This window comes from Callorhinchus milii, unplaced genomic scaffold, assembly GCF_018977255.1.
Source record: "Callorhinchus milii isolate IMCB2004 unplaced genomic scaffold, IMCB_Cmil_1.0 Scaffold17, whole genome shotgun sequence".
Classification (NCBI taxonomy): Eukaryota; Metazoa; Chordata; class Chondrichthyes; order Chimaeriformes; family Callorhinchidae; genus Callorhinchus; species Callorhinchus milii.
The window spans coordinates 11646545-11790723 of record NW_024704758.1 but is presented as its reverse complement, the minus strand read 5'-3'; the positions used below and the strand labels follow the sequence as shown (position 1 = coordinate 11790723).

Sequence of the window (144179 nt, the reverse complement as noted above, 5' to 3'; positions counted from 1 at the left end):
ACACTGCTCTCTATCTGGTTCCAGAAATGCACCTTTACACACCAGCATTGAAACGCAGTCACTCACTTAACTCACTCACTCACTCCGTTTGTCATCTTCAAATGCCCCTCATAACTAGAAGAATTACTGCCTTGCTTAAAGTTGAAGGAGACCCACTTAGAGGTGATGGTACTGCTAGACTCATTGGCATAGACACTATGATGGTTTATGAGCCAGCCAGCCTCTGACATAAAAGCAATAAAGACCAGAAGGACGTACGCAACATTATATTGACAAAGCGGATCATAATGGGTGAGAGGCAAAGTTCCCTCCAGTCTAATGTAGATGAGAGGTTGACTGTAATGTAACATGCCACCACTGAGATATAATGAGGCTTGGGGACTTCAGACAGCATAGCATGATAGGGGAATGCTTGAGGGATTTCATAAATGTGCACTGATCCCTTTTCAGGTATTTCATTGCCACCTATGAGCGGATGATCTCCACCAGTGGTGGTTTACACAGACCAATAAAGTGACACATTACTGGTGCTCAAGCTAGCACAAATCACACCGCTTATCCAGGGCTTAACGTTCTTTGCATCTTCTCTTCAATTCGTAGAATAACACCTGCAGTTGGAATCAGGAGATCTTCCCAAAATACAGATATCGCAACTCAACTCTGGGACTGCACTTATTTGTGATCAGTGGTTAAGTTGGGCATTAGAATTGGTGCAATTGGCGTAATTGGAATGGATTCAGACCATCACAAGGACTTCAGCTGCTCAAACCGTACTTAAATGATGCTTCTGACAAAAATGGGAAATTGGACATATCTTCTGCATCAAAGAATTGAAGCTAAACATATAGCGAATTAATTTGACAATGCTTTCTCATTCAGATACAATATCAATCTGCTTTTGTCAATTACTTTTATTGTATGCAGCATTGAGACGTGAACTGCTCAAAACTGTGGATAAGGACACCTGAGAGCTGCATCCAGAAGGACTCTGGTCAGCTGTTAACAAGAAGGAAAAAGTATATTTTACTTTCACTGTGCCTCTCAGTCCTTGATTTTATGAATTGTGTGATTACTCCTTTGTTTTGTATCTGTGTAGAAAAATGAGCTGGTGTTGTATAATCATAAAATGAACCAATAATATTTTCTCTCATTTATTACTTAAATCTGCCACATTTCGCCCACAAAAAACACAGTCAATCCACTTCACAATATATGCTGTGAAGCACTTTGAGACATCTCGAAGATGTATTAAGGCGCTATGCCAAATTCAGAGATTATTATTATATGTGACCATTAATATTTTAGCTGCTCATACTCAAAAAGTGATATGAGCAGTGACATGACAACCCTGATTTGGTTACCTTTACATGCTTGGCTATAATGCCTAAGATGATGGATTCCGACAACTGCGTTATAATGGGCTTGCCCTGCTTTTGCTTCAATGAATGTTCCTCATGTTCGATTGCTATAGGACAGACAGTTAAGGACAATGATGAACGCTGGTAGAGAGAGTACTGTTTATCTTCTGAGAGCAAGACTTCACACAGATTACAGTCTGGTTAATATGAGAAAAGCTCTGTACTCCTTCTGATCAGAGCTAAACATGCCCTGGGACAGATCACTCGGTGGGAGGGGACAAATTATTCGTGTATTTGGTCTGGTTTCTGTTTTAGTTACACAGACACACATTTAGAGATACGTGTTTTTCATTGACCTGACCCTTGTTACAGCAGGAATGTCACAACCTTACCAGCAAGGCTTGTCTTCTCCATTGTCAAGTTGTGCATTAACTATTCAACAACAACTTGCATTCATATAGCGCTCTTCATGCCGGATGGCATCTCAGAACACTTGAATTTATTAATGGGCTGCCCACCATTTGTTCATTTACTAACTATCTTAATTTGATGCCCTCTAGTTACTGATTCACCAACCAGTGGAAGTAATTTCTGTTTAATAATTATAAAGACCTCATAATTGTAAAGACCTCTATTAGGTCACCCTCCAACCTTCTTTGTTCCAGCGAAAAAAAGTCCCATTTCCTCCAGATTCCGTTTACATAATGTTGACTGCCAAGTCGATCTCAAAGAAAAAACACTGTGCAGCTACACATAAATATTGACCCTATTACATAACAGATGACAGGAAGTATTTATCAGGGAATCAGGTTTATAAGAGTGCCCACCCACATGCAAACACTATAATTATCACACCACATTGTCAGTGATCACATACACTTATATTACACTGTAAAGTCCAGGACCGAGCACTGAGGTGGATCTGTGGCAGAAAGGGGAAGGTAGGGATTGCAAGAAGGGAGACCTCCAACCTACACTGACTTGTCACTTATAAAGTCAGCTTGGCAGTGGGCACATCTCTTCGCCCAGACCCATCACCTGGATCAAGCTGTTACCGAAATCCGGTATGTGGTATTCGACTTCGACCTCCAAAACACCAAAGCGGCTGACAAGTTATCCTCCTTAAGGCTCTTCCTCCATAATGAATGCAGGTGTCTGTCAAATAGGTGTTTTGTTCTTCACACACAAGAAAATCTCTGTTTCAGTTTATTATCAGACTGCTGAACCTTGTAATGCAAACATAACACGGTAAGTTGTAAATAAAAGGAATAACCTTTGCATTTGTTGAAACAGAGATGTTCTTCTACGAGTGAAAAACTAAACACCAAATAACCATAATATAATCAATCAATTCGCCCTGTGTCCTGTATTAGAGATGAGCGCAGATCTTAAGTACCGGTAGAACAAATCTGAATTCCACATCTTTGGATCAATTCGAAGAAGAATAGAACAAATCCGATTCGGATCACTTCCACAGATCAAGTGTTGATCCGTGTTCATAAAACCGTAAGATCCATAGAAATCTTCAAGACATGTCAAAGTGCTTCATGGGATTCACTGTAGAGTTGACTGTAGGCATTTTGTAGGCGAAAGTTGACTGGTTGCAGATGAATTCGATTTAATAAGCGAACCAGTGATGGTTGCCAAACATATTTTGCACTCAGCACAGTAATGCAATCGTTGTCTGTTGCATGGCATCAGACAGGTCTGTATTATGCACATTTGTCATAAATTAAGAATTAGCTCACATCGATCCCAGGTACAATCTTCAGATTGCTCCATTCCCATTAAACATTTATCAGCTTGCTTTAAAGCCTTATAGAGAGAGCACTGTTTCCCCACCCCCCCCCCCACCCATCCACACCACAAGCTCTCAACATGCAAACACAGTTGGGTGAAGGAATTACTGGAGCTGTTGATGTGGCCAAAGCAGTTGTCGGGATGATGTCTGGGGCTGACCTGGACAGTCCTGAATATTGGGGGATTTGCCTCAATGCTCAGATCGGTGGGAGACTCAGTGTTAAACTGGAGCTTTCTCTGGTGATGGTGATGATGGATACAGTCATTGGGTATTTGTGTGTGTGTTTTTAGTGTAATTGTGGCCACACCCTAATGTTTCACTAAGTGTTGGGGAAGTGAAGTCCACACTTGGCTGTTGGTTTGGCTGACAGTCTGTCTGTCTTAAATGTCTTGGGATTCTGATCCCAAGTTGTTATCATTTCTCTCCCCCCCCACACCCTTCCTTCCTTTCTTCCTTTCTTTCTTCCTTTCTCTCTCTCTTTCTCTCTCTCTCTCCCCTAATGTTGACATTAAAACACACTTGATTTAACTAACGTGAGACAGACAGTGAACTCCAAGTGCTTTCCTTGGGGTTTAAAGCCCTCGGGCTGCGATGGATGTTGAACTTAACGACTTAAAGCCAGAGAAGATCGATTATAGATCTGCTTCCAAGTCGGATTTAGCAGAGACCCAAACAAGTGAGTTATGGGGTTCAGCAAGTGGTAGTGATGATGATGATGATGATGATGTTTGCCCTGGGTTTCAGTCCAGATTAACATCAGGATCAGTCCCTGTTGGTGAGTACTTTTATTTTCTTTTAAAAAAAAAGCTTCTAACTAAAAAGCCTTAAAGTCGCTCTCAATGCAGTGACATTACTGAAGTTCACTAAAATGATTTGCAATTGTTGCTGTTTATCACCTTGAGGCTGGGATGTGTTTGGTGTATTTGCTGTATACCTCACTCCCCCACCCCCTTGATCCACTTAACATGCGGTATATGTCAAGTTCAGAAGCATGCATAATAATAATAATAATATTAATAATAATCATAATCCTTGCATTTGATATAGCGCCTCGTTACGATGTCGAGACGTCTCAAAGCGCTTCACAGAACATACTGCAAATGGATTATATTTTGTGAGCGGAAAGTGCTATTAACTCTAAAGCAGTATTTTCGAACCATCTTCTATAAAACACACTTCCAATTTTCTTTCAGCTGATAGTTGTAATTAGGTTATTTATATATATACTGTAATGCCAAAGTAGAAAATTAATGATATTTTATAATATAACATAAAAATATATGGAGCATTTATTAATGCTATAACCACACTTGTGGTGTCACTCAGGATATATCACACAGTGAAATGCACAACAGTATAACAGTGCACATTAGATCTTAATGGTTTTCCCCCCAAATGGAGTCTGGGGAACAAACGCTTAAAATCCATTGTGAGTGTATTACAAAAAGATAATTTCTGGAGTGATAATCTACAAATTGTCATACTTAAATCCCTCATAGTCCAAAACGGTAAACAAACACACAATATAATTGGCTGATTAATTACCTTCATGTACCCTCTTGCCCTTCCCCATGTTAAAATACTTTTCTGTTTTTACAGCAGCTTTAATTTTCATAGACAACAACACTTTCCTTGGCCATGCACAGGCTTACAAAAATACCACTTCATTCTGAAGTACATTGAAACCTATCTTGCCTGTTTTGAGCTGAATTAGATATGTATTGAAACAACCTAAATCCAAGGTCACTTTATATAGTTTCCTTGTGAAGTTCCATCTGATTATGATACTTATTTAGATCCAATGATATTATGTGTATTACATTAAGGTGTGTGCTGTTCTGAGCATTTCATAATAGTACTGTTCAAGACACATGTGGTTTTCCAGAGGTTTGTAACAGAGGCAACTGAGGGCTATATAATGAACGCAGTTGTCTATTCACTGGACTTTCTTCATTTTTATTCAAACTTCAGGGGAGAATGTATAAAGGGGTATTCCTGAGGCTAAACTGGCTCTAAAGAAACATGCCTGCAGGCGTCTAATATTATTAATAATAACAATAATGTTTTATTACGTTTTCTTTTTTTTACAGTTTCCCATCAATAACCTTTATATTTCCCATAATAATCTGAAAACATTCAGCTAGACCAAAATACAACAATAAAAGAACTATCAAAATGAAGTGTATAAATATCTTGGAATAGATGAAAGTGATGGAATAAATCATAAAGACATGAAAGATATAAAGTTGTTTCTGAATATGTAAGAACAGTATGCTTGGTACTTAAAGCAGAAATAAACGCCAGAAATAAATTGGCCAGCCTTCTGGTGCATTCAAGACATTAGTGCCTTCTGCTATAGTTGTGGCATCTTTTGACAGTTCCGAACATGAAGAATAGCACTGTAAAAAGTTTTGGCAGAGATCCATGAATGAGGACTCTTCACTAAGTCAAAAGTAAAATAATGTTAGAGGAAGCTATCCAAAACCACAAAAACCCTCCACTTTAAAAAGTGAGCATTCCAGTGTGCGAGTAATTCTATCAATGCTTTGTTTTAATGGACATTTTGAAGATCGGATCAAAAACTGGAAGCATTATACAATGGTTCTGGTGCCAGCACAACTGAAAACATAGCAACTCTGGCCAAACTGGATAGGAGCAGCCTTAAGCAAATCATGTAAATAATAATAATAATCCTTGCATTTGACATAACGTCTTTCATGTCAGGAGCAAACCCGGACATATGTAGAAGGATATTTTCAGATTCTGCAGGGCAAAGGTGATGATGGGATTCTTCCTGCAATAGGCCTTCTTAAATTGCTCATATCACAAATAAATAATATTTAGTTTAGGGAAATGTCTTGTACAATGGCTGTGGCTGTATGGAACCACATGCAAAATGCTGGCTCTGGGCAATGCCTCTAGTAAAGATTACGATAGAACAGGCAAGATTCTCTGATTGTATGGATGGAAGATTGCTTGTTAGATCAGTAGCCGTGAGAAAAATGGAAGTACCACTGACCTAAACCGAGGGCTGGAAACTGGAGCTCTGCGTCTGATTTGTGGGTAATTGATCTTGCAAATGTTTGCCCCAGACACTTGCCACAAATAGTTCCATCCTCCTCTTATCTCTTTCCTGTAATGAGCAAAAGTTGTATCGTTAAATTTGAAGAAGAAACCTAATCTCAACCATCTGTCGTGCTGCATATAATTTTTTTCATCCTGACTCTGTCATATGCGAGTGTGGTTTCTGCCTTTACCTCTTTCTCCCTGTGGTGTGTGTGGGGGGGGATTGTATATTTCCCCCTGTTCTCCTCAATGCTTTCTTTCACTCTGATACTACTCCTTTTTTCGATGCCCCAATTGGTATTGATCATATGGCCACATGGCTGTTTGTGGACTCCGCTGTGCGCAAATTGACTGCTGCGTTTGCCTACGAAATACACAATTAGTATTCTTTTACGGTAAATCTGCTGAAGTGCTTTGAGATGTGCTCATAATGTAAAAAGGCACTTCGCCAAATGCAAGGAATCCTCTGCTGGCTTTTCCTTTTCTCTTTCCCAGTGCTGTTAGTAAGAATGGTCTCATGATAATTACACAGTGCAGTATTTCTTTGGCAAACAGCCCGTATCATAGCAATCAGTGTTCCTATTGTTTTGCATCTCCTCGTTTGCAAATTTTAGGAAAGATAATTTGCTCTATCTCCGAAGGACAAAAAGAAACTTTTTTTTTGTTGGTCAGCAGGATGTCTGTCACATGCAGAAACCCAGCCCCACGCTCAAGAGTATCCAAACCCCACTGAGAACACCATGTATTCCAACCTACACGTGGACATTTCCATGTACATAAAAATATAAAAATCTGTGGAAATCAAAGTGCTCGGCCATGTTAATGTAGAAGCCAATGCAGTATTGGTCTAACTATTCTATCTGCGAGCACTGCTATTGTTTCTCCTGATCTTCTATTGGCATTTGTGGCTCAGCGACTCACAACAACCAGTTTGATTTATGATGTTGTAACTCTGAAGCCCAGTGGAGCAATTCTTTTGACAGTGATGCAAAGTATAATGGCCAGATATGTGCAAGATGTAAATGCAGATGTTTGAACTGTTAAATACTGTGTTGTTTGATAAAGACCATGTTTACTGTCAGTTAAAATGAGCACACCGCTCGTTGGGGGATTCATTTTACCGACTTGTCAAAGTCAGCTAGTTAATGCAAAGATTATGTTTCAATGGGGATGGTTTCAATGGCATCAATAGTCCACTGATACCTTGTTGAAATGACCATTTATCTTGGGTTGGTCTGGACAGCGAGTATCAGTAGGCTGTTTGATCATCGCAACAGTATGGAGCTCTCTTTACCTGCCATACATGCCTGGATACTTCCTATCCAAATTTTACCTGGTCATAATTTGTGAGAGCATTTTTAAATGTCTTATATTTTAAAATGGCTTTGAACTGTTGAAAAATGTTAAATTTAGACTGAATTTAGTCTCATTTAATTCCTGACCTTTTGGCATGTTTTTAATCATAATTGTAGTGAAGGCGGAACGTAAACAGAAGTAATTCTCTATAGGAGCTGCGGTAATTATTTCCCTGCTCTATTGTGAAGTGAGTATCCACTGAAGCAGGTTCCTTTACATTGGCAGAGTCCGGGCACAGGCAGACCAGGACATGTAAACACAGTGCTGTCTTGTTAAAGTGGAGAGATCTGTAATTCTAAGCAGTAGGTGAAAGTTTCGAGTCTCTAAGTTCTGTTCGGGGTGAAATGTTTTATTCTAGATATGCATGTCGCTTAGGTTAGGTCGCTGCCTCTGAGCTCTGTACTAGTCATCTTAGTTGAAGTTATTGGTTGTTGCTTCTGGTTTTTTTTTGTGACTTCTTCCCGTTGACTTTTAATCTCTGGTTTGCGAGACGGTCTCTGCGTCTACTTTTATGAGTGAGATCCGGCAGCTAACTTGGGGTTTTGCTGTTCGAAGTTCCAATAACAGTGTTAGAGACTGAAATCACAATATTTCAGATTGATGAATAGCAGAAGAAAATCTGCTGCATTAACATTTGTCGCAGAAGTAAACGTCAGTAACGCGTTTAATCCAAAACAGTCCCTTGTAAGTGTAGAAAGTATGAGGGATAACCTAAAACAAATGCATTTCTTATCTTAGCTCTTGAAATGAATGGGTTAAGGTACTGGGAGTATTAAACAGGTACAAGTGCTTTGTGGTTAAGGAGTGTTAACAATTGTGTTGCCCTCAGCACTATATAGATGTCATGTGAGTGCTTTTTGTGTTACTTATTCTGCTATGTTGGTTAAGCCATGTACTTTTGATGCTAAACTGGAAAGTTGTGATGCTTGTGAATGAAAATTGTCTACATTTCTAGTGACAACGTGCATTGGTTGCATTAAAACCTTGGTAGTAAGAGCAGATGAAACAAAAAGGTGAGCTGGAAACTTCTTTTAAAGAATCTTGTAGCAGCCCATTCTAGTGATGTGCAATGTCCTGATTGCAGAGCTGACTGACTCATTATGATATAAGTGGCTGATCAGTTTTCAACAAGTCTGATTCACTGAATGTGGATGAAGTTCAGGATAAATAAGTCCTGGTCGTCAGCACTTTGTTGAAACAAAAATAGTAAATTCAATTAATAAATATTCTGTGAAGTATTTAAAAGGTTACATTGGTGTAATATACTGTGCAAGTAACATTTAGTTGTACCAGCAAAGTATATAAGCTGATCATTACAATAATACCAAGCTGATTTCCCCAAGTTTATTTCTTTTACTGTATTGGTGTTTTGTTTTCTCTCATAGGTGGAGGTGGTTGATACGCTATGTAGGAATGAGCATGTCTTTTGTGTTCTGTGAACATTGTAGTTTAAGCCCGGGGCAAGTAATGACTCCCACTGATGCTAAAATACTGCCAATGTAAATGTAAACGCAGTACTCTGCAGAAAGTGTAGTGTGTATATGCTTCTAACAGACTCATACATTAGTGATAGTAAAAAAAAAAGTTTCCTAAAGGGTTCCCACAATTACGAATGGGCTCCTGAATCCATATAATATTCCTTGCATTTGACATAGCACCTTATCACGTCTTCAAGATGTCTCAAAGCGCTTAAATCCATGAAAGTATAGACTGGTTTTATGACTGTAGATTAAATGAAATGCCTTGCAGATTGGTTGACATTTGTTCAGTAATCAAGCTGTTCGACCCATGAGTGACACATGTTTGTTCTGATCTTAGTGCATTTGATAAACCTATTTCTTTCAGTGTCGTGGAATTATTTGTATGGGGGGGAAGGAAGTGGAGAGAGGAGTCACAGAAGCACAGTATCGAGTACAGAAAGCAGAGTAATTTCGAATGAGGAAACCTTTTCAATACCGTAAGCAGATGATAGCTGGGTTATAAACTGCAATGGACCACATTTAGTCACCGGCTTTGGTCGCCAGAAACAAAACTGCCTGAAGGTTTCCTAAAGAGCATTCTTGGCCATTTGAGAAGCATAAATAGTATAAGGCACAGCGAGATGGAATGTAAATGTTTAGATTAAAAATTCAAATAGTCTAAAAGATGTTATGGTGTGTAGAGTGTTCAAGTTAACCCCTACCTTCTCTGTTATGGATTTCAAATGAGGGATTGCTACATTTTCAGAGGAAATGCATTATATAATATATCTGTGAAAGCTGGGATTAATTCTTTCTTCAGATAAATAGCCTTGGACGAAGAGCAGGAGTTCACAGTGCTGTCAAAGTTCAGGTAACGAATGAATCTCCATTTATTGTCTTCAAAGAAAGTGGAGTAGATTCTGTTTGTCTGAAAGACTTTGGCTATCAGGCTTGTGCCATCCACATGCATTAGCAACACAGATCCTTGAGCATTGCTCGTGGTGTACCCTCCTTTATATTTCACAATCGCAGACATTTTCAACTTGCTTGTCCCAGTCGGCCACGGAAAACGTTTTGAGGTCATTCCCCCCCCCCACCCCCGCAATCAACAGTTTCCTAAATAGTGGTGAAGAGTGGGAGCTGTGATTGATTTGTCAACCGATCATCTTCTTGATCTTCTTCCCCTGGGATTTGCTATAATCACACGGAACATATCACAGTTTGAATTGATGCCACTTTAGGACGTGTGCAGAATTAGACTCCTAGAGTTTCAAGAGAGTTACGCTGACTGCCATCACAGCACACTCCACAGGACACCTCTAGAGTCTGGGCTCAGGACTGATTCCCTCTTCCCTCACAGCACTGAGTTACCAAGCTTACATACCCTGTCCTCGGTCCCCTCCTCTTCATCCTCTATATGCTTCCCCTTGGTGACGTCATCCGCAGACATGGGGTTAACTTCCACATGTATCCGGATGACACCTTTCCTCCTCTACCCTCAACTCCACGACCACCGATGTCCTGACAGCTGCCTGTCTGACATCGAGTCCTGGACGAGAGATAACTTTCTTCAGCTCAACGTGCGTAAAACTGAGGCCCTCCTGATTGGCTCGCGTCAGCGCCTCCGCAACTCAGGTGCTGACAGCATCAGCATCCAAGGCTGCACTCTCCACCTCTCAAAGCCAGTCAGGAACCTCGGTGTTCTGTTCGACCCTGAGCTGTCCTTTCTTCCTCATATCCGCGCCACAACTGGCTCCGCCTTCCATCACCTCCGAAACATCGCCAGACTACGGCACTACCTCACCCCTCACGCGGCTGAATCTCTGGTCCACGCCTTTATCACCTCAAAGCTGGACTATGGGAACTCTCTCCTCCCCGGCCTTCCCGGCCCTCCCTCCACAAGCTGCAGGTCATTCAAAACTCTGCAGCTCGTGTACTGTCCCGCACCAGGCTTCACGACCACATCACTCCCACCCTCGCTCGCCTCCACTGGCTCCCCATCCCCCAGAGGATCGAATTCAAGATCCTCATCCTCACCTACAAGGCCATTGACGGCCTTGCTCCCTCCTACCTCTCCGACCTACTATCCCCCTACCTACCTGCCCGTACCCTCCGTTCCTCTGGCTCCAGTCTGCTCCACATCCCCCGCCCCAACCGCCCTACCATCGGTGGCCGGGCCTTCAGCCTCTCAGCCCCGAGGCTCTGGAACTCTATCCCCCAGTGCCTTCGCCGCCTCCTCCCTTTCCTCCTTCAAGGCCGGTCTCAAGACCTTTCTCTTTGACCTTCAGCCTTCAGCTCCCCTCTCGACTCTCTGCCCCCTCCTCGCTCCCTCCCTTGCCTCCCCTCACCCTGACCATTTCCCCCCAATGCTCGGGTCTTGACCCAACTGTCCAGCGCCTTGGGACGTCCTCCCGACGTGAAAGGCGCTCTATAAATGGAATCTTGTTGTTGCTAGCAGAGGTGGCTGTTCTACAATACCAAATTACATTTGTATAGCGCCTTTCACGTCAGGAGGACGTCCTAAGGTGCTGGACAGTCAGGGATTTGGACCCGAGTGAGGGGGGTGGGGTTTGGGATAAGAGAGGTTGGAGGGTAGGGAGGGTAGGAGGGTTGCCGAAGGCACTGTTGAAGAGGAAGGTCTTGAAACGTGCCTTGAAGGGGGCAATGGAGGGAGCGAGGCGAAGGGAGCATGAGTTGTTTGTGCTAAATCCATCATATTTAAGTCGCAATCACTGTGTTTAGAGGCAAGGTTTATGGTTTCTGTAGATCTTATTAATTTTGATAGTTCTGAATGACCTGATCACTGAAATTAGGTGGGAGGGGTAATTGAAAACCAAAAATCCACACTTTGAATTTTTCCCATTGTAATGAAATTAGTGAAAATTTTCTTATTTAAAAATGTTTTCATTACGCCTAGTAATTCTTCTTCTCCTCCCCTCCCCAGAGATCTTGCTCAGAGTTTATTCCACCCAGTTTATTCAAATTATTTGTTCCAGCATTGCTTTTGGAAAGGGATAAAATGTAAATGCAGGGATTTGAATACATGTGTGCGTGACTGAAACAGTCATCGGCAATCATAGAAATCTAAACATCACAGGGAAGAGTTTTGCAAATATTTACAAATGTTACCATTGCAATAAACTTATTATATTTTTGCTTCTTGGTCTGCTTACAAAATAAAACTGTGACTGCACTCTACACTATATCCTGTGAAGAGCCTTAGGACATCTTTCATACCATGAAAAATACTATACCAAGTGTTATTATGAATTTTATTTTATTATTACATGTATGAGGCCACGCAATAATAATCAGAATAATTAATAATCCTTGCATTTGATATAGCACCTTATTACGTCGTTGAGACATCTCAAAGCGATTCACAGAATATACTGCAAAGTGAATTGACTGTATTTTGTGGGAGAAACGAATAATGATCATGATGGCAAGATCAGCTGTTGTGGAGTTGGAAAAGGGGGAAGCTTTCACCCTGTAATAATAATAATAATCCTTGAATTTGATACAGCACCTTATCACACCTTTGAGACGTCTCAAAACGCTTCACAGAATATATTGTAAAGTGAATTGACTGTATATTTTGTGGCCAAAACACGGCAGCCAATTGCACACAGCAATTTACCAGTTTAGTGTGCGGTAACCAATGCTATCGTTGTCTAGTTATAAATCATATTTTATGAAAAGCCAGCCAGAGCCAGGGAAACATTTGAAATATCACAGCAGCTGCCACACAGTGATGTTAGTAATAAAGATTACGAGTTCGGGTGTCTGGACTTGTGGCAGGCAGCCTATGCATATAAAAAAACAAATGGTCAGTGATTTCTCGGCACTTAATGCAGCAAGATAAGTCGTGCAGACTCTTACGAAAGCTTCTTTTGACACCGTTGAACACAGTTTTCTGTTTGAGGACGTTTGCAGATCTCTCTGAGATGCATCCTCTGCATACAAATGGATACTTTCCATTATGCATTTGTTCCCACCAAGTTTTACCTTGGTTAGTTATTGAGGATTTATTGAAGCTCGCCTGAATTTGCACCTCTGCTGTTGAAAGGGGCTAAGCACCCTCCTCTTTGATCAGAGATGAGGAGGTGTGAAGGGTTGCATGCACGCACACAGACCCATGCACAGAGACACCACACACACACACACACTGGGGAATGTTTTAAGTCTGATTGAATGTCCTATAATGTGTAAATAAGTCATCCTGGAATGCATTGTCAGGTTCCTGGATACACTCTATACATATATTTTGTGGCTTTCTAAATGATGCCGATGACTTTTACCAAGCCCATTAGTTTCAGAAATCCATAGGTGGGAAGATCTTGAAGGGGATGTGGATTAATGGGTGACTCACTCAGGTTTCAGGTCATAACATTTCTTAAAAAATGTATTCCCCAAGCATTTAAAAGAATTAACCTGTCAATTCTGAATGTAGTTGTTACCAATTGCTAATGCTGTGTAGATTAATCACAAGATTGGTTTGGATAAAGAAGGACCTTTATGCCAGTTGATTTCACCCTTCCCGAATAGCCAGCCTAATGTTTCCCCATCGCAGCATCAAGTTTTTACTCTGGTAAAATATTAATGCACAACTTGTAGTTTACTAACAGCAAACCAGAATATGCATTCAAACCTGGTTTGCATTTCTGAGATGTGCTGACCACCAAAGAATCCGTGGCGATATTTGGGTCCAAGCAGATTGAGGAAGGAAATATTCAAATGACCTGAAATTTGCAAGGTACAATATAGATCCACCTGGATGTACCGCAATGGTGGGTGAGTGTATATTCGGGACTATAAAAGGTGGCGGGGGAGTGGAGGAGTGAAGCAGCAGAGTGACTCATACCTTAATAATAGTAACTGCCCACCATTTCTAAGGATTAAGCCGAGCAGGAACTAATGTAGTGCATAACTGTGCCCGATAAATAAAGGCCAGCAAAGCCACGAGAAAGGATAGCTTGAAATCTCCATCTGTGAATTGTGCAAAAGTGTCCTCTTACCACAAGGGGGCTGGGAGTGAGTGTCTCTGTTACATTTATATTTCTTTTATTTAAAAAAAATAATTTGCTGGGCAATTTGAAGAATAAGATGTTGTGTAGATTGTTGTGAGGGCTTTAATTTACTGTGGTTTACACTTCTGATGAAGAAAAACACTTTACATTATTGCCCTTTGCTCATTAATTATTGATTCTAAAATTGATTCCTCAATGCAACTGAATGAATTGGGACTCATTGCGTAAGAACAAAGCGATGTAAATGGAACATTAAAATGATCCTTTGATATTAGTATATTTGGGAACAGAAAAATACTAAACTGCATAATCTGACCGAAATGTTCTGATTGAAGAACTATCTGAAAACTGATCATAATCCACCATTATGATTAGATTGCATGGGATTTCTGTAGTTCTATTATGTGCATCTTTCCCACCTGACATTCATCTTCACTCAGTAAGAACAGTGATGTCATGCACAGTGAAGGGTTTGATTGCAATCCTGTGCGTTAGTCTTAAAACGAAGTGGTATTTGATGACAGATGATTGATTACCTAAAAGGGCTGGGGACTCCTCTCAATCGTATTAAAGCCATGGATGAGAGATCTCTGACTTGATGAAGCATTAGCTGTGTATTTTGCATGTCAGCCTACAGACCAGGGTTTACTTAAAGTGAAATAAATGGAGTTGTATCAGGACATGTGAAGTGATGTTTATTACAGTTACTGGATCAATAATATAAATACTTGCATTTGATACTGCTTCATCATGTTGGAAAGTGCTTTGGCTTTCTTCCTGAAAGTGTACAGTACATTTGTAGGCATAGATTACATAGAGCAAAGTCCCCCAAAATGCCCATGAATATTTTGTTTTAATCTTGACGATTGTTGATCAGAACACCAGGAGATTTCTCAACTTTTCAAACTTTTCATAGTATCTTTAATGTCTATTAGAAAAGACAGGCAAGACCTGGGTTTAATGGCCTGATTGGGGACAACACAGCCCGCCGAACAGAACACTTCTCTGATATCACTGGAACAAATGAGGACACCAAATAGATTGCAATGAATACCTGCGTGTCAGACTGCGTAACAGATGCTCTTGACCCTAAGTGCATAAGCTTGAATGAGTGATGAAAATTGTCTTGATGTTGAAGATTTTTCTTTTTGATAAATCTGGTAAAGTAGCAACAGGAGATCAGTGGTGAAACTCCTTCAGCTTGATTGTAATTTACTGTCTGGAAATGTTTCAACTGTGAATATTCAAGCTAATATTTGAGCAATGATTTGGGTTTAAGAGATGTACAAACTGATTTTATTTCTAAATTGCATGTGGACACTTTGCTTAGAACGTTTTTCATTGTGCAGCTTTACAATAGCTTGTGTTTTTTATCGATAAGAATACCAAAATACATGCGTGTGGTCGTTGGTCTGCATACTTGAAAACTAAAGTGAAATATGGTTCATGTCACTTTGCTCGTGTCTGCTTTGCCAGACAGCAGTAAGTCCTGGCAGGATATGGATCATGGAGTGACCTTGTTTTTATACTCCCCCGACTGTGCTGAGCTTATGCCACAAATTATACTTCCATCTGTTCCAGACTCTCGTTTGTGGCTGCCCAAACTTTTCTCACTTAAGACTCATAACAGCTGTCAAAAAAGGAGACCTGCATCCTATTTGTCTGGGCTGAACTCCAGCTTTAACATCAACCATGTTCTATCACCCAATTCAACCAGTGCCCATACACAGATGCTACCTTCTAACACCACAAAGAGTTTGAATGCTATCTTGTTCTTAACCAATTCTTTTGGTATTTGGTCTATCAAAAATAATAATTTAATAATCCTTGCATTTGCTGTATGTTTTTACTACGTCTCCGAGACATCTCAAAATAGCAATGTTACTCATTACTGCTGCAACAATTAAAGCCATCTACTTCCACAAACTTGCCAGTATCCAGGAGTAAGAGTTTACATTTTTATGATAACTTATTATAAAAGATTTCATTCAACCTATTGGTTTTCGGCTATCTTCCACCCTCCCTGATCCCAACTGCACTGCTCAGGTCCAAATCCCTGGCTGTCTAGCGCCTTGGGTCATGCTTCTGAAGTGAAAGGCGCTATACAGATGCAATTTTTTATTGTATTTGAAATCGCTAAATCAAATTTTAATGAAAGAATTTGCACTGTTTTACGATTAACTTCAGTTTTGCATGAGTCATCTCTGTGTCAAAGAATGCTACAGATGCAAGCACTTTGAGACAACCTCCTGACGTGAACGCTACTATATCATTTAAAATTGTATTGTTAGTTTCTGACTAAGTTGCTACGTAAATTCTTTTGTCACTCCGTGCAGGGAATTTGATATGCAGTGTTCCAATAGCTTAGCAGTTCAAATTTATCAACTCAATTATGCAAAAAAAATCCCCAAAAGCTGTGATTAGGGACAGAAATCCTATGGTTTCAAAATTGAAAAGTATGCTCCAAGCAACTGAGGGGAATGTGCTGTATCAGATGAAGTCTGTCATATTAGTTGTGTAAAATAACATGGTGAGTGAAACAAGATCTGCTGCAATTACCTGTGCACAGAGCAAGTGGTGAGGTTTACTGATTGGAACACAGTGTGGTATTGAATCAATTGAAGACCTGGAATAAAGTGGGGCGAACTTTATAATGGTCATGTTTTTTCCCTGATAAAGAATGCCCGTGGTGAATTACGCACAGATTTTTTTCTTCTTCCCCCTCTCTCCCTTACTCCTCTTCTCCCACGTGGTAATACTGCACCCCTCTGTTAGAAACTCTGTTCTTTTATTTTTACCATTACACATCATAACAGATACAATAACAAAATGTTCACAACCCTGACCCTTCCCTATAGCGCATCTTCGGGGAATGCTTTTTTTGTGTTGGTGGAAAAACTCTTGTATGCATTCTATTATTCAGGGATCCACCACCAACAACAACTTACATTTATATAGCGCTTAAACCAATATAAATCCTGAAGGCTGGAGAAAGATACCAGATTTTTTTTGTGTGTATATTATATATTATAATATATAATTATATATATATATAGCGCAAGTTTGCACAGAATGCACAATATAATTACCGTGTGTGTGTGTTTTTGTTCATGTTGAAGGATTCAAGTTGTTGATCAAAGAGTTATCGAGTACAGACTACTTTCCGGAAGACACATCTCCATGGTCAGAACTAGAGGAGCTTAGTGCAAACACCAAACCTCTCCTACATCCGACTAGTATATCTTGTTCCACCTCCTGGACATCTTCCCGATCAACCAGTCCAAAAATATCCAGGGAAGAGACTTGGGAGGCAGGTAGGTGATGGTATAAGGAAATATACTATAGTTGTAATTGCAAAATCAGCACAGCACTGCTCTGCTAATAAGGACATTCGGGGAACTCATGTTATTTATTAAGCAGAGCGCAGAATTGGTTAATACATTCTTCAAAACTTTGGTTAGGCTAAAACTACCTCCAAAGGTTGTATTTGTGTGTAAAATTACAGGCAATGGGTATTTATTCAATGCTTCATGTCAAGAAATGTGGTGATTTAGAAATGTAACTTTTTTTTAAAAAAGTGGTCCAAAGTTGCAGCGCTTAGTTGCAAACACCATTTTGGGATTTCGGTGGTGACAGTGGGGAGTTGTGTAAGTGGGCACTTCAAAAGACAGCAGAAGTTTTGTTGAAGGAGCCTTTCAGCCCATTTGATCTCATCTTCCATAACATCCTACTTTGAACAGTAGGTCCCTTGTGCTGGATAAATTTCTGGGGAATAGAAGCTAACCCTTCCATCCTCTCATCATACCAGCTCGCTGTTTCTTTAGCGAGTTCAGCAAATTAGCCTAAAATGTCCTTTGCGGTAGCCTGTTCCAGTCGTCAATTACCCACTGAGTAAAGAGCTGCTTAGCAAGAAGTTTCTTTTTCAAAACATATACTGTAGTTGGACCAGTTTGTGAAATGCAAATGCAGCTTCTGATAATATGGAGAATAATACGTCCTCACTTGAACTTTGCGGGGGATCAGGGCAAATTGAAAGGCCAATTGCAAAACAGAGCGATTTAAAAATAATTTGAGTCGAGTTCTTTTTTTTAATTTTAAAAATGAACTCAAGGTAAAAAATGAAGGTCTGAAATCTGTGGTGATTCTATTTAAAGCAGGAGCGCAGTCCCTGAACCAGGAGAAGGCTTCCCACTAGTGTGAATACATTTGTTGTAAGCGACATTCGATCAGTTCTCAGTTGTATGAAAAGCTTTAAATTGAGATGCATCCAGCAGAGGGCAGACAATTGTTGTTTTTCCCTATTACAGGGGAACCTGTAAGTGATGTTCCATCACAGGGTAATGTGGTGTGACAGAATGCAATGGTTTCATAATTGAGTACTTTCCAATTCAGTAGTGTCTAATAAATAACTACACTTTAATACAGTGCAAAATTACATTTGCGTAGCGCCTTTCACCTCGGGAGGACGTCCCAAGTCGCAGGGCAGTTAGGGATTTGGACCTGAGCTGGGTGTCGGGATTGTGGTGGGTGGAATAGTTGAAGCTTGTATTTTGGAATAATGAAAGTGTAATTTAGATCTATGAACCCTACTTGTAACATTAGATGCTTCATGCTGTATACATTTCTTGGGAATAGAACTTAATGTGGACACCGTTTACTGACTTAAAAGATACAGATGTCACATGGATCTCGGATCTACTCTTATTTTCTCCACATTTCAGAATGTGTATAATTTAGCAAATAGTTGAATACCTCTTTAACTTTGAAACTGTGTTTCTGTGGTTAAAGTATTCACAGAAAACTAGTTTCAGGATTGGTTAAGAATTCGCCAAATTCTCAATGCTGTGAAATGCTGAAAAAAAGGAGTAAATCTAGACTCTGGAATTTCTACGCCCAAATAATGTAAAATCTAATGCAATGGTTTGCAATCCAATACTTCCACATTCAAATTGTGAAACGAAGACAAATTTCTTGAATCAATATGAGGAATTCAGTTCTGTTCCACAGGGATGCGATTTGACAGGATTATAAGTGAGAGCCTGTGCAAAGATTTCACTTCCGACAATCTGCCATTTACTGCAAGATTTGCAAACGTAAATGGGTTTGGAATCCTACCGGGGATACCTGCATACCCAGGAGTCTTGATTATTCCTTGTCATATGTGGATCAATAGAGCAAAAGCCTTTGTGATGTGGGGGAAGGATGGATTATTAGTGGGTACTGTAAGGATGTTGCTGTAAGGATGTCAGAAAGAGTGCTTAGAAAAGCAGCAGAGATTTGAAGAGAGTGTAGCATGTACAGTACAACTTACACTTACTCCATCATTCATATTCTACAATTTCTTCATTTGTGAACAACACAGTGTTAGATATATAAACCAATCCCAATATTTTTTTTCTGTTTATTACTTGTTAACTAATAGCTTATATAAAAACATTTCCAGGGTGAAAGTAAATTGACCACACTTAAAATGGATAGGGCCAGGATTTTCTTTGGGCACAAACAATATTATGTTTCCCCCAAATGCAGAACCAAATAACTAGATCCATCAGTGCTAGTTTAGTACTCTACTGTCTTCAAGAATGCTGTACTTTAAATCACCTTTAGGGCTTTCATTTGTAAGATTTATCTAAGAACCTTTTTTAAATCTGGTTTCGTAGCTTTGGACTTTTCTCTCTTAATTTATTTTGTTCTGCCCTGTAATAAATATCTTTTGCTCTAATGGCGGGAGGGAAACTTGCACTCTCTCCTACTCCATCTTTCAAGAGATTAAGCACTATAGAGACAATATGGAGTCTGAAAATAAAGGGCTAGTTACTGATCTTGCAAGAGTGTGCCACGATTGCATATTTCTGGATGACCAAAGTGAAAGAAAAAGTTAACAAAAGATTAATTTCCCTATTGGCAAATTAATTATAGCTAGATAGTATTGAGCAAGTTGAGTTTTCTGTTTATTCTCATCATTTTAAACTGTTAATTGATTTTGCGAGGCACTTTGCCAAGAATTCAGGATGCTTTATTTTTCAATAGCTCAGTTTAGCAGCATTGTATCTTTTTTTAAAAAGCCTGCCACCGTAATTTGAAGATTACCTAAATAGGGATTTAGTCTTAAATTCAGGAAGACCTTTCAGCCACGCATACAATTTAAATCCGTAGAAAGCTGTGAAGATTTCAAGAACATTTTTGCTACCAATAATGAAAATGCAGGTGCAAGTGTTAAACCGAAAGATTTATAGAAATTAAGCAGATTATTTTGTACAATGGTAGGAAAGTAGTCTGTTAATGCTTTAAGTCTACTATGTTTCAAATGCTACAGCAATGCTGCTAGACTCGTGAGTTACTGTAGAATTAAAGTGGTGTTAACTTTTTATGTCCTTAGCATCATTTCTGTCAGGGAAATTGAATTTTATTTCTATGGACTGAACAGTTAGTGGGAAAAGTGGTGTATATAAATCTGCAGTTTGAAGTCGTTATGTTATAAAGAGTCCCCGGCTCATGAAGAAGATGATTATTTATATTCTTTAAACCTAAACTGTTTGATAAGTAATGAAGTTAGCTCATATTCAAATTGTTTGATTTGCAATTTCTTCAAAGAGATGAGATGTGTGCTGATCATGACATTTCGTGATCATGTCAAACTCTTCCCCCACCCCTCCACCACCACCAAACTCAACTGAATGCAAAAAGCTATGTTGTATTTCAGAATAATACATATAATGAAAAATCCGAGTATACAGAGCCAGTAAATTGACAACTGGAGCAGAGAAAGTTAATGAGGATTCTGCGTGCTTGTATCTTGTACTTGCTGTGCATTGTTTTCAGATGAACTGGTTTTATGCATCCACATGATATTTCTATCAAAGTTTTACCCTGGCGGAGGCTGGGAAAGACATGTCATGTATCAAACGTTAATACATTTGGATCCATGAACAATAAGCGTGATTTCATTAGAAGCAAAGCGATTCGTGCCTACTGTGTGGCTTTTTTTTCATTTGCTTGTATTCTGTGTCTTTAACCACGAGAGGGCACAGTGCAATGTTAGCCTGATATTCTCTTTTCATGAGCTAAGTACAAAAACAAAATGAAAACACTCCCACTCTCTTTGTATTGGAAGAGAGAACAGTATTTGTTTTTGCTTCTCATTGCTGGAATCCTGCCTGGTTTTGAAGCCAATGGCAAGACTTTAAAGTTGATGTTTTCATTTAATATGTGGCATTTTAACATCAGGATCCCATTCTTTCCTCGTGACTATCCAGAATATTTGCTGATTTCAGCACATCTTAACTTAACTCGAACAATGAACAACTTCTCTGAGCCCTAATCCTCTTCGCTGGTGGAGTTCCAGATGGTGCTTCAGTGAGCATCAGAAGATCAGATAACGTCCAGTAATAATCCGCACTGCTCTCTGTGCTGTGCTCTGACAACACACACAATAAGAGATTTCTTCAAATCTGGAGCAGCAGCTTACTCGATGGTTCAGTCAGTTTTTATCCAGTGAGCTGCCCACCAAGTTCCCAGGTTCAATACCCTTTTCTGTCAAATTGCCAAAACACAGAAATAATGTAAAGTCTATAATTTCCCAATTCCCCTATTTTTTTTTATTTGAATGCCTCAGAGTAAAACTGTGTGCAATTGGCTGCTGCATTTCTCCCACAAAATATACAGTCAACTCACTACAGTATATTCTGTGAAGCGCTTTGAGATGTCTTGAAGACGTGATAAGGCGCTATATCAAATGCAAAGATTATTATCATTAAAACTGATGCACTGTGGATATGAGACCTCTAACACGAGATAGTTTTTTGTGCTAAAAATAATTAATAATGATAAAAAAAAACTCATTGGATTTGATACAGCACCTTTCATGTCGGGAGGACATTTCACAGCTCTTTGTGGGGTATACTGTATTTTGTGTAGTAACTGTATTTTGCAGGTGAATGCAAGTTATTGTGGACTGTGGACATGGGTAAAAATTTTAAGTCCTCAAAAGGGTTACACATTGTTTTGCACTCCCCCCCCCCCCCCCCCCTTATTGGTGGGTTGGGGCTCCTTCAAAACAAAAAGTCGAGGTTTAAATATAATAACAAAAGCTGTATGGTGTATGATTTTTGGGCTGGGGTGTCTGGACTGGAGAAGGAGTTGGGAGGGGAATCATCTGTGGACCGACTATTTGACTAATGACTGGAACAGGGTTCCCAGGAAGAGTGATTGACAAGACGACTGATTCATCTAAGAAATCGCTTGATGCTATAATGAGTGAGCAGTAGGATGAGTATTCTGGAAGGATGAGATTGAATTGGCTGAAAGAGCCTTTTTTCATTTAAGCCACTTGATGGTATTTCAAGCTGACTGCGTGATTTACTAGAATTCTCAAGCACGGTGCACTACCAATGAAACCCTCATGGTTCATCTGTCTCCAGAGTTAACATTTTCTGGAGATATAGATTTTCAACGCACATTTTTTTTCCCCCACCAAAAGCCTAGACTTCAGACTAACGAATCTTCAGCTAAAAATAGGATTTGGCCTTTGCTTTGCAGAAATAAATTATCAGAGAATGTTTTGGGGGTTTATTTCTGAGAAAAAAAAACTCAATTTTTAAAATCAAACTCTTATCATAGACAATGTTGCCTATTAATGGTATTCCACAGTTGTATCCTGCACATTTTTGAATATGTTTTGTTTGTGTTAAAAGAGAGAGAAAATGAGATGATGCACATCATAAACTGGTCGATATTACCTGCTAAAATGGGACTTTCCGTGTGATGCACTCAACAAATGGTTATAGATGAAGGTAGTCATCACAGTCAGTGATAACTGTTTCATCACTGCCATAGTGTACATCTTTGACTTTCCATGCACGTCTAAGAATGAGGCACATAACCTTACCTAGTGAATAGTCTGTGAATTCAGCACTGACATTGAATTTTTCATCAGATTGGAGGGAATGTAGTATGTGTGTTTTACCCTTTAAAGGCCACTTTGCACTGAAATATAAGAAACGCCCCATGCTCACTTCATGTCTCTGTATTCAGGTGACCTTGCCCCACTCTTTGGAAATCTTCTAGAGTCCCTTCTCCTTGACTTCCCCCACCATACCCCGTCTGAGCTGGGTTGAGATACTGGACTGTGTAAATGGACTGTTTATATCTATGAACTAATGTTGAATGGGAGGCAAGTCCTCTGACAATATTTCAATCTGAAATCAATTGTGTTTCAGTAAATAGACTACTTTTATACCATAACCCATTTCACAGAACAATATTATATATATTTGCAATCCTGGAAGGTTTCTTGCTTCCAATACACCAATACATTGGCAGAAAGATATTATGCAAACAGAACAATTTCCTTGCAATTTATTCAATAAGGGCTGAATACTTTTGCCTTTTATTGGTTCAACACATTTCTGGAATTCTGCTTTCCCATTCAGTGACGGGAATTTTCTGCTTTAAAAATTGTGAAGGTTATTGGGTAAAAGAATGGGTTTGAAATTGTAATAGATCTGCAAAAGATGAATCCATTCCTTTTTTTTGTATTTTTAAGAAATGGTCATATTTATCCACTTGATGGGCTCGAGGATACAGTAGTCACGTTTTTATATCAGTACTCAGCAATAAAATGATTCTATTGGGATCTGCAGTAGCTGCGAGGGAAAGAAATGTGGTAGATGTGCCATGGCTACACGATGGATCTATCTTGTTTCAAATTAAAGAGTAGAAAACTGTTTATGCACCAAGTTGCTAGAAGTGTGTTAGATGATTTATTAGGAAGATGGTGAGGATTTCTAGAAGGATGAACTATTTCCACTGGTTGGTCAGAAACATAAAAAGTCACAAGTCTTAAGATCATTAGGAAAACTATTTAATATTAAACACTTCAGGAAGACTCTCAAAGCGTTTGGTGGGATTTATTGTAAAGTATAGCGACTGCGTTTTCTAGATGAACAAAGGGAGTGGTTGGAAGAAATTTTGTCAGAAGCTTGTTAGAACACCCTACCAAAAAAAAATCTTGGTTGAATCAGAATCCTCCGGCTGTGCTGTAAATTCTTTGGTTGTATCAATTGGCCAAAGTGCCGTCTTCATCTGAACCACTGGTGATATACCTCTTCAATGATTTCCGTCTTCAGAGGGAGATTCAGTGAAGTTTAAGCGGTATTTTCCTGTATGATAAAGGAGCAACACTGCATTACTTTAAATCTAACCAACTTGATTAACAGCTTGGATTTTCAGAAATCATTAAATGCTGCTGAAATGAAAAATTGAAAACATGAAAATATCACAGTTACATCAATATATCTTCAGCAGTTATGTAACGCATCACTGTTGCTACTTTTTTTTAAAAAGCAGAATGAAACCTAGTAACTACATTGCTGCAAATGAGCCATTTTGTTGATTCACATTTTGCTTTGTATAACAACGTGATCAATTGAGAGCTTTCATCAGTGCAAACTATGACTGCCTGTGCTCTAGAAGAATTGTTGCTTGGATCCGTAGAAACTTGACAACTTGTACTGAGCCGTCAACTCATACTTTCGATTCTTTTTTTTTCCCCTCCATCATTTGAGAGAACCGGATGAATGGTTGGCACAATGTTGGAAAAGTGGTTGGATTGTTTCCAGTATGGTTGACGAAAGTGCCATAGGACCCCAGAGTCCAATGTCCATCAAAACCTTTTTTGAAGGAATTCCTGCAGCCCCCTTCACCATCAATGTTAAGGAGGTTGAAATGGGACACTGAGTGCTACTACATTAGCAGCTTTCACCCGATGTGGGTTGTGTGTGTATATGTGTGCTCTTGTGTGGGTGTGTTCTCGTTCACTGTAGTACTTTGAAGGAAAAGACAGAATGGAGACAAATTTGTGCAAAATTAGAATTAGAAGTTGCAAACACGGTTAAGCAATGAAATGCCGGTTAAAGTAACCTTAGTTTAAAGTAATCCTTCATTTGATATAACAACAATAATAATAATAGTAATCCTTGCATTTGATATAGTGCCTTATCATGTTGTCATGTTGGCACAAAACCTGACAAGCCTCCAGGCGTAAGATCTCTTCCTCTTTACAATATCTTTTCTAAGCACTTCTTTGGCTGCTTAATGGCTCCTAAGTATCTGAACGACCCTAAAAGCAGGGAATATGGGAGGAAAAAGAAATGAGGCTTTGACTTCACGTTGTATTCAAAATGATCAATGGGCTCCAGCAGCTTTGACATTTTCTTTTGTTAAGTAAACTCGAGAGGAAAAATGTAAGACGGAACAGAGACAAAGATGCTGAAGCTACTTACAATTCCCTGTCCCTTTCTTTCTTAGTGACTTTAAAGAAGTTTGCTTGTTATAGCATGAAACTTATTTTTGCAGACTGACCTTATGACACTGGCCTGATCAGCTCATGCTGATTATCTGATTATCAGCATCTACTTATGCTCTGCTCCTGCCTTAAGCATCTAGGGATGATTTGCTTGTACTGTATCAAGCAATGCATATTCAGATCTAAAATATAGTTTCATGACTGGTTCAGGAGATTCATATCCTTTTTTTTAAAATTCAAGATGAATCCATCGGAGAGACAGATTGCCATGTGACAGCCAAGCTAATCGTCAGTCGACAGACTGCACCGTTACTGTCTCATTCCGCAGGGAATTACAAATGGCCAGCAGTGCCTCGCAGCATCTGGGTTACTGAAATTCCTACAGCGAGATCGATGCCTTAAAATTCCAGGAGTTTCGAAGGAGGGGCGTATGTTGCTGGACCGCTCGCACGGTCTCCATGGCAACACCACAGAGTAACAGTCTTTTGAGCAAAGTGCTTGTTAAAGCAGGTGTCGGGTTGCGCAATGCTCCAGAAGCTCCAGCGAGTGTGTGAGCAGTGAGCTGTGGAATCCCTCGATGAAACAGAAGCCCTTCCACTGAGCCTTGTGGGAGGTGTGCGTGCGTGTGTGTGTGTTTGTGTGTATGTGAAAATCAAATAACGGGAAGATGGTGCATCACTCCGGATCCATTCAGTCGTTCAAGCAACAAAAAGGTCAGTGTTAATTGTGCTCTCAATTTATGCTTTTATCACTATTGCAAGCATCAGCAGCATTTTGCAGGAGGAGACCTGCAGATTGCACTGTTTATCAGCATACCTCGATGCCCTAACTTGCATCGTTCTACTGCACTCGAATAGTGAAGGTTACTGTTCAAATACCTTTGCCTTTTTCACTGTTGTGCAGTTTCCTCGTGCACGGCGACAGTTCTCCCAAGTCCATTTGTTTTTTTTAATTTTTACGGTAGGGTTGAGTGGGTGGGGTGGGGGGGGGGTGCTGCGAAATTGAAGGCAGGAATTGATACAATAACCGCATGATGTCTTGACTTATTGCTGTGCTCTGGTAAATGGCTTCAAACGCCATCTATAAAAAGCTTGCTGATGTTTGGGCTATAATGGGTGGGATAAGGTCACTTATTGTTGAAATTGTTGTGCAGATCCTGTACTATGAGGATGGGGAGTGGATTGGTGGGTGGGGGAAGAGGGCATGCGATTGAAAATTACTAAATACATAACACTTGCAGCTACTTTGCTTCTTCTATTGCTGATCCCAGCAGCGCACGTTGTGGTGGTCTCAGCAAAGGAATGGTGGTGAGCCTCGTGTGGCTCCTGGGGCTCTTTTATCTGAGCCCAGACAGTGTGATGTATATTGCACCATAACTGATCTGGCTAAAACGCTGACGTGTAATGTATAGAACCGATTGGAAATATCGTAATGCATAAAGGGATGGTTGGGATGTTTGTTCTGTTCTTTTTTTCCTGCAGCAGCAATTTTGTCAGCTTAAATTGCGCACTTAACATTTTTTCGTTCATTCCCCAAATGCTCTCTCCCACCCTCCCGTTCTGGGGATTTAGTTTTGTCAGTTTTGGGGTTTAATTTCTTTAGCTTCCTTTTCTCTGTTTTACTTCCATGTCCATAAGGCCCAATTGCCGTGACTCTTAACCGGCTGCAGTTTCAATGCACCTCAAATATTTCTTGATCTGCTGAGTGAATTGAAAGCTGTGAATTGAATTGGGCTGTGAAGCCCATAGCTATAAGTGAGAAGGTTGGACATTGGCACAACGTCAACCTGGGCACATGCTCCATTTGCAACTTGGTCTGGGCAGATGGAATCCCTGTGAAGCATTCTTACCGTAACCTGTTTAACAAAACGTTTGTCACTTTGGTTCCCCTCCCCTCGCACCTTCATCTTTAAAAGTACTTGGCTAAATTTTTTTGCTGATATACTCATGAAATGAGCCGTTGAGACAATTGCATATTGTTGCTCTAAGTTTCCCCCATTGTTTTCAGTGCAGTCGTTTTTCTCAGTTGTGATCGAGTATTTGTTTTCGTGTATGGCGGTTGATTGTTTTACTGTGTTGATACTTGGTAATGCATGGCAGAGAAATTTCAGAGGATCATAATCCTTGCAGTTGATGTAGCGCCTTATCACATTGTTGAGACGTCTCAAAGTGCACCATAGAATATATTGTAAAGTGAAATGACTGCATTTTGGGAGTGAAACACGGCAACCAATTAAGCAAGGCAGTGTCCCACAAACAGCCGTGGATTGAGTGGCCAAACTATTATTTTTTTGTGAGGGATTATTACTCCTGGAACGCGATCTGCCAATCGACTAATGACCGAGTTCCTATTACTGCAAACTAATGATAGGCGTGTGGAGTGTGCAAACTCTTTGTATGTTAGATATAAAATGTTCTGTTGTTTTTTGCTTGCCAAACAGAAGGATAATCCTTAGTGTGTCCCATCCAATTCCCTCAGTTTCCCTTCTTAATTTTTAAAAGTTATAGCAGCTGTAAAAATGTATTGTATTTATGACCAAGCACTGACTAATCAAGTAAATTACTGTTCAGAATTATGCTACCTATAATTGCTTAATGTGGGACATCCTCCTGACATGAAAGGCATTATATCAAATATAAGTATATTAATAATATTTTGGACATTTATTGCCTTGGAATAACTAGGTTTCCAACAGATAATGCAATAGGCAGTGGTTGATTTATTTACCCCCAAAAACTCCTAATGAAATACAACGTGTAAAAAATTGCATGAGATATTAGTACCTCCCATCAAAATTCAGTGAAGTGAGTAATTCCCACATACCATAATAATAATTCCTGTGATTTTGAACTTCAGAATATTGGTACTTGCATGCCTCTGCCCCAGCTCTATATCATTCACTTTTTAATCAAAATATGTAATTCATCATAATGAAAAATGCATATAAATAATCTGCGTGGCATGTTTTGACACACTGTTAATTACATAATGATGAGAGTTGTGGATCTTGTACAGCTCTTCATAATCTGCATCTCCAAATTTCAACTGTGCAATAACAGGAGAGCGCTAACGCTAAGGTTGTTTTGAACACTAGCGCTAGAGTAAAACTATTTATACGGCTGGAATCGAGGTGAGACCAGATCTAAGACATTTTTAAAAAATATTTCGCGGTCCAGTCATGACTAAATATTTTTAAATGTTTTGCTCTGACTTGTGAAACATCTTGTATGCATCATTGTAACTCCATATGGGGTCTTTTTTAATGACTCGTTGAAACAAGGACATTGGATACTGATTAAACTAAGTGTTGTTGAAATGCATCCACGCGCAGTATGTGTCCCTTTGAAAAAATGTCATGGTTCTGAACATAGACACCGCCATCTGATGAAACTCTAAATGGGTAATGTCACTCAGCGAACACAAGAACAAATTACATTTGTATAGCGCCCACGTTGGAAGGTTGTCCTGAAATCCTTGCATTTGATATAGCGCCTTATCATGTCATCGAGATGTTTCAAAGCCATTCACAGAATATACTGTAAAGTGTAGTGATTGTGTATTTTGTGGGCGAAATGCGGAAGCCAATTGAGCACAGTAAAGTCCCACAAGCAGTTGTGGATTGAGTGACCAACTATTTTTTGTTCTGGGAGGGATTATTACCACCAATCGACTAACAAGCAAATTCTTATTTACTGCTAGATAAGCAGAGGTGTGTGGAGTAAGGAAACTTGCTTAAGATTTCTCCCCTCCTGGGTCCTCCGGCTTGCGAGGTGAGCATACTAACCACTACGCTACAGGACTCCACAAGTCTATAATCTGATATTAACAAAACTGGGAGAAAAGCACAGAATCATACTCTTCTAGGCATGATCCTAGACTGCTTAGAATCGTAGTCAAACAGAATTAATGGCTAAGGATTTTCCTCCTCATTAAACTGTCACCGGGACAGATACTCAGTGGCTGAGAGTTTTCCTGCGTCATCCACACAGGGACTGAAGTAAGGATAAAGTTTCTCAGTGAAAGTGTGGGTGAAAGTGTGAAGATGAGACATGTTATCAGCGTTATAAAATGACAGCTGTCCACCTTCATAGTCCAGGTAGACTCCCAACTTCCTCAATCTCTCTCTCATCAGCGGATAGATGACAAGTGAGGTACAAGCGTCGTATTCATCCCTGTTTTTCAGACACACAGTTCGGTCGGTATCCGTACACTGGTGACAATGTGAATGATCCTTTCCTGTGGATGGGCTTTCTGGCCGCTCCCACTTCCCACGCTGTCTTGTTGCCCAATATAACCTCCAAGTAATGTCTCCCTGATGTGAAGCCCTTAGATCCCAGGACACTGACATGGGTATCACCTCTTCGGGGAGTCAGGAGCCACTGCTGTTTAACTCCGTCCCTCACACTGGTCAGATCCGTAGACAGGATGAGGTTGAGATGTGTCAAGCTCCGGAGTCAGAGAGGCCACACCTGGGCTAATGCTGTTTATCATCTCTCACTGGGCTGTGTACTGCACAGGCCCTTTGAATATTCCCACATCCAGCTCACCCTCAGATAATGACAGCTTAAAATCCGCCTCACTGATCTTTCTCTTCTGAGCACCTTCCTGCTGCAGAAAGATGAGCTTGTCTTTTTTCCATCTGTTTCCATAACTCTGAGAGTTCTTTTTGAACAGAATCTAAATTGCCTCTCGCAGATTTTTTTCTATTCGGCATAAAATCTCCTCCTCCTCGCAGTCTGAGCTCTCGGATTACATGCTGCCGTCTGTCACTGAAGGTCTGGCGCACTTTAACAAACTCAGCCATGACATGATTCTGCAGACCTCTCGCCTCTTTCTTAAGTTGTGTAATCTTTTGTTTATGTTTCACTTCAACTTTTGGAGCAGTGGCCTTCCTTTGTGTGAGAGAAGCTATGGAGGATTTCACTTTAACATTGTACATTTCGTCAGCTTCGTCAATGGGCAACAAACTGTGATTCCTGTGTTCCCATGCATCTCTGTAAATGGAACAGCTTCAGTTCCTCCCTGTGTTTGTCGCAATGATATTTAATTCCCGTCTCTGTCGGGGCCAGTCTCAGTTCCCAAGCTTTCTCCGCCAGACTCACCAGGGCCCAACCGGCTCTGAGGTTCCTTTTCGAAATAACCTTCCGGCATTCCGGACAGGAGTTTGTCTCCTGCTTTTTCCAGCTCTGTGTGATGCAGGAGCGGCAGAAGTTGTTGCCACGTTCCAGGATAACAGGATCATTAAAGAAATCCAGACAAATGGGACAGTAACTGCTCGGTCCAGCACTGAGCCTGGAGTCTGGAAGCCATTTCGTCCTCAGCACTTACTGATACTAAATGTTCCGTGTTTGTGAGAAGGTGGCTCCAGCCTGATCTCCTTCTCCGCTCCACCAAGGAATCTACTCACAAAATCTCCAAAACAAACAAAATCTCTGCGAGCATCAGACATGGAGCACAATCATGCCTCAGGATTTTGGTTGTATTTGGCCGCTCACCTAGTCAGCTGCAGTCATAGATGTGAGGGGTTTATATGATCATTTTCTGTACATCACAAATAGCAGCATATTTTTGATCTTTGGAACATGAGCTTGGATGGGAAGACAGAAAAGCGGAGTGATTTCTTTTTAAAAACAAAACTGCAGAGAATGCAAGCCCAAAACAACTGACAGTGATATCCTTAACAAATAAATAATGATGAATATCATTTAAAGTTTTTTGTCAAGAAAGCGAAAGTTTCCAGAGGAGAACATTTCAAAATTTTTCTGAAGTAGAATGCAGTGATGTATTTCTAAATCAAATCACAATTTGTGTAGGAATTGAAGATGTTCTAACTTTCCTTCTGTCAATATCAAGTTAAAATTCAATACAGTCGCTTTTGGAACCTAGATTGATGATTCATGAACACAGGTTATAATGATATATAACTACTCTGTCAAAGAGTTTCTTAGTTGTGTTCATGATGAGCTTCTGTATTGTGAAGTGAACCAATTGTACGCTACAGTGAATGTTTGTGGGAATTGGTTTTGATATCTGAATGTATTATTTTACAACAAAGTGCTCCAAATCCATTTGCTTGGTAAATTTTAAGATGCTTCTGTTCACAAGCAGGCGATTAGAAATTGCACATTGGTTTGAAGGAGTTTCATAGTGATTTAACTGGAGAGCACAGCTTGGATCACTTTGCATTTGCTTGTGATAACTGTCATGGATCTCAAATAAATGCAAGTCTTTGGACGATTTGCTTAATTTCTAGTCTTTGTTAATGTGTATTAATGAGCTGTTCTCAAGTTGGATCCAATGAATATTAGAAGAGACTGTGAATAGTGGAGAGAGCAACTCAATGCTGGTGTGAGATGGTTGATTTAGATTTTTTTCAGCTACACGGGCTTTTGTATTGTTAGCTGAACCAAGAGTTTGTTTATTTTTGAAGGGATCAAAGCTGTAGCAAAATCATCACTTTCAGTGTACAATATTGTGTACATTTTCTCTGCAGTTAATTACAGGCTTTTTCTTTGACGTTGCAAATGTCTCCGGGGAGGAGGGGTAGGCAGTGTGGTGTTTTGTTCTTAGTTCTTTTCCTAGCTACAGTTAAAAAAAATACTCATGCACCTTACATTGGTTGTTTGGTTTCTCCCAGGATGCCTATTTCAGCTTGCATGGCTGGTAGCGTGATGATAATTTTTTGTCAGCTTGACTCAGTGGGTAAAACTCTCGCCTCTGAGGTTTTGAGTCCAAGTTCAATGTTGTGGGACTTTGAACTTGTGATCTTGGCTGACGTTACAGTACAGTGGGGGCAAGCTGCTTTGTTTGAGATGTTGTGCTTCGATGAGACACTAATCCAAGATCCCATCCTCTTGTTCTTGATGTTAAAAGAATCAATAACTATTCCAAAAGAGAAGTGAGATGATCCCAGTGAATTAGCCAACAATTCTACAGTTAATTGGTTATTCACCCCCCCGGCTGTTTGTGGGACATTGTTGTGTGCAAACTTATTAGGACGACATTGCAAAGAGGACTTGGTGCTATAATTTGGGAAAATAAGAAGAGGAGGAAGCTATTCAGCGCATTGAGGCTGCTCTACCAGTTTATTAGATCATGCAGATGTTTACCGGCACAACTTAGATTCACAGAACTGCTCTGGGAACAGATCAGAACTGCCTGATGGTAGGAAAAGTGTGCTATTGGCTGTCTGTTGCTGCAGACTCAGTATTTAATTGCATTATGCAGATATGTAGGTGTGATATATCATCTTGCATTCTTTCAAGTGCATTTTCACTCTTTCTCCCATTTCCCCCCCAACCGCCGCCTTCCAAGACATATTTTGCTGCTGGAACAAATATTCTTCCTTTACTTTTAAATCAGGGCTCCAACATTTGAGACATATCTTAATATAAAATCGTTCTCTACCACTCTTTAGTTTAAATTGATAAATGTGCAAAAATGTTACAGGTTTCATGACCAGCAATTGGGGGTGGGGGGGAATGCCAGGCAAAAATAAACAACACTATGGCCATTGGATTCTGCTGCAGTATAGATTTCCTTCAGTACAGTTATTAACTGGGTGGACACAATCAAAACTCTACCCATCAGTGAGGATTACAATGAAAATGAGCCTTAATTGGGCTTAAATGTTGGTAGTATTCCTGCATTACTCACCAAGTAAAGCAACGCTGGATAGGATAGCATTACCTAGAGTAACACACTGCAAAAATCTAGCATCATTGTGTAATCAAGGTTCATGGATACAAATGGAAAGTGAATATCTGTCTGAAGAATGTAATTATTTGCTGAATCTGTCAAGTAAGGAGACCTTTCCAAGCAATGGCCTTAGCTCTCAAGTGAGGCGAAAGGTTGTTTTACATTAACTATCGACATCCGATTGCTACATTAGGTGGAAGTAGATGTTGCCAGCATGATGATGGTGCTCTGAGGAGGGAAAATGTGCAACTGCTTTATACCCAGCACAAGAAACAAGTGCAAATTATACAGTTTCACAGTTGATGTCTGGTATTCCCAGAAATAACCTGGGAGGCAGGAGGTAATTGAATCATCATAGAGTTTAGTACCTGACTTCAAACCAGCTGGAGTCCCAAAAATGTTCTTAATAATAATAATTCTTGCATTTGATATAGCACCTTATCATGTTGTTGATACGTATCAAAGCGCTTCATGCAATATACTGTCAAGTGTAGGCACTGTGTGTTTTGTGGGCAAAACGCGGCAGCCAATTGCACGCAGCAGTGTCCCACAAACAGTCATGGATTGAGTGAACGCATTATTATTCTTGTGATTTTGAAGGGGTTATTACCCCCAAAATCGATCCACCAATCAACTAGCTGTACAATATCTATTTTACAGTTTTATGTTGTACATTTTAGCATTTAGGATAACTTTGTAAAGGCCCTTATTACTGTTGCATACGGTAATACATTTGGCAAAGTTTTCATGTTGTGCAGGGAAGCCTGTGGGAGACTGGATGAAATTCTGTTACTTTTCCTAGTTTTGCTCATCTCCTGAGAATGCTCACTAGTGATGATATATTGCTCCGTTTGAAACCATGACCCAAATGTCTGGAGAAGAATTATTAAGAACCTGTGTGATGAGATCTCTCACGAACATCTAAGTGGAATACCTTGTGACTTAATGGATACACCTTATTTCATACCAACTAGTTACATATTTTTGTGCTAAGTTTTGAAAGTAATGTCCATTATGATAGCAGCAATACTGCATATTTTGCATATCAATTTGGAGCACGTTGCATTTGATGTTTTTTTTTGCATGTACGATCTTACACAATTGACTCCCATTATGGTATGATGCTCAATATTTATTTGCAAAACTGATTTGATGCATTTATTCCAATTTGTGAATATTACTTTTGTGACTAAGTCCAAAAAGAAAAAAAAGACACAAAATTCTACAACAAATTTTACAATCCCATTCTGTCGGTGAATATATTGCAAATTGAATGCCATTAAGCAATACTGTGTTATCTTCATGAAACTATAATGGAAGATAATTCTAAATGCGACAACATTGCTGTGAATTCTAAATGTATTATGTCTTAATGGAGCGTTTGCATATAATGTAGATTAGACGCTTTGTACTACAATCTAATATAAAATGTTCAAACTGAACAATGTTTATCATGGTATATAGCAACAGAGGTTAGGAGCATTAGAACAGATCTAAACATGATGTATATGGTGTAAAGCATTTAAGCACTTCCTCCCACTGTGAAAGGTGTTATATAAATGTAAAATATTGGATTGTTATTCTCTGCAGTTTTGTTTTACTGAACGCACACAGGACATATCCTGCTTCAGCACAGTGTTGGTGAAGTGTACACAGCTTCCCTGAATTCCTGACGCGTAATCAGAAATAAATGGCTGCAGTTGCCTACCGATGACCTTGTTGTCGGGTCAAGCATCCCTGGCACGCTGCTGGATGACAACATAATAGTGCAATCACTGAGATTAAGCCCAAACAGACCATCGATTTGTCTGACCCCCCCCCCCCCCCCACCGAGATAATATTACTCCCATTTTTTCCCATTAATTCTCACATTTGTGCTGTGCAGCTTTGTTTTGGTGGACAAGTGTTTACAATACAGCTGTACGATCTTACATTTTATTTAGTACCTTTCAGGTCAGGAGGCCGCCTGAAAGCACTTACATGTTTTACACTGTATACCTTACATATATATCTGTTTCAATGCTCCTAATTTCTGGACTCACTCCCTCTATTTCTCTGCTTCACCTCCCTCCCCATCTTTCTAAGTCCCACTTCAAACCCTACCTCTTTGAACGTACACTTATAGCCACCCCCGCCATCCCTGTAAAATGCTCTTGACATTACCCTATGTGAAGGGAACTGTATAAATTAATGTATTCTGATTTCCACCTTGACATATTGTGATCCTCGATGTCATCGCTACATGTTTGTTGAGCAACAGTCAACAGTTACATAAGAATTTGCTAGTCGAAATAAGACCAAGTTCCATCTAGTTCTCCTTCCACCATCCTGGTAATCGCTTGACATTTTGTAACCCAAACTATGTACTGTATCTCGAGATACTATTTTCTAGCAGAAATCTATCTAATTTGTTCTTGAAACAAACAAGATTTTCTGCTTCCACCATCCATCTCCCTGGGGAGCTTGTTCCCTAACTTTACTTCTCACTCACTGAAGAAGTGTTTCTGCAGATTTGTTTTGAATTTACCCCCCTAAAGGAAGGTTACCGAGGTTGCTGCAAGGTATCAATGCTGTAAAAACATATTGCATTCTAAATACAAGGAACATCATTAATTTGATCTGGAAATTAAAACCACCCACATGTCTGAGAGGATGCAGTTAATTCCTGTTAAATTAGGCTATTAGAAAATATTCAGGGAACTGAACTGCAGGTTCTGTGTTTTAATCAATATTTATTACACCACTGGATATATATCATAAATCACAACCTTCCTTTTATGAGAATATCCGAGTGGCTTGTGTACCCGTGAGATAAATTACACCTGTCATCTTTCCCAATGTGCAGTTTGCAAGTTGAAACCAAAAAGTCTTGCAATGATGTGCGTCTGTGCATCCAAATATCTTGTGCAGCAAACAATCAGGATATAGATCACAAAATCGATTGTCTCGGTGCATCCTAAATAACTTTTTGAATTCATTTTAGAATGTTGTACGGTTTCCCCTTGAGATGTCATCTCTCAAGACTGAAGACCCCCATCTTGTGATCACCACGTGCAATGCTCTAGTTTGACTGTATATAGGCAAAGAAAACTAATTTGGTGACGAGATTGTCTTCAGACAGACATGCTTTTTAAGACCTGAACCCGAGTTGAAGAATATTGCTGAGATGAACGATTGGATTCTGCAATACTGTTTGAATAGCTTGTTTGAATGCAGCAGTCTAGTGTTCCAAGTTGCCTTTCTAAAACTCCTAGATCGTAAAATACGCAATAAATGCATCTCTTATTTAGCACAATGAAATCCACTGGTCCCTGTTACACATATCTCAGCACAGCTATAAATGACCTTATGACCATCTTGTGAGCTTTCCTTTCAATTTTTTTTGCTGAGTTTTATCAATGCAAGCTTTATTAATCCACAAAATTCAATACCCAGAAGCTGATTCATGTTGACATTGACACAGGATTGTACCGAGGTTAATGTAAGATGAGGGGACCAGGGAAGTTGAGAAGGAATATCAGAGAGTCATGGGTAAGTGTAGTAGTAATAATAATGATAATAATCCTTGCATTTGATAAAGCACCTTATCATGTCTTTGAGACGTCTCAAAGTGCTTCACAGAATATACTGTAAAATGAATTGACTGTATATTTAGTGGGCAAAATATTTAGTATGTTATTTTCACAGACTATATTCAGGAATCCTTTGTGTCTAGTTAACTCCATTAAACCATTTCATTGGGACAGTATATGTGGTTAGTTCAGATGATGGATGTCCATTTTTTTTCTCTCTCTGCAGTCCACTAAATCAAGCCCATGACACTTTGGGGATTTTCACAACAAAGAACTGTTTAGATCATTATAGTTCAGTCATTTTAAGGTTCAGACTTGTGAAAGTCTTTAACACAGTGTTATTTAGTTTTTTCCCTACACATGTAGAATCTATACACTTTTGAGTTTTAATGAACGACATTCAAGTCTTTATAGTACTGCGCTCGAGTTAACAGGGAATAGGAGTAGTAAAGGGAAAAACAAATGTTGCAGAGACCCTTGCAGGAATGAGAGATAGTCAGACATTCAGGTTAAATTCAGAAGAGATGGTGAGGCCAGAAATGTCTCTAAATTAAAGATTAACAATGGTCCCATCAAAGCTCTGGTTAAAGTTTGTATAAAAACAACACATTGTATAGGAGGATAAGTATTCATGGACTTTGTACCTTTAAAGAAGCGGTGCATCTCTCTAATGGTAAGATTTAATTCCCACTTTGTGAAGTAGAATAGAAAGAGTGATTTATAAAACTGAAAAGCATTGTTAAGTAATTCATTGAAGCTTCAGACATCACTGATTGCTTATTCCATCTTAACATTGTTAATGATAATGTGAATAAAAGGCTCGAACAGTTTTTTTAAGGAACAATTGTGCAACCAAAGTAAAGATATTGGTAAAATATCTATATTGGTTAATGTAGAAAACTGAAATTAATAATAATAAGCCTTGCATTTGATATAGGGCCTTATCACGTCTTCGAAACGTCGCAAAGCGCTTCACAGAATATACTGTAAAGTGAATTGACTGTGTACTTTGTGGGTGGTAATCAAGGAGGTAGATCGTTACATGTTGTCTTTTAACATGTCACTAATGAAGACATTTAGACAAAGAGCGTGTGTCGTTATCCCACTACTTCCTCCTCCTCGAGAATGAGTCAGTTCAATTTTAATATCGCGTGTGACATTCTGAAATGAAGTTTGCTTCAGGTTTGGAAAGGTGAATGCTGTAGGAACAAATTACAGTTTTGGAATATGTATTGCAAAAATGTAATCACATTCACGTTTTTATTAAAAAGAAAGAACAAGCAAATGACGAGTGAGAGCTCAGCTTCTTGCACATTCGTCAAAGTGACACAACTCTGTTGTATTCTCCCAAAGATATTTTTGCTTGTCATCAAAAGTTAAGGTTCTGGGGAGTTGGTTGTAGAGCGTAAAAATACCATCCATTTACAAAGTACAGTTGAATCTCAATCATCGGCATGTTGGACAATTCAGGAAGTAATGATTGAATTTGTTACCAATGACCCAAAGGGATGCTTGTGAATAAGCATTGGGTTCCACAGCGCACAATGAACAGGTAGGGAGGTTCAAGCCACAGTGATGGATTTATTTATAGAATATTGCTCAACCCTGTAACGGGAAGATGATAGGGTTGATATTCTGTGAAGATGAGCTCAAAGAACTTTATCTGAACCTGGTCTTGTACCATCTTATGTCTGTAACAAGAAGGTCTGAGTTACAATGCTAAAGACTGACCTATATAATTCAGTCCCTGAGTATACCAGGATTTCCCAACTTGCTACATTTGAGGGTTTATTCTGTCTGTTTTCCTGGAGTGCTATAAAGTGGTTTACAATATTGTTTCCACAGCAACAAACTTTAAAAATAGGCAGCGTATGCTGTTCACTATTGAGAGAGGTAAACTGGGAGATTCATTTCACAGGAGAGCTATTTCGAATAAGTGGATCTATAAGAGGGAAAACCTTGCCAAAAAAGCTGGAGAGAACAATCAGCAGTCTAGAATAATGTAAATAAATATTCTGCCATTTGGACTGATCACCTATTTATGCAAAACTTTTCCTTAGGAGATTAAACCAGTGGGATAGAGATGACTGGGTAGATTGCATACGGTCTGCAAAAGAAGTGAGCTTGAAGGGATCAACGGCAAATTTTATTTTCCCTACTTTCTGATTCGCAACTTCGATCATGCGCTGAAACATTTAACAGGGAAATGGAAATCCTTTCACCTCTTTGCTGATTCAGACTGTCTGATGTAGGATGGTTTTACTATACAAAAGTCAATCCAAGAACTTACACTGCTTCCTCCTTTTTCTCTTTCTCACTCTCTTTGCCTCGCTTTCTTGTTTCATTGGGTTCTTCTCGCTTGAGGTATTGCTCTGGTGGGAACAAGGTAATGTAGACCGTGACAAGCTGTTTTATTTTGTACTGAACAATAGAACTAGAGGACACGACCTACGACTAAAGGGGAGTAAATTCAGAACAAATCTGCAGAAACACTGCTTCAGTGAGAGAGCAGTAAACGTATGGAACAGGCTCCCTATGGAGACAGTGGAAGCAGAAACTTTGTTTCAAGAACAAATCAGGTAGATTTTCTGCTAGAAAATAATATCTTGGGATTTCAACCGACTGCTAGGATGGTGGAAGGCGAACTAGAAGGACCTTAGTCTTCTGTCATCTAGCAAATTCTTATGCTCTTATAAGATGTACAAATGTTAGGAAGACTGGTCCTTGTTAGTTTTCCTATTTACACGTTTGAATGATGAAAATCACAGGATTGTGTGCGTGCTTCTGTGTAGTATCTTCAGCTACTGCAATACCTTTGTCAGCACACCCTCTGACTAATAGTAATGGTTTATTTGATAATTCAATTGATCGAGTATTCAGTTGGAACATTTTGTGAAATTGGTACGATTCAGTGGAAGTTAGCAAAGCTCAGTAAGCCCATAAAATTAATAAATCCATTATACCATACACATTCAATATGGTTTCAATAGCTTTGGGGGTCCACTAACATTAAAATCTATTCTTTTCTCTGCTGGTCAACACAGTCTGAATTGCAATGGAAAATGTTTTACGAGCACAAAGATGAGTTTGTGAATTTAGATTTCAGCCTTGTTGCTGCCAATTTCAAATAAACCTATCGTGAGGGAGTAGGAGGGAAGATACTTGCCCCCATAATTTTAAGGGAAAAATTCCATCGAACCACTCTCGGGTTTTTAATTTAATTTTAAAACATTCTAGTCACACTTCCAGCCTTACAATAATATAGTATCATTAACACATTATCTGGCTGTGTGTCAGAGAGGGATGTGTCCGTGCTTAATTCTGCATGTTCATTATTCCGTTCAGTCCCTGGAAAGATTGATTTGGAATGGGAAAATCTAAATCTGTTTTTTGTACCCTCTGAAACTCTTTCTTGGTTGATGGAAGTAATGCCAAATTACTCCAGCAATATAAAAAGGGGTTTAGGAGTGAAATGCCATCTGAATTTAGAGATTATATTCCAGCCTTGTATCCATCCTTTGATACTTATTTGTTTATGATCTGTATTACTCTGTGTTCGATTTGGTGGCTTATGCATAAATTCACAGCACGTATTGACATGGCATTATCTGCGGCACTAGATTTCCTATTGGGTGAACATTAATGGCACAAGGCAACATTTCTAGTCTATCATACTCATCAGGCTCATTTTGAATAGCTTGGTGCTCCACTTTCAGCTCAGCAGGTCATTTATAAATGTGCTTTTAGTTGAGTGAGGTTCTATGAAATAAGGACCCCAGAAGTGCAGCATCAGCGAGCAGAAAGTAAGCTGGGTCTAATGCATTCTGTGGTTTACAGTTTAATTGTATTAAAATGGACACGATGGAATACAATTAACAGCAATGTTTTCCCACAGTCAGAGCTTCCTGACAATCAGTCCATCAAAGATCTGCCAGTGGAATGTTTAAAATGCATCTACTAGAATTATCAGTTAATTTTTAACAACAATTTGCGACGCTGCTTTAAAAAAACGCTACAATGGTTCAATAAATCATTCAAACCACCTGATAGTTTAAAAATGATGGCTTTGTTTTTGTTTAAAATTAAACCAATGCCAGATACCAACTTGGCTCAGTAGGTAGCACTCTTGGCTTTGAATCAAAGTGGTGGGTTCAAGCTCCACGCCAGGACTTTAAACGCCGTTTAGGCTGCCTCTCCAATATTGTGGTTTGTTCGTAGAGGTGGCTGTTTTGATATCACAATTTTTTTTCTGCTGCTCCAAGTTGGTCATTCGTTTCACGGCTGATCGTGGGACAATGCTGTGCACAGTTGTGCTGCCGCATTCGCCTACAAATACAGTCACTCCAGTTCACAGTAAATCCTGTGTAGCACTTTAAGACATCTTTCTGACGTGATCAGGCGCTGTACCAAATGCAAGGATCATTATTATTATTACTGGATCTTCATAGAATTGAGCTACCTGGAAACCCTTGAGCAACAGAGCCCAGAAAGTGAGTGGGGGTGGGAGTGGAGGGAATAAAGTTAATCCATCTTTGTCTGGTATTCGTATGTTTGTTAATCTTCAAACCAGCATCAGTAATTTAAGAGCTAGTTTGAATGCAAACGGCTTGTGTTTGGACTTATAACTCCTTCTCCCCACACCCCCCCAAGCCATAGATACAGACCTCGTTGAAGCTGATAATGATCAGGATTGCAGCAGTCATTGACGATGCTCAAAACCTAGCTTGCTTCATCTGCAGAATTAAACAATGTGCTCATAACTGATTGCAGTCTTGTTTGGCTGCCCAGATAAACAATGCGATTAATTGCCAGCTAATATTACTAACAATAGCATAAAAGGAGCAGCTGCAGCGACCACATCATTCAAAGATTGTGAAGATCTATTGCAACCTGAATGTCAATCTCTGCACCAAGTCAATGATGCAGACTTCACACCGTGTTTGATTTTTAGACAGCATCTGTCTTAATGGGGTCTTTACCTAAGGTGATGAAGGGATAAATGTGGGGTGGGGGGGCATTATAAATTACTTAATATTCTAGCAATGTTCATCAAGTGTAAATGGTGCTATATTGAGCTTGCGGGATAAACAATAGACAGAGAAATGGTATCAATTAGGTTTACAAACTGCGGTTGCTGCCATAGTGAAGGTCAAGTTGAAGTCGCATCTCATTTTTTTTTCTCTCCGATCAATCTGTGGTATCTCAAGTGAATACTAATCAGCAGTTAAGGATGAGGATCATTAAAGTTTCCAGTAGTCACGTAAGCTATTCAGGACTGTGAGTGATTTTCATTTCTAATCACTGCCTGGCAGAAAATTGCAATCCAGGCAGTAAAGGCACTTCAAACAATATTTGTGCCACTCCACACATCCTGATGAAAGACCACATTCAATTGTCTCCATTCCATTAAAACCAGCAATTTAGCCTAACATGAGGTAGTGGATCCAATTATCTTCGATAACTTTGTAGATTCCAAACCTTTTCTGCTTTTAGTATTATAAGTTGTGGTTGGAATAAGTTTTATCTCTCCTGATCAGCAAAAAGTGATGTGGTTTGATGTTTCATGTATCCAGCTAAACTTCTATTAGGATTCTATTGTGACGCAATCCTATTATCCATTCTTTTAAAATTCGCGACAGAACTTACTGTGACCATTTGACTATTTGAGTCAAACATAAATGCAAAGAATGTCATTTTTAATTCTTTTCGTGCTATCTTAATAACATTTCTAGTCACAATTTTTTTAATCCAAACATTTTGCATGTTTTCCTCTGGGTTTCTGATAATGTCTTGAAAATATTGTTTTGTTTTTTTAAAAACATTCTTGAGACAGCAACAGACCTGAAAGTTGTTGCATAAATGTATAATCTATTCTACTGCCAAAAGATATTGTTTTCCTTTCCAAGGGCAGCACATTTACATTTTGATGCATTGCTTCATCAAAACAAATTTAGTCTTGACAATATATGTGGTCTCCTGTGTTCAATCTTTTCTTTCATTGCCATTATCAACCATTTACTCATTTCCACTTATTGAGGGGGAAGGGGGACAGCATGATTTTTAATATTAACCTCCTCTCTTAATACAGGATAGGCAGTGAATTAGACTTGACATGCACCTGACATTTTGTAGCTAATACTCAACAGCTGCGTAGCTCTATTGAAAATTAATCCTGAGTTTCTTTATCCTGGACAAGCCAAATATCTTCCCTCATTGATGTAATCAATCATTGTTTGTTTGGCCTGTGAGCTGTCAGTAAATACTTAAATAATAATTTGAAGGTGCGTAGAAGGAAAGGTTCAGCCAACAGTTGAAACTAATGCACCGATATGACCCCTTCCTTCAGATATCTTTTAAGCTGTGATCCCACTAACTTTTGAGGTGGACATTAAATATCCCATGTATCCCGGTTTCCTGGCTAATTGTTTTTTTTACATTCGCTTACAAATGTAGTCATGACACTATTCATTAGATACTATGGAGTGCTATGAGACATTTTAATGACTTGATAAGGCGCTGTATGAAATGATTATTATTACAAATAAAGCAGATTGCTCACAAAACTCCGGCTGCAAATTAATTGGTATTTTTATTCCCTTTGTTGTAGTTTGCTTTTCAGAATGGGACTGGAGTTTATTCCAGATCAAATAAGAGAAGCCTTGGAGATCTTAACTTGACAAAAGTACCCACTGAGACCATTTATTCAGTGCATGTAATTAAGCAAAACTGGCCCTCCACACAGTTCAGAATGATGTGAGATTCACTGAAAATCTTGGATCATTCAAGCTGTGTTTATTTTGTTGTTCCCAACTAATTGCTAATGTTCTCGTAAATCTTATTTTGGCAACCTTAATTTAATTGTGGTATTGTCAATGGCAGCAGGCTGCTGTCTTGCTTTGCTAATGCAGGATTGATTCAATCTACAGCATCAGTGCTTATCAGTCGAACTCTATTGAAAAACTGTTTTTTGAGCTACCATTAAAAAGTACAGGAGAATATAGTGTGTAACTCTTCATGTGTCACATCGTCCAGTGATAATATACTCAATGTAACACCAATATAAAAATTTATGAGTATGTGTGTGTGTGTGAGAGAGAGAGAGAGTCATCCGAATCCTGGTAACTATACCATAGACATTTATAGTGCAGAAGGAGGCCATTTGACCTATCGTCATCAGGACCTCAATCAATGCCCAAGGATTGTCTCTTGCCAACCTGTGCCTAATACTAGAATTATTAGGTAAGCTAGGTGCATCCCTCCAGGGAAACAGGTGTGTATGGAAGGAGATTTCCAAGTGTCGATGATGTGCATTTATGGAACTCTGCTGTTTTAGATACTCAAGCATGAAGGGTGTGCTGCCTGCAAAACTGAGCCCTCGTGCCTGTACTGGCTCTCTAAATGTGCTTTCCATTTCATACTATACCTATATATTTGATAAGTCCTTTTTGCTGCGTGCCTTATTATAGTGTGCACTTGAATCATGATGGCATGAATGCAGTCTTGCTGAAAAGCTGTGGAGTGATCACAAAGCACTTAGCACTTACGATACTTCCCCTTTAAGTTGTTTTTTTATGTCTTGTGTTTAGATGATTTGCATTGTGAGTATCAACGCTATTCCAAAAATAACAATCCTTTGATGACATCTGGGTCAAACTGACCTATACAGCAGCCCTGAATGCTATCATCTAGATCCAGTTAAGTAATAATAGACTGCTCTCTGTAATGTACTAGGGAAATGAGAGTAGATTTGAAGCACAGACTGGATTGAATTATTCCATTTACTTACTCTTCTGGCATTGTACAGGTGGGCATCAGAATATTACTTGATTTTATATTGTTAGTGTGAGATATTAATAGAATTAGTTCTTTGCTTTTCCTTTCTGAACTCCAATAACTTATTCCCACATATTATCAATCCTCCAGTTGTGTGTTGATTGTGAGTAAGGCAGAAACTGAATTTTGTGTGTGTTCCCTCTTGGTACATTTGTCCAGGAGTCGTGTTATTTTGGACGTGTGGAATTCCTGTAAATGAAACCTGAAGGAAATTAACAATAACTAATATTGAAATTTGAGATTTCTATGTATGTAGAGAGCGAATGATTAAGGAAATGAAAAATATTTTAGATTTGGCTCTGGTTTGCATTCTTGTGCTGTGGAGTTTCCTGATGATTCCAAAATCGAATTGCATGGGTTCATAGAAAGTGGCGTGAAGAGGTTTGCTCTGGTCTTAACTGGAATTTTCAACAAGATATCCTTATATGTTTTTATGAGTGGGCATTTAAGTCAATACGTTGAATATAAGTTTCATAGAAAGGCAAAGTCTGCTTTATCAGCCACTCTCTTCAAGGTCAACTGACTTTAAAAACTGCAAAATTGGGGGGTGGATGGGGCTGAAATTCGAATGTTGTGTGTAACGCCTTTAGCGATGTTGTGAACTCTAATTGATTTTCCCATTATAGTCACACATCACCCAATGTCAGCCTGAATTTCAGTCTTCTGGTATTATGTGCAACTTGACATTCTGGTTTCTAAACTCACAGTGAACCACAGCATTCACTGTCTGCTGTGTATTATTGTTATGGTTTGTTATAAGCCGATTGTTCGTGCTACTACTGTATATGGTATATTTGATAATTAGACGTGTTATACAGTGTTAATTAGTGCACTGTAATGATTTATTAGTGATTTGTGGGGCAGAGTGAAATGTTGCTCAATTTAAGCAGAATTAAGAAATTCTGATGCGAACGACAAGTTCGCATCACCTCTCTGTTTATATAATTTGTGTGTGTGTGTGTGAGACATTATCATATACTCTAGCCTTTAAATGAGGATTGCTTATTATATTGGTCTCAAGCATTTGCCCAACTGCAACTGTTGAGATGACTTGTCTAATATCCAAACTTGCATATCTTGCATTTTCTTTTTGGAACAATGGGACAACTTTTGCCACTCTCCAATCTTTGGATGTGACTTCCCCTTCATTGTCTTACGAAGCTGCTAAAAAATATTTATAGCAGTTTCACTTGTGTTTGACTTGAGGATCTTTGGGAAACTTTGGGAATTAAGAGAATAGAATACTATCCTTCCTCTCTTTTGTTTGTAGAAGATATGAACATAGGCCAATATTTCTCTGAGATACAGACTCAAGAGCCAATGGAAAAGTCCTTGACAGCAGTCATACTTCATTTTGTATTAGTTTGCTTGAAACTCATCTCTGAGATAAACTGCAGTTTCATTACAGAATACATAATAATTTTTGCAATTTTCCTGTGTATACATAACTAATGTTATTTTTGGTAGTTAATATCTTATGGCTCTGTGGTAGTGAACCTTGTTTGAACAATGTCCTGTTGTGCTGCCTTTCAATGCGACAAATTGCGTCTCCACTTAAGCCCAAGATAAATTTCTGATAGCAATTAGATTTTTAATGAGTCTCATCATTAAGATTGGTTAGGCACAACACAATTTCCACTGGTAATAGCTAATTACAGCTGCGTTCTTCTACACGTTGTTGAAAGCAATGCAACTTCATCATTTAATAATCTTTGTACTTGAAATAGCGCTGATCATGTCAAAATGCTTCAAAGCACTTCATAGGATTTTACTGTAAAGTGTATTGACTGTCTCTGTAGGTAAATTTAGTAGCCTATTTGCACGGAACAAGAATGGCCATTAGAAATCAATTTTATTTGGGGGATTGTAGGCCAGGATAGCAGGAGAAATTCCCTTCACGTTTTGAGTAATGCCATGGAATCTTTAACATCAACCTCAACATGCAGATGGGACTTTGGTTTAACATCTTATCCAAAAGACTGCCTCACCCCCGGCATTGCACTGAAGTGTTGGCCTAGATTGTGAGTTTAAAGTCCTGACATGGAGCTTGAACCTACAACCTTCTGTTTGGGAAGCAAAAGTGCTACCAGCTGAGCCAGTTGGACATCATTCATTTGCATGGTGTGGAGAAGAACATTACAGGCAGTTAGAATTAATTTTAGATGAAGGGTTTAGGTTTAATATAATAATAAATTTGTTTGGACTATTTATTCAGTGAATCTGTAATAGGTTTTGATGTTACCATTTGTGTTGGCAAGATTACAAATGGGAGGAAAACAATTTATTAATAATTACATACATTTGCTTGCAAAAAAACTTCATACGAACTCTGTACCTTAGTAAATATTCAATAGATGAGTTTTTAATGATTTTTTTTGAATGATCTCATTTGTATCCTGGCAATGCACTGGACCTATAATAGTGTGACAAACAAATGCTTCAGCAACACAAAGCAGAAATAAATTGGAATGTACTTCTGCCATTCTAAAGTATAGAAAGTGAATTGGCAATGTGGCTGGAGGGAACACCTTTGTTCAAGTAATAAAGAATTGTCCAAGTGTAGTCCCAAATATTAGTTTACACAGCTGACACATTTAGACGTGATGTGTAGATGGTTTCTTGGACAGGTCATTTTATCACTATTTATGGTTTTGTATGTAAAATGGACTTGAGTATTCAAATGCATTTCAAGGCACCTGTGGTGTATGAGTAAACATTTTGATGATCGACACCACATGGTTTACCTGTGCCTGCAGCACACTGTGGGTTTTTTGATCCGCAGCCATGCTTGGTGCATTTATTTAGCAGGATACTTGAGAACAAGTTCAGTCAGAATTGGCCTTGAAGTGCCCCCAGACTGATCTCTGGCCAGGGTCTGTGCAGATTGGTAATATGAAAACAATATTGCTGGCTTTTAGGAATGCAACAACAACTTGCATTTGTATAGCACTCTTCTCGCAGGACACTGCTGGACAGAAAGGTGTAATGGCCAGTGCTATGCTTTTATAAGGGAATGGGATAGATGCATAAAAAAGAGAAAATATGGGGAGCAAGCATGAGTGGGTTTAGACATGGTTGTTTATGTGGACAAAATGGCCAGGATAGACTTGATGTGATGAATGAATGGTGTGCTTTCTGTGTTACAAATATCCTACAGACTTGAGTGCTGTGGCTTCTCAAGGTGGGAGAATCCTCTCACCTTGGGGAATGGGATCAGCAGTTCTGGCGATAAATCATTTTAATTGGGCCAATTCCTCATTGCGTAGTGTAAAACTTGAAAAAGAAGAGTGTTTCACTGAATCGTCTCCAATCCTCGATGTTGAGGGACATTTCTAATTTGTGCAATTTTTATTTATTTATCTCTCGGTTTTTAATCCTATCAAAGCTGCTTGTCCAGTACAGGCTGAGAAGAGATATTTTGTATAGAACTCGTGCTGTGACAACATCAGCTCTGCTCCATTGATGACATATCCTGTTCTGTTGTTATGAATATTAATATGTAGGAAGTTATTGCATATTATCTGTAACCCTTGAATAAATCGCAGTAAATCTTCCTTTCATTTTACACTTCTTTGCAAATCGTTCCCTCTTAAATCGACAAATTAGAACTCATGAGTTTTTCTTAGTCCTACTTTTCAGAAAAAAATAAGACAAGGTTAGCTGTAATTGCACTGAATTTCCTGTTAGTTTCCCAAGTCACGTTCTGTACAATGCAACTCTGAACTGAATCGATTTTTTTCCTCAACCTTGAGCCCAGGATTGGACTGAGGCTCTGAGTATGTCATACATGATGAAGTATGAATTACCTCTGCAATCAATGTGCTGGAATTATCTGTTGGTTAAATCCAATGTGAGAATTTGTATAGGGATACTGATATCAGCACGATGTGAATCTTAACTTGTCAGCTCAAAGCTTTATCAAGGTCGAGAGGTGAGCTGTGATGTGTAATTGAAGTCATTTGATCTAGATTCTACACCATCAGTGCTCGATTCTTCGAAATTTATTAGCCACAGATGTGCAATGAATGACATAAATTGCAACGATGGTGTCAATGGCAGTTTGGTTTTACGGATCCTTTGTACTGCCAATGGAAGCAGAGCCATTTAAAGAGAGAATGGGCCAAATGGCCTCTTTCTGCTCTGTACATTTCCACAATTCTATGAGAATCAGCCACTTTTAAACTTCTCTGAAATTGCAGTTAAAATGGGTGCCCCTGTAGTGGCAGTGAGTCAACATCATATTTTTTAATGTACCTTTTTCCTCTGTTCCCATTCACTTGTGGCTTTCAGGAAGCTATGCACGGAGCCTACCATTCAATGTTATTTCTCATTCCATGGTTCATAAAACGGAACCATACAACATCAATAATTTGCATTTATATCGCACCCTTCACACAGGGTAGTGTCGCTGAGTGCTATATATAGCTTATATTGGCTTTAGTAATTAATTTTTTAAAAAGTTTAATTTCCTTCGAAGCATTTGAAAGGAAGCCTCCCTGAAGGTAGGATCCAGAAAGACTGTGTGAGAGCAAACAATGGCTGCATTTGAAGTTGCCTACCTTTCATTGGTCAAAATCACCACTGGGGAGTCATCACCAGGAGCGAGTGCAAACTGCTTCTGGACATGGCTGTTGGTTCTATCCTGTCGCATGATATTACTAAGCAAGCACTATGCAGGCAGAGCACAAAATAGTGCTGTGTATTCAATCCACGTTCCTGTAAGAGTACTGATCCATCACATTTGACCGAGTCCCTATATCTGAGCATGAAGGACAGCTTGGAAGCTTGGAAACACTAACACAGAGAGTGCCATAACTGTGCCATTTCAGTGTAATAAATGTGTTTGTATCAACCAGAGAGCTTTTGTTTCATACTTATAATCTCATTTATCAGCTTTTCCCATTGGTTTCATTTTCGAAAGCTCTGGTTCATTTCTATAATGGATCATTCGTTCTTAATCTGACATCCCAATATGAAGTGAAACAATCTGTGTATCGGGTGAAACTGGCTATGTTGACTTTGAGTTCTGAATCTAATTTAACACCATGTTTCTTTCTACCCAAATAACCAACAAGCCCAGGATTCCAACCCAACTGATGTTACTTCATAAATGCGTCCAGCCCACGTTTTATAACTGAGCTTGTTATAAAAGCTAGCTGCAAGGTAAAAAAAATTCAGCTGTTGGAATGGTGAATGCTGAAAGCCTGAAATAAATTCAAAATAGCTGGAAACTCCCAGCAGAGCAATTGATATCTGGAAAAATAGGCTAACATTTCAGATTTGACACTCATAGCTTCTGGTGATATATTGTGCTAGTTTTCCTTTTAATAGATGATTGACTGCTGTGTTCACAAATATGCAGTCACTACACTTAATGGCGAATCCTGTGAAGTGCTTTGAGATGCTTCAATGACGTGATGAGGCACTATAATTAAATGCAAATATTCCTATTATGAACTGTTGAGAATTTCCAGCTTCTCTGTTTTTGTGCCTAGTTTCTCCTGAAGTAATCTTGGCCCTGAACCTTTGTGAGTAAACTGGACAAGTACAGTGGAATATCATTTATCTTCATGTCCATTGACCTCTGTAGAAAACAGATGGCATACTTTTTTGGTTTGTGTGCCACAAGAAAAGAACAGATGCAGTTTGCAATGCTAAGCTCCAACGGATTTGAAACACAATACGTTTGTATATAAAAGTATTTGGTAGACACGTCAATGTATACTGCTCTGACATAGTTTTCCGAGACCTAGTTGTTAAATGTGGAAGCATCCACTAAGTTCAAACTATGTTTGTCTCTTGCTAGAACACTTGCATATGGTGAGCTTACAACCAATTAGTGCTATGGAGTTTTTATTAAGAGCTTCCATACATAAAATTAAAGCATTGTACTTTGGGAAAGCTTGAAAGGGGGAAGAAAGTTAAATTATTATCCTCTTCATGGTCAGGGTGCATTAACAAATTATTTTCCTGCACATGTATACAAGGAATCTCATGGCCAAGCTACCATTTGTGAACTTTCTCCCAACGTATGAGATGGACTGCCCAATCTCCCAACTCTGACCACCTTGCCTGCTGCTCTCCAACAAGTGGGTCTGAGCTGTTGAAAGCTCCAGCAGATGCAGAATAGAGAAGGCAAGGTAGATCCTAGCCTGTCGCATGTAGAAGCTAGTTGAGGATAATTAGTGTAGTTCTGCCTGGTTTTATTCGCTTTCCTTGTGATGTCAGATTAAAATTCCAAGTTCATTTTCATAATTATCTCCTTTCGTGACTGGAATTAACAAGCTACAACCGTTGCTGTGCAGCATTTTCAGCTTCATTAGGATACATTAAATATAATTTTTTTTGTTCTAGTTTTGGGACTGCATCAGCTTATGGATATAGAACTAACAAGCTGTTTTAGCTGCTTATTACATGCCCACAACTAAGGGATTGGTAACATTAAACTTTCCTGTGTCACAGTTGGGCAGGTTGCCAGAAAGGGTGAATGAGGCCAGGACTGATTTCAACTGCTTGATACTGTGATGGGTGGGGGGGCTAATGTTAATGTGGGTCATCTGGAAGGATGAGATCAAATGGGCCAAAGGGCCTTTTTCATGCAAACCAATCTCGTGATCATGTAATTGTTTGAACTTTGGTGCATCGAGTGAATATATGGAAATCAGGCCAGTCCCAGCAAGATTTCCAGTCTTTCCTGTGTCGCAGTGTCCTTAACCTTGCTTGGTTTGCTTCTCTGGTGTGGAGATTTATTTTTCCACCAAAATCACCTGACTGGAAGGTCTGCGTTTTACAGTCTAGTTTGAGGAACTCTCCATTATTCCTACACTCCAGCTCTCAATGCCTATCAAAATGGGGAACGTGTAAACACCAGCTTATTAGATCCAATTTGCCCACCAAAGATTGAGAGTGAGAAAGAAAATAGCCTTAGATTGAAGTAGCAAGGAGAGAAAAGTCCAAATTTCCTAAATTCTTCACCGTAACTGGGCAAGAAGAACAAAGTGAATGTATTAATCTAAAATCGCTTTATATTATTTTCTGTCCCCTCCCCCATTTACCATAACATAAGGAGCTTTACAAACAGATTTGCTATGCAGTTGTACATACATTGGATGCCTATTTTTATTTTATCCAAATCAAATTTTCTAACTCACGGATATTAACACTTAATCCCAATATGTTAACTCAAACTATAAATCAGAGCTATTCAACATACATTTTTTTAAAAAAGACAAGATTGAAGCTGTTAACCTTTGAAATCTCGTTTCTGTTTTTAAATGAATTCCTTCATAATCTTCCATTTCAACTTTCAATGGGAATACTTCTTTATCCTTAACAATGAAAGTTAAGGTCCACATGTTCTATGAAGTTCTTAACTTTTCAGCATTCGAAGAGAATGACTTCAGAGTTTTAAGCCATTGAAGGTTTCTGAACATTTGCTATTTTAATCTCCATGTAGTTCCTTTTGTTAAAACGGTTGAATATACAAAGATGTTGACTTGGCTCAGTCAGTAGCATGCTCGCCTTTGAGTCAAAAGGCTACAGGTTCAAGCCCCATGTTGGTATGTTGAACTTGTAGATTAGGCTGTCGCTGCATTGGAGCACTAGGAAGGGCTGCATTGTCAGAGGTGTTGTCCTTTGGATGAGTTGTTAAACCATTGCATTGTCTGTGCCTGTTCAGGTTTCCCTTAAAGATACAATGGCGCTACTTGAAAAGAGAAGGGCAGTTCTCCTGGTGTCCTGGTGAAGAAACCCCCAGATCAATTTGGTTATTCACTTCATGGCTTTGTGAAGTGTCGCTGGATGCAAATTGATTGATTGAAGCTCTTTGCAATGTTCTCCTGACACTATCGATTGCAAAGATTATCACGAATGAGCTTTAACATATCAATAGTCACTTCAAGAGTCATTGAAGTCGCATTAGGATATGTAACTGTTAGCGCTCCATCAAGTCTTCATCCACTCAAACTTTACATACGGCAGAATACAGCTGTCATCGCACAACGGAAGGGAGCTCTTTGGTATCCGGATTTACCAGGGTGGGCTCTGGATCATGGATCATCAGCTCAGAGAAGAGCCAGTAAAGAGAAACCATGCAGAGGAGAGAGAAGAGAGTATTTAATAAACTACTTCTAACATAGCATTTAAAATGAATCTAATCAATATTTCTCATATTTTATTCAGTGTTGCCCTTCCATCACAATTATGTAAATCAACCCTCGATTCAATGTTTTTTTAATTAAATTGCACCACTTGTTAAAAATGGTTGGCGTTCTCATTAACTTCTGACAGATTCAAGCTATGTTACATTGGACTGAGGAGCTCACAGAATCTTTAATTCTCGTTCTCTAGGAATGAACACAAGTGTCAGTGGCATTATCAAAGAACAGCCATTGAAGCCATCTAGACGGAGCCTGCCCTGCCTGGCTCAGAGCCAGACGCACCCTTTGAATCTGAACAGACATTCTTCACAGCATCCGCCAAGCAGTAAGGAACCAAAGAGTGCAGGACCATCTTCCACAAATGTTTCGCCCGAGAAAGGTCAGTGGCCACAGAAAATCTCTTCCAAGGCATTCTTGATCAATAATGCTTGGAAATACGAATGGTGCAGAACTAAAATAATGGTACAGTAAGTAACGAATGAAGCTTCTACAAGTCTACAAAAACAGGACAGGAAAAGGTTAGGCTTCCGTGTGGATGATAAGAGCTTGTCAGCCACCATTCCATATTTGCAGGGCGTTTTGGAATCAGACGCCAGGATATTCGGCTCAGTGGTCCAATGTGGTCTCTATAATTTTTGTCCTTTAAGGTTCTGCTTCCAGCCACATACTCTATTCCCTTAATTGTGGTGGTTAAACAAGTAGGATTGTTTAGGTACCAAGCTTCTCTTCCTCTCTTTTTTTGTTGCAGAATCACAGAAATTGTCTCATGGATCACTTGTTCATTTCACTCAGCATTTATCCCTATACGCTCCCAATACTATTTTTCAAGTGGATACCTATCCGGTTCTCTTCAAGAAATCAATCAGCTTGACATCGCTGACTTTGCTTCACATAGCCTGACCAAAGAGCCAAAGAAATACTATAAATTTTAGTAAAAGCTGTTTTGTATTTCAAATGGATTGGAAAGTGTTTCAATATCATTGACTGAATCTGAGAATTATGAACAATATTCAACAGAGAAATGTTGCTGTCCTTTTGAATCATCTTAGGTCTAATTTAATTAGCATTGTGTATGATTGTTCAAATTTTTTTTGCTGTGTAACAGCAAAAGAGTGCTGATTGCGTTAGTGGTTAATTGCAGAATTGCAAAGGATGCTGTTTCCCTGCAGCAATGCAGAAAAAACTGACATTAGAAAAATAGCTTCACTGGAACTAATGCTACATTAATTTTTTTTTGGTGTGCATTTTGAAAGATGATAAACTTTTTTTACACAACGTTCATGTCCGTGAATATACGAGGAGTAAAAAAAAACCTTGCTGCAAATTAATTGTTAGAAACTAGACCCAAAGCAGATCACAGGTTTACAATTGATTTGTAATTGAAATTAAGAGTTACAGAGTGCTTTTGTGTGAAACCTAGACATTGTAGTTTCATAAAACTTTTTAAATAGAAGGGAGATGTAACTTCTTCTCTGGCAGATCTTAACGGTTGAAGTGGTTCCTTATTACTTCAATTCACTGTCTTTATTTAGTGCACGAACATGTTGTACATTGATCATCTTTGTCCTTTGCTGTTGAATTAGTCAGACTGTTTATTTAGCATAGTGTATTAAAATGTCTATTATAATTATCAGTACTAATGTTCTATTCCTCCCAAGTATGTTTAGGTCAGTCCTGTTGTTACACACAGAACCTCATAATAGCTCTATTGGAACAATTGCCAATGGAATTATCAAGCCTGGTAATATAAATTGAATCTATTTTTGTCATGACATTTGGATAATCCATCAAAACAGATTGAAGCCCTGCACATATAAAGAACCCATTAAATATATTTCATCTGACAAATCTGTTTGAATTATAATTTGGCCAAATATACTTATGATTCTTCACATTTTGGATTGCTTTGCAATCATTACCTTTCCTTTTGTCATTTCCTTAATAACTTGGCAAAATGTGATTTGATGGCAAACACTTAGAATGTTTTCAGTTTGAGTGAATCCCATTTTGGAAATCCTTCATGTGTTATCTCCGAGTGAAGGTTAAGGGGCAAATCGTGCAAGGTAGTCTACATTGCCTGATTATCTTTTTGTATGCTTGTGAGAGCTTTCAGTTCATAGTCTTTTGTCTTGGTACAGTAAATCATGTATTGTACCCTATGCTTTTCAACTCTTTGAGATGTACCCCATTCAGTTGTATTTGAAGGTAAAATAAATCTATTGAACTATTTGTTGTCTTTCTTTGCAGAGGAGGTACCTGCCCAGCCTGAGTCACCTGAGCAAGCAGCGGAATATAATTTTGATCAGCAATACCATTCCAACTTTCCACCACAAGACCCTTATGATGAGTGCGTTGTCTGCCTAGGTAGTTGATAGCTGTACCATTTGTGTTGGCTTTAGCAACAAGAATAGCAAAGCGTCTCTTGAGTTTTGTTCCAAATGTTAACATTAATGATGCAATTCCACAGTCTGAAACTTACTTGTACTTTTTCTTCCAATAGAGTTTTTTTTACCTCCAGTTGTTGCATAGAATTTGCCTTGTCTAAGTGGACTTTAAACAAAAAATCAGTACTTATTATTGGTGACATTAGTACTGTTTGAAAGGCTCTACAAAAGAACAAGCTGTTTTCTGTATTCAAAAATTCCAATTGTATAGCACAGAGAAGGATATATCTGAAATGATTTTGCTTTACTATCCAATCTGTCATTGTAAATGTCTTTTGAAATGTAATCAATATTTTTGCCTCTGGTGCTTGCAAAATGATGTGGTGTTCAGCAATTGTAAATGTAGCATTGGTAAGGTACTTTCATTAATAAAGCAATTAAAGTCATTAATAACTCAGCATGCTAATCTCGGTGACGCAAATTCACTGCCTTTATGTAGAATCAGTACGGGTAAGAGGTTTGTGTCATTTATTTTTAATTTTGTTGAGAATCTCATGTTAAACTAGTCTCTAGAGCATTTTTGTTATTGACTATGAATTAGTGAATAGGATTTATTCTCTTTCTAGATGAAAATAAGGAGAAGAGCAAAGTAGAGTCAGCACAAAGAACGATTGCCTCACGGATTGATCACACCTTTCTCCTCCAGAACACATTAAATTGTCAAACATCAGAAGCTAACAATGAGAGACGAGAGGTATTCAATTCTTTTCCTTCTGTGTTGCAGTTATCTTGCTTATTAATGACACTTGTAAGGAATCCTTATCCCTAGACTCCTGTTCACCTGCCTGAGAATTTTGGGCTAGAAGGTAATTCAAAACCCAATTGCGGAATGAGACGGGGCCACTCAAACCATCAGTTTGCTCCATGTACAGATCATGTGAATTTAATTGTGAATTACACCACTGCTTAATTGAGACATGAGGAAAAGTTCCATAAATATTAGAGAGAAAGAGCTTTTGTTCCCTCTAAACTTACTGAGACGTTCCAGAATTTGTGCAGTAAGCCTTACTGGAACTGCTGAGTGGAGGAGGAACCAGGACCCAGGTATTGATTCATAGCAATGTATCCTCAATTCATAGATAAACTTCATGAAAACATTTCTTTGAGATATTTAGGGAAGTGCTTTGAACAAAAATTAGTTGCTGTAAAGATTTCCTGTTCCCTTTGGAAGGTGACTGTGTGAACATCGCTCAACAGAAGGTGAGTTTAAGCTAATTCGGTAAATGTTAATGAATGCATTTGTAATAGGAACAAAACACAAAGTCTTGCTTGTTATTCAACAGGCAGGAACTGAGGGTGATAGTGCAGCAGAATGTTTACACGTATAGAAAAGTAGAGCTGATGAATTTGGAGAAGTGCCAATTCGACACTACCCTGTGTGGAAATCATAGTGGCGTTTAGTTCCAAACCATTTGCTGGACACTCTCCGTTGAACAGATTGGTCTCTGGGTTCATTCTATTACACGTTTTGAATTTGATTGCATTTTAAGACAGTGTTGATAGTTTATCATTACAATTGAAGAATACAAATGTATTCAATAAATCACCCAATAAAAAAACTATTCAACGCTATTCTTGATTTTTATCCTGCTACATGTTTTCTACTTCCATCCCTCTGTTCGTCTCGATTTGCATGTGCCTCTAGCCTCATCTATTATATATCTAGCTGTCTTGCATACGCTGAACAGATTTAACCATTTTATTCTGAAAGGCCAACGGGTTACTTGTGCACCTGGGGACGACTTGAATTGCTATTGAATCATTGCCTGGCTATTCCCCCGTGATGCAAGTTTTAACTGAATTTATCTTTCTTTCTTAGGAGGAAGCAAAATCTGTGACAAAATTTGGTCTTTTCTTCAAAGATGGAAAGAGGCGGATTGACTATATTTTGGTTTATAAAAAATCAAATCCCCAGGTAGAGAAGAGAAGCACATTTGAAAAGAACCTCAGGGCGGAAGGTCTACAACTTGAAAGAGAGGTGTGAACAAATCCCATTTCATTGTCTTTTATCCATTTATTTTCTGGTTCAACTAAACGTTTTCTACATTTATTTTAAGAAAATAAAGGATTTGGGAAAGAAAAATAGTATCTTTCAGTGATCGAATCCCGTAGCGCAGGGGTTAGTGCATTCGCCTCGCAAATGAGAGGACCCTGGTTTGATTCCGGGGCAGGGTAAAACTTTAGGCAAGTTTCCCTTCCTTACTCCACACTCCTCTGTTTACCTAGAACTAAATAGGAACCCAGTTGTTAGTTGATTGGCGGATGGCACTCCTGGGATAATAATCCCTCAAAATAATAATTTGGTTATGCAATCCACAACTGTTTGTGGGATATTGTTATGCGCGATTGGCATTTCGCCCACAAAATACAATCAGTTCACATCAGAGTGTATCCATGAAGTGATAATACACTGTACAAATGAAAGGACTATTATTGTTACAATCTGAAGCATCAATATATCATGAGGGAGAGAATAGTCTCGATAAACTGAACATATAATGGCTTTTTCATCTGTCTTTAATGAATAAAGATAGTATTTACTGAGGAGTTAGCAACTAATATTGATCTTACCTTTCTTATGAATCTCATAATTTTTGGAAAACTTGGAAAAAAATGGTGTGTACATTTCTAGTGAAATTATGGGATTTTAATGGCAGAATACATTTCCAGATGAGCAATGGACTTCATTTTCCTGATAGCAATCAAACGAGAATGGTTTCATTTTATTTATCGTTACCACTACTTCACTTGGTAAATGTGAACTAGGCCTTTTAGGAATTAATAATTAATTTCTAAGGTTTTTACCTCAAATTTCCCCTGCTGTAATGATTGAACTTTTGATTTTAGTTTCGTGCTGTGATCGTTAAAAATAGCATGCATTAAACTTTAAGAAATGCAAAAGATTGTAAGAATTCCTCTGTAAATAGATGTTTGGGCAGTAACTTACTCCCTGTTTTCTTTTTTTTCTTGCAACTGCAGCCTTCCCTCACAAATACCGATATAATGTTTGTGAAACTCCACGCACCTTGGGAAACGCTTTGTAAATACGCAGAAAGAATGAACATCCGCATGCCTTTTAGGTACTGATCGTGGGTTGACTGTTTCAACTGCACAAACTGTTGAAGTCTATTATTGTTGCAGGTTTGAATGCTCATTAGAAAGGACATTACAGTAATGCAGCGATCAGGCAGATGTTAACCTGAACCATTTCAGTCTTTCACACATTTGAAAAATCTTATCAGCTAAAGAAATCTGGATTGTTTTCCAGTTTTTTTAAGCAAAATCCTCAACAATGTCATTCCTGCCAATTCTCTTAGTTGTGTCATGTGCAAAATTTCCGCATTTAGTGGCAACCTGTTGAGATGTAGTGGCGAAACATACTAATACAACAGGGAGAGAAATACCTTAACCATGTTTCACAAATCCACTATTCTATTAACAGTGAAACTTTTCTAATTTGTGTTCTCCTATCCATTGAAACTCGTAACACAGAATGATATATGCATGATTTGGTCTTGTTTTGTTAATAACTTCTATCCTATCTGTGTTGACACTTGAAATGCACAGTGAGGGTATTTCCCAGCTTTCTGATCCGTAGTTTGATTTTTCCTATTCTTCCAGGAAAAAATGTTATTACACTGACTGGAAGAGCAGAGCGCTGAGCAGGTTGGTGGGTGCTGTGCAGTATTCGCTTATATCCCATCCTGCAAAAAAGTTTTGCTTGGCAGTTGTAATGTCACTGCTGAGAGGCTCTGTCCGATTTGCTATAAGACAGACACAACCGTAAACCAGTGCAGTGTGCAAATTTTATCCGATGGATTGCACCTCTATTCAACATTGCAACTCACTTTGATTTTTAAGTGAATGAAATGTTGTGAAATTGTCATCACTTATATTGACGATCCTAGCATGTGTACTGCATTTGTGTTAGCTCGATATTGCAATTGGAATGGTGACATGCTTCTCATAGTTCAATAGAAACCAGCATAATTGCTTAATTTTCTCTAATGTTTGTGTACTCATCACAAAGTAGAATCTGGATCATAAGGTCAATGACTCTGCCATCTGTTGAAGCGAACAACATTCTCTTAGGTGGGCTTCAACCTACGCGGAATAAGCAAAATGGTTTATGTGGTAATTGACCAAAACAGTTGTTAATTTAAACATTTTTACCATTGTAACATTATTAATGCATAATTGTTAATTGTTTAAATCTACACTTGCTTTTGTTTCATATTGCAACAGCTTTAGCTTCATAGAATTACGTAACCTGTTACAGCACAGAAATAAGTCGTTCAGCCCAACCTGTCCGTGCCATTGACTGTACTCCACATAAGCCTCTGCCTCTCTTATTGCCTTCTATTCTTTTCTCCTGCCTGTATGCAAGCTTCCTGTTATTTATTAGATGTATAATATAACTGTATTCATGATGGATATATAGGACCATTACAATACGGTGTATACTGCCTGCACTAAAAAGTCACTAATGACATTTATTAATATTCACAGCATTAACATTATTTTTATTATTAGAGTTTGTGGACAGCTAAAATGTGCATGTAGACATAGAAATAAAATTTGATTTATAATCTGATTTCCCAAACCAAAATTTTCCTTTTCATTACTTGCGCCAAACTGATATTCATTTTCTCTTAAAAAGTCAAATGATACATGCAATAAATATTTTTCCTGTCATTCCGTAATGTAATCTGATTACCAATTGTATGTTTCAATATGCATCACTTCACTAAACAAAACGATTCTGGCCTTGGCCACTTTAAAATGGAGATAACCTTTGAATAAAAAGTAGCCAGATGTAAAATGAACAATGTTCTAGGATTATCTCAGCATGTTGTGTTCCATGTATCAGTCATATGACATTTGCTTATAATAGTGTTCAGAGGAACCTACGACAGGTGAAGAGTTGGTTGCCAAGGAACCCAATGAAGCTTGATAAAGAAGCTCTACCAGACCTAGAAGAGACTGATTGCTACACAGCCCCCTTCAGTCGGGCTCGTGCACACCAGTAAGTGACTTGCTGCCTCAGAGTTTGAGAATGCATGATAAATATTTGCCAAAATAATTATGCGTATGTATTTTATGCACTATTAATTTGTAGGAGTGAGCTCAAAGCAGAAACGTAGGGCCTTTTGAAGATCCTGAGTCACCTGCAATTGCACCTTTTGATCAAGCTCTCTCAGACGCTACCCTACAGAGAGCTCGCCATATAAGTGCAAGATGTTGTTGACTTGAATCGCAATGTTTGTGCTGTGGGCTGGATAAACTTATTTCTGCGTCTGCCTCTTCTTTCCCCCCTCTCAGTTTTACCATAAACAACAAAGACACCTTTTTCAGTAACGCCACAAGAAGCATAATTGTACACCACATGCTGCAGAGGACCAAGTACGAAGATGGAAAGTCCAAAATGGGTAATGTTTCTGGGATTTATGAGAATGATTGATTGAGTGAGTGAGTGGTGGAACCAGTGAGTTGAACAGATGTAGGACTGGGTTAATGGACTCATCGAGTGGTTCAGTGTGTGTATATATGTACTGAGCGAGAGAGTCGATAAAGGTTGTAAGGTTCGATGTCTAAGCTGAGATAGCTACTCTCAGCTGGGGTTAATAGTGCTACAATATACAATTACTGAGAGAGACAAACTCAGTCTTGGCTTGTTATCCATGGATGAACTCTATGGCAAGTTCGAGTAGAGAAAAAGCTGGAACAGGATTGAGCTTGAGTGAGACGTATTATATACCATAGCTCTCAGTTGGCTGTATTTCAAACAGCCCTGTGTACCTACTTGATAAATAATTTTCAATAGTGAAACAAATAGTTGAAAGGTTGAAGCACGCACTGATTGACAGTAAAACAAAAAGTTACAATAAAAAAACTAACACTCTTTTGGAAACCTTTAAAACTCGTAGTGTGGGCATTTTGCAAGTTTTGTCTTATTTATATTTATTGAAAATGTTTATGGCAACTTGCACTTAGAAGCTAGGCAGCTCAATATATCTAGAAGGATATTTGCTGAATAGGTGCACATCTTGCTACTGGATTTTACAGAGAAACCTGGGCAGAGCATTATTCTTGCTTATAGTTAACACCCACGCAAATCCACACTTTAAGGAATAAAATGAGTCTCTCACTTCTAATCTGATATGTTTGAAGTATTTTTTGAAAAAGGAACAGAAGCGAGATAATATCAGTGTCTCTTCAACTAATTGAAATCACTGTTGGAGTCTTCCTCCAGACGGTTTGGCAACTGCAGGCAAAAGCGAGCTTTGGTTCCCAGCATCAAATTTGTATTGTGGATTTGATAGCACACTTTTGGGTGGTTTTCCACCAAGCTTCCAGCTTCAGAGCACATCTTGGTGTTGCAGAAAATCGTAAGGAAATAGTTAGGGGGCCAACAAAATGATTTTTTGAATACGAGCCCCGTTTGTGGAAAATGTAACCATTCTTAAAGGCAAATAGTATTCCTGAGATATTTAAATACTATAAATCTTAGTGTTTCTTGCACAGTGCCAACAAATTGATACTCCAGGTTGTTGCACAATTCTGTGGAATGATATGTTGAACTGGTAAATGTATTGCACAATATTTCTCATAAAGCAATTTGTTTTTCTTGTAGGTTTAAATAGACTACTCAGCAAAGCAACATATGACTCTGCCTTTCCTCCACACGAGGTGAGTTATGCAGCATTTTGCTGTCGATGGAGGGAAAACTGATAAGTACATGAGAGAGAAGGAATTAGATGGATAAATGTGTTTGAGAGAGAAGTATTGGTGCGGAGATCAAATGCTATTATAGATTATGTAAGAAATTCGGATGGAGACGACCAATGCAGTGGTGCAATAATCCAAGGTGGATTAAGTAATACAAACAGTTTAATTTATTCTTAAAACTGAGACCATAGATACAGTAGAATCAATAGCGATTTCACTGGGAAATGTACTGACCATCTACGACACTCCAACTATTTCAAAGTTACGACTTTCTTTTGTGTGTTTCTAACTCCACCTCCCCCAGCCACCCTTCGCAGGCTACTTTGCACGGAGAGAGATATGGACAACCTCTGGGCTGCCTTCCACAGCCTACTTGTCTCAGCCTTGAGATAGCAGATGTTGAGGCTGTAGCCTTTTTAATCAGAAGCTGACCTCAACCGGTCCAGCGAAGCCACGTTTTAGCCTTTAAAAAATATTAAATATCACAAACTTTAATTTTGCAATTATTTGAAATGAATTGCCTCTTTCTCTGCCTTAATGTTCTCTGTGACAATGCTTCTTAATACTTTGTTATAATATGAAATAATTATCTTCTATTTAAGCAATACTTATTTAAATAGAATATTTCTCTACTGGCACATAAATGTTGGTTAAGTGACTATTTATTGTGAAGCACGGCATTGTGTGTAATTTAAGCTCGACTCTTTCCTTTAAAGATGTTTTTGTCAGAAGGGCAACAGTTTTCAGAATTTCTCTTGTGTTATGGCAGATTAATTCTCATTTTCTCTGAATAAAAGAAGCAACTACTAATAATAATTAATAATGCTTGTATTTGATATAGTGCCTGTCACATCAGGACATCTCAATGCATGTCATAGGATTTTATTTTAAAATGTGGTGACTGTGTATTTCTTACGTGACTGTGGCATGCCAATATCCCACAAACAGCCGTGATGTGAATGACTAATTTATTTGGGGGATTGTTTGCCAGGACATTGGGGGGAAACTCCCCTCACTTTTCGAATAGTGCTATTGTATCTTCAACGTTCAGTTTAACGTCCAACCTCAGTGTCTCATTTTATGGTTTTGAATTGACTGTATTCTGTCCTTGCATTCACACAAGTGACAAGTGTTTGCTAAGCTGCTAAGATGAAGATCTTTGATTATTTGATCTTTGACTCTTTGATTCAATAAATTGGTGATGCTGTGGATATAGTGCACTATTCTGGCACAAGCAGTCAACCTGCTGCAGTGTTTACTTGCAGTGCATATTGTGCAGCAGATGATGATCTTTGTTTTATTGCCTTGGCTACAATGCTGAGGGACTATATCCATTCCCCACACTGCAGCTAGAGTATTGCCTCGTAACCATTAAGTACTGATTGACCTTCAGCAGCCTTCGCTAAGTCTGTTGTTTCTAATTGCGAGTAAAAAAAACATGCCCTATTCTTACATTCTACATTGCAGCTCAGAGCACTTCCATGTGTTAGTAAAAGAACCTTGCTTATGCTGTTGAATTCACAGGATATTACCATTTCTCTGTTCATCGGGTCTTCAAGTTGAATTCACTTTGTTTTGACTATTTTTCATCTCCATGTAGAGAATTTGAAATTCATACATTTCTAAATGTAAGTTTTTTACAGTGGCAGACGAGAGACAAATGTTCTTTCTTTTCTCTGCCATCTTCCCCCACACAGAAAAAAAGAGTGTTCGTGTGTGAGAGAGAGTTTATATTATCTATGACTGTAATAGTAAGGATTTTGATGCGTTTAAAATTCCAACAGCATTGTCTACTCATTCAGCTCCAACAGTGCAAAATCAATGAATAGTTCGGAGACCCTGAAAAGATAGCTCCAAAAGATGATCATCATATACTTGAGATCAGCAAATTCCTGTCTCCCTACTAAGTGAGATTTGACAGCACAGAATACCTTACATTTCTGACCTACAAAATATCTCTGGGAGTGTATAGTCAGAATAATAGACAAAGTAAAATAGTTTCCTCCTCCACAATACACAAGAACCCCTAATACAGTGCCAGTCAGAGAATCTATCTGATATAATGTTTGCAGAATGAATTTGCATTTCAACATTGCATCCCAAAATTCCACCTAGTTTCAGCCTCTAAGACCATCCTGTTGTAAAATATAAGATCACACAGAATTAGGGACCATTCTTAAATTTAATTTTAATTTGAAAGCTGATTACGCTTAAGAACTCCAGAAATCCGGCTTTCTAATTAAGACGGAATTCAAGAATTTCCCGCAATTTGCTCGATGTTAAATTTTCAGACAGTTTATCAGTCTACGGCTACACCTGGGAGACATGTCGAAGAGAGGAATAGTTTTGGATAAAGAGAAACGATTAGACTAAATATTTTGGCCTGATTTAGAAAAGTAAAGAGTTTAAGAAAAATTTCCATGCATTTTGTTCTCTGTAAAAGGATGTAATATGGGATCTATCTTCAGTAATGAGCAGTGTATTTTATCGCCTATGTTAAAGATAGTATCTTGATCCTAGCCTCCGCTGTTAATGCCTCACTCTGTGCATGTTAAAGCAGCCGTGCTTGCTCTACAATAAGGAATCAGCTCTTTAGTAACATCAAAAGCTTGAGGGTTCTGCAGTGAACTTGCCAAGATCTTAAGCTTGAACGTCTTTAAATTCTGTACGTTCCTTTGAAATCAGCTGTGATATAAATTGGGTTTGTGTTGCAGCTGACCCCGCAATGCATTGATTGGGTTTCTGCGCAGTCTAAATTAATCATGAAAAATGATTTACACTTAGTCTAGTATCACCTATCGATTTTTTTTTTAAAAAAAGCTGGTTCGAAGCATCTTCACTGACTTGAAAATTAGAGATCATTCCTTTGATAAGTGATTATCTGAGCTGATGTGCTGTTTTCTGATGCGTTCTGGAGAGAAGTCTGGAAGTGTCTGGTGCTATAACTTACCTACTTCAGAGCAAGTCACAGACCAATATTTGATTGGATACTTAAAATGGACAGGTTCCAGAAACCTTCTATTACCCTTGACTGCAAATCCAATATCTGATGTTTAAGGGAATGAACAATAAACAATCGTGGCGAACATTGCAGTGTCAGCATGCATCAGTGCTTTAGAGAGTACTTGGCTTGAAAGACAAAAAATATGTGAATAGGTTTGGAAATTTTCAAGGACCATTCTTTCTGGTTTGAAACTTTACCAGGACAGGAGCAATGTATGATATTTCAACACATCTATTTTGTTCAACGATTCTCTTAACACCTTCCCGTTTGTGTTTAGAGTTTGTTTTCCCTTTAAAAGATAGTACAATAAATCTGGGCACAGATGGCCTTGTTTCAGTCACCAGTGAGCATCAGTATTTAGCACATAAAGTGGACATGTTAACTTGTGGGGCATTTAATAGAGTGAAAAATGCTGAAGGTGATATGATAATTACTGCTGGCAATGACTGTTCCCTCAAGTACTGCATTTTTCTGTCAGGATCAAGGTCACATACTGATACACTGACATTAGAAACTGTTGCATCATATAATCTGACGATTTGAAAGTTGTAATTCAATTGTTTCAAGGAAGCCATGTCTGTAATCTAATGACTCGTGACATTTTGACCCTATTCTCTAGTAATCCTGTAATTATTGTATTGAATCGAGTTTCAACAATTTTTTCATGACCATAAACCATTCGCAACAACATTTGTTTGATGTGGTGATCTATTTCCAAAAAAAAAGATGAACATTGAATATTGGGTGTAAAACGGACCTGGTTACAAATGGGGTCTTTTTGGATTGATTTTTTTGTTGTTGTCTATCATCCAGTCCTTGGGATTTCAACTGAGATACAGACTTACTGTGTTCTTTCTGAAAGGTGCTTTTGTTTTGTGTGATTTTCCTTTGAAAACATTGTCTCAGATCTTAAGACTAATAATCTCTGATGGCTCAAAACACAAAATACTGCAGATGCTGGAAATCTGAAAGAAAACACAAACTTTTTTTTTCTTTTTGTGAAGTTGTTCAATGTCAGAACAAGCTCTGACGAAGGGTCGTGGACTCGAAACGTTGACTCACTTTCCTTTCTCCATAGATGCTGCCTGACCTGCCGAGTGTTCCCAGCTCTCCCCTTTTTTGTTTCAGAATCCCTGATGACTGTTTCATTCCACCCAACCCCGACCCACCATTTTACTAACCCCAACACCCTTATTGAAGGTGTTATACCCTTGTCCTCAATTCACAACATTGTTCTGCTCTGGACCCACTTAGTTATTGTTTGATTCATTGCTGGCCTAGTTTTAGTCTTATACCAGCAACATTTGAATTAATTTGATCTCCTAAAATTTTACAAGGTTTCAATATGATTTTTTTGTACGTTGCCCATGTGAAACCAAGATCTCTTAGATGAGCTGTCAAATTTGAATCCATGTATTTTACAGGCCCCTGGTGCAAGATTCAGTGACTTTCAGGGTTCACATATATAGTGATAACTCAATGCTGTTTGTTCTGTACAGGGTAGCTACAAGAGCAGACTCCCAATCAAGACACATGGTGCACTTAATCACAGACACCTCCTGTATGAGCGCTGGGCTCGATGGGGCATGTGGTATAAGTACCAGCCATTGGACCTAATCAGGTAGGAATAAAGTGCATGCGTTTCCTTGCACAGTAATTCTTCCAGCTTCAGATATGCTCATTTTAATGAACAACAACAAAGTTACATTTATAGAGCGCCTTTCACGTCCGGAGGACGTCCCAAAGTGCTGAACGTTACAGAATAGCATTATTAAGTTTATTTACTTGGATTTTGGAATATTGTGCCTGCATGTCTCATGATTTTAATTGATGGTTTCTGAAATCTAAACATTTTTCAAGATGTTTTAGAAAAATGTATAATCCCAAAACTAGTATTTTCCAGGAACTCAACAATTTGCATTTTAACTTTTGTTTGTTAGTTTGCTTCTTCTCCACTCGATGTGTGTGTCATTCTCTGAGAACCATATTACATGAATTCAATAGAAACCTTGGCAAAGTAAGTGACTTTATAGCATGGCACACTGGGTTCCACAGTTCCGTTGAGCATTAATTCATCCATGGGTGCTCTTGTTATCCACTGATGACTGGGAGATATCAGGAAATGGACAACAGGAGCAATGTATGAACATCATCTGAACTCCCAGGATAGGATCATAGTCTTAAATTTCACTCCCTTCTGTCCATTATTTTACTTGTTTGGATGAAACCGATTAGTTGAGTTCATTGTGATTGGAATAGCAGCTGTTTTAAGATTTGATTACAAACCAGAACATGAGGCAAGAATCTATAATGAGGGCCATTGGATCTGATCTGTTTCTATGTAGCGCCATAATCTTAGAGCCAGCTGCACTGAAATTGTGCACGTATCGGAGATCCCTGTTATTCCTTTGCTATGTTGGTTAGATCAACAGAAACATCTGATTATAATTCAGCTTCTGGTGCCAACAGATGCTGTGACACCTTATAAACACTAGCATTCATGTTGGTAACTGACCTTCTTTCTCCTCTCCCACCCCCCCCCCCCACACACACACACACACAATGCTTTGCTTGAGATTTTAAAGGTGTGTCTAAAGTTTTTTGTAAAAAACAAATCTTGTCTTGTAAATGTATCTAATTAATGTAGTGTCATTAATGTGATACCACTGGATCACCCACTTTTCAGTTCGGATAAGGCTTTGACAAAGACACTTTATATATTTATATATTTTTGCATGATTTAAAAAAAAAAGGTGCTTCCTGCACAGCTCAGATATGACAATGGCACACATTTCAGTGCCATTATACAATGCACTAAAAAATCACCATGAAGATTAATAACCCGAGCAAGGATTAAATGGGATTCATTGCTTCAGTGAAAAGGTGTAGGAAAGAACATAAAGTCGAGATAGGAACAGCATATAGAAATGGGAATACTTTCACACTGAAGTATTACTGCACTGACACAATTGTACTGTAATTAAAAGTTTGAATGAATTGAATTGATAGACAATATGTAGTATTTTTTATTTTAATGTATTTAAACAGATGAAACTTTGTATTTACTATTAATATCACCGTGTACTATTATTATTACTATTATTATGAATATCTGAATTGCTGACCACCTTTATGATATTCCTCTCACGTGAGTGTAACATGGTCTCTGTTAATAAATTTACCTCCCATTTTTATGACGAGGTGTTGTAATTCCACTAATTTTTGTTCCTTCACAGATGAGGTCTTAATTGAATGCTCAACAGATACTGTTCCTTTTCTGTTCTATGCAGACGATACTTTGGTGAAAAGATTGGCCTGTATTTTGCATGGCTGGGCTGGTATACCGGGATGCTCATTCCTGCTGCATTAGTTGGATTATTTGTGTTTCTTTATGGATTATTTACCACGGAGTCCAGCCAAGTGAGGTAGGAAAATGTTGCATTTAAAATAGCCGATAATTTTAAATGAAGAATTTAGGGTCTTTATAATGATTCTGTAGGATGACCAAAAGTCATGATACCATTACAATGTCTAATAAGCCTTAAATACATTTTTTTTAGATAATGGGGAAGATATCAGGACATTTTGGTCACCTTAAATTAAAAGTTAAACTCTTTTAAATAAAACAAATCACTATTTTTAAACGAAAATAAATGCTTGTTGTTGTTGGTTTACCCTTCAATATGTAAATTTTCATTTTTTTGTCTTAAAGTTTTGCAGTTAAATTATCGAACCTTTTGTGACCACGAGCATGGGTAACATAACCATTTGTAAAGCAAATTCATAGCTGGTATTGTCAATATTGCAGATGTTTTGAGGAGAAATTGAGTCTGCAAGCAATCTCTCACGGTACATTGTTTTACACTTTTGTAGCAGGGAGATCTGTGAAGCCAATGACACCGTCATGTGCCCAATGTGTGAAGGTAACTGTACAAACTGGATGCTGAGTGACAGCTGCGTCTATGCTAAGGTAACAGGTTTCTGTTACACAACATAGCTTTCAGCATGTTCTTTCCTAATTAAATATGGCAGAAATGTGCAGGATTAATAAAAGTCAAGCTATTTTCAGCTCCTTGTATACCAAACAACAACAATAAGATTACATTTGTATGGCACCTTTCACGTCGGGAGGACGTCCCGAGGCGCTGGACAGTGTATAGCATTTCAGACCCGAGCTGGGGTCGTGGGGGGAGTGGGGAGAAGGGAGGGGAAGGGGGGGGTGGTGACCAATGGCATGGTCAAAGAGAAAGATTTTGAGGCGGACTTGAGGGAGGTTAAGGAGGGGGCGAGGAAGAGTGATTGGGGGATAGAATTCCAGAGGTTGGGGGCAGAGTGGGTCGGGGGACGTGGAGCAGGCCAGAGCCGGCTGAGCGGAGGGAGCGGGCGGGTGGGTTGATAGGGTCTTAGGAGGTCACAGAGGTAGGGTGGGGAGAGGCTATGGAGGGTTTTGTAGGTGAGGACCAGGATCTTGAACTGGATCCTCTGAAGGATAGGAAGTCAGTGGAGTCGGGCGAGAATGGGGGAGATGGGGTCACGGAATTTGGTGCGGGAGAGGACACGGGCTGTAGAGTTCTGGATTATCTGCAGCCTGTGGAGGGAGGAGTTGGGAAGGCTGACAAGCAGGGCGTTTGCATAGTCGAGCCTGGAGGTGATGAAGGCAAGAACAAGAGTTTCAGCGCCTGAGGGGTGAGGTAGTGGCGGAGTCGGGCGATGTTACGGAGGTGACGGAAGGCAGAGCGGTTCATGGCTTGAATATCGGGAGGAAAAGGCAGTTGTGTATCGAACAAGACATCTAGGTTCCTGACTGGCTTGGTGAGTTGAAGTTCAATTCAAAGCGTAAAAATTGTTTCTCAAAATAAAAACCAAACAAATAACATTAACTAGGTTAATAATACAATGCTTTGTGGTGGATTTGAAGTGATAATTATTGTATTGAATCTGTTACGAAACATTGCATTTTCATCCCCTGATATGTATTTTCCTCTAACAATTCTGTTTATGTAATGTGTGCTAAGATCAAACCCTTTTTCAACCCATCGTAAATAAATAGCAATAATAGACCAAATTGAATTGTGCTGATAACATTTTGTATTGATTAGATTATCCTTCCCCCATCTCTAGACTGCCTCATGCTGTGTACAATTCACTGACCTTCAGGCTATCCATGCAACATAGCATCTGGATCAAAAGTAGCATGTGGTGGGACGTGCTGGAATGACCCACTGTGTGTCACTAATTCTCGAAGTCCTGATGTGGGGCTTGAACCAGCAACCTCCAATTTTACAAGAATTTGTCACATAAATTGCCCAAAGCATTTTAAAATATGGTAATGGGTCCTTTCACAGTTTCAATTGAAAGATGTGTAATCACCTGCTGGATTACAGTCTTCTGATCTAGTTATTGAGTGCTCGGAATGTGACAAGTTACGGATTATGGTGCGAGTGTGTGTGCATGTAAAGTAATGTACATAAACAACAATTTTATTTATCGTTGAATAGTTAAGTTGCTCTTGAAGTAATTGGAAGCTCGTCAGCAAAAGTATTTGTGGGGGGAAAAAAAATGATAAATGCTTAGATTCTCATCAATTTTGGATGTTCCCTAACTCGTGAATTTTATTTTCATGGACACATATACTGTTGTGTTTAAAAGGTTACAAAATATACGGGATTAATAGGCATTTACACTGTTGTGCAGAGAGGGGAGATAATAGCAAATAAACTCACAGTTTATCAGGTCCGTTCAATCTTAATGTTGTTGAGTGAGTGACGTCTTATTTTTTTCTTAAAAATGCCAGCAGAGCATTACAGTACAGGTCCATCATCCCTATAGTAATATGGATAACATCCCTTGTTCTAACATCTTATTTCTTGAATATTAGAATCTGATCGCAGGTGGCGATGGATGCCAAATGCACGACAGTTAAAATGTAATTTTATTAACACCGGAAGCAAAATATTAAAGTGTATGGAGAGCGAAGGAGGAAATGGGATTAGAGTAAGTGATTCCCAGTGGGGAAACCTAACACCAGTCTGAGTATGATGGGTCGAATGGTTTTCTTCCTCGCTCTAAACCTTTTTTGGATTTCCGTATGGTTTTAGTGCTCTCAAGAAACAAATCAATGGATTTTATTTTTGGCCAGCTGGGTGTTTGACGTATGCGGAAACCCATCACCACTTGAGAATATCCAAACCAAACCATCCCATCTCTACATGAACATTCCAGAGATATTTGTTGGAATGGAAGGCGCGCTCTCTCCCTGGAGGGATGCATCCTGCTTACCCGATTCTGGAAAGTATTGGATACAGCTGGGGCTGGGGACCCCAGAGTGAACGTTGGGGTCCTGCTGGAATCTATGAAACTGCATATCTTACCATTGAGAGCAGTGTCTGGCAATCTTTCCTGCTGCTTGTCCAGCTCGGACCACCCTACCCCGTTAGGGCTTTGGCTTGCAGGGTTAATGGGTGTGAAGAGTCTTTGCCCCCAGTGACTGGTCAGTTTTTCCAAGTCCTGCCGATGAGCCAGGCTGACGCTGCTGTCATCAGCAGTGCCGTGGAGTACTGTAGACCCACCTGGCTCAGGAACTGGACTACAGTCAATGGTTAATTGGTTGATTTGGATGAGACTGCCACCTTTGTTGAGCGCTCAGCTAATCATTAGTGCTGACTGTGCCTGATGCAAGACGTTGATTCTTTTGCACTGAACAGAGAGTACAATGGTTGGTATTTAATCATTATAATTGTGAAGCATTGCGGGAACTCGATAGTGGCTGAACTAAACAGGAAATTAAGGAAATACTAAACAGGAAATAAAGGAAATTTGTATTGATTTTAAAAATAGTGGGAGCTTTTATCTTTGACCACATTTTTTAGATCTCATCTGGATGACTCAGTCTTTGACTAGTTTAGAATACCATCCTGGTTCAGTTGGTACTGTTCTCACCTCCCACTTGCATGTTTGTGTTCTGAAGCCCCCACTTCACTAACCAGGTTACTGAGACCAAATGTAGCATCTTTGCTTTTACCTCAGCCAACAGTAGCTAACAGGCTTTGCCAAAGATCAAAGCTGGTATTTTCCTGCTCTATCGCTCAGCTGGACATTGGATACTATGCCACTTGTATTTAATTTAGGAACTTTATCCCATCAATGTCTGCTAGCACACAATGAATGAAGTGCACTTGCACTTGAACTGGCAACGTAGTGGCTATTGTTATGCAGACAAAGTGACAGCTAATCCATGCCCGCATTATCCCCCCAACAGTAATGTGATGTGCGGATGACTCTGAACATGGTTCTCTTTGGCTCTCTGACAATCCCTGAGATATAGTGCAGGTAGTTGGTGATTTTTTTTCAGGCAGACGTAATACAGTTGGGAAAAAAAGACTGTCTGTTCAGATTGTGCATCTTTTCCCCTCTCACTGCAATGTGGGTTGGGAGTAAACGCTCAAGTTATCTGACTTTAGATATATATAGCATTTGATAATTTTAAGTTCATTGATAATAATTCCTGCAATATGTTTTTACATTGTTTAGCCTGCTGGTTTATTCAGTTTCATGACAAGTCAAATAATGACTGTTACTGAAAGCCCTGGTTTAATTTGAAGCATTAAACTGTGTTTAACTCAAATCCAGGTGAATGTCCAGAATAGTTTAAATTATTTAGATTATGTTGTCCCATTGTATTGAATTATCATATTGTTAAAGGAGTTGGTGGAAACTGTGGAACACTTTGAAGTTGCAGTATCAGGCAGTTTAATATTTTTTTCAAAAAAAGACTTGATGTAGACTGTTGTGGTGAGGTGATTGTTAGTTTACTTGCAGAAACTGTGGGTCTCCTACCTTGGAATCGAACATCTCATTTATGTCTCCAGATTAAAGTCCTTTCGGAGCATGTTGTCCTGGATTAGTGTGAGTCGGAATAGTGCCAGGAAGTGTTCCTAACAGAATGTCCCCTCTTATTTGTATCTCTGATTTGGTCCAAATTCATGTTTCAGGCAGACGAGGAGTTCATCTGTTCTGTCAGTACAGTGGCCAGGAGCTACAGGGTGGAATACATTCCCCAGAATCTACACATTATGTCTGTACGCCACCTGCTGCTGAGGCTAGGATTCATGACTTCACAATTTCTCTAAATAATGGAATTTAGAATTTAATGAGGATCAAAACCATCAAAGTGAAAGTGGTGGATCATAACTCGAAGCTTATGTCTCCCACAAAATATACAGTCAGTTCACTTTACAGTATATTCTGCGAAGAGTTTTGAGACGTCTCGAAGACGTGATAAAGCGCTATATCAAATGTAAAGATCAATATTATTTATCTGACGGTCACTAGTTTAACATTTTTTAAAAAAAAAAGTGTTATAGTGAAACAATTTTGCTTTTTATTTTGAATATATATTTTTTTGTGTGTCTCTCTTCCAAAATGAGTGTTTCAATTAAGTAAATGTTATAGGTGCTGGGAGCTTCTCCAGTACGCACCCAACTGTGTGTGTCTGTGCGCCCTTTTAACCATGGTCAGTATCATAACCTAGCCGAATCCTGGTTTTACTTGATAACCACACGTGTAATCCAGGATAGCCCTTGGGAGTGGAAGTCCTGGCTAGTGTTTTGTGCACATTTTTGAAATTGTTGTAGGTTTTATTGCTTTTCTTAAATCTCTCTCTCCCTCACCATAATCACTCGCTGCCTTACTCTGGGCCTCGACAAAATGTGGCACGCCGAAGGGAAAGTGTCTTATTCACGTGGCTATGTTGGATAGATATATTATTGAATCCCAATGTGTAAATCACAATTGTCCACCATAGCATGGAACACTGGTTCAGTTGATGAGCCTTGAAAAAAATTAATTGTTTTTGTGTCTCTCTCTCTCTTTCTGTAGTGCACTTATGACACTGTTATTCAAAATCTTGCCAATGTGAAGATAGACCACTGGGTACTAAATCCCAAACTCTTCTGTAACTTCTGCTTCAGAATAGTGCAGCATCCTAAGAGCAAACGGCACTTAATCCAAACAAAACAAGTTAATATTGGGAGTGGGGTTGGGGGGAGAGGCAATTGAAATGAATTAATACATTATAAGGAAGTTCTAGCTGTTTGCATGTGTGGACCTGCTGTAACTTCCAATGTCAAACACTGAGCCATTTGAGGAAATTAGTTATGTTAAGGTAAGAAGATAGCAGAACTAGTTCTCCATGACCTGCCAAATATTCAAACCCTGCCTTCATTATAGTGTTAACATTTTTTTCCCATTTTTTAAATTCAACTCAGTATTGCACTGATAGACATACGCATGCTGATTGTGAAGTTTGTGTCTTTGAGGATGCAGAGATGAAAGTGGAGCGGGGGAGCTGATTTTAAGCTGATCTGACAGCACAGACGCTTCTTGTTGAAGCCACGATGTAGGTTGCCAGGTGCTATCCAGGACATGCCATCTGTTATGTAACATTGTCTGGTGTACAATTATTCAGTTGATTGCTGGGTGAAGGTGCAGAGACTTGTTAGATGAGCATTCATGACCTGGTTTCGTTCTGAGAATATAACCTTCAGAGCAGTGCTTGTTGGAGCTCTGCTGTGTGGTGTTGTGAAGTCTGCACTGTCCCCTGGTGTCGCCGTTGATCTCTGCAGGTGGTTATCTGGAAGCAGACAACTGTCTGCTGTCCGGGTGGCAGAGGTGAGGCACACGACTGGCGAGACTGACACCAAAGATAAACTACAATAAAATACTTCATTTTTCAGATCTTTATAAATGATTTGTTTTCACTGAATATCCAACAGCTACTGTGGGAAAATGTGAATATGCTGGAGATGAGTGTGGGGCCAAATGTTTACTGATGCTTGCATTGGGTGCTGATAGCAGTACCACTGTTAGTGCCAACTGAAGTGGTGCAAAGAGTTACATATTACCATATTCTCTGAGCCAGCATTTGATGATTTTGCCTGAACAGCGTGTTTTCATACATTAAACCTTTGGCTCTGTTCTTGATACCTACATTGGAGATGTAAACTGGGAGGAATTGAGTGCTTGGTGAGGAACAGAACAGTTGGATCTTGTTGGAACCTCATTCCAAGGGGAACTAATGATCATTGCCATCTCCTGTTTCAATGTCCCTGTGTTGTGCTGTAGGAAATTGAGGAACCAGTTTCAAGAGATTTGTGCATAGAGGGACATGGAGCAAGAAGCCTCAATTATGAATTGCTCCTCATTGCATTGAAAGCAGAATTGTTAAGTAATGGACAATTTAGAGTTTTGCTCATGCGGTTAGTGCTCATGAACTCTAGTTCTAAATACGACTTAAAAAGACAACTTTAAAAAGATGTATGTTCTATATGTAATGATATATAACCTTAATGTGATACCTTGAGTTTAACTCCAGATGAACTGACACATTATTGCAGCCTGCTAGAGTATAGAACGTAGCTCTTGATTATCAATAAAGTACTGAAGTGTGAAAAATATTGAAGGGTATATCTGTGATGGAATGCAAACATTTATTTATGCAATAGCCTAAAATTAGTCAGTGACTCCCCAAAGTGTGTTCTTTAAAGAGACTTTTTCTTTCAGAAGCCAACCTATCAAGAAAGGCAATCCATCAGGTGACGTTATGCATAGTTCATGATGAGTGGTACATCATGCCCAGTAGTTATTTATTTGCAGGACCTGTGTCCTAGCTTTTTTTAAAGCAACCATCTCGTGGGTGAAATTGAAATTTGTGGGTTAGTCGTTAACTAAACAAGCAAGCTTATTATCTATCAGTGGTAACGATAAATGAGCATTGATTGCAAAGGATCGGTATTCTACCACATTTAAATTTAATAACAAAACCCTAATTTCCCTGCCCTTGTATGCAAGTGTATCATTTAAGTGCAATATAATTCAATTGGAACTTACAAAGCTTTAACTTAATGACACATAACAATGTTATATTAAGCTTAGAAAGTAAGAGGGGAAATTTAGGGTGCTTCTTAACCCATTGATTGAGTTAATTAACACAATCAAAGGCTCAAACACTGCGAATTTTACTCCAAAGCTTTTGGTAAAGAATAATGTAAACAAAATGTTCTGCGGTTATGTCTTAAATTTTACAGCCTATTCATGATGCAGTAATCAGCATGTCCTTCTCTGTGCTTCTTTTAGATGACGCATTTGTTTGACAATGGAGGTACTGTCTTCTTTGCCATCTTCATGGCGATCTGGGGTAAGTTGATTCCACACAGTCACTGTTTGCACAGCCCCAACATTTAGGCTCCTGATGTCGGGCTTGGAGTCTTATTTGATATCTTTAAGGATTTTGGACTTTTGGTTTATGTTACTGCTAATTTTGGCTCCTGGCACTAACGCAGTACAGTTTTCTTCATTTGCTTGCAATAAGCAAACTGGTACATCACATGCTGTTTGTGAGATTGCTTCATGCGACTTCTCCATGCGAAGGTGTTATGTAATCCATCTGAATCACATCATTCACATTCTCCAGCTGTCCTGGATGATGAGGTGATACTTCGTTCATGACGGCAGGATTGTAGTACGCAGCTCCCCCTTGGTAGCGTAAATCAATGGTATCAGTTGTATTATCCAAGCGGAGAACTGGGGTAAAGGGGGATAAAAGTTGAACATGTGGTTTACTGAAATTTTTAAATGCAGAAAATGGCTGTGATGCTTTACGATTTTCTATTCTCGCTAAAATTTGTAAGTGAAATGAACCTTATATTATTGATGCAAAAGAGTTATGAGTCTGAGAACTGCAATAGGTAGGGATATAATCAAACATAACACCATCCATGCTTTCACAGTCCAGGTTTAAATCAGACACTAAATAGATGATGCCACGATTGAGCCTTGTTGAATCGCAAATTAATTTAGTCCTTGCACTTTTTGTGGGACTTTCCCAGGAACCATAAAACACAGAGCTATTTCTACCCAGTCAGTTCTGTCTTTGAATCTGTTAAAACATTCATGCAATGACTGGAGTTCCCACTTATATAGTTGCAGAATATTGATTTCATGATTAGCTGTATAATGGAAGGACATAAATTCTTAATTCCCATGACTGATTTTAGTGTAATACTGTTGATCTCATTTTAGGGAAATATAACAAAAGTTAATGTTCATGGAATCAATGTTACACAAGGCCATTAACACCTGGACTCAAATGTTCAAAGCATTGTTGTGTTGAACATTTATACACTAAAACCCCAGCTCGCTGGACTAATGAGGGAAGGAATCCAATCTGGCGAGTGAGAAAATCCGGCTAAGTGTAATTACAATGCTAGTACCAGCAGTTACTGGCTCTTTTCAGTGCCGATAAATGGCACTGCAAATAAGCTATCTCTGCTCACAGGATTCAAACTGGAGTCAATTATATTGGAGATGGAGTAGCAGTGTAAGTCACTAAGAGAGTGGGCTGTTAGGAGTCTACATGTGGGCCTGTGGAATTTTATTTTTTAGATTATGGGCCCAATCCGGCACGAACTCTAGATACCTAGATTTCAGTAAACCAGGATTTTTACTGTACTTCAAGAAATGTGTACTATTATATAGGCTAATTTTATTGTACTGTAAATTAAAGAGACCATTGATGGTGGATTTCCAGTTCATGCCATCTCACTGCCTCCAGAAGTGCAGTCAAAGACTCGATAGCAGGTCTATTTATTCTGATCCATGATTTAGGAACAGGTTCAGACTTCAGCTCAAAGGTGAAAGCCGCTGTACAAATATAAGTTGTTGTTGTGTGGAGAAACTGGGGTTTTATCTGCTTTGACACATAATGCCAACCCTAGGGGACAGCAGCAAAACTATAGGATTTTCTATTTTAAATTCCGGGGAATTTAAGGTCAAATATTTTTAATTGGGTACATGGTTAGCGGCAGAATTGCAGCATCAATTCTGTTCCAGTCTAAGGTGTACAAGTTTGTTAAACGTTCTTCGGAATTCATTTATTTGTTGCATCTCTCGGTATAAGTGTTAATTAAAAAATAAAGAGAGATTGAGGCTTTTACTGTAAAGGTCACTGAGCAGAAATTACTTTGAAGAATGACTCCAGAGATCAATGTACTTTGCGAGCAGAATAGTCCGCCTTTGGAAACTCATTAAAATGTACAGCAGTCCGTGAAATATTTCAGCAAACCTTGGCCTGCTTCATATATCCCCCGCCTGATCTGCTGCACATTATCAGCGGGATGTATTTGGTCTTTTGTGAATTGGATTTGTTTTCTGCCAAGTATTCAGTAAGGAATTAGAGCTACTGTACTTCAAAGATTAGTGTAGTATGGAGAGTGGGGCTTTCATTAATTCCTTACCTGGATCGCTAGGAAGGTTATCGTACATTCTACGATGACTAAAGTGGTCTGACTTCTTGCGTTTGCACAAGACGTAAACCAGGAGCATGGCTGAGAGAATTGCCAAAGTGGAGCCGAGGATGATGCCAAACATAACGCCTCCATTTGTTTTGTTGTTGACCTGATGTGGACCTGAAACGTTTCGAAAATGAAGTGACCATTAAAAACCAGTGTGGGCACTAGAGTGTGATTCAGAATAGCCCCACTGACAAAAGCACAGAGAAATGACAAGAAAAATACTTATAATAATTCAAAATATCTTGAAAGGACACGTAGTCTGGAATTAATGATATTTTTAATTCTTTAGTTTATCAAGGTGAAATTAGTTTAATCTGTATCTTAATTTGTAATTAACGTGCACGTAATAAACTGTCGGTGTCTTATGACATTTCTTTCAAGAACCTTACCTTTTTCATTCAAAGACGTGGTGTTAATAGTTGTACCGTTGTAGGAACTACTGGTGGTGAACACAGCTGTTGGACTTACTGAAGTGCTGATATTATTCTCTGTTGTGTTGGGCTGCATGGTTGAAGTTCCGTTAGTGGTGTTCCTAGTAGGAATAGCCGAAATGGTGCTTAATATTGGTCCAGGACTGGTCTGATTTGTTGCGTTGTATCCCGTGCTGTTGGAATCAGCCCAGATTGTGGTCACTGTAATGGTGCTGTTATCACCAAATGTTACAGTGATAAAGCTGCCATTGTTTGCTGATGTAGGCAATGGGGAGGTGCTGTCTATATCTGCCACATTCGAGTCACTTATTGTTTGGGATAACAGGGGCGTTGGTGCAGGTGAGCTGTTCATGCTGTCAGTGGGAAGAGTGTCGGTCCAAGTTGTTTCAGTAATAAGTGAAGAGCCATCACTCGTGTTCTCTGTCCCAGGAGCTTCAGTTGCATCAGTTGTCGAGCCATCAGCACTACTAAGTAGAAGTGGTGTTAAGCTGAAATCTGATGAAGTTGATGCAATTTGGGTTTCAGCAACAACCCACATGTAGGACATCAGAAATGTGGCTATTAAAGCTATCCGAAAGGATGCCATTGTTTTGTTTCTTCAGGCTACAATCCTGCAAAAGATTACTCATTAAGTACAACTAAAAAGCACACCTCAATATTCCTTTTTAAAATAAAATAATTGTAGCATGATACACATTAGGCTAAGTAAACATAGCAAGTCATATGCAATACTAAACTAAACCATGTCTTCAGCATGCTGTTATTTAATTGAATGGTTTATTACTTTGCCAGATAGAGGTGAACAGAGATAAATAAGAGGGGAATTAGATTAACAGTGGGGAAGAAAAGGTTTGAAAAGTACTGTCAGTCAAAAGATTGCTTTACTTATGACCAATTTTGTCATTTTGTGTCAGAATAACTCACAGACAATGCACAGTTGGGTCATTGTCGAAACAGCAGGAGTGACCTACCCTGATCAGTATTAAATTACCAGATCAGATTCAGTCATTATTTGGCTTCATTTAATTCAGTATGTCATTGCTTTGCTCTTTGTATCTGCACCAACTTTGTGTGAACTGTCTGTTATAAATGATCGTCCACCTATTCAAGGGATAAACTCAACTTTTGAAAACTACCCGAATGACTCGCCCTCTGTTGATAGAATCCTTGTTAGAATTCCATTATAAGGTCAGAAAATAAACTCGATTGAATGACTGGCTTCACCTAAGTGTTGCCTCACCCACTTTTTCTTTAAGGTGATACATTGAGAGACTATCGTTTGTTCGTGAACAAGCACTTTTCAAAACCTTTGAAAGATACGGCCACAATCACTTCAGTTGTTGGATTCAAAGAAAATCGTCTCCCTGTTCTGTGCTTCAGTGTGTGCCATAGTATTTGATAAAGAATATAATTAATATAAAGGACATTTTAATCTACTATGAAAGTGACTCCAGTATCACTGGTTGCTTAACACTAAAGTGTCCACAGATAGTGGCTAGACTTTAACTCCCTTAATATAAATTAGGATTGTTAACATTAAAAGAGGAACTTTGAATGACAAAACTATTGGGCTTGTGACTAAATAGGTTGCTTTGTGCACACGGGTTATGTTTCTTGAGTTGTGCTTTTGTACTGCACTTTCAATCGCTTGTTTCTCCTACAGGAGGTGAATCCGTGTTCCTTCCAGTATCGGGGCTGGGGAGAGAAGTGGCTGATTTGTTCCTTCCTCCCTGCATTGTGTAGGTTAGAGGCTACGTGCGGGACATTGCTGTGCGCAAACTGGCTGCAGCGTTCGTCCTCCAAATACACAGTCGCTGCACTTTACAATGTAATAATAATAATAACAATCCTTGCATTTGATATTGCGCTTTTCACGTCTTCTAGACGTCCCAAAGCGTTTCACAGAATATACTGTAAAGTGAATTGACTGTATATTTGTGGGCAAACGTGGCAGCCAATTGTGCACAGCAACGTCCCACAAACAGTCGTGGATTGAAAATGACCAATTTATTATTGTTTTGTTTTGGAGGGATTATTACTAGGTGTGTGGAGTAAGGAAACTTGCCCAAGGTTTCGTCCTGCCTGGAATTGAACTCAGGTCCCTCGCTTGCAAAGCGAGTGCTCTAACCACTGAGCTACAGGACTCCAATGTATCCTGTGAAGCGCTTTGAGATATCCTCCCATTGTGAAAAGAGCTATATCAAATGTTAGTTCAGAAATAAAATAATGCCTGTTGTGCGATTTTGGTGTTCTGCACTGTAGTGTAGGATAGGGGTTTAAAATTTCTGCCAAAATTGGCACTTAATCCAGATTGTTCTGCGCTATTTTTCAGGAAATGTTGCCACATAAATGCAAACTTAAACCCAACATAAACTGTTGGGGCATAAATACAAAGCTATGCTTTTTTTCCCCCCCTAACAAAACACACCCATATTTCTGATGACGTCAGAGTATGCAGTAATAGTTATAACTCAAACTGCTTGTTGATTGCAACACTCAATAGAGATCTTGTCCCCATTGCAACAAGCAATGGGTGTGGTTCCAGGTCATCAGCCCACTCCACTGAGAAAAAAATACTCTCCTTTTGGCATTTCTATTTCACAAGAGTTGCCTTTTACGTGCCATTCAGAGTAAGTCAGAGTTTCATAAGAGCATAAGAATTAGGAGCAGGAGTAGGCCATTCGGCCCCTCGAGCCTGCCCCGCCATTCGATAAGGTCACGGCTGATCTTCTGACCTAACTCTAATTACCTGCCCTATCCCCATATCCCCTAATCCCTCTATTTTTCAAAGGTACCAGTCTCATCCTTGAAAATGTTCAAGGACTGAGCATCTACAGCCTTCTGGGGTAGTGAATTCCATAAACTCACTACCCTCTGAGTGAAGAAATGTTTCCTCAATTCTGTTCTAAAAGGCTGACCCTTAATTTTAAGACTGTGACCCCTGGTTATAGATTCTGCTACTCAGTGTCTACTTTATCCAGCCCTTTAAGAAGCTTTGCAAGTGAGAGACCTGAGTTCAATTCCCGGCAGGGCAAAACCTTGATCAGGCAGCTTGTTCCAGTCATGCACACTTTCAACTTCTTCTTTCCCTTTCTCCCTCGCCCCAAAATGTTCCCCTCTCTCCTGGAAAGATCAACTTGTGCTGGGGTACATCCCTCTTTGCACAATTAGCCCTCCAGTACTTAACCTGCCGATCAAGATCAAGTGAACTTTTGCCGCTCTGCTCCACGGGAGGTTTCTGTCCTCCCTGAGCTCACCTTAGGACCAATATTTAACCTGTGAGGAATATTTTGCATTCTTTACATAACAGACTGATCAAGGAGCCCCAGCAGATTATTTCAGCCGTGAAGGGCATCTAAATGGTTTTGTGTCGCATGGAGCCAAGCCATTGCCCACTGAGTCACTAGGGAGCTTTTTTTTGTGTATAGAAACATTTCAGTGGAAACGCAACGAGAGTCAACTTGGCCTGTTTTTGCAGAACTTCTCGCAGTAACCATTGACTCCAGCAGCAATATTGGCAACCTACTACCAGGCCTTTGCTGCTTCACCTATCTTGCCAGAATCTTCAGAAGAAAAAGAGAGAGAGAGGGGGGTGGGGGAGAGAGAGAGACTATGATCTCTGGCTTGCTCTCTGTTGCTGGCATTGACGGATTTCAGGAAAAGAAAAATCAGTGAATGGGCATTGTGTGGCTGCTGCATTAGGAGCAGTTTTCATAACAATCTGAAGGTGCCGTCTTCTACTATTTGCGCTCCAGTTAATTATGCTTGAATCGCACATAGCAGCTACATTCAGTACTGGAGACGATTACTGAACAGGTGTCAGGGAAAAGAAGCAAACAGCATCTCGCTTAACAAACGTGAGACTGCGCTATCAAGTTGACCATCAATATAACTCAGAAACATTGATTCAGAAAGCACTTACCTTGATGTGTTTGATGAGTTGGATGTGTGGTTTTAAGGTTGGCGAAAACTACTCGTTCGTCAGAGAGGCAGTGCACCGTGTAGCTCAGGTGAGCAGTGTGATGTGGCAGGGGACTGGATTCAGTGCATAAAGTAGAAAAGCAAGTTCAGCCTCTTGAAGCCTTACAATGTGTGTCAGAACTGGATTGACCTGATTTAGCTGTTGCCCTATTCATGTATTTTAAGGTATTGGCTTACAAAGCAGAGGCTGTAAAATATGTGCATGTTAAAAAGAGGGTAGATGGGCGGGTATCATGTGCTCTTATTGTGCAAGACTTTCTCACACAAAAGAATCTGACATGCAATCTGTTGTTCATTTAAAATCTTTGCCGGTCTGGTCGAAATACATCATTAGCTAGAAGACCAGGACGTCTTAACATTGATAAGACTTTTCGACATTCTCCATTTCTAACGTGAAAAGCAAGAACACTATTTTGTGGGCCAGCCCTGGTTACTTAAAAAAAAAGTGCATTATGCAACCCAAGCAATCCTGCAGGAATTTAGCTAAGTTTCGGTTTCCTGTAAAGCACTTGTGACAAAATGGTTTCTGAAGCAGCTCACTGAATTCACACCATCTGTTAACCATGGAAGTTATTTTGAAATAATTTGTTAAATGGAATCTTTGTTGCTTGAGATATAATAGACAATTGCCAGCTAAATAAAACGGTGAGATGTTTAGTTAAGAGCGGTAAAGCTTTTCTGTATTTCCTTCAGAATTGAACAGTATTCATCAAGTAAGGTGTCTCATTCATTACATTATAACCTCTGCTACTCAACAATAACAACAGCTTGCATTTAATTAGCGGCCCTTCACATAAGGCAATAATGCCTCAAATTGTTTACTCCCCAGTGTTTAATCTAAGGCTGTCAGTTCAAATAAAGATCAACAACAACAACTTGCATTTATATAGGGCCCTACACGCAGTGTAGCATCCTGGAGCACTTGATCATAAGACTTATGTGATTTTTTTAAAAAAAATCCATTTAGAATACTCTTGCGTTCCACACTTATTGTTTGAATATTCTAATGTTTTATTAATTTGGTCCTTACTGTTGATCCTGTACTCTGCAGTTAACCCACTGCTAGCCATTATTCCCTACATCACCAAATCTAGCCAGAGCCAATATCGTTGCATTTCCCTAAATCCATTCTGTCTCCAGTTGCCAAACCCCTTGCACTCAATCTAGTGCTGTGTATATAAGCATATGTTTGGAAGCGAATCGCAGCAATCTATTAGAAAGCATGGAAACAGGGTGCAGACGGTGTGTATATTTGGGGCTCACTCCCATCACGTGTGGAGGAGGCTCGAGTGGTGAGATGGTGCCCATGTATATATCAATGGATTGCACTGGGATTACTTCCCTGTGCCATTCAAAGCTCTCTTGCTTTATCTGCATATCTTCTCTTGGTCACTTTCATCCATCGACAGCTGCACAACCATAGTGGTACGTGCTCTCATTCTCAGTTTAAAATCGTTGGTGTTGTACTTTCTGTAAGATAACGGGCAGTAATGGAGAGATTGAAATTGAATTCAATAGATTGATTTCTTATTCATAAATCCTTTGAGCTGTGGTCTCAAGATACCATCAGAACCTTGTGATTGGATCGTAGCAAAAGCATCTCATTCCACAGTGTTCATTACAATATACCAAGATCCATAATCTTTGTTCCAATCTCTGAAGGAAATGATATTCTCTTTTATCATGGGCGTCAGACCTGACTACATATTGTGTTTCTTTACACTGACTGCACTGACTCATTGACCACACCCTAAGGTGAGTTCAGTTGCCTGAAGCATTTCACGTGAGTTAGAATTAACAACATCTTTTTTGACTGTACAATGTGTAATTGCCACAATGACCTTTCACGGCTTTTGACTGCGCTAACTCTGTCTATCCTTTGACCCCAAAACCCTTTCCATTTCTGGAGACTGACTCAACCCTCTGCAACCTCAACGGGAGATTGGACTCCGAAAAGCATCTGGGATAATTCAGTAACTTTTCATCCCGGGGTTGTCAGCAGAGGCAAACTTGCCCTCTCTTGGCAAACCTGCATTGTAAGAGTCCTAAGAAACTTTCGTTGTCAGTGTGACACAATGCCACTGTGTGTGACATGTATCAAAGGAAAGTGCTTTCTTCCCTACCTGACCCCCCCCCCCACCCCCCCAACTCCGTATTATTGTGATGCTGGAACTATTATGAATGGTGTGTTGCTGTAGTCCAGTCCTCTGTTCAGATAATGTGACTGAATTAGGTCGTGTCTATTTTGGGTGTGTTGCATTTTAATCCTACGTCCATGATGTATCTGGGTTGGCCTTTGTAGAGGAAACTATTTATCTGTACGTCAAGATAGTGGGAGTGGAAGGGAGAGCTGTAGATTTCCGTTCAATTGGAATTCGTATCAATGTTGATCTTGCTGTTCGAGCAAAACTCCTTTTATGAAGACGACTTATTGAGTTATTTTTAAATCCCTCTTACCTAGCATTGGTTTAATCTTTATTAAATTCTTGTTGTTTAGAGTAGGCTAGTCTGAATTCAAAAAGGAATGCCAGTCTTTGCTTTTTCTTTTACAAAACAAAAAGTTCGAGTAGATTTTATGTGACTTATTTAAAACCCTTAAAGGCTTCTTGTGATTAACAAGAATATCGCTCGTGTAAGTCAAACATCTAAAAGATTCTTTTTTTAACGGATTTATTTCATTTTGAAGTTTTTTTTGATGAAAAAAAGGCAGATTTGAAAGTCTTCTGAAATTCAAGATCTCAAGTTCCCGTTGTATTGGGGTTAGTGCAGAATTGCTTCCATCTCTCTGGTTCCTGCTTTGACTGAGCCCAAATCAGCTGTGCTGCCTCCCCCACCTTCTGTGAGCATACATTATTGTTATTATTATCACACTACCATTTGGTCGATCTGTTACTTCATTTTCAGCTGACAGCTCATCCAATATTTTTTTTGAAATTACAATAATTCTAATAGAATTCATTACAGAACTCCAGGAAACAGGACTCCTGTAGCTGTAGCAGTGAAGTCCTGTAGCTCAGTGGTTAGAGCACTTGCAAGCGAGAGACCTGGGTTTGATTCCTGGCCAGGCGATACCTTGGGCAAAGTCCTTTACTCTACACGCCTGATAATAATCCTTCAAGAAAAAAACCCAATAATAATCTGGTCACTCAATCCACGACTGTTTGTGGGACACTGCTGTGCGCAATTGGCTGCTGCTTTTCATCCACAAAATATACACTCAATTCATTTTACAGTATATTCTGTGAAGCGCTTTGAGACGCCTCAAAAATGTGAAAAGCGCTATATCAAATGCAAGGATTATTATTATTAAACAGCTAGTGAATTCAAACAAAAACACAGATTTTAGAGAAATTGATTTCTACGTAAGTGATTTGAAGCTTTACTCTTCAGTCACCTGATGTATGCGTTCTGAACATGAACACTATGCTTTGCTAGACAGAGAAGGCATTATAATACAGTTGACGTGGAATGTCTCAACGAGCTTGATAGCACATGATGGACACCTGAGTTGAGGTTGTACAATCCCGTCTAAAGACCTTCCCCTTCGACCGTGCCTTCGGCCATCCTCCCAATCCCACCCCTCCTGACCCCAACTCCCAGCTCGGGTCCAAAAACCCCTGACTGTCCAGCGCCCTGGGATGTCTTCCCAACATGAAGGGCACTGTACAAGTGTAAGTTGTTGTTGTTGGGAGCAGGCGGGCAGTTGACTCTTGAGCTGTGCTGATTGTGCCCTAGAGTCAGTTATTGGGAAGTGCAGGAGTGTGTTTGTGTGCCATTGTGACCATGAATTACTCTCTAATGTTCTCTTGGCGCTTCCATCATATCCAACCCACTGAGATCAGAAACAATTTTGAGAAATTGCAGTTGCAGGTTACCATGTGCTTAAGCCAGTGTGTCGTACAAGAGCTCCACAGGAACAGGTGCTCTGTGAACTGGGTTCCCTGTGCCAGCACAGCTCCTACTGTGGATAAAATGTTCTCTCCGTGTCATTTTGTCTTGATTTTAAAGCAGGCTTGTTTCGTGTCTCTACAGCAACTGTGTTTCTGGAGTTCTGGAAGAGGCGTCGAGCAGTCTTAACGTATGACTGGGACCTGATTGACTGGGAAGAGGAAGAGGTTAAGTTCGCAGAATTTAATGAGAGAACATTGTGTTGCACAGAAAGGCATCCTTGTACTCCAAATTATGAGGCACCTTGAATCCAATAAGCTCCTTGTGGGTTTTTTTTCTTTGACTGTTCACATCCGCAGGGATTATTTAGTGATTGAAAGGAACCTTTATTTATAACAAACTTTTTATAATACAAGCAAAGGACAGACACGATAGACTGTTCCAGCAGAGGAGAGGTCATTCAGTCTATGTATTGTATTAAGAAGCGCAAGCTACTTTGGGTTTGTTTTAATGTGTCTGCAGTACTTTTCTAATCCAGCCAATCTCTTCAATCCTCAAACAGCTGATGTGATGGGTATAGTGGTGAACTTTCTAAATTAGTCCCACCGGTAGCCTGAGAAATCAGGCTGTTACTGGGTGGGTAAGAAGTCCATCTCATCTACTAAGACATTAAAACGAGATCCCAGCTGCGTATGCAGATGGACATTAAAGATCCCATGCCACTATTCGGAAAGAGAAAGGAGTTTCTCCCAGTGTCCTGCCCAACAATCCCCGAAATAAAATTGATGACTCACACCCGTGGCTGTTTGTGGGACATTGCTGCGCACAACAGACTGTCATGTTTTGCCCAAGTAATACACAGTCAACACACTTTAACAGTGTATTCTGTGAAGCACTTTGCGACATCTCGAAGATGTGATTAGGTGCTATATCAAATGGAAGGCTTATTATCTAGCAGATAATGAAAGGTGCGCATTACCAGTGCACAAATGTGACGTGTCTGGTGATTGGGTGTTTGAGGTGAAAATTTCCAAATTACATTGTGGGTTTACATTGTGGGTTTACATTGTCTGTTGACAGGAGGAACTTCGCCCTCAGTTTGAAGCAAAATATTCCAAGAAGGAACGTGTGAATCCCATCACGGGAAAGCCTGAACCATTCCAGCCATTTGTCGATAAACTCAGCAGGCTCCTTGTGTCTGTCTCAGGAATATTCTTCATGGTAAGGTCTGGTATGGTCTTACTGCTACTTACTTTCTCCCTGAACGGATGCTTGAATCGTTTTCTGTGTCTTTTTTACTGAAAATTTGTGTCCACCTACTCCTTACAGCTATTTCTGGGCACAGATTCCCTGCACTCTCATTATCTTGCCATTTCAGACTAACTACATATCAATACATTAAAAAAAATGCCCAAATGCTTTTAAGCCATTATCTGCGAGATGTATGGGGGTAATTAATGTTCAACGGACCAAGGCAATGAATGGCACAGACTATTGGACCTATTTGGGAGACAAGCTTCACTTACTTTCTGACTTGCTTAGTTCGCTCATGTCTTCTTGCTGAATCCCGCCTATGGATTATCGCATTTAAAATATTGTTTTAGAAGAAAATAGCAGCATTGCTGGCAATGATAACTTCAGCAATTGCAGCACTAATCTGGTGGCACCGTTGCCTCTAGAGGGGGCTGTCGCTACATCGAGAGGACACTGAAACCAGGCAGTAGCAAGTTAACAGCCTCTCCCCTGACTTCTTGAAAACATTGGCCGTTTGTGTGTCTGTCAGCGTTCTACTGCTCACGCCTCTCCCAAAAGCCATCAATGCAGTTTATGTGCTTGTGTACTCAATGTACTTTTATGTACTCAATCCCGACTCTTTGTGGGACACTGCTGTGCGAATTGGCTGCCGCGTTTCGCCCACAAAATATACGGTCACTACACTTTACAGTATATTCTGTGAAGCTCTTTGAAACATCTCAAAGACATGGTAAGGCTCTATATCAAATGCAAGGATTATTATTGTTATTGTGGACTGCAAGGAGCTGTCCCAGAGAGTACAGAATTTCTCTGGCTTGATTGAAAAATTCCAAGTCAGCCTTTTGGAAATGCCAACGTGTTCGAGTCAGTGTGTTTGTGAGTCAGGGCGTCACACAGCTCTTTCCTTGTTGCCTCTGGTATTTTGATCCCAGTTGCACACTCTTGCAGGCTCCCCTTCATCCTGAATTATTGTCTCTGGTACTTCGGATTCTGCTCCTCTTCATTGTGAATGGTCGAGCGAGACAATTTGAACCCCGTTCTATTCGAGATGGAGGATAGAAAGGGAATGCAATTTGGATATCCCCAGAATTGCAAGCAGGCCCTGCCAAAGTGCACAACTCTTGCAATTATCTTATCAATACATTATTTCAAGTCGAGGATATGGATGAGAAGTAATACACTTCAGTAAGTTCAATTGGGCCTGACAAATTGAAAGCGACTTAAATGTACACACATGCATGGCTCAGAAGGACTAGCTCTGTCAAGTTATATCCTGGAAAAAAAAGCTAACTGCAGTTGACATGTATTGGTTGAACTATTTCCTCGTCATCGATTGTGAGTTAGTTTCTGTGAATTTACAGTGAAATTGTCACATTGTGGACATTCATAACACTGCAGTGCCCAAACCAACGGCAAACTCCCTGACAGAATGAATAGAATGAACCCAGAGCAGATTTACAATGATTGATGGTCGTTGGGATTTACCTTTCACCCATGATAGACGGACGTAAGAGTTTTTTGGTTTGGGTTTCTATTCCCTTCTCATCCAAATTTACTGCAAACTCAGAACAATTAGCTCACTGTTGCCTGCAGGACTTAACTGGCACAAATTGGCTCCGCAACATTCAGTACATTTCTAATTTAGAAAGAAGTTTTTATATAGCGGGATAGAGTTAGCGTTTGTTAAATTGTTTAAATTTACGTCTGAAGTGCAAGGAAAGCATGCGCTGTTGATGGGTTCAGACCTTCCTTTCGACCTTGTCTTTGGTCATCTTCCCTCCTCTACCCCCGACCCTCCATTTGCCCTGAGGGGTGGGGGGTAGAGGAGGGATGTTGAAGTGTTTGCATTCGAGCTTGCCATCTCGCAGCTCGGGTGCAAACACCTCATTGACTTGGGATGTCCTCCCTACATGAAAGGTGCTATATAAATAATAATAATGCTTGCATTTGATATAGCACCTCATCACGTCTTCAAGACGCCTCAAAGAGCTTCACAGATTATACTGTAAAGTAAATTGACTGTATTTTGTGGGCGAAAGGAAAGTTGCTATTGTTCCCATTGTAAACTGTTTCTGTGTGGGATTTGTGCAGCCACGGTTTTTCCTTCCTCTCTTCCCTGTAGATCTCGCTGGTGCTGTCGGCGGTCTTTGGTGTGGTGGTGTATCGTCTCGTAACCATGGAGTTCTTCGCTTCTTTCCAGTGGGAGTTTATAAAGAAAAATTTGCAGTTTGCTACCGCAGGAACTGGAGTCTGTCTCAACTTCATCATCATCATGTCTCTGAATGTGGTAAGTCACTGCCTTGCCCAGCTTCACCTTGCCTTACCCTACATGCAGTTCGTATCAATTGGAAACTTATTTTATCCAAAGCCCTAGTGGAGTCCTGTAGCTCAGTGGTTAGAGCACTCGCTTTGCAAATGAGAGACCTGAGTTCAATTCCAGGCAGGTCAGGGCGAAACCTTGGGCAAGTTTCCTTACTCCACACGCCTAATAATAATCCCTCCAAAAAACAAAAACAATAATAAATTGGTCATTTTCAATCTACGACTGTTTGGGGGATGCTGCTGTGCGCAATTGGCTGCCGCGTTCGCCCACAAATATACAGTCAATTCACTTTACAGTATATTCTGTGAAGCGCTTTGGGACGTCCTCCCGACGTGAAAAGTGCTATATCAAATGCAAGGATTATTATTATTATTTATTATTATTAGTCAATTCTAAACCGTCCATTAACCTTCCCCCTTCTGGGCTTGAGACGGTCTGTTACCCTTAACATTGGCAAATTTTTCCAGTTGGCTGGTTTGTATATCTTCTAACTGACTTGCTATAAGAGAGCTATTTGATGCACTTGCAGGGAGAGCGAGGGATGGAGAGAGAGCACTATGTGGGGGGGGGGGAATCGGTCTACAGTACTACAGATAATTATTACCAGGCCTTGGGGCTGAGGCACAATTTCACAGCGGGTGGAGTGGCGGCTCAGGTAATTTAATAGAATTTTGGAGAAGAGTTATTAAGAAGGAGGCTGCACTGTTGTAAGTTTGTGGAAAGAATCCAGCATTAGACCATGAAATTCACAAAAAGAAACTGCACCACAAGTTTGAGCAAATGGAGTGAGAGATTGATAATAATAATAATAATCCTTGCATTTGATATAGCGCTTTTCACGTCGGGAGGACGTCCCAAAGCGCTTCACAGAGTATATTGCAAAATGAAATGATTGTATATTCTGTGGGAGAAATTGATGTTCACACATCAGCTGTACATTGTTGGTTAAATCGCTTTTGATTCAGCTGCTACCTTCTGACACTTATTCTTTTCTACCATTGAAGGTTTACGAGAAAGTTGCTTACCTGCTTACAAACTGGGGTAAGTAAATGGGGCTAATAGTGCTGATCTGTATATCAGTGAAGCAAATCATCCGACTTATACTTGTCGGCTTCTTGTAACAGAATCACACACTTTTCTGTGATACGAGTTCATCGGTTGGGAATTTCTGAAACCTTTCCACGTTGTGGATTTATTGGGAAACATGACACTGTGGCTGGTGGTTTCTGATCCATAGTAATTTCTAACCAAGATTCCTTAATTGTTCATTGGAAGAAGTGCCCCAACTCAGATTTTTTGATTGAGGAATGCTGTTAGTGATCAACAACAAATTATATCTGTATACCGCCTTCCACGTCACGAGGATGTCCCAAGGTGCTGGACAGCCAAGCTGGTGGTTGGGATCAGGAGCGGTAGAGAGGCGGGGTGTGTATATTATAATATAAGATCACCATGACAGACTCCAGTATCTCCGCTCAATGGTGTGGCTGGTGAACCTAAGGATAACACAACAACTAGTATCCACAACAAGTCCAAAGGCCGATGTCTCCACTCAAGACAGAGTATTGACTCCTCAGAGAGAGAGAGAGAGAGAGAGAAATCCCAGGAGATCATGCAAACCACAGACACTTTACACATGATTGTTGGAGACAAACGTATCTGTCTTTTATTACTCAGCTCAAGATTATCTCTTATTACAGAGCATCCACGGACTGAGTCTGAATGGGAGAACAGCTTTGCTCTGAAGATGTTTCTCTTCCAGTTTGTAAACCTCAACAGTTCTATTTTTTACATTGCCTTCTTCCTTGGCAGGTGAGTAAGTCTCTTTTATCTAAAAAAAAATGTGATCCCTTTCACCTTAACTTTTAGTTTTAAACTCCCGCACAACTTTGTGGGTCTTAACTCAATCCGCTTGTGTGCTGCTCAGGTTTGCAGGTCGACCGGGTGCCTACACAAAACTGTTCCACAAATGGAGGCTCGAAGAGGTAATTCTGATCTCATTGCATGTCCTGGTGCTAATGGTTTCTTACCAAAACGCAGCTACTGCATTCTATCAAGAGAATACCAATCTATGCTTGCCTTTGATACCCCTTTCAATGCGCTAGATCTTAACGGTGCAAAATGTAACATTAATAATCGCAACAATTCCCATTTTAGTTGGGTAAATTTTAAATCAAAGTTCTTCCTCTTCCTGGAATGTATTTACTCAAACCTAAGGCTCGGGCAGGTTTTAGAGAGTTTGGAAGGAAAGAAAATTATACTGAGATTCCAGGACTTTTTTTTTAATTGATAAAACCTATAGCTCAGGCTTGAATGAAGCGAGTAGCGTGATGATCACCTTGTAGGCTTTCACTGGAAACTGCTTTAAACAAAAATGTGCATGAATTGCAACACCATGTTTAGTCGTCATAACATGCGATTTGTCATTTAATACAGTGTCACCCGAGTGGCTGTTTGATTGACCTCTGTATGCAGATGGGCATCATCATGGTCCTCAAGCAAATGTGGAACAATTTTATGGAACTCGGCTACCCGTAAGCTTCGTTCTCGTCCGTTTCCTTAAACCAAATTATTTGGTCCAAAATCTCAAACTCTGGGTAACTTTCTGTGGTTCTTGCACTCACCAGAACACCTGGCAAACGCTTTGTTTAAAGGCTTTATCCTTCTCATTCCAGCTGTACCCCGACTCACACTCTGGAGTCCCTCAAGCCTTAGCTCTTAGCAAGCTGCACCTAATACTTTCTCAATTAGATAATACAGGGTGGGTTCTTCCAGAGAAAGAAAAGGACAGTGTGCATTCCATTCCAAATGCAGGGAATTTCTACATGTAGGTGGTGTACATATGTGGAACCCTGTCTGGTTTGAATATGCTTAAGCACCGTGATGTGTTAGACCTTCAGCCAACCACACCTCCCCCTCCCCCCCAAAAAAAAAGGTTTATCTTACGTTAAAGGTCTGATCTGTGTTGGGTCTGAGCTGTACAGTCCCAGTCCCAGACCCTTTGAAATCTCTTGACTTGGCACTGGAGACCGAGTGGAAGTCTGTTCTTTTCATCAGTAATAACCTCACTCACCTTGAAGAATAGAATATCGGAAAAGAGAAACCTAAAAAGATTAATGATCCGTGGCAACAAGTACGAGAGAGTATCAGCTTGTGACCCTATTGTTTGCCAGGACAGGAAGAACCTTGCAGTAAATGCCTCGATATAAATCCTGTATCATCTGCTAACTTTTGTGGAAATTCTGAAAAACAAAAAACCCTGAAAAGTTTCCTTTTTTTTTTTAACGTGAATCTCTTCATATTTGCAAAATATTTGCATAGTGAGATGCAAAGCTACTGCAGGGTTACATGTCATCAAATAAGGAATAATAGGGGATGCACATTTGTGGTCACATTCTGAGCTTGGAACGTCTTTCGTTACCCAACGTGGGTCTGTGAATTTCTATAGTCACCATTAACATTTCAGCTGTTGTAATAACCTCTATGTCGGTGCTACCTCTCCAGGCTGTTACAAAATTGGTGGTCACGAAGAAAGCTGAAGAAGAGTGGACACAGCGTGCAGAATAAAGTCTTTCTACCTCAGTGGGAAAAGGATTGGAATCTGCAGCCCATGAATATCCACGGCCTCATGGATGAATACTTAGAAATGGGTAAAGGCAGGAGACGGTTCAGTATAGAGGAGAGCGTGAATGCTATTTTGTGCGCAGTGTCGGTATTTAATTAGTTTACCCTGCTGAATGAGGATATAATAATAATCATCCTTGCATTTGATAGAGTACCTTATCACGTCTTCTAAATGTCTGAAACCGCTTCACAGAATTAAAGTGGATTGACTGTATATTAATATGCAGATAAAAGAGGTAAAATGTTAAAAGGCGCTGTTAGTAATGCTCGTGAAGTAAACTATTTGCATGTAGGATTTTTGACATATTGGATGGAATAATCGATGTATTAAGTAATGTTGCTCTTACGCACTAGTAATCGTGCTTCTCTCTCTCTCTCTCTCCCTCTCTCTCATCTAGTTTTACAGTTTGGCTTCACAACTATATTTGTTGCTGCTTTTCCACTGGCTCCTCTTCTTGCTCTCCTGAATAATATCATTGAGATCAGGCTGGACGCTTACAAGTTTGTCACACAGTGGAGACGACCATTGCCTGCCAGAGCAACCGATATAGGTAAGAAAGGCAGTCGAGTCTTCCCGGTTTCCCGACCAACAATCCCTCAAATAAAATTGGACATGAATGACAACTTTTTTAAAGGGAAGGAACTGCCTTTTATAGGGAATTTACTTCTAACTCAATCAGAACAAGCCACAGACATTCTCAGACTTGCTCCTCAAGGAAAGTCCTGCAGAGCCCCTTTCATTCCTACAGGGATCTTTCTCAACAGAACATCAGCTCCGCTACCCAGCCCTACCCATAAAGTTAGACACAAGAAGCTGCAAGCATTTTTTTCTTCTGTCCCCAGAGCACAAGGAACATGAGGAAAGAATGTGAACTCCTTCTGTCAGAGCTAGGCAGGAGCATGTGATGAAGGGAGGAACGGAGCCCTGATCGACTAAAATGTTTATAGATTCCAGAAATATGGTAATGTTTCTCGAATGCATATTTCACTGATCCAGCTGTGTCTGCAGTTTCTGCACATAACCATTGGATGGAGCAATAAGACTTGCTCTGGAAAATCAGTGGCAGAAACAGAGGGTTATAGCAAATACACTCAAGGCAATTGGACGGTTAGACTGTGAGCAGTGATTTTAAAGTAGGTGCCAACTTGGTTTAGCTCTTGCCTCTGGGTCAGAAACTTGTAGGTTCCAGTCCCACGTCAGAACTTTGGAGCTAATAGACTTGGAGACTGATACTCGAATGTCTCGGATAATAATTCTCGGCACTTAGAGTGATCTTCTGACAGAAGGTCGTTGACCTGAAACGTTAACTCACTTTCCTCTCTCCATAGATGCTGCCTGACCTGCTGAGTGTTCCCAGCGACTTCTGTTTTTTATTGCAAATTTCCAGCATCTGCCAGTCTTTTGCCTTTTATTTTTATTGATAATAATTCTTACGTTTTGGTTCAGTGTTATGTAAAGTCAAATCACAAAGTTTTTGGTAAAGTGTAATAAACAAGGTAAATGTGACAGGCATGAAGCAGCTGATCAATTTATTATGGGGAAAAACTATCTTCTCTTTTCGAATAGATGTAAGGAGTTTCCATAGTCGAGCCTTGAGGTGACAAATGCGCGTATGAGGGTTTTGGTGGCCTGAGGGGTGAGGCAGTGGTGGAGTCGGGCACGGATATGGGGGAGAAAGGACAGTTGAGGGTCGAACAAAACGCCCGGGTTCCTGACTGGTTTGGTGAGGTGGAGTGTGCAACAGTGGATGCTAATGCTGCCAGTGCCTGAGGTGCGGAGACGCTGGCGCGAGCCAATCATGATGGCCTCAGTCTTGCTGACATTCAGCTGTAGAAAGTTGACTCTCATCCAGGACTTGATGTCAGACCGATAGTCTGTCAGGACATCAGTTGTCCTGGAATCAAGGGTCGAGGCAGAGAAATAGATTTTCTACATCATAAAGTAGCTGATTTAGACACCTGAAGGTTACAGATTTAGAGTGATGTTTCTGCCACAACAGAGGGAACATAAGAAAAATCCTAATAACCTTGAGGTAACTCGAAACCTATTTTGCAGTTTTCTCTTTTATTCTCTTCAATTGCATTCAAGTCTATAATTTAGTTCCAAAACTGTCCTAAAATCCTAAAATAATAATTATTATTATAATAAAGCAGTGCTCGAAAGGAGAAGGGAGTTTCTACTGGTGTCCTGTCCAACCCCCCCCCCACCCCCACCACCCCATTTCCCAAATAAAACAAAAAATTAGGGAATAGAAAGAAGAGGGCAACGTCTGTCGTCATCTAGTAAGGTGGCAGAACAGGCCAGGCTTGGTGGGCTGCATGGTGCATGGACTCCTGTCTTTATGTTCTTAAGTGTCCCTTTGCTTTTCTTTGCTAGGAATCTGGTATGGAATCCTGGAAGGAATCGGGGTGTTGGCTGTCATCACGAATGCATTCGTGATTGCCATTACTTCTGACTACATCCCTCGCTTTGTCTATGCGTTCAAATATGGCCCATGTGCGGACAAGGGCTACACCCAGGAAAAGTACGTCTCTCTCTCTCTCGTTTTGTTTTCCTTGCAAATATTCCAATTGAAATGTTCTTTGTGGCATTCTAATAATAATCCCTCCAAAACCAAAAACAATAATAAATTGGTGCTCCTCACTTTATCTGGTATTCATTACTAATTCAACTGGTGCATTTAAATTCAAGTGAATTTAATAGAAAATTGAACAGGACTTGTGCAGATGGTCGACTTGGGCGTTTAAACCCTTTATACAGATCAGACTTGTGCGAGTTTTACTGCAGTTTTGTTTAAGTGAAGATACTGCCCTTTAAGTGGTCATTTTCAATCTACGACTGTTTGTGGGACATTGCTGTGCGCAATTGGCTGCCGCGTTCGCCCACAAATATACAGTCAATTCACTTTACAGTGTTTTCTGTGAAGCGCTTTGGGACGTCCTCCCAACGTGAAAAGCGCTATATCAAATGCAAGGATTATTATTATTATTATTATTAGAGATTGATGGTTAACATTTTGTTCATATTAGTGCATAGGTTGTTCTTTAAACAAATCATCTCGCCCTGGTGTGTTACCACATTAGTCCCTCACCTTCTCACTTTAATATTTAAATCTGGAAGATTCTCCCGCAACCCTTCCACAAACAGAATCTTAATTCCCATTTTATTAGTATTAATGGACTTTGCTTCAGCTATGGCTTGTGGTGGAGAATTCTATGTTCCAACCATCCTCTGTGTAGACTTCTTTTCCTGCCTATTGTCTTGTCCATAATGTTTAATTTAAACCGTATTTTTTTGTTGCTTAAATCATGCAATTATTATTGCGTGAAATTCTGAATCGGTTTTAAAGCATTAACCGACTTCACGTGGCTGTAAAGTGTTTTCTAAAACCTGGTCATCGATGTAACCCTTTTCTGGTTGGTATCGAGAAACAATTTGCTAACAAAATTGAAATGCAATATCGGATCAATAGAATTAAAATAGCAGTCCTTCCGACAGCATAAAAAGGGGTTAATGATGTGGAAAATTGGATGGCGGGAGAGAGAAGATTGTGGAATCATGGTATATTTTTGTGATAAAGCAAGAGAGCTGAACTCTGCATCTATGCCATATCTGGTTTGAAAGTGTTTGGATTGTGACATTCGGAGTATACAGTGGGGAAAATATGTTCTGCTCTGCTCACTACAGGTGCTTAAATGTTTGCCAAAAAAAAGGAAATAGTTTTGTGGATCCTGTTTTCTCTTCAGGACTCTCGTCCTTCTTGTGACAAGAGTAATGGTTTATTCACTTGGCCCTGAAATAGACAGACAGAAATGTTTTAGCACATAACTGATGCTTTAAGGATTAAGATGGTCTTATTTGTACCTGTGTGTTCAAGCTCAGTGTACACCACATCTGCCAAATGAGAGCTAATGGAGCGAGCAGACACCTGGGTTCAAAGGAAAAAGCCTACATTTTAGAGATCACCTGCTAAGGAAACGTGTTGATTGAAATGAAGGATTAAGTAAAGCGCTTTGAGTGCTAACATTTTAAAAGGATTTGTCCTCCAATCCTGCCTTCTCAATCTTCTCAGGTAATTGAGATGACTTGGGAACTGAGTAAATCCTTTCTAATTTAAAACCTGCAAACCAGCAGCAAATGGAAGCAAATATGGGGAGCAGTTATTATTTTGCTTTATGCAGATAAGGTGTCTTAATGATTTCTTTCAGGTGCTTGAAGGGCTATGTAAATGGGAGTTTGTCTTTTTTCAACGTGAGCGAGTTTGGAACACAAGGTACAGGTTACTGCAGGTGAGTAGGATTCTGCCAATGAAACTATCACATATACATTTATTTAGCTAAATATATATATATATATATGCACACACACCCACACACACCCGCATGTCACTCCCCCCATAACATCACATTGCAGATGAAGAAGGCCCTTCAGCCCATACAATCTCATCTTTTGCAGAACACATAGCTTCTCATCTTTTTCCAGTGTCCTGGCCTCATCACCCTTCCTGGCAACCTGTCCTCAAATGAAATCTGAACCATACATTATGTGACTCCATGAAAGAACTGTATTTGGAAAGTAAGGGATTTTGATTAAAGTGGGGCAATAATATTGGAATAACAAAGAGCTGCCCTGAACTGATACAAAGGTGAAAAGAGCTCAAAGGGCTGAATGACATACTACTTTTCGTATATACGACACAAAACAAAAAATAGCACCTAAAGTCAATAGCTAACAAGAGACAGATAAGACTTTTGCGAGTTGTACCGTAATGTGGTAACCGTATAACTGCTAATTCTCTTTCGCCTTTAAACTTTTAGATACAGAGACTACAGAGCGCCTCCTTGGGATCCGAACAGATACGAGTTCACGTTGCAATTCTGGCATGTCCTAGCTGCACGTTTAGCTTTCATCATAGTGTTCGAGGTCAGTCGTGTGATGAGCATCTTTATAACAAAACAACTTGCATTTACATAACACTCTTTGCGTGGGGCAGCGACTCAGAGCACTTATAAGGATCAGTAGTCCTGCACCTTAGGTTCTTATGGTAGCTTTGTCTTTTCGTTTGCAAATAAATGATGTTCATAAGTATATGACCATAGTCAACGAGATAAGTCTCAAGGTGGGATTTAGGAAGGTTAAAGAGGAGGGGAAAGGTGAGGCAGAGGGATCTTTAAAATGTGTGCGAAGATTTTAAAGACTATTCTCTGCCTTTTCATTTTCAGCACTTAGTGTTTGGGATAAAATCCTTCATAGCCTACCTTATCCCTGACATGCCCAAAGACTTGTGCGATCGAATGCGGCGAGAGAAGTACCTGGTGCAGGAGATGATGTACGAGGCAGAGTTGGAGCACCTGCAGCAGGAGCGGAAGAAGAACGGCAAAAGATATCACCATGAATGGCCTTAACAGCACAGAGCACAGGACTGTTGATACGAGCAAGTTCTCCATTGGGAGGGGCGGGGGATTGCACTGCAACAGCTGAATGGAGATGCCAGCTACGCCGGACATGTTATTTGCAAGTTTAATAATACTTTTTATATTTACGAAAGACTGAAGGGAGTGGAGCACTGCTGCCCACACTCTGTTTCATGTCTAACAGATCGGTGCAAGAAATGTCACAAGGCTGGAGGCCAGGGGAGAGTTCTACCTGCTGATATGATGATGCACCAACCGATATTTGCTCACGTATCGCCGTTGGAAGCGGAAAGAAAATCCTTTCGCAAAAGGTGTTCGTCTTGAGAGATGATTGAAGGCTGCAGGTTGCCGAGGCCAACCAAAAAGTACCGTCACTTTCATATCCTGCTTCATTCTTTCCACTCATGGTCAATGGGCAGATCATATATACTGGCAAGTACCATGAATGTGCTTCCATTGGCCACTTATGAGTTGAGTGCTGCATAACCATTCAGTTCAGGCAACTTCCTGCGCTTTGACATGCAGTGCACAGGGAAATGGAATTGTCATTCTGCATTTAGTCTCTTGTCACCATCAATAAACACCCTAGAACTTGACTAAGCAAGATCAATAATGCACTTTGTTACTAGTACAAGTTGGAAACGATGAAGCAATATACTTTGGGAATTAGCAGTTAGTTGTATATGGAATGGAAGTTCTTGCAGATATGCAGTGATCAACTGTGAGGCGTTTGATAGTTTACGCAGGATTTCCTCACATCGGGATTGTTTTCTTGGCTTCTGAAAGCAGGTAGATCCCACTGCAGCTGATGATCTGCACTAAGATGGCTTGCATCTGACGCTATGTAATAAATAATAATAATAAATTGATCACTCAATCCACGACTATTTGTGGGGCGTTGCTGTGTGCAATTGGCTGCCGCGTTTCGCCCCACAAAATATAGTCAATTCACTTTACAGTATATTCTGTCAAGCAGTTTGAGACGTCTCAAAGACGTGATGAGGCGCAATATCAAATGCAAGGATTTATTATTATTATTATGTACCAGTGTGTGACTCTTCTATTTCAAATGTTTACGAGTTTATACCAACATAGCTCGTTCGTGTGTGTGTGTGTGTGTGTGTTATTTTTTGCTACCAGTCTGTCAGTTGTGGTGAAATCTCTTGCATGTTGCATCTATTTTTCCTCAATTTACAAAATGCATTACATGTGAGAGCTTTTACTGTTATATCCGTTCGGGTGCTTATAATCATATCTGACATCTTTTGACGTCCACATCATGGTTGTTTCCTGATTTTGATTGATTTTTGACTTGTAAAGGACCTGTGATCAACAGGTATGGAAGTCAGGTTAGTACCTATGCAGGTATTGTATCCACTGATCCAGCAATGCAAGGGTCAAGGAAAGAGGTCTGTTGTAAGACTACCACATCAACATCTTTTTTAAAATGGTATTTATACACCATTTCGAGTAATTTTATATTAACTCTCTTAAGCAATGCTTGGGCACAATAGCAGTAAGGCCATGTTGTCAAATCATTGGGATTAACTTGTTAATGTATATGGCTGCTTAATACGTTCTGATTTACCCATCTGCAGGGTTTTGTTATGAAGAAGGAATTTAGTGCAAATCAGCTGTTTACTATGCAGCACTAACCAGCCTTATGTAATATAGGACTCTGAACACATTACTGTAATCAGTGCTGTTGTCCCAACAATATTTTTGGGTGAATAGAAGTGTCAAGGATTTCAGACAATTTCTTGAAACCAGTGCTTTTATGCCAGTTAAATAATAATAATAATCTGGTCACTCAATCCACGACTGTTTGTGGGACACTGCTGTGTGTAATTGGCTGCTGGTTTTGCCCACAAAATATGCAATCAATTCACTTTAGAGTATATCCTGTAAAGCACTTTGAGACGTCTCAAAGACGTGATAAGGCACTATATCAGATGCAAAGATTATTATTGAACAAAACTTCCAGTCTACAAAAAAATGAACCACTTAGTTATTACGATAATTACTTTTATATTCTTATTCATTCATTATAGCTGTCAACACAAAGTTATCTAGAATGAGCGGACACTGCAAGTCTCACCTGGGTTGTATTACGTGCATATTGTAGTTGCTGAAATTTTCCTATTATGTTTAATGAATATTATTGTGGTTAAAAGTTGAAGCAAAAAGACTGAATTAAGTTACAATAGGTGTGAGATGATGTTTCCTCCACTGGTGGTTGTAAATCATATTTATTGATCCTTTCCAGTACTGTGTAAGTAAAGGTGATGGCAAATAGGATAGAGTTGCAGCTTCAAACGTTGCCTTATCAGGTTATTCATTCATTTTCTTGTAGCCAAACATTTGGATACATTTAGAAAAGCACATCTCTGTGTTAAATAGGGATAGCAGCAATCAAAACGATTCTAATCTCCTCTTCCCTGTGAGTCTCCTGAGCATAAAATAAAGTAAATCAAACCTTATACCTCTACCTTTCAGCACTGAGCTTTAGAGAATTTAAAAAATCTGTACGTATTGATTTGCACTATACACTTGGCTGATATTTATACCTTTTGTTTGCTATTGTGTTCGAAATGTGTTCATACCAACATGACCTCTGTAACTGGGCATTGCTCTGTGGTGCAGTGTGATCTCTCTCGCACATTTCTTCCATAGGTTTTTTTTTCTTGTCCTGCTTGTACTCTCGGAGATTTAGCCATGTGTCCGTCCGTCCATTCTTCATCATCCTTCATGAAAGATTTGACTGCTTTCTGCTTTAAACTTCCTCACTTTTGCCACTATACAAAATGTCTCGAAGCTTTACCCTTCAGCCCTCCACAAAGCCTAACCTGTACCAAAGGTCTGACAAATAAGTAGATGCACTGTTAGTATCATCTGATCTCTTTCTGATAACATATGACCAACAATATTGCTCCCAAGCTATAAATCCTTGTCGACTTGCACTAACTTCTTCATATGAGATTCTGTTCACTTTTCGATGTTGCTTCTCTCAACTCTCAGTTGTTATCACCTGATGGCATCAGATTGGAAAAGTAAGGAGGTGAATAATGTGTCAGTTCATATCGGATTCAATGTGATGATCAAATCTAATCTGAAATGTGGCATTTTTTCACCTCCCCCCACCAAGGATTGTATTACGGACATCTCAACTGCTGAGGCTAAAATCTGACTTGCGTCAAAAAGGATTAAGATTTTAAGACAAATATAACTTGTATGAACTGACTTGACCTTGATCTGACTAAATTAGGATGCTTTGCCTCATCTGATCCCAGTGCAATGCCTTCAGTACTGACAGCAAACAGCAACAGTTTTTTTTTCTCTCTCTCCAAATCTGATCCCAATTGTTAACTTTGTTTAGATCTTACAGGTGCAGCATAACATAGGAGGTTAGGCAACATTATTGTTTAGCAGGATTTCCATTGCTACTCATTTATTTTTAATGTTGTCCATAGTTTTGCTCAATCTAAAGGCTTGGAAGGTTAAATAGGCTGTCCCACAATATAACAGGAATTACAAGTAATTAATATTAAGAACATCAGGATGGATCTCTTAAGTTGGATTGTCTGCATGTGTCCTATAAATACAAATTTGCACAATTGCATTGTGAAGCAGTCTATTTATTCTCAAATCACGTTATTGCCCTGATATATTTTGCTCGCATAACAATACGCCCTGTTCAGATCTGTTCATAAAACTGTTGTAAACATATTATTACAGAAGCCAGTGTCTATCTGCTGTATCTGGAGTTTGTTTGTGCTTATTGGTTTGCTAAAATATTAAATTATTTTTAAGTTTCTATTTTGTTGCATCTGTTTCATATCTATTCAATTTGCAGATTTCTAACGACTATTTTAAAGAAAGTGCATGCATCTTATTCTCATTGTCAGAAACCACAAAACCTCTTCCATAAATGGTCACCATCTACAGTGCTGGCTTGTGGCTCAGAAATGGTTTTAAGCGATGAAAGGGGAGGCCAGGTTTTATTTACAGGTGTACTTTTTATTCCTTCCTTAATTAACTTTGATCTTATTCTCACAATCATTGTTTAAAAAAAAAACTATTTTTTTAAAAAAAGGGGAAGCTAAATTGTTGATTATGTCAATAACAATTATGTCAACCTTTCATTCTTCCAAATATTCTCAGTAATGTTCTGAGGTTGGTAACTTCTATTGAGGATAATTCCATCACCTTAACTCTTAACATCTTTGAATCACAAGTCATATACTGTATTCCATGTGCTGTTGTGTGCAACATGCCTCAATTTCTGTGGTCCTATATGTAGCACTGCTGCTTCTTTTCCTTAACATTTTTTGTTACCATCTATATCAATTCATATTTGTAATAGGAGCACAATTCCCCAGAGACCATTCTCAGTGTTCATGCTTTGCCAATTTGTTCCAAATGTCTTCGTCTTTGAACAAGAAAGCATTGTTTACCTTAATCTCCAACATGAAAACCTGGCCTGTAGGGAAAGCCTTTCCATATTATGCAAATGCCATTTGCACCTGAGTTCCTCATTTGTTGTGAGAGGAAAAAAAACTCCAAACTGAATGAACCAATGCCCGATGCATGTGAATTGCAGAATTCTTCCTCCCAGACGCAGACTTGCATGGGCTTCATTGCAGTAGATGTTGGTCAAATGTGGCACAAAACAGATAATTCCCCAAACACTGTTGCAGATTTGACGCTGATGTTGAAAGTTTTGCAATATACTGTTGTAATCAAGTAGATGTTCCCCTGACATTTGATGGCGACTTGAATATATGTCGGAGAGAATGAATGAAGACATGGAATGGAATTGGCCTTTTGGTTGGTGTATTGACACGTCAATAAGGGGCACTTGAGATTCAAGGCATGAGTTGCTGTTCAGCCAGGTTCCAGTTAAAGGGCCTGAGGGGAGGTAAGGCAATTGCTAAAGAGAGAGGACAAAAATCCTCAAACCCACCTACTGATTGTTTACAGAAGGACTTTATCAAACTTGCCTGCATCCTATTTTTGAGAGAGGGTTTTCAATGGATAATTTACAATGTAACCTCCTTGTTTACAGCTAGAAGTTAAAATTTGTTCATTTCAAAGCCCTGGATTGGCAAGGATCTGAAATTTATGGAATGCAGTTTAAGAATTTATATAGGATCCTTCATCCTCGGGAACCTTTGCATGCTTATTGCACAATGTTATTCTCGTCACAGACCAATTTGCTCTGCTGAAGAAGCTTATGCTGCATGTGCAAAGCATTGATAACTTTTCCATGCATTTATTTAGACCTTTTTATAAGCAGGTTGCTGCTGTGGTTCGGAAATAACAAAAAATACATTTTATATGAAAAAAAAGTTACTGCGATCAGTTTTCTGTATTCCGGTACCTTTCTGTTTACAAAAGAGCCATGTGTTGAAATACCCTTTGTTAAAGGTTTATTGTTGTTGCTGTTGGGCAAGGGGGAATGATCAGAAGAGCAGCATCTCCTTCTCACCTCTACAGTACAGCCCACAAGTCACATAATGATGTACATTGCAGATATACTTAATAACCGCATGATGGTTTGATAATGCAATATGTTCCAACAACATTTACATGATTGCAAATGTGAATTTTATCACTGGATCATGCTTTAGACAAAATCTGGCACACCAGTAGCATCTGCAACCCTTTGTGAAGACTGTTATGCATGATTTTTTAGCACCTCTGACAGAAGAAAACACATACTGTTTATCATTAGCTAGGAGCTGCATTTCACCTCTGAAAGAATTAATACAAGGTTACAGCACTAAATGTTTTCTTTGAGGACACTAGAGAGCAGAAAAACAATAAGCTGCTCACTTTTTTTTCTGGGAAAAACATTCCCAGAATGTTTTTCTCCAGCGTGGAGGCTCGTGTAGAGTATGAACACTGGCATGGACTAGTTAAGCCAAATGGCATGCTTCTGTGCTGTAACATTTAATGTAATTATTTTTGATTGGGCTGCATTATTCTAATATTTGCAAAATATTGTTGCAGTATTTTGTAAAACTTACATGTATAAAGAAAATTGTAATGACTATATAAATTTCGATATTGCATTTTTCATGAATAAAGTTCTGATGCACAATGGTGTTTTGATTCAGTGAGTTGAAACATGCACTGTACTGATCGACCTTTTACACAAAACTAGACACGGGAGATTAAAACTTTACAAGAATTGCTTTTGGTTAATGCTTAAAAATAGGCATTAAGTACATTTTCTGTTAAAATAACATATTATTTAATTCAGATCATCATCCCATCCCTCGATCGTGTTAATTTTAGGTTTGATCAGCCTTGTTATTCAGAAGGACATAAAGGTACTGCTCTGTTGTTGCTATATCAAAGAAGCTCTCTCCTGGTTTGATCATGGTTAACCTGGTTTGTATTCCTTAATCCAAATGTATCTCTCAAATTAATTAGCAGCTCATGGTATTATCTACTAATTAAAGTGCCCACAAAATGCATAGTAAGTCCACTTTGCAGTACATCCCCTGAAGCACTTTGGGATGTCCTCCCAATGTGAAAGGCTCTAAACTAAAAGTAATTATTTTATTATTAATAATAATAAAAAGATGGGTCATTGCTGCATGCAATTGTGTTGCCATGTTTACCTACAGATCAGTCGCTCCATTTCCCAGTAAACCCTGTGATGCGCTTTGAAAGGTCTTTCTGAAACGATGAGGTGCTATACCAATGCAAGGATTATTATTATTAAAGTTTATAAGGACTAGAGGTTGTTTAACAAAAAAGGATGTAAAAATACTGTATATTGGCAACCATGGACGGCTTCTTAGCAATTCTATAGCTTTATTCTTAGCACCAGCTTGTAAAAATGTTAGTAGCTTTGTGTCGGGTCCGAAATAATGATATTGCTATTATCAATTTTGCGAGTTTGTTCTAATTTTAATGTAATTCCACTGTTGACATTTTTATTACTGTGGAGATGCTCTATTAATAGAATTTAGCACTGGAGGGTTCAACAGCCAGCTGTCTGCTAGATCTCCTCAGTGCTTCAATAGTAGTTGGATCACATGTACACCTATGCTGAAGGCAAAAACGTTCTCAGGTTGCTAATGTAAGCGGCTATCTTGTGGTTCTTTAATAGATAAAATTTCTTTACAAAACCAACAGCTTTTTTTTTCTTGCCCAATATTTAGTTTCCTGCAAATCTGAACGAAGATCTATCAGAAGCAAATGAAAAAATCAACAATTTACCTTGTTAAAACCCTTATTAAAGCCTTTGCTGAATGAAGCCTTTGAGCAGGTTTCCTGAAATATACCAGCCTTGAATGCACATTACCAGAGGTATTAGTGGGTACCTGTCTGATCTGGTGTTATTGTGATTATAGTGATGGGTCTGACTTCAAGCACTGCTCTCCTGTCCTTATTTGTAGACTTCTGCTTTCTGGCTGTGAAGGAAAGAATGTTAATTCTTGCTAAATTTTGAAGATGGCCTGTCTCCCGAAGATGTCTTATCAGTCCATGTTGCCGCAGAATCCAGGAAAGTTTAAATAAATCTTGATAATGAGTCAAAAACTCCATTGAAAGTGCTTCCTTGTGTCACTGTTTCGTTTTTACTTCACACACTCAATATTGAAAAATTTCACACACATGAGAAACCATTCAAATTAATGAGATGAAGACCTTAACATGGGTTTACAAGATCATTTTTAATAACCAAGAGAATTTTGGCCTCGCTCTTTGTTTTGATTATAATGATAAGTTATCTATTATAAATTCACATTTTAAAAAATTTCCTATGGAAGTTAAAAATATGAGTTTTTGTGACTCCAATATTATCATGCTGTTCTGGCTTATCACAGGTAAAGGTCTTGTTGAGGCTTGATCAGACATCTGCTGGAGCTCGCTTTCTGATCCTGTCATTACTTGGGCATTATCCACAGTTTCTTTCTCATTGTCGTCCTGGGAAGAAATAATTACAAATGTCAGAACCGTAATAACGGCCAGTTCGGAGACTACTGTGGTGAATTTATAAAGCACTTTCCCATCAAATTTTCCATACTAAATGTGCAGTTGTGGAATTTGATTCAAACAAGGTTTAGATATCATTAGCTGCAGTATAAATGCAGTTATGCAGTTGATTCTAAAGGTTTTGAGCGGTCCACAGTAGGGCCCATAAACTTTTTAATTGTTCTTAGAGAGGTAAACAATAACAACTTGCATTTACAGTGGGGTAGCGAATAGGATTTCTGTGCTTTAAGTCTCCACAGTTGCAAGGGATATCAAACTGCTGCAAACTGTTATCTTCTTACCCCCATCCCCCACCCCGGCCAACCTCATCTCACTCGAGACCCTTAACAGCTTGAGTAAGTAATTACAGATTGCCTCTTGACTCTATATCAGATGAAGATAAACTTCAACTTGCCTTTATTTTTGTGAGCAGCTCGAGCCAACATTTACGGTTGTGATAAAACATGCATCAGTTAAAGTTAAGTAAGGTTAAGTAATGCACTCCTTAGATGAAGTGTTGGTTATGAATCTAACCTCTGGTTTGCTTTCCTCGTGCTGTCTGTCGCACCAGTTATATGACCAAAACTGAAACAGACCAGTGACCGGTCTCATCAATGACGGCTTCACTTCTTTGTTATATTTAGATCCTGGAACAGAGATCAGAGTTTCCAGTAAGTTGTGTTAGTACTTCTGTGCATCCACTCAAAATTTTACTACTGACTTACGTTGTGAAATAGCAACTGAAAATGTTTTATTTGTTTAAAACTTCTGTTTAAGCTTCCTTGTTTTTGGCTGTTGACCTTTCTTCTCTTGATGGGCTGCAAAGCTGTGCCCTGATTTTTTTTCCCTCCAGTCACTCAATTGAGACACAGACACTCTCATTGCAGTTTATATCAGGCAGCCTGAAGCCTTGAACCTGAGACCTCTGTACAGTGAAGTCATCAAATTTTCTGACATGTCATTTTAGTGCTGAACTTCGCTGCCAAGGCATTAGATGTCTCATCCACATTGCTTAGTCATTATCAGACCATGAACTACATTGCATAAAATAGTTCTTTTTAGAAAATCTTACATAAATAAAATAAAATAATAACCCTTGCATTTGCAGTGTGTTCTGTGAAGCGCTTTGGGAATGTCCTCCCGACGTGAAAAGCGCTATATCAAATGCAAGGATTATTATTATTATTATTTGATATAGTGCTTTTCATGTCTTCTAGACGTCTCAAAGAGCTTCATGGAATATAATGTAAAGTGAATTGACTGTATATTTGTGGGTGAAATGTGGCAGCCAATTGCACACAGCAGTGTTCCACAAACAGCCATGGATTGAAATGACCAATTTATTATTGTTTTTTTTCTTGAGGGATTATTATCAGGCATGTGAAGTAAGGAAACTTGGTCAAGGTTTCACCCTGCTGGTAATCGAACCCAGGTCTCTCGCTTGCGAGGCGAGTGCTCTAACCACTGAGCTACTGGTGGCGTCTCAGTAGAATTGCCTTCCGCCATCTTGCTGACCATAATCAGATGTCTGGCATTCAGCGAGCCATGTAGTAGAGGGACCTATCTCCACTGGGTCTGTAGGTGTTCTTAAAGGGTGGCCAGATTGGCATGAATCACCCGAGACTAGAGCCATAAGATGTTCAGTGCTGTGCTCAAAGGCTGGTCAACTACATGTGAGAAATGATGGAAGGCGAGTGCTCCTCACTTTACCTGGTATTCATTACTAATTCAACTGGTGCATTTAAATTCAAGTGAATTTAATAGAAAATTGAACAGGACTTGTGCAGATGGTCGACTTGGGCGTTTAAACCCTTTATACAGATCAGACTTGTGTTTTACTGCAGTTTTGTTTAAGTGAAGATACTGCCCTTTAAGTGGTCATTTTCAATCTACGACTGTTTGTGGGACATTGCTGTGCGCAATTGGCTGCCGCGTTCGCCCACAAATATAAAGTCAATTCACTTTACAATGTGTTCTGTGAAGCGCTTTGGGACATCCTCCTGACGTGAAAAGCGCTATATCAAATGCAAGGATTATTAATATTATTATTATTACTGGACTCCACTGAGCTACGTGAGAGGGATTGGAGTTTTTTTGATGCAAACAACATTCAGATTTCAGGGATTGGCTGATTAGAACAAACCTGATATGAAGCTGATTAGCAGTCCACCTACCAGTGACCCCAGGAATCCTAGAGCACTATAGTATAGGTAGGATATGGCATACCAGCTGTCTGCCAGAGGAGGTCTAGTGAAACAAGAGTATTGTTAACGCATGCAACTTGATTTAATTATTGTAAACGTTAAGTTTGTTTGGGAAATGCAAACTTACCTATAGATTCGCTGAATTAATATGGGGTTTACACTGGAATACGAATCCGATGTGTTCAGTGGTATGCAGCCACTTGTGTTTAAAAATAAGGGTAGTGTATTTCTTGGTAGTGCAGGATAAATAAATGCATTGACGGCAGGCCAGAAAGACATTAATATTCCAATGATGAACCCTCCAAGAGCACCCTGTACAGAGAATCCATAGTTTTAAACATTATTGTGCACAACAAGAGCCAATGGAACAAAACTACTGATTTTTTTACTCTTATGTACTCACAATCCAATGTGAGCAAGGGAATAAAATACCCAATGAGAATAGTCCGAGCATAGGGCCTCCACACATGCCATGAATGCTGAGTGCAGCCTGTAAGTCAAAACAGGATCGTGAGTTCAGAGCATATTTATATATGTTGGCCTTTCCTTTTGAGTATTGCATTTTTTAAGGTGAGGAAAAGTTCTCAAGCTCAAAAGGGTGAGATGTCAATGTTCTGCCTGATTTCCATCCCTTATAAGAGATCCTTCCAGATCCAGAGTTACGCTTCCTATTTAGTGATCTTTGTTCTGGTCAGCTGGATGTCTGACACATGCAGATACCCATCACCATATCAGCCAGAAGCGAAAGTCCTGAACTGTGTCCTGAAAAACGCTATGAGGATGCTGCTGTCTTCTGTTTCACCTGTTCCCCAATGTATAACCAGGTTGGCTTCAGAAGCACATCAGACCAATGAAGACTACATTACGGGTCTGCAGTGTGTGACTTTTAGAACTTGGGAACAAAAGTTGGACAGCGGAACTAGGCAGAAATTTTTCATCATGAAACATTATTTTAGAAAAATAAATTCATAGGAACCCAAAACCAAATGCATTATTTGAAGCTTAAGTTTTGTGTTCCATGAACTCTGATACTGTGGATAATAAAATGAAGAGATGTAGAACTGAACCGGACACTAAATGATTAAACATTTGTAGAGGCAACAGTGTGTGTGAACCAAAATACATTGTTAATATGTAACATTCAATCTGTGAAATTCCATCTGGTACAGCATAGAAACTCAAGAGTTTGGACTTGGAGAGTAAATGTCTTTGACAGATTTCTAGGCTGTAAACATTTGGGTAGTAACACAATGTGTCATAGATAGGTGGGAAAAGATTTCTGTAAAAATTGAAATAGTGTACATTGTTTACCTGTATAATTCCTCCCATTAAGGAGGCTGCTGCTGCCATTGCAGTGCATATTGCACCAAATAGTAGACCTGGAAAATAATGGGGAAAAAATACAGGTTAGCAGATGGCTCCGCATATTAAAAGTTGAATAAATAGTAAAGCTTTCCTCCCAACCAGACTTCTTAACCAGGTCCACTGGAATCGTGCGATATTGTCTTGTGAAGAAATCTATTTTGTAATATTTCCTACTTTCCTCGTCAGAAGCCACAGAATAATTGTTCCGCAGAGATTCCGAGAATCTATTCAAGGTCTTACATCTCTACTGAAATGCTGTAAAGTTCAGCTCAACTTCTAATGGTAAATAATTGTTTTATTTTATTAACTAGCCATTGAACATAAGCTATTAATAGTGATGATGGATTAACCAGATGTTGCTGGTGGAAGGCAGGGGAGCATCTCTAGCAAAGGAATAAAATAGATGCAATGGTATAAGTTGGAATTTTCACCATACCTATGTGGCGCATGGTAGGAGAGGATTATTTCTCTGAACAAACTATGGAAATTAAATTCTTCTACCCCACAGGCTTCGTTTGGTTTTTTAAAGTAAATGTGAATTAACTATATACAAAAAATACTCACATAGTCCTTTGCTGATAAAAAAGCTCAACTTTTCCGAGCTGTTGGGGAATAAACCCTTAACCAAGTCTTGGTGCGTTACTGTTGCAAGCGAATTGATACTGGCAGCTACAGTGCTATGGTAAAAATATACAACAACAACTTGCATTTATATACGTCTCCCATGCAGAGTAAAGCACTAGAAAATGCAGTGGTGATCAGAGCGCTAGAGGATATAGTGGTGATAACCACAACATGCACAAAAGCTAGCTTTATAGTTTGATTGATTTGTATATTGGAATTATTAGAGGAACATATAAAAGTATACACACCTAAGAGTACCACCAAATGCACAAGCCACAAACAGTCCAGGAAGACCTGGTTGGTTTCCCAATATATCCATGACATAATAAGGCATCAACTTTAAAAAAAGAAATTTAATGGCTGAATTTAAAAACTATAGGGTTTGCATTTTAATATTTTTTCTCCAAAGCATAAATACATTGATAAGTAAACTGAGTTCCAGTGATGCAGATTATAATGCCCAGGGTTTAAGAAGGCATAAAGTCAGCTTTGTGAGTATGGCTCATTCAAGTGTTGTTTTTCTGAAAAAAACAAGTCTGACCTGCTTGTCTGGCTCTAAACTGCTGAGCTGCTTCACATATAATAGTAGGGGAGCTTAAATGTCAGACAGTTCTGTGATGTGCGATTCCAAGCAAGGCAATTGATATAGCATTACACAAACATGACATTCGTTGTGAATTGCACAGCCTCTGTGACTCTTAGTTTTCTAAATTACTTGTAATTTAGTAAACTAAGGTACAGCATTACTAGTTTCACCCACAAAATATACAGTCAATTCACTTTAAATTATATTCTGTGAAGCACGTTCAAACAGCTCAATGATGCTACATCAAATGCAAGGATTATTATTACCACAGTCTTTCAATGAAACTTATTTTTTAAAAAAGAGTTGAATAAAAATTATCTAGCAGAGCAAGATTATTTTTTTCAGAATGAAGCTGTAATGCTAATTAAGGCAGCATCCACTTAAATATGATTTATGGTGGCAGGAATTATTTCTGAATTACCTGTGTCATTAAAATATGCTTATTCTTTATTTTTCACTTATGTGAACATGAAAAAGATCAATATTGGAAAAAAAACTTTACAGCAGTTTATAGATATCATGTATGGTATAGAAAACCTTTGTAAACTTGGGGCTAGTTTTGATGATTATAATAATCCTTGCATTTGAGGCACTCACCTGACATGGAAGGCTCAATACCAACTGCAAGGATTATTTATATCAAATAAATACAAGAATTATTATTTACCCTTCAACATTCTTGATATTATTCTGCATTGTTACTAGATTGATGTGATCTGAGTGTTTTTTTTTAAACCTGAAGAGAGATTCATTCAGAGTGTCCTTACTTGATCTGGTGCTGAAATGAATCCAGCAGTCCATGGATCACAGTTTATGTAGTGCACGAACATAAGTAGTCCACTAAACACAGCACAGATAGTGATCACCCAGAGACCAACTAAATTCAGATACAATGCACTAGGAAAGGAAAGCATATAAGTCTTAATCAATGTTACAGACAACATATGTTATTTAAATACAAACAAGAGTTCTTGATTTGGATTTGGGAGTTTTTCTAAAAAAATGCAACACAGATCTGAACCTTGTTTTACAATCGTAATGTTTTGTCTGTAGAAATTGCATTTAGTGGAATCATTAATATATGTGTACTATGTTCAGCCATTCTGAATTGATGCTTGGATTGTCAAGGCCAGAATTTCATTTTATGAAGCTTCACATGTTACTTTGTAAAAAGAAATTGCCTGAATCTATAACCTGAACTAGTGTTGCCTTTCAGAGAATTGCACCATTTTTGTTTCTTTAATGCGAGTGATTCCTAAATCCAGCGGTAATGCAATGAATCAAAGTTCTCGATTTAATAACTGATAGAGGGACCATATCCTTGCCACTGGTGGAGTTGTATATGGTCAAAGGCTTGTGATCAGCCTGAATTGACTGTTGTTCATGACTTTGATATCACAAATTCTCTCCTCCTCCCCTCCCCAATAAAATATTTCTCTATATCAGTTTGACAAAAAAAATCATGACTTACATTCTTGCATGTCTTTCTGATTTACAGGATATGCATCGTTGAATTATGGACTGATTCACTCCGTAAATTCCTAGCCATGTAAATGAGCCTCCTACAACAATTGACCAAAAGCTATGACGCCTCAAAGGATCTGTGGAAAAACTAATTAAAATTTCAGTCAATTCAATTGAATCCATATTTTGCTCAGTTCTGTTGTTCTCTACGACTGTTTGTGGGACATTGCTGTGCGCAATTGGCTGCCGCGTTTGCCCACAAATATATAGTCAATTCACTTTACAGTGTGTGCTGTGACGCGCTTTGGGACGTCCTCCCGACGTGAAAAGCGCTATATCAAATGCAAGGATTATTATTATTATTATTATTATTCTCACTAAACGTTCCTACTAGATTGTCTAATTTCTAAAATAAGTATTAGGAATAGATGTAGTAGAAAGCTTTTAGATTTGAAAATGGGTCATATTTAATTGTCATTTTATAAAGTTGGTTTTCATTTGATAGCTAGATTTAACTGAATGGAAGCTTATTTAAGTCATGGCACACAAAAAAACAATGAGCAGCCAATAAAAGTGGCTCCAATCGACTTAACAGCTGGAGTGCAATAACCTTAAGATGTTCAACATTTGGCAGCACTTCAGAGCTCATTTAGGCTCATGTGAGGACTTATTAAGAAACGGGAAAACCTTAGAGTAAATTGAAACAATCACCAGTGACCAGTTTCCAAGCGTTCTTTTACTTAACTCATTTATGCATGTGCCATTTTGCTATCTGTTAATCGGTTATAGCATTTTAATATTCACCTAACATCAAAAAATCTTTTTGTTAAAATAATTTTGCAGTGTAGTATTTTTTAGCAAGCACCAGCCTCTCTTGTTAGAACTTCGGCTCATGGGGTTGAAAACCTATCTACAACTCCAAGTCTCACTGGCAAACCAATCAGGTGAGTCAATCATTATTAGTGCTTTGCATCATTGCAGACGTACCTGGCTTTGTCAGTTGTATATCCAAAGAGCCCAGAGAGATCTTGCTCTTTCTCCTCTCCACCACCCATAATATTTTCAGAAGCTACTCATTTTTATCAGCCGTTAAAGACTGAACAACTGAATGCTGCATTGAAATTTCCAACCTGGGACCTGAGGGTCTAAGTCAGGTTCCCAACTGATTGAACTACCTGGAATGTTAACTTTATTTTAAACAGTGACCCATTCTTGATTTGTTACAGTTTAGCTTATTCTGTTGATTTTAAACTTCCTCAACTTTTTGTGTGTTTGTGTGCGGATCTTTGACAAAGGCACCAGAGTACAGGCAAGATGTTCAATCCGTTGGCTTCACAGATAAAATAGATCATTTCCATGTATTGAATTCTGTCAAATGCAGTAGCAAGTTCAGAGCTACATTTTTTGCTCTACAAAAAAAGTTCAGTTTATTTTCTGTTTTCATGATTTTGATCCATGTGACTTTTTTTACTTACTCGACTGCATTCAACCTGTTTGCTCTCTTTGCGATATTCCACATGTTAGTACTTCCTCCCAACTTAATAGTTCCTTGAGTGAGAACTGTTAAAAATCCTAACAGCATCACAAGCATCTGGAAAGCATCTGTCCACACCACTGCCTTAAAACCACCCTGAATATTCAGAAAGACATTAATGTGATGGGTGAAACTTCAGCCTTATAAAATAAATCTATTTTTGAAAGAAAATCAATTAGTTGCTATTGAAAAGGTGGAATCAATTTGCGAGCCCAGAAAACATTTATAAAAGGTTCGAAAATTTTAATTTAAACTTTTATATTTCATTGAGAAAACTGTTAATAGTTCACTCAATTAAAGTTACAGTAAATATAGTGACTTGTTTTCCTGTAAACGTGTTTTCAAGCATGACAATATATGTACGTGGAGTCCTGTAGCTCAGGCTTAGAGCACTCGCCTCGCAAGCGAGAGACCTGGTTTCAATTCCCAGCAGAGCAAAACGTTGGGCAAGTTTCCTTGCTCCACACACCTGATAATAATCCCTCAAGAAAAAAAACAATAACAAAATTGGTGACTTCAATCCACGACTATTTGTGGGACACTGCTGTGCACAATTGGCTGCTGCGTTTTGCCCACAAATATACAATCAATTCACTTTACATTATATTCTGTGAAGCGCTTTGAGATGTCTAGAAGACGTGAGAAGTGCTATATCAAAATGCAAGGAACTGAAACTATGCAGTACCAGTAAAGTTGGTTAGGTACAAGGAGTTGGCCCATTGAGTTTGCTTCACCATTTTCATGGCAGACATTTATCTTTCTAATCCCATTTCCCTGCCTTTTCTCAGTTATTTATCTCGCAGTTACTGCTGGCATATTTAAAACAGACAATTAAGGCAAAGCGCCAATAGTAATGATTGATTAGCCTATTTGGCTTAATGTAAAAATAGCTTTTTTACAGATGAAAAAACGGAGTCGATTTTCATTCGAGCTCAACATTATTTCTGCGAACTTGCAACAAAAGTGTCTTGCTGAGTGCACAGCTATCTGATTGTTAATTAATTAATTGTTAATTAATTAATGTAAACTCTTACGTACCAGGGTGAGGTAGAAGGTGCAAACAATTCCTGTTGCAGTTATTGAACCCCATAAGTTAAATCCAGTCACTGTAGAGAAGAGAAGAATGAATTTACTTAGTTACATTAATTTTGAAAATCACCTGAGATTTCTTTTGAATATCAAAAAGATGGAGAACCTCGCATTAAGACTTGAACACTGACTAGTGTTTATATGTCATTGCTTCTGGGAGTACAGCAAATGACAGATTTTATAGTTACTATTCCAATTGGTTCTAATGGACTCAGAACTCTGGGATTGCGGCCAACTTTATATTAGGAACATAGAAACAGCTCAGTCTTGAAAATTTTATTGGATCCAGCATCCACAGCCTTTTAAGGGCAAGAGTTCCAAATTTTCCCTATCCTTTAGGTGGAAACTGCCTCCTGATTTCGCTCCTAAATGGCCAAGCTCTAATTTAAAGATTATGCCATTTGTTCTGGATTTCTCCACCAGAGGAAATAGTTTCTCTGTATCTACCCTATTGAATCCTTTAATTATGTTAAAAACCTCTATTAGATCACCCTTCTAAACTCAAGGGAATACAGACCAGTTTATGCAACCTGTCCTCATAATTTAACCTTAAGGCTCTATACAGTTGAAGCATCATTTCCTCTCCTTTATCTTCCCCTTAAGATAATGACCAACATCCCATTAGCCTTTTTGATAACTTTTTGTACCTGTGAGCTTGTTGTTAGTAATTTATGTACATGGACTCCCAAATCCTGTTGGTCCTCCACAGTTCTTAGTTTCTCACCATTTAGAAAATATTCTGTTTTGCTATTTTTGGATCCTTAGTGCATGAATTCACACTTTAATGGTTTTAAAACTATGCAATCGATTCATCCCGAGAACTATATAACTTTAGGATACTTTCAAATCTTTGAAAGACCTAACTGTTCCCTTTGCAGAAAATTGCAACGTTTTGAAGAATTATCCCTCCTGCCTTCTCCAGTCTAAAAATATTGCTGGTAGATGAACATAATCTTAAAAATACACATTTCAGATATCGGTTGTAGATATTGGTGGATATTGTAATTCACTTCTGATTCAGCATAAGGATTATATTTAATTGAGTTTAATTGTGTACCTCCAAGAGGTTTTTGTTGCACGAGTTAGTGTCTTAAACAAAGCTGTAACTCAATATTTGTTTCATGTACAACAATTAACATTTTGTTGTATTTACCTTGATTTAATGCCAGAGATGGGGCATAAACCACAATTGCTGTGTAGAGAATCTGCAAGTAAAACAATCATTTGTTGAATTACTATTTTACTTTGAATGTTAAATATGCATATAAATGTATTTAGTTTGGGTAACTGTTCTGTCTTACAGTTTGCGGTATGTACATAAGTATAGCAGCAATACGAACCACCTTGTTGAATCTCAGTTCCAAATACTGGAAGATAAATTGAAAAGTAGGTCATATAATTGAATGCATGTGTGTTAGTAATCATCATCAAAAGTAATTTGATCTGCAAATGCACACAAGATTATTCTTGCTTTATTTTATCATGCCTATCTTCAATTTTAGAGGTCTCTGTTAAATTTATCCAGTTTAGCACAGCTTTTGTACAATTAAGGAAAATGGTGAAGAGTGGGATTTACACTACATTGGTTTTGGTAGAAGTGCACTATGTTCTTGTACATTATATTCTGTACCTTACCTAGTAACTGTGACCTGTAATTGTGTGTGTGTGTGCGTGTCAATCTTTTCACCTAGCACAATGCAAAGTCAACCTGCCATTGAGTGAATGATGCCTTAAAAACATTTTTTTGCCCGTTTAAATCTTACCTCGTACGTGCTGGTGATTCCCGATCGGTAAAAGACTGGTAGAAAGAACTCTGCTGTGATTGAGACGACAATAATGAAGGTAATGCAGAAGAGGATGTAGGAAGCACCAAATCGGTAGATATCAGAAGGCACTCCTAACACCGTAACTGCAGACATGAAGCTGGCAGTGAGGGAGAGAGCCATTGGACCAAAAACCATCTGTTTGTCTCCCATCAGGAACAATCGGGAGGACATCTTATTTCTTTCTTTGATGCCAAAAAAGATCCCTACCCCTGAAGAGATGATAAAAAGCATTGCAAAAACCACATAGTCCCAAGATGCAAAAGTCCCCACACCTGGATTTACAAACTGAGGCATATTTTGTTTTCTGTGCTGCTCCGGGGAAAAAAAAATCCTGCTCGATAATTTTCAACAAAACTGTAGCTCAGGTCCTGTTGACTGACACTGATGGTTGTCCCTGAATGAATAGATATATACAGAATATTCAATGCAAGATCGCTTAGTCAGTGATTGCTATCCAAAGTGATGATACCTGTGTATTATTGACATAGGGTTACAACAACAAATGGAATTGAAACCAGAGATTCAATGAAGCCCATCTGTTAACTGCTAACTCTCTTCAGCTCTCTTTCATAGGTTAAAGATTGTCCTGGCCATTGAACCACAGTATGATAGTAATTTACAATTCAGTATTTTTGTAATTAATTTAATTAATATTCTAAACTCTCAGACAGTTAATAATTGGACAGGTTCCTATATGCATGGGATCCAATTATCTAAAAAATGAGCCCTTGAATTCTTTGAGGTGAATGCAACTGTTGACTGAGTTGTACAGCAGCCTCTTCAAAGTATTGGATGAGTACAAAAGCACAGTGCTCTTTAAATAACTCATACATTTAGGCCATTGTTCACTGACAGACTTGAAAGTTGTTATTTTTACTTTGGTTACTCAGAGTGGGTTATGAATCAAAAACCACATGATGCTTTTTCAGTGAGTCACATTTCTGCTTGATTACTTCAGTTTTGGTACATAAACCTTTCGGCGTTTGGCCTCGATTAAAACCAATATAAAGGTATCAACCAGAGATCAGAATGTTAAGCCTAAAGCAAAGCTAATTCAGTTTCCTGCTTGGCAGTTGAATAAAGTACATTTATTACAGTACATATTAGACGATTTACATCATTTTACAATGTATTTTGTAATATTTCCCTGGTTTGTGGCACAATCTTTTATTTTTGTTTTACCAAGAGCCAAAAATTTTGATCTATTGGGGAAAAAGTTAAACTCCAGTTGAGGTGCCACTTAACTGTTAATTAATTGGTCACCAATTCCAAGTGTTACTTTACTTGAGTTGGAAGTTACTGAATTAGAATAAGATAATAAAAGAAAATACCAGTTTCTGGAAGAAAGACAATCATTAAGGAAGTGATATCCAATAAGTCACTTTATAAGATCACAAGATGAGTTAGGATGAAGTAAATCGTTCAGCCCACTTGATCTTAGCTTTTCAGAATACTCACCCTACTTTCTTCCAAGCACAGCATCAAACGTTTTTTTTTCAACAGTTTAAGACGTGCTCTAACGTTGTTTGAAAAACTCTTCCTGACAACCTGCTCCAATCATCAATCACGAAGCGCTTTAAAACCCCTTTATTATGTCACTATATAAGAGTGCGTACAGTATTCCATTTATGACAATTTCGGTTCAACATTATGTCGTAATCATAATCAACGGCAATCTACTCAGACTTGTGCACAGTATTTTAAGTATAGCTTTACCAATGTTTTGACATAAAATGAAATGGATCAGAGTGAGTGCTTGACTAAACTCTTTCAGTGAACGCTTTATAATCGTGCCTAGATCCTCCTTTCCCATCTTTGCCAATGGACACCCAATTATGTGTACCTGTGCTTGACATTCTCTGTTTCGATGCACAGTATTTTACATTGTTCCAGATCCATCTATCAAGTTTTTACAAGTCTGCTTGTTTACGAACACTCGATTGGCCTGAATGCTATTAGCTCGTGAACGCAAAACTTGTCATCAGTAAATTGTAAAATGCCATGAGATTGCATTGTCATTAATTGCAAGTGAATTTATTCTATACTGCATTTGCAATGACCGCTGCTTGCAGCCTTAAAAGATTCAAGGTTCATACTACATTATTCCAGAAAATATTTTATTCATATTCTCTTAGGGGGTTTTTTCTGACCAAAAAACATAGAAATGAAGTAGAAAGTGTGGCAAAATATGTGCACTGTATTGTGCCAGCACATGGCATCTATGATGTGATAAATCCACCTTCATCAGCTGGCTTTTTTTTTACCTTCAATCAGCAGGGCGAAACCTTGGGCAAGTTTCCTTACTCTACACGCCTAATAATAATTCCTCCAAAACAAAAAAAATAATAAATTGGTCATTTTCAATCCACAACTGTTTGTGGGACATTGCTGTGTGCAAATGGCTGCCGCGTTCGCCCACAAATATACGGTCAATTCACTTTACAGCATATTCTGTGAAGCGCTTTGAGATGTCTAGAAGACGTGAAAAGCGCTATATCAAATGCAAGGATTATTTTTATTATTATTACTTATCTTACTCGCAAGCTTGATCCTTAAATTGTGTTTAATCACAGGCTAAAGCAAATTACTGTCACAATGATGCATTTAGTAGTTGTTAGGGACAAAGTTTCAGACTGCTTAATATATTCCATCAAGAATAGGAGCTTTGGAGTAACACTGAATAACTAAAGCAGACATAGTAGGTACAAGACTTATAAACTTTAAGTCCCTGTGAACGACTTGGAAGCACTCAAGTTTATAGGCGGCCCATCAAAAATGGTATTTTTAGAAGATTGGTATTGAAATGCATTAGCATGTTTATGTAGTTGTAAATTAACTGAACGTGATGCCATTTGTGTTTTTTGATTTGTTACATGATTAATTGAACTGCTAACGTTCTAGTTTGAGTAGCAGAACATTAAAGTCTAAATGTATCCAGTTAAAAACTTTCAACCGCTAATGTCATGGGACTAAATTATGTTCAACATTATTGTTCTGTTGGATGTCCTCTCAACGTGAAAGGTGCTATATGATGTAATTTTGTTGTTGTTGTTCAGCTCTCTTTCTAAGTACGGTGCAGAATTTGTCACAAGTCATCAAATATTTAGGGTATGCCCTGAAGGAAAGATACACTTGAAGCTTGTTGAATAAAAAATAATCTTAGGTAACAGCATCTTAATTAAATTTACAATGGTTGGGAAATGAGGTAATTTCAAAATGATTCTTGACCTCAGTATTTTTCCAACAACTATTTTTAAATGTTTGTGTACGGGTAACCACTCAAAACTGAAAGGCTGTCCCACTTTTAAAATTTGAATGGTTACAAAGAATTGTTACGTACAGTAAGTTTTAAACCGACTTTGTTTCATTCTGCCCATTTCTATCCAGGTATTAAGTCAAGCGCAGGTACACACAATTGGGTGTCCATTGGCAAAGATGGGAAAGGAGGATCTAGGCACGATTATAAAGCGTTCACTGAAAGAGTTTACTCAAGCACTCACTCTGATCTATTTCATTTTAAGTCAAAACATTGGTAAAGCTATACTTAAAATACTGTGCATATGTGCAGAATCCCGTGATTGTGCAGTGAGTACAAATTAATTGACTGCCTTTGATTTTTATTTTCTTGCAAATTCTAACTTCAGTTCAGGCCAGAATTGTTGTCTGTATCAATAGTACAAGTTGGGTTCAAGAACATTTTTACGTTTGGAATATTATAGTTTTCACTGCCAGCCAGGCAACCAGCCAGCCAGCGTTAACTGATTTCAGTGGGAAATGTAATACAGGATAGGAAGCAATGCAATGAATACAGTTAGTCATCAGTTAGGAAATGGTTTAGGAAAAGTCCTTCTGAATAGCAGATAAGTTGAACTGTAAGAGTAGTTGAAGGGAGCGATTTTTGTTATATAGTCGTGATATTTAAAATTGGGGTAAACAAAGGATACAGTTTAGATGATTTGCAAGCTAAAAATAAGGAGTGTTCCTGCCTGCATTACTCTAAAGATCCCACCACTGATGATCTCCATCGCTTCTAAAAAAAACCCGCATTAAATGGAAACAGTTTCAAAACCTGTACGCAGATTAAAAAAAATTAAACAGGAAAATATAAATACACGTAAATTGCAGCTGGTGGACAAAACCAAAGAGTTTGCTTATTAGTACTATAATGAGCAAGAGACCTTGTAGGCTGTTTTTTTTAAAAAAGCTGTATTTCAGTGAGATGTAATGATGATTTTGATCTTACTTTGGATGTGCTTTTTGTTATTCAGAGCAACTTTCAATCTTTTTTTTAATAGCATGAAGAAGACTGGAGTTTTCGATCCTTCTTTAGCTGAAAGGAACATGGCAGTGCTGTTGAACCGGAATTGGCAACCTTCCTCCTCGCAATGTTGCACTCCTGCTCCAGTCGGAGGAAGAGATAACCATGTGCCAAACCGAGAAACTAACAAACCGTTGGACGCAAAGGCTCGCAATTTAAACTCGCAAAGCCGGGTATATGAAGCACATTGTCCTACAACTTTCACGGGTGGATCTCCGGATAGATACACAGGCACAGGACCAAAAGACGTGTCAGCTAGAAAGAAGGAAGCATGGCCACACATCTCGCTTGCCTGCCCTATCAAAAACATATACTGTAGTCCACAGTCAGAGGTAAAGGTACTCAAAACCATTCTGTGATCACAAGCTCACAACAAGAGGCACAGGTGAAGAAGGCACTTCAGCCTGTAACTGATACCCTCAACGAAAACAGTTGTACAAACTAATCATTCGAATAGCTACTCAATACATCATTGGAGCAACATTACTGACATCGCCACTTAAATGATGAAATTTTAGAAGGAAAAAGGTTATTTCCCTTAATTTGCTTGATATTGATTCTTCATTTAATATTTGTGTGTTGAATTTCGAGATCATAAAAATTAGGTGTTAAACATCTATTGCAAACCCCACCATTTGGATTACATAAGGGAAGAAAAACGTTTGATAAACAGTGAGAAAGGGTTTCAAGTTTCTTTACATCCCCAAAGGAGAGAGTGGCTCCGACATATGGCAATCAACATGAATTTAAACGTACCTAACCCATAAATAAGGCTTGGCTTTAATAGACTTTGGGATTGTTTCATAGTCTGTTGTGAACAGATCACTCTAATCCAGGAAGTGTGAAGCTTCAATTTGCTTAATTCGACACCAGGAATATTTTGTTTAATATGTAAGCCATAGGAATGTATCTCCGTTGAGTCCTCCTGACGTGAAAGCACTATACAAATGTAATTTTGTTGTTGTTGTTTTATAGATTACTCCTGAGCTCAAAGCTCATGGATCAAGCATTGGTGTACCTCATTTCCATTTTAGTGTCGAGTTTATGTAAAGGTATAAGCAGTGCATATGCAGAATGTTTATTTACAGATGTATATAAATGTAATTTTGTTGTTGTTATAAAGTATTGTTAATATCCATAACATAGAACTATTTTTATATAGTGAATTGCATCACATAATAATCAATTTAATTTATACAGCATGAAGTTTAAGTTCCTTTGTGTGCTGACACAGGTTTCTCACTGAGAGTGGTATGACATTTATTTAAGCACTCTAAGATGCTACCACGTGAAGGACGCTACATAAATACAAGTTGTTGTTGCATCAAGTCTTCACATCTCTGCCATGCTTTGGTTATATTAAGGTGCTTTACAGAGTATTGTTGCATCTATGGCCGGCTGTGCAGCAGTGAAGTGGTGGCTGTTTTTTCTTCTTGTGTAATCGCTGATGCCAAGTTTGAATCTAAATTTACATTTCTGAATATTTAATTAAATGAAATATTCTTATTATATCTTGGTGAAACGGGTAATACCTGTTTTTGTGATTGAGAGGTTATAATATTTGCTCATTGTTTTGATAATTGTTTTGATAACAAAGATAACTTAGTAGCTCTGTGAAGAGCTTTCCGACATCCTTGACAATGTGATAAGACGCTATATCATTTCTATTGTAACTATATCATTACTATTGCAATTGTAACAATTGCAGCCGAAGACAAGCGATCTGCAATGTGCATTCTATAATGGGGAATGATGATGCATTTAAATTTTATTTCAATGTTTTTAAATTCCCCATATAAATCATTTTATTTCAAAAACAACTGCCTGAATTTTGTCCAAAACATAACACCTGGAAAAGAATGAAGTTTAGCTCTCTAGTTATTTCAATTCTCAGTACAGATGGCTGATGTTTCATTTTACTGTGATGTGTTTTTTAAATGTGATAATATAGAATAAAAAAGCAATGCAAGGAACATTTTGCAACCTCTTTGTTGAATATTTTCACAGGAAAGAGTCTTTAAAGGCTAAGCTACTTTGATACATTTTTATTTTTGAATAATTTTTATTTTTTAGTTTACACACAAGCACATTAGTAGGTCAAGATGATAATAATAAAAATAATAATCACAACGACTGTTTGTGGGACACTGCTGTATGTGATTGTTCGCTGTGTTTCGCTTACAAAACAGTCAATTCACTTTACATGAGAATTCTAGAAGACCTGATATCAAAAGTGCTATGATCAAATGAAAGAATTATGATTATGATTATTATTATTGTTAAGACAGGGAGTATCAGAGGTTAGGGGCACAGTGGATGAAGGCACAGGCACCAATGGTTGTGTGGAGGATATAGGGATAGGTATGGCAGCAAACCTGTGTTAGCTGAGCGAAGGGGACAGGCAGTAAACTGGGGTACGATCAGGTCATATTATGCTTCTTTAACACCTTGAGAATAGGATACAGAGTAAATGAGTTTAGCTTGCTGTCAGTGTTAGTTCAGCTCTGTTTTGTCTATTGTGTGCTTTAACATTTACCCCAAATATGGCCTGTCTGGAATTTGACATTGGGATTACTTTTAGGCGGGTTAGTCAACAACAGCTGAAGTAGACTTTTGTACTGCAAAATTCAAAGTATGAGGTGGTAGTGGTACATCTCAGAGGTTCAGATGATACATGAACCAGAAGACTGAACGATGAGCCTATCTGAAATGTAACTTTATTACTGGCTTTAACTTGAGGTTATCCATGTAATTCTTAAGTTTTCTATGCTACTGTTTCCCGGTGACAGAAGTGTGCTCTGAGAGCGCTGAGGCTGGTACACAAGGAACAGTTGGGAGGGACCTCAACTTTACTGACTTCCGCAGAGCTTACAACAAGTGAGATGTGGCTGTTTGCAGTTCTGGCACATGCAGCCACAAGAAATTCTGTGCTGACAATATTAGACATGATTTCTTATGCCCAGCAAAGTGTCCGACGATGACTGATACAATATCTGACTCATTCTTAGCCAGTTGTGCTTGGCTGGGTGTTAGTCCAGAATAATTGACCACAAGAGAATTACTTCTTGGTACTAATTCTCACTTTCATTTCATTCAATAGCATAACATGCATTATGGCAAATGCAAGGATTATTATTATTATTATTATGGCACTTGCTTCTCGTGTCCTTATGTGTAATTAAACACAGTTAGTTACTGGATAGTGCATTTTTTCAAATGCACTGCTCAAAAGTTCACCACTGTTAAAGCATAAAGCATAAAGGATAAATTGAGATGTTAATGCGGTTTTGATTGAATATTTTCAGGCCAACAGTTTGAGAGTTGTTTTTTTGAGCGGATTATATTCATGTCTGTATAGTTGGGCTCAGGATGCTTCAATATAAACTCAAATATTTGTTATTGTGTTGGCCAATGTGCATTCTGTTTAGTATTTTTTTAGATAAAAAAAAGGGGCAGATTATTGCTCTAAATGACACTTTATGGTGTAAATATTTTCAGTTGCCTCTGGTTTGATTTTCACAAGTAGTGGTACCTTGCATGAAATTCATACACACATTTGTAAACAGAACTAAGATAACAGTGTCTCTCCCTATTAAAAATGCAGCTCACAAAGTCAATATTTTCACCAAGGAGCTCTTGGGATCAGTTTAGCTGATGCTAATTCACATACAGCACACTGCAGTTTATGTGAATCAAAGAACCACTGGATCAACACTGTATTTGAAACTTTGTTTTGACCATCTTCATGAATACTAAAACTGTATATTCATTAACCAAAGGGTTGCTGACTGAAGAACGGGCAGTGCAAAGTTTTATTTGTGTGAAACTTCCCCAAAGTACTTTATAATCCAATTCCCAAATCTCACTTCTGCAATTTCATCGTATTTTTTGATCCAATGTTGCTGATGTTGCTGTGCTTTAGCATCTTTTATGAGTTATTATTCTTCAAGTGAATATTTTATTGGATAGGGGCAATTATAAGTAAAACCTTTAGTTTTGAATTAAGTGAGTGGAACAATTTCAAATCACATTGTTATAGAAATATTGAAATTTACAACACAGAAGGGGGCCATTTGGCTCAATGAATCTAATCTGGCTTTTAGAGTAAAGTATTAAAATAATCCCATAGCCCTTCAAGCTTCTATCCTTCATATTCCTGTCCAATTCCTCCTAGCAGCATCAGAACCCACAACGGACTCTGCCTCTACCACCTTACTTGGCAGGGCATTCCACATCCCAATAACTCAGTTAAAAAANTTGTCTAATATCACCTTGAATAGGCTACAACTTTCTAGGTTGGTTGAAGGACTGTAACAACCCTGTCCTTTCACCTCTACCGCAGGCCATTACACCTCTGTTTCACTGCACTTTGTCTACAGTTCTCTCACAAATCCACATGCCATATTTTATTCTTTCCAACCATCCTCTCTCAGACTCACAGCATAAATTGTGTACGACTCCCCCCCCCCCGCCCCACCCATGCAACATTGTACAGCATATCTAATAGACATGCAGAAGTTGTCATCCATGTAAAATGTATGCCTACAATGTATATTGTAAATTATAACACAGTTGTTTCGTAGGCTTTTAGCTGGTTAGACTCCAGCAGTACCCCAATACACACTCTGGGGTCTCTAAGCCTTGCCTCTTGCCAACCTGCACCTAATACTTTCTGCAATTAGGTAAGCAGGATGCTCACAAAGGAGGGATATAAAGCACAGTATACATCAAATACACAATTCAAATGCAGACAATTCAGCATTTTTATTGAAAGGTTCAAATAAATTACATTGTACAGATAGCGAATGCTACAGACAGGCAGATCAGACTATACACAAGGATAAATAACATTGATCTTCACTCTTATAAAACAAACTTTAAGTCTGTCTTTTGTATTTTCATCCAAATCATTAAAAACACTAAAAAAAAGCTGATACATAACAATGGTTTAAATAAGTTGGTACATAATTGAAAAGTAATACATATTTGTGTTTATTAAATATTAACCAAAGCTAAATTGATTGAGACATCATCGTTACTGAATAAGGTTACAATGCCATGGCCGTACACAAAACATCAAATGTTCCTGTGCAGAAGTGTACTGTGCATTATTAATGATCTTTTTTTCCTTTGTTGTGTGAAGGAACAATATTTTGGTTCCAATGCTGAGACTGTGCAGTCAGTGGTTTCGGTATTGCACATTCCACACTGGCAGCTTATTGCTACGGGATAAGTGTAATAAGGACTAACGTTGGAAGGGCAGTTGGGGATGGTGATTGTTTGATAAATGACTTCCTTGTAGCTGCAAATGTATTGATAGATGGAGGCCATGCGCTCCTTGAACACTGGATCCTTTTAAAACAGAAAAGAAAGTTACAATTCGGAAGAAGTTTAACAAATAAGCTTCGATGCTTACACCACAAAGAAACCCAATTTTCTGTCATGCAACAAACCAAATACCAGCTTTCTGATCATTATATGGTTATTATATGGTTATTCTGTGCAGAAGAGTCAGGTTGGGGCAGCAGAGAATAGAAGAAGCCATAGCCCTTTCAATCAATTACTCTTCCTGAAGGAGGGGAGACTACAGGGATGTGCAGAGAAGCAGAGACCCCTATCATATAGGTTCCCTGATGATCCTTGACAGGGGGAAACTGCAGGAAGCTCCTTCTCCTCCACATACGTAGGGCAAGCTTTACCAAAGGGAATTGGGATATTTCCCCTCTACAATCACCTGGGGGTATAAGTGAGGATAACAGCCATGAAGACTCACAGGGAACAGTCGCCGTTGGCCTTGAAAGCTGTGGAGATACTTGTGGGAGGAGGACCACCATGAAAGAGCCTCAAGACCGAGGAGGATGGCACTGTCGGGTGTGTAATCAATTAAAAAGCAGCTTGATGCTGTGACGGTAGGACAATTGGGTGGGGATTCTGGAGGGATCAGATCAGATAACCTTCTTAATCTGAACAAATCTTTTGATCAGAAGGATCATCCCAGTCAAAATAATCCTGCCCAGGAAATCACCCCCCTGTAACATGTGCTGGGTGAGAGGAATGTAAGCAGTTAAACATTGATACAGCTTTTCCATTACATTTTAGAATGTGTGAACCTTTCAACCCATTCCAGCATTAATGGCCTGGGTCACATGTAAAAGCATTGCACAAGTTGTTGCAATTGCTCAGAATGACTAGTTCACCCTTCGTTCCACTTCCAAATCACTTTCAACACTAAATCCAAAGCTCTTTGAGGTGGAGAATTGAGCTAATTATAGTCAAGTGTATCTTTTCTAGTGATAAACAATTTAAACTAACTTCCCATCCTTTACTGTTCAAAATCTATCTTCTTTGCGAAACAGCAGATTTAGATAACTCTACAATCGCTTGCGTATTTTGCAAAACTGGAGGGTTTGTTACAGATAACAATTATGTATTTATGCAGTGCATTTCAAGGAGGGAACATGTCTTAAAGCGCTTCACGTGTGGAGGAAGCTGAAAATGCAGTTGAAAAGAAACGTCATAAGGCAGGCGTTAAAGGTGGGAAGGCAAGGGGCAAGGCAGAGGTACCAGAGAGTGGGAGCGAATGGCTGAAAGCTTGCTCACCGATGGTGAGTCGGGTCAATAATAAATAATCCTTGCATTTGATATAGCATCTTATCACATCGCTGGGATGTCTCAAAGCGCTTCACGAAATACACTGTGAAGTGAATTGGCTGTGTATTTAGTGGGCAAAATGCGTTGAGCGAGGGATATGAACAATCAGTTATTGCTTGCATTTTCTCACCTTTGTGAAGCAGTAACCAGAGCACCAGCTAACATTGACATTGCCACAATACCCACACTCTTCCTTTTCCACCGCCATGGTGATGTTCGTCAGTTGACAATTGTTCTGACAGTGGATGGACACCCAGCATAGAATCAAGAGAAATCCATGAGCTGCTGAGATCCTGTTAACCATTACTAGCAACATTGGATTAGCCTAATAAGTTAAATGGAAAAAGCCCAATAAATGACAAATAAAAATAAATTTACGGTTATCAGTATCTTTTCTTTCTGTACAATAAACATTAAAATGCTCTCCACAACTCACTCAAGATCATCACACGCATCCGTGTTTTCACTTAACCCCCACTGATTGACTCTAATCTCCTGACCGCTCTTTCGTCACAAGCTTCATGGGAGGAGAATGCTGGATTGGAGCCCGAACCTGCAAGATTTGCTGGTTTTGCTACTCTTTTTGTGAACGAAATGCCACCGTAATGCACCATTTATTTCAATATTTAACCGTCGGAAAATAATCACTGAGACTTTAAAAGCTTTTTAAAGAAAATTATTTAGCGTTAAACCAGACATCTTAAACATGCTACCGCAATTTTGCGCTTTGTTAAAAACAAACTTTACAACAGTAATACCTTGTACAGATGCAGGCACAGCAGAGGTTTTCTTTGACTTGCACTGTCACTGTACTGTTGAAATGGTCACAGCTTTATCTCCTTTTATACTAAATCGGTGCTATCACCTAAGCATCAAAGGATTTGGGGTTTTAATGCAGCCAATCAATCCACCGCTTCCCTGCATCCAGCTTCTGTTCTGAGGTAATTGAAGCCATTACGATTTGTAAGGCGGTTTACCGTAGTCACAACATTCAACGGATTTTTCTAAAAGCAAGCGATTACAAGGTGTGATGAGAAAGGGAGAGAAATAAAACATTACTGGAAAGGTTTTCTAAATACAAACTGCCCCCTTTCATGCCATAATTGGGAGACGTGATCATGATTTACAATCCACTTTTCACGAGCTTTTTTTAAGAACACATCTATTAGCTCTCTGAATATTGTTTTTTTGCCACTGCAAATACTCCTGAAGTTAAGCAAGGTTTAAAGGCAGAGGAGCTAGCATTTTGATAAACAATGAGTGATTAAAGTGCTTTGAAATACACAACCTATATAAAGACACAGCACGCTTACAAAATAAACAGTCGCTACACTTTACAGTATATCCCGTGAAATGCTTTCAGACATCTTCCTGATGTGAAATCCTAACCTGATGTGCACTATATAAAATGTAAAGATTTTATTATTATTATTTCTAATACAAATTGTGTCCACAAAATATACAGTCAATTGACTTTACAGTGTATTCTGTGAAGTTCTTTGAGACGTCTCGAAGATGTGATAAGGCACTATATCAATGCAAGGATTATTATTATTATAAGTGCCAGTTGTTGTAGTTATTACTGATCTAAGGAAATAATGAGTTCAGGGTAAGAATGAAATGGATATTTAATCAAAGGTTCAACTGGAGACCAGAAAGGATTTAAGAATTCTCCAATAAGCATTGAGAATAAACTGTTAATGCTAACAAAAGAATCATAGGAGAAAATGGTTTTGATGCTATCATTTAAATAACACAGAGGCTATAGAGAATAATAAACGTGGATTTAAAAATGATAAATCATACTTTGAAGTCTGCTGGAAAGTAACTGAACAGTTTTAAGAAGGGTACACAGATATTTATTTATTATCAAAAGGCATTTGATAAAGTTTCACATGCGAGACTATTTAAAAGTTAAAGGTCATGGAATTAACAGCCCATCAATTAGTTGGATTTAAAACTGTTTTAACAATATGAACCACAAGTAAACATCAACAATCAGACTTTTAAAAAAAATTCTACTGCTGTGGTTGGGAAGAAAATAATCTGTAGATGAGGCAGACCAGAATTCAATTGTGGAGATGATGAATATTCTGGAGATTTAGCTCCATTACTTTCAGGGATCAAGAAGTATCTGGGCAGAACTTTCCCCCAGGAGATAGAATTGGTGGATTGAGTCCATAATAAGATTGACTTGTCATGGTAGAAACAGTAGGCTTGATGGGCTGATGGTTTTATTGTGTGCTTTCGTATGAATTGGAAGTGGATGAAAACATTCCGACTAATCTCTTCGAAGGCGTGGGTATGAGCAGAAAATTGACTTTGAAAAAAAACTAAGAGGCAAATGGAATGTTTCAGAAAAATGCATGTGTTAAGATGAGTGGAGTGGTGTAAGGACTGATATAACAGTTACCAAAAGGGTGGACCCAGCAGTGGGGAGGTGCCAGGGCACGAAGGGATCTGAGCTCAAGCAGTTTGCAACTTTTAAGTATAATAAGAGCAAGCAAAGAACAAGAGGTGGAGATAAGATCAGTTTCAATATTTAGCTTCTCTGTGGTCAGATTTAACGTCGTAGAAGTGGGTGAACACTTGGGTTCCACCATTCATTGCAGAGTTAGATTGAATACAGTATAGCCTCGAGTATGTCCAATTTTAGAAAAGTAGATGCATTCAGTAAAAATTAGCAAAGCATCTGTCGATTAATAAAGCTGCTTGAGTACATACAGTGCCAACAAAAGATGAGAACTATTTAAGTAAACTAATTGATAAATATTCTTGTGGTAGATATTAGTTGTTTAAGCTTCGTCTGCACTAAAATCTCAGAATTGCATAATTAATAATTTTAATGGCTTAAAATTATATGTATCCATACTAAAATATTAACACATATTCAAATATTACCCACTGGAATTAATCACTTTACAAAAGGACTAGTCTAATGTCAGTAGAACTTTAGCTTCATCTAGTGGGGATAACAAGAACTGCATTTTATAGATATAAACTGTTACAACCAAAATTATAAATTATACTGCTGTTTGGATATTTGTTTCACTTGTGAACATATATCATAAATGGTGTCTTATCATAACAGATACTACAGCCCTAATCCCTGAATCTCCCTTTGTCTTGGCCCGCCTCGGTCTTCAAGTCCCACCTTAAAAACTACTTCTTCAACCGTTTCTATGGTTCCACCTCACCCTCTCCTTTGCTCAGCATCTTGAGCGAAGAACAGCATCCTGAGGAAAGGAAAGCATCCCGAGCAGAGTGGCAGGTGACAGTAGGACTCACTTGAATTATTACACAAAACTGATTAAGAGATGACATCTCTGGAGGAGAACAATTTGTAGATCGCATTGGTTGAGTGCATGTTTCATGCTTTGTCTCTGACGCATTCTACTAAGAAGATCTACAGGTTCTACAAGATAGATTCTGTAGAATTTGCATTCATTCATTTAATTCAAACCTTTTTAAAATACTATCCTGGCACAAGTGAGATGCAGTATATGAAATGTGTTTTCCACAAGATACAAGTTTACATCTTCCTGTGAAACCTTGGGATCTGATGTGATTTTGAACTTCGAGCAGTTGCAAAAGGGTTAGACTATGTTCGTACAAGGTAGAAGCGACTGAAACAAGTATTATGAGGTGGGTGGAAAGAGAGAGAGAAAGGGAGAAGTTAGAAGAGACAAGGATTGTAGTAAAGGATAGCTTCACAAAAGAAAATCGACATGGTGTCACAGTTTCTGACAATCCCGACTATTCTTTATTCTTTACTTCTTTGCAATATTCAAACTGAACACATGTCAGTGCCTAGTAGTGAAAATCGTCCATTATGTAAGGAAAGGTTCAATAAGTAGGAGGGTTATGCATTAAACGTTGGATACCTGTTGTTGAAATCAATCCTTTCGAAACTAATGAGAGTGCAAATGAATTCCTGCAGGGGAGGAAACATCAAAGTAAGTGTTTTTCACAGGGTTTAGGTAATTTCCTAACAGTAAGATCCTCCTTTCTTTTCACTCACGATGCAAACAGAAGTGCTTGAGGTAATGTAACTGTTTAACTGGTGGCAATTGGATATGGGAATAAAAGCCTAGTGATACAGAGTAACAGATAGACTTTTGACCACCAGTGAAATACAGGTTAGTGAGTAATCATTTTTCACACCTAATACCATTTCCTTAATAATGTTGATACTTTATGAAGCCACTCCTCAGTTAACTTCACAGCATCCACGAGTACTGAAACAATAACCCTCATCATCCTTAAGAGAATACACAAAATGGAATGCTCAAATCTTGCAACATCGGCCAAAGTATATAACTAATATTCGAAGAAATGCAGTTTTATATTTAGTGAACTACACATTCAGCTGCACCATGAAAAATAATCTGTTGAAGGGCCAGAATTGATGATACCGTTCAAAAAGCTGTGGAAGATGCTCTATATATCTCTAAATCGCTAGAGTAGCCGCAGACATTTTAGTTACCGAACCCACACATTTCTGATTTGTTGTTCAAACTGTGTGGAAGGTAAATGTTTCGTATTGAGTTCATTGTCCGCACTCAGAGCCAGAGCAAAGCAATGATTTGTGCTTCTCGGTAACACTGGAACTCAACCTGTCAGCATTTGTGAATCATAAGCATAAAGTTTTCAGGGCTATTAACAAGGGGTTTGTGGGACACTGCTGTGCGCAATTGGCTGCCACACCTTGCCCCAAAATATCCAGTCAATTCACTTTATAGTGAAGCGCTTTGAGACATCTTGAATATGTGATAAGGCGCAATATCAAATGCAAAGGTTATTATTATATATATTTTATCACAGTTTAACACTGCTCCCACCAAACAACTAGGAATCAGTGCCCAAATCCGATCTCACTGAAGAAGGATGTTTAATTACTGTATGAGCCAATCTTCTCCACTACCTTGTGCCCAAAACCAAGGTTTACAATCAAGAATATGTCATGACGTTCTAGAAAATGGTTAAAAAAATGATTTTGAGTCTTTTTCAGTTTTAAATTGGAAACGCTCAAAAGATTCAAACCACTTCGATGTAAAATGCTAAATAACATTATTTCTTACTGAACTACAAAGAGGTAAACAGAGCTACTGCTGAAATATCTTCATTAAAACATTATTTGTTACAATGTTGGTACTCAGTGATTGCCTTCAGCAATTTTGCACTCAACAGGTGGATTCAGCTGTTGATGCTGTAGAATTGGAACTTCAAAGTACTCTACCAGGGCGTAAAAAATACAATATTTACACGCTTAGCAGGTTTTTTTTGACTGCTGTGATATTGTTAACATAAACAAAATTGTGCTTCTCTGAACTGACATTTAGAAGAACGCTGGAGGCTTGTGAACATTATAAAAGACAAGATTCACTTAATTGGATTTTAAGTTCATTTTTGAAAGCGATTCCAATATAATTTACATTTATATAACACATTTCACATTGGGGGGATACTGCTGACTGGGCAACCAAGAAATATTGACAGAAAGTTTATGTTTCTGACAGCACAATTATAATTGTTTCCATTACAAATGTTTTCATAAAGGTAAACTTGGGAACGAAAATTAAGCTAATTCTGAAATTGTATTTTCTGTAAATGTTCAATTTCTGAAAACACAATACCTTTCATTGTATCCTTCGACCTGAATCCTATCATTCAGTCATCAGTTCTTACATTTCAGAAACAATCTTGCTGAAATAATAATTGTTGGAAGTGTTATCACTTGGAACAGTGATTTCAAGCATAACTAGCGAGCATGAAACTATTCAAGGAAGAAAATGACAACTGTTACAGCGGGAGAGTGAATTTTATCTGATGTACATGGTATCAATTTTCCAGCTTTGTATTCTACAGTCACGGCAAAGAAAATTGAGAAATTAAATTGATTCTGCAAAAAAGATAGCATTGGCTCCCTGGATGGCTCAGTTGGTAAATCCACTGCCTAGAGCGAATCTAAACGGTACAGAGCTGGAATGGCTGAGGTTCTGCATTCTTTAGTTAGATTATCTCAGCCAAGCCCTGAGTTGGGTTGATATAATTGATCTCAGGATCCTAGACAAGGAAAGAAACAATCGGTTAGGTTTTCCCTTCTTTATCACCATCCAGTGATCTTAGCTCAAAATAACATGCGTGTACATGTCAAGATGAGGTTAGAATCAAGCTCAGCTGTGATACCCCCTCCTCTCTATCCATGTTTTTACAAAGAATAATACAAAACAGAAACAGGACATTCGGCCCAACTATTCCTCACTGGTGTTTGTACTCCACACAAGTCTCTGCAACTCCTAACCCCTTTTCCAAAACCCCTCTATTCCCTTCTCTTTCAAGTATACATCAGGTTTATCTTAAAGAGCTCCCATCAGAGCTGGCAAGAAAATTGGATGGAGAGAAAAAAAAGTTCTGGGCGTTTTAAGGGGAGATTGGAAACAAAAAATTGTTCGAAACAAATGCTTTTGTAGCCTCGAGGATGTGTTTTTCCAACCCTGTCTCTGCCAAGCTCCATTGTCCACTCATTATCCCCATCCTCATCAAGCTTCTTTGGTCACAGTGCTCATAGGATAAAGTGTAACATTCTTGTCCTTGTCTTCAAGTCTCTCTATAGGTCTCATCCATCTCTATCTATACAATCTTCTACGGTATTACACTGGAATTGTAGCCTCCAATCTTCTGATCAGCTCTTTGCACGCTCCCCATTCTATTCATTCCACCATCAGCGGCCAAACTTTCAGGCACTTAACTTATATCTCTTCAATCATGCCTTTGGCCAACATTTTTAATGCTCTTATTTTGCTACTCATTGTCAAAACCTATGTACGTCAAGCACTTTGAGATGTTCTTTTCCATGAAAACAGCATTTAAGCGCAAGTGAATGTATACAAATTGAATTATTAGATGGAAAAATATACCTTGAGTGATTTCTGAAGCCAAGTTCATTACAATATTTAAAAGGGAATTAGAAAAGCACATGGAGATTAAAATTGAGAAAGGGGTTTAAGAGCAGGGAATAAGATACGAGTAGATCACTGCAGTGGGAGCTAGTCCATGCTGGAGTGAATGGTCTTGTGGTTTCCTTCTCTGGTGAAATTTCTGTATGTTGTTGAATTCACATTGAAGAGAATGGACCTTAATTTCTCACAAATACAGCATACATTTCAAAAGCACGTCTTCGTGAAACCAGATTCCATTGGCATAGATACAAGAAGTCTTCTTCTCCGAAGTGTCCGTTTGAAGTACAGGATTCTATACTTAAGTAAAATTTGGAGTTCTTAATTTTTGTAGATTGGGGAAGCAATTTTCAGGGCTCTGCATACCTTTCATTATCATGAAATCAGTGAGGACTTTTAGTTACTGAACTCATTCCATTCCATGCCCTACAGATATTAAACGATATCACCCTTTCCAGCAGCCAAACCCCCTGTGCTTTGAATACTAATGAGGCGGTAGTAAGCATTTTAAAAATATTGGGGGAGGGGTGGGTTTTCTATCACAGAGTACCAAATATTCACAAAGAGGCCTGAACGTATGTTTATATATTATTTATGAGTGAATGAAGCTCTGTATGTCTCAGAATCTTAGAAGAGCATTGGGTGACAATCCTGGATTGCTAATGAATAGTTTGCTGTAGGCAATTCATTCATTTGAGATCAATTTAAATATTATACACTGGAGGTTTCAATTGAAGGCAGGATTAATGAGTCCCAGTTCAAATTGAGTACTTTAAATCAATTTTAGTTTAAGACAGTGAAGTGGGTTTCAAGTGGGAAAACAGTAAACCAAGCACTGCAAACAAACATATTTCAATGGAAAAAACAACAGGAAAAAAAGAACTATTATCATAAGGAAATTTGCCACTTTGAAAATAATAATACTAATCCTTGTAGGTCAATTGGCTGATACATTCGCCTGCAAAATACAGTCACGACGCATCATGGAAAATGCTGTGAAGCACTTTGAGACATCTTCCCAACAGGAAAGGCGTATATCTCAATGCAATGATTAATATTTTATTATTAATATTATTATTGCACAAAGAAATGCACATGCAATGTAACCTGATCTAAGCGAGTAAAGTTTGGTGTAAATAACATTAATGTAATCAGACGGGAGACCTTCCAATAAGCACTTGGAGCTCCACAGAATGGACAGCATAATATTAACTGAACAGGTTTCAGAAGTCGAGCCAGCACCAGCTTTGCTTTACAACAACATGAGTTTCAGTTGATCACATAAGCTACTAAAAACAACAAACCCCGGGGCTCATACATATGAAACATTTATGCACAATTCCTAATGTGTCTGCCAGTCATAGTCAATAGGAGTCAAGCAAACATATTTTCCTACAACGCTTGTGACTGCTGCCCTTGACTCAAAAGAGAATCTTCCCTTGTTCCAAAATTGTAATAATTATACTGATGTTCGATATCACACCTTTCACTTCAAGTGGATGTCTCAAAGTGCTTCAGAATAAAGTGCAGTGACTGCATTTTGTAGACAAACTGACAACCAGGTTAGCAGGAGAAACTCCTTTCTCTTTTCAAGCAGTGCCAAGGGATCTTTAACCTGACTAGATTCAGCTGAATAGAGTCAGGGCCTCAATTTAACATCTCATTCAAAAGACAGCATCACTAAAATTGTAGCCCTGGCCCCAGCACAGTATTGGAGTGTCAGCCTAGACTTTCAGTCCAAAGTCCCAAGGTGGAGCTTGCACCCACACAGCAATAAATTACATTTATATAGTGTCTTTCATATCGGAAGGTCGTCCCAAGGCTGGACAAGTAAGGATTTGCACCTGAGCTGGAGGTTGGAATCAAGAGAGTTGGAGGGTAGGGAAATGAAGACCGAAAGCATGGTCAAAGAGGAAAGTCTGGGACTGGCCTTGAAGGAAGTGATGGGGGCAGGGGGCGGCAGAGGGACTCGGGGTTGAAGTTCCAGAGAGTGGGGGCAGAAGAGCTGAAGGCCCAAGCATCAATGGAGACGGGCAGGATTGGGGATAAAATTGGCTCTTATCCAGGAGTTGATGTTTGATAGACAATCTGCAAGATAGCAGTTGTCCTGCAGTCGAGGGTGGAGGCAGAGAGAGAGAGTTGGGTGTCATCTGCATACAGATGGAAGTTAACTACGTGTCTGCAGATGACATCACTGAGCGGGAGCATGTAAATGTTAAAGAGGAGGGGAACCAAGGACAAAGCACTGAGGAAGACCACACAGGATGGTGCAAGGGCAGGAGGAGAAGCTGTTGGTGGAGACAAAGTGCAGTCGTTGAGAAAGGTAAGATTGAAACCAGCTTTTTATAACATTCTGCCTCTCAATAGAGCCAGGTTGACACTTAAAACTGGGATGCAGCAAGTTATGGAGAGGAAAGGATAAAGAACCCAACTACAGTATCGGAAAACAGGATTGATTAAAAAAAAATTGCATTATAACATAGGCATTACTTTGAAGAACATTTACAAAACACCCCTAAGGGTAGAAATCTAAATTAAGTAAATGGACACCACACTGTGTAATAAAGTTGGTGCATTTTAAATTAAGTTATAAAATAGTATAACAGGTGTGGCGTGTTTTGTCCCAAATGAGCTTAATTCACAATACTGCAATTATGCTTACAATAGTACCTATGCAGTTATTTATTTTTGCTAATTAATTTCATGTAATGTTTCAGAAATGTAATGACTGATATGTACAAGCATAAATAAATCATCCAAGGCAACTAAATTTTAATCAAATGTAAGTCTTCGGTTTATAATTTCATCTAAAAAGACTCAATGCTCTTGGAATATTTTGTTGTGGAGCATTGTCACAGAAATAGGTTAGCAAATGGAATAATGTTTTGGTTCACAATTGCTTCAATCCAAAAGTAATAGTAGCAAAACAAGATTAAGTCTTGAAAATGTTAAACAAAGCATATGTTTAATTCTGAATACATCAATTTGAGTAATAAGTGATAAGTATAAGATCTCCCTGTGCAAATCTCAAAGATTCTGTAAAGCCATGTAGAGATGGTCCAGTGTCCTGAACATCTTTCTGAACCAATTTAATATTCTCTCTCTTTCCCCCTGTCTGCTCCTGCTGACTGTTGCTCTTTTGTTCTGCTAACTATTCAGTTGCTCAACTCATCAAACATTTTTTTTGCATTACTCAAACCCCATCATACTACCTACTTCTCCAACCAATCGCCTCAAGACTGTGTCGGGAGCATTGAGTTTGCTGTCCAGCCTGGATGCTTGTAGTCTAGTCCTACGATTTGCAGGCCTTTAAAATCTTGCTCTGATATTTTTTATTTAATTTAAGTGATATCACATTAACCGGTTATTGAATGCTACAATCCAGGAGACAAGAAAAACAGTGGCTCGTGAATGACAATTTAATGAGGTGTAAAGTGGAGTGTCTGTCCACAGCACAGCAAAGGATCAGATGATATGACAATTGTTGAAACCTGCTAAATTGATGCATGTATTAATTAGCATACAGTTTAACAACATGGACTTTTAGTTGTGTGGTTTACATTCAGCCTGATTTCCAGAAATAACCTGTGCTGGAAAAGCAATCAGGATGTACGCTTATCAGTGTGTGCACCACAATGTTTCCCTTGAGGCTATCAGTATGTTACATTTCCATTTTTATTTTTAAATGATATTCAACATTATGTGTGAGGTGCACGCTGATTGAATGACTTATTAAATGCACCAACACGCAAATCTTTGTACAGTTCTGTCGTCTGATAGCAATGCTCCATTTACAATATAATTTAACTATACATTTCTGATTAGTGTAAACTTTCTTTTCCTCAGATTAGACATTTTGCTACATTTGCAGCTCAAAATCCACAGAATTACATCTGTGATAAACAAAACATATGTTTAATTGTTTATCATTGAGTGACCATTTCTTCTCCCAAACTAAAGGGTGCTTCAATTACTACAATATCGGCATGAAATAGGTTACATTTCTGAAAATCTTTCACTGCCATTAATAACATCCAACAAACTGTGCTACAGATAGCTCTAAATAAAGGTTTACTACAAACTCGTAATCCGTTATGGGAAATATTATTAAATTCTTATTGCTGTATAACTCAATGAATCTTACAGCATTTCTGATCTATTTTAAAGAATATTATTATTATAAAGAAAACGTAAACAAAAATTGCAGTCTAAGTGGAACACCAATACATATCGCATAGCGTAGCAATCAATGTTTTTGTTAAAAAGTTTGCAGTTATACATGCCCTATTTTATTTGAAGGATAAACAAGTAAACAGAAATTTGCCACAATAACTGTACTTGATGACACATTTTCATTTAGGGAGCATAAGATCCATTTTTTTTACTACAAAATAAAATTACACAGGCAGTAATTGACCTTGTCCACTGCCTGAGTGTAGCCAGGAGCTGTAGGCTGCTCTGATTTCAGCTGCAGATGGAGGTATCATTGCTAGGAAACTCCTCCATATGGTCAGGTTTATAGCGGAGTGGATCATCAGTAACAGTTTACTCAAAGCTGAAGCCAACTTTCCTGCAAAGCAGCCACTAATTCTTCAACTGAGTGTCTTGATTTGCAGGAGCATTGTGACCAAAGGACAAACAATGTATGTCAGCTTGGTTCAATCGACAGAATTTTCACCTCCGCAGTTGTGGATTCAAGCACTGTGCCGGGAGCTGTCTAGCCTGATGCTTACAGTTTAGTTGCATTGTTGGACGTGACAACCTTCAGATGAGGCATTAAACCAAAGCCCTGTTCGTCTGTTCAGGCGGTTGTAGAAGAACCCATTGCACTATTTGAAAGAGTTCCTCTTGGCGTCCTGGCCAAAAATGATCCAAAAATAAATTGACCATTCACCTCCGGGCTGTTCTGGGGACACTGCTGTGTGCAAATTGGCTCCAAATGCAGTGGTTACATTTAACAGTAATTGCTGTAAAAACATGTTGAGACATATTGCTGTAATGCAATGTACATTTCTAAAGGAAAAATGTAAGGGAATTACTCAAGAGAAGGTTCTGCCTGACAGATTACACCTTCATGGTAGTTCTTTGTATTTTACTCCACTTTGGAGTTTACAAGATCACAAGATTGGTTTACGTGAAGAATGTCCTTTGGCCCATTTGATCTCATCCTTACAGAATGCCCATCCTCCCATCATAGCCTCAAGCTGCCTTTTTAAATGAGTCCAGTGTCCTATCCTCGACCACCCTTCCTGGCAAACTGTTCCAGATATTAATTGCCATCTAGGTAAAAAAAAAACCTTCCTGGCCTCTGCCCTGAAATTGCCTTTTGCAACGCTGAAACTGGGTCCTCTTGTTCTACTGTCTTGGTGATTCCTACAATTCTGGGTTTACCTTTTCAATCCCATTTAAAATGTTATTTACCTCCATAAGATCCTCTTTGTGACATCTCTTTTCAATACTGTTAAGCCCCAGCCTGTCTAATCATCGCTCATAGATTATTCCTCTAACACTGGAGATACGCCTCCTTACTCTATTGTGCATTGCCTCTAAACACCTGACACTGCCGCTAGTGCCTGGCACTGGCACAAGGGCAATACACAGTATAACAAGCCCAGGGAACCACGATTCCCTTTGCGTGAACATTTTTCTGAACTAGGGTAATCTCGCTTCTTTTCAGAATTTCACTCATGACAAGGTTTTAGTTCTGACTCCTTGAAATATGAGGTTTAGAAGTAATTGATCTTTTCTTTCACTATTTTTGACACTTCACTGCTGGCAGACTCTTTGATCAAGTGGCTCATTGCCAGTTGTTAACTAGATTAATGTTCATGATTTCATCTTGCATTCAATTCAATGGCTTAATTTACAAAGTGATATTATTGGATTATCCAAAGAGGAACTACAAAAGAGTGCCTTGGCTGTACAAATATATCACCTTTGTCAAAACATAAACATAGCTATTGATTATCAAAGCCTGCTGTTGTTACATTAGTCACCGGAACCTGGCCAACAATCTCCCAAATAAAATTGGTTGTTCATTTCATACCTGATTGTGGGACATTGCTCTGTGCAAAATTAGTTGCTGCATTACCATACAAATAGAGTTACTTTACATAATATCCTGTGAAGTGCTTTGAGACATCCTCCCGACATGCAAGGTGCTGTATCAATATATACTGTATTTCTTTTACGCAAATTAAGAAATCTATATGAAGGGCCAGGTAGCTGAAAGCAGTAAGAGAGAAAAGTGAGTTAAATCAGGAAGAAAAGGTTGGTTGGCTCCAAGCTTGAGTTTGTAAAACCAGATAACTGTAAAAAAAACTCAAGTGAAGAATCGGAAAGGAAGGTTAAAATAAATTAAACTTTTGAAAATTATTTGCTGTTTTTGTATTCTGAAAGGAAAATTTGTCCCTTTAAAGTTTCCAATGGAACAGTATTGTTCACAAATAATTGATGTCCTTGTAACTAAATTAAACAACACAACTACATTTAGCTTCAGGGGATTAAGGTGATTTCAGGCTTTCTTTATGTGTAGATACCTGCTGCTGGCAATTATCAGCGCTGTAACTTCTTGTCATTAAAGCAAGCACAGTAAATTCTGAAATTTGTGAGCGTTTCGCCTACAAAACACACAGTCAATTCACTTTACAGTATATTCTGTGAAGCGCTTTGAAACATCTCGAAGACCTGATAAGGCACTGTATCAAATGCAACGATTATTGTTATCGTATTATAAATTGTTTTGCTTTCTCCATGCAAACATTAAACTTTATTTTTCAACTGAGTCGCGTGCGTTGAGGTAACTGCTCTGCATGTAGTATTAAACAATCTTCGACAATCAAATTGCTGTAATTCTCTGAGTTTCCTGCAGTTCATTTACAGTGTCCATGTTCTGTCGAACATTCTGTCACTAGAAGAGCCAAATCATTGCCATCCAGGGCAGCGGTACTTACCACTGCGATACCAAATATAGCCGGGTGAATATTTACAGTCATCTGATATTAATTGGAAATGTAATTAGCAAACCTATAAAAGTATTTAATTACTGTATTTTCTTGTTCTGGTAGCTGGAACCACGATTAAGGCAGAATCCATATCAGCTTTAAAGTGGTAATTAGATAAAATCTGAAAAGGATATAAAAGTGTGTGGTGGGGAGTAAGCAGATGAATGAGACTAAATAGCTCTTTCAGAGGATGTTGGTCCGAATGGCCTCCTCACTGTATATTTCTGTGGATTCCTCAGTCTAATTATTACTGCACATGGTTTGCAGTCTTTTGAACTGATGTACGAAAACGTTACATCTATTTCGCACGGGAGGCTACTTAATGAAATATATTTAAGACGGAGAAGAATTTCAATAAAATAAAAAAAATGGTTTATCTTAGATTACAACTGGTGTCTCTCGATTATTTACATAATAGGTTCAACAATAAATTAACAGCCTTCCCCTTTTGGCTCACCTATGGGCCAGATTCATGTGAAATAAATGCATTGGTGTGTTTTCCACACGATAGTGGGGGGAGGCAAGGCATCAAGCCATGGATGCTATGCTATTTTTAAACACGTGCAATACTATCTACTTGTGCAGTGGATATTATCAAAGTGGCTCAATTTATGATCCGCAGGTCAAGCCCGGTACAAACCACTGATTAAGGCACAAAATGCATCTCAAAATATAGGATTGCACCAACTGTTTATCACCTTGGAGCATCGAAATCTGGGGCTGTTAATCAGAGTTCACATTTGCAATGTGCACACCCCAATCATAAAAAATAATAATAATAATAATAATAATAGAGCTTTGCGACACAAGTAATAATGAGCTGTTTGGATGTCTCCAATTCCCCTCCAGAACTGTCTTATTCGAGTCATTGCTGTACGGTTAATGCTATACATAGTATAAACTGCAATTTCGTTTTTTATCCACTGAGGGAGGATATAAGGCTGTTGTGCATTTGGTGACTCACTGAAACAGCACTTTGTTTTGCCCTTCACAACACACAGCACAATTGGAGTTGAAAGCAGCTGCAACAGGAAGACGTGTATATATATATATATATATATATATTATATAGTGATAAGTAATGTCTCCCACTGTGGATCGGTCTGAAATTATAAATAGGTGTCTTTCCTGTACGAGAGATGAAGGTGGAGAGAAATAATGATATTGTAGGAAAAGTCAACATGAACTTGATTCCGGAAAGCGATGGTTGTTTCATCTGAATTAATATTATTATTATTATTATTATTATTATTATTATTATTATACGCTGCAAATTTTTTTTTGTGTGTGTGTGTGTGGGAGGGAGGAGGGGAGAAAATGATCCCAAAAACTCTGGTGGTTTTGATAACACAATAGCTGTCAGGGATCGGATCCTGTTCTTCCATTTGTTTTCCCACGACTGTGTGGATTGAGCTGCAAACTCTTCGCCTCTTGTTTTTGGCAGAAATCTCACCGCTTGATGTTGCACTGGGGTCCAGAAATCGGT

At 38.8% G+C, this 144179-nt stretch overlaps 4 protein-coding genes across 6 annotated transcripts; 1 reads left to right on the top strand and 3 right to left on the bottom strand.

Moving 5' to 3' along the window:
* The first annotated feature begins 44407 nt into the window (after positions 1 to 44407).
* ano3 (anoctamin 3) lies at positions 44408 to 99761 on the top strand. The gene is made up of 27 exons (XM_042341600.1): positions 44408 to 44450; positions 52829 to 53017; positions 54886 to 55002; positions 55649 to 55776; positions 56902 to 57060; positions 58062 to 58162; positions 58704 to 58748; positions 59977 to 60108; positions 60405 to 60511; positions 61717 to 61772; positions 66315 to 66436; positions 68106 to 68240; positions 68689 to 68785; positions 75949 to 76009; positions 86609 to 86691; positions 87545 to 87685; positions 89841 to 90005; positions 91046 to 91082; positions 91742 to 91853; positions 91969 to 92026; positions 92478 to 92575; positions 93546 to 93691; positions 94064 to 94216; positions 96043 to 96190; positions 97875 to 97955; positions 98484 to 98589; positions 98889 to 99761. Exons 2-27 carry the CDS (start codon positions 52831 to 52833, stop codon positions 99069 to 99071), a joined length of 2958 nt encoding a protein of 985 aa, XP_042197534.1. The 5' UTR covers positions 44408 to 44450; positions 52829 to 52830; the 3' UTR covers positions 99072 to 99761.
* Positions 75603 to 82763, bottom strand: muc15 (mucin 15, cell surface associated). The gene is made up of 4 exons (XM_007887676.2): positions 82518 to 82763; positions 78554 to 79206; positions 78108 to 78278; positions 75603 to 76395 (listed from the first exon to the last, which is right to left on the bottom strand). Exons 2-4 carry the CDS (start codon positions 79179 to 79181, stop codon positions 76220 to 76222), a joined length of 975 nt encoding a protein of 324 aa, XP_007885867.2. The 5' UTR covers positions 79182 to 79206; positions 82518 to 82763; the 3' UTR covers positions 75603 to 76219.
* A 6988-nt stretch (positions 99762 to 106749) lies between the features above and the next one.
* Positions 106750 to 118166, bottom strand: slc5a12 (solute carrier family 5 member 12). 3 transcript variants are annotated; one of them, XM_007887674.2, is made up of 15 exons: positions 117699 to 118166; positions 117237 to 117302; positions 117089 to 117140; positions 115885 to 115952; positions 114788 to 114942; positions 113320 to 113460; positions 112616 to 112745; positions 111511 to 111599; positions 111203 to 111315; positions 110585 to 110652; positions 109677 to 109763; positions 109401 to 109585; positions 109213 to 109316; positions 107604 to 107716; positions 106750 to 107021 (listed from the first exon to the last, which is right to left on the bottom strand). In XM_007887674.2, exons 1-15 carry the CDS (start codon positions 118053 to 118055, stop codon positions 106809 to 106811), a joined length of 1941 nt encoding a protein of 646 aa, XP_007885865.2. In that variant the 5' UTR covers positions 118056 to 118166; the 3' UTR covers positions 106750 to 106808. The 3 variants fall into 3 exon arrangements, with proteins under 3 accessions (XP_007885865.2, XP_042197529.1, XP_042197530.1); XM_042341595.1 differs by having other exon boundaries at positions 117276 to 117302; XM_042341596.1 differs by lacking the exons at positions 106750 to 107021; positions 109213 to 109316 and having other exon boundaries at positions 107649 to 107716.
* Positions 118167 to 127155: 8989 nt separating this feature from the next.
* fshb (follicle stimulating hormone subunit beta) lies at positions 127156 to 129046 on the bottom strand. The gene is made up of 2 exons (NM_001292382.1): positions 128861 to 129046; positions 127156 to 127431 (listed from the first exon to the last, which is right to left on the bottom strand). The coding sequence occupies exons 1-2, from the start codon at positions 129044 to 129046 to the stop codon at positions 127156 to 127158; spliced, it is 462 nt and encodes a 153-aa protein (NP_001279311.1).
* Between the last annotated feature and the right edge of the window lie 15133 nt (positions 129047 to 144179).

Bases quoted from the DNA above. Each gene is read 5' to 3' on its own strand.
- fshb (NM_001292382.1), bottom strand. From the start codon at position 129,046: ATGTTGCTAGTAATGGTTAACAGGATCTCAGCAGCTCATGGATTTCTC. The intron at 127,432-128,860 runs GTGAGAAAATGC...CTGTTTTAAAAG, and splicing joins CTGGTTACTGCTTCACAAAG to GATCCAGTGTTCAAGGAGCG.
- slc5a12 (XM_007887674.2), bottom strand. From the start codon at position 118,055: ATGCCTCAGTTTGTAAATCCAGGTGTGGGGACTTTTGCATCTTGGGAC. The intron at 117,303-117,698 runs GTAAGATTTAAA...TTTATCTTCCAG, and splicing joins GAATCACCAGCACGTACGAG to TATTTGGAACTGAGATTCAA. The intron at 109,317-109,400 runs GTAAGTTTGCAT...TTGTTTCACTAG, and splicing joins TTAATTCAGCGAATCTATAG to ACCTCCTCTGGCAGACAGCT.
- ano3 (XM_042341600.1), top strand. From the start codon at position 52,831: ATGAACACAAGTGTCAGTGGCATTATCAAAGAACAGCCATTGAAGCCA. The intron at 60,109-60,404 runs GTAAGTGACTTG...CCCCCCTCTCAG, and splicing joins AGTCGGGCTCGTGCACACCA to TTTTACCATAAACAACAAAG. The intron at 96,191-97,874 runs GTACGTCTCTCT...GATTTCTTTCAG, and splicing joins AAGGGCTACACCCAGGAAAA to GTGCTTGAAGGGCTATGTAA.
- muc15 (XM_007887676.2), bottom strand. From the start codon at position 79,181: ATGGCATCCTTTCGGATAGCTTTAATAGCCACATTTCTGATGTCCTAC. The intron at 78,279-78,553 runs GTAAGGTTCTTG...GAAACGTTTCAG, and splicing joins CACGTCTTTGAATGAAAAAG to GTCCACATCAGGTCAACAAC. The intron at 76,396-78,107 runs GTAAGGAATTAA...CCTTTACCCCAG, and splicing joins TAACCTTCCTAGCGATCCAG to TTCTCCGCTTGGATAATACA.